We start from the raw sequence: 144179 nt of genomic DNA, 5'->3' as shown, positions 1-144179 counted from the left end.
CGGTCAATTTTCGCGTTTGATGAGGCATCTAAGGCTTTCGCCTTAATACACTGTTCGGCTGTCGTTCCATGAAATTCCAGCTGCCGCTGGTGTTCGGTAGAGGTGGCTTGCAGTAATTAGGCGGGATAATTGGTCTCCTAATACATCTTCAAACTACACTAGAGTATGCAGCCGTCATTTACGACGCGAAGATTTCATAGAATATAAGAAGCGGCGGCTTAGGAAGGATGCAGTAGCGTCACTCATTACAGACTACCCTTCACGTTTGCAGCCCAAGGTAACAACTGAACCAAGCATGGCAAGTATCCCTAAACGTGACCGTGTTGCGTCCGAACAGTCAACGAATGCATGTAGTACCAGTAGCAACGCTGCCTCGCGATCGCCGCCATGTGCATGCAACGCTGACATTAGGTCCCGAAGCTGAAGAATCGGAGCCCATGAACAATACATGCGCTACCGGCGAAACAATCGACAATCATTATGTACATTGTCACTGGAAGCAGCTTAGTGACATTTCATGCTATTTAGAGCATGAACTCATGGCTTGCGCTACACCAGTGCGCTACACCAGTAGACGGTAGCACGCATCGGGGAACTTTAAGCGCCCAAGCTTTCAGTATCAGCTCTCGGCAAATGCTGCTTTCGAAAATCGACTTTCAGACAGTCAATAACCAACTCTCAGTCAAGCGAACGTAACGGTGACAAAACAATTTTCCGCGCATCACTGGCATGCGCTCTCTGCAATCGGGCTAGCAGACGACGCGCGAGCGTCTCGATCAAATAGCCGCGAAAGACACATGCCTTCGAAATGGGCTGGTTGCCCAGAACAAGTGCTTCATGATTCCAGTTTACAAGTTTTCATTACACTTTAAACAACGCGAATACAGCCGAAAACTGAACCATATAGCTGCTTCGAATGCGACGACGGCATTCATTTCCGCGAGCGACGACGCGACGGCTAGTCTACTACCGTGGCGGCGCCCGGCGGCCAAAAGCCGCACTAACACCGACGGTCGGTTCCCATTGCGCTGCGCTCCTTCGCCCAGGCACAGAAAAATAGAGGAGGCGCTGGCCAGGCCCGAGGCATGATGGCAGTTTGGCGTCCGGGCCATGGGGCGTCGGTACCGTCGAAACGATTGCAGCGAACCTGGTACGGGCGGGAAGTGAAGGCCTCAATAAGCCTAATTAAAATAAAATAACGCGGCCACGGTAATACACAGTAGTAAATAAAAACGTGCTCCTGCATTAAACTATAACCAGCCACGAGTATTACAAGGCAAAGTTTTAAAGAAGTTTTGTAAACATGACTGTGCGTGGCTCCGCTAGGTACCGCCGCCATCACGCCTGCGCAGCGCACAAGCAGACGACGCGCAAGCACGAGAGCGCATAGAAACGCAAACTTTACCACCGCAGCGAGGAGCAGCGATGTCGCACCTTTATTGCGGCGTGAAGTGGTGCGATTCCTCGGGGAATGAAGGCGAACACTTCTTCAGAATCCCTGCTGACCACAGGTATTTATACGTTCACTATCATATATTTCCAAGATGTTCGCAAAGTTTTGATTTGACTGTCGTTGACCGTTATGATTTGAAACTGCTGAATGAACAGCGAATTTTCTTGCTGCCATTCGTTGCTGCAGCTATCTGTTTGAGAAATGGTTACGATAATAAGTTAAAATTAGTGGGCGGGCTGCAGTTTGTGGCTCGACGTGGCGTCACCTCTCAAAAGCGGAGCTGTTCGCTAGTTATGGTTGCTCACGTTAGTATATATGTGCGTGTCTCAGTGCCTGACGTTACCTCTACTATCTCATGAAAGCTAACCAATTCGGATTACCGTGTTATGCAACCGTGTTTTCAGGGTGTTTTGTTACGTGTTACTTTAACTTATAATAATAATAATAATAATATCTGGGGTTTAACGTCCCAAAACCACCATATGATTATGAGAGACGCCGTAGTGGAGGGCTCCGGAAATTTCGACCACCTGGGGTTCTTTAACGTGCACCTAAATCTAAGTACACGGGCCTCAAACATTTTCGCCTCCATCGAAAATGCAGCCACCGCGGCCGGGATTCGATCCCGCGACCTTCGGGTCAGCAGTCGAGCGCTATAACCACTAGACCACCGTGGCGGGGCTTACTTTAACTTATGCGTGCTAGTAACATTAACGGAGTGGGATAGTTGTTGTGCTCGCTGCAGCTGTTTTTTAAGCGCTTTAATGCGTGCGTATACATCACGTCCGTGTAGTTTATGGGTGGTGCTCGCAGCCGACGAAAGTATCGCTCGCAAAGTTATTGCGGAGGCCCCAGTAGCGAACTCGGGACACTGCCCTCAGATTCGAATGTGTGCTGCGGTGTTGCACAAGTGAAAACCACCGCGTTCCTCATCTGTGTGTCTGTTTACACACCGACCGCCTGCTCGGATTTTTGTCGCCGTAAATTGTCCTCATTCCTTCCCTTCGGCGTACCTTGCCGCGCTGCTCGACGGGGGACCTTGAACCAAGCGTGATACCCACCTGCCCCTTTTCGCTCTCGGGAAGCTCCCGGAAACAGTTTCGCTTATCTCTTCATTACTCCCTCGTGATGCTTCCAACGGGCGAAGGCATGGCCAAGCTCGGTTTTGGATGTTCATGAAACAGGCCGCGCTTATCGCGCGGGGCCACTTTTTTTTCCTTTCTAATCTGGACCCATCCCCACCGCCACCCTTTCACTTTTCTGTATTTTTTTTTCAATGCGCTATTTGCGCTTACCGTTTACACACCATAATTCCTTATAAGCTACAATTCGTTTCGACTCGCAAAACCAGCGGAAAAACAAGAACTCGATCGAGTTGTGTTTCATATATCAAGTTTTAATTCAGAGAATATTGTCGGGATATATGTAATTATCTGTAATTATAATTTAGTGGAGATTAAAAACAAGCACATTTATTAAGCGTAGTGCCATGCCTTTAAAAGCTTGCAAGTGTATTTACTCTACCAGCTGTTTTTTCACCGTAGGGTGACTAAGTTCGAGTACTTTAATTGCAGACAACCAGTTTACTGCAAGCGAGTTGCCGCCCCTGCTGCTGAGACTGCACCCCTAGTGTGGAAGGTAGGTGTACCGAACAAGGATCTGTTTCACCTTTCTGCTTGGAATGAAAGGGTACAGAATATTTGGTTGGTGGTGCCACTGTAATACTGCACGAATAGCTTGCAAAAAATAAAAACAAAGAGCGGTACTATCTTGTATTCTACACCTGCACGCTCGAGCAGATTGTTCTCTGAAATTAGAACAGTAGGTAGAAATGCCACAGCTGTTTTTCAATTACCAGTGCTATGAGAACAATTGCTGTACGTAAACCTTAAATGCAGGAAATGTACTCTAGGGGGAAAAAATGTTGTTAGCTTGCACTCATAGAGTAGCATTTTGCATGCTTTCTAGTAAGAATGTCTGAGTGCACTGTTTACATGGTATGGGTGAACTGATAGCATGCTGCACAAGCGCAAAATGAAGAAACAGGGAGATAGAGCAGCAAAAATGGCTTTTGGCATCTCACAGTATAAATAGTTTGTACTCTGTCCTGTTTCCGTCCTTACTCCACTAGTGTTTGTGGAGCTCGATATGAGTTCACAACAAACCAACCTCCCTGCAAGAAAACTTTGTTGCGTGGTATAGATATCTTTTCTTTTTCTACATCAATGCATAGACTCAGTGCTTTCTTTGTTGAGCTCATTCCATAGAGATGAAAACACTGAGTAGTTTTCCTCAGGCACATGTGAAAATTGCTCCATAAGTCTGTTGCTCCGTATTCACACGTGCAATGCAAAGTGAGGGTATTAAAATACCTGCTTGCCAGCCTTTTATAGCACATCTATTTCTTTTTCAACAGCCGCTTCGTCAAGCACACCCACAAGAAGGCCCACACTACCGTCACAGGTTTCACCAAGTGATGGTAAGTGCAAAAAGTGAGAGAGAGAATTATTGCAAAGTACACATCCTGCATCTGCATAAGGAAGTATGGACCAGTAGTCTTGATGTTTTCCTAGTAGATATGGACACATAAGCCTGTGTAATATTGTCACAACCTATAATGTTGACAAAACCATACATATAGTTCAGGGCCTGCAACCTGTGATTTAGTTCACGCAATTATTTATATTTCAAATGTAAGGTGGGTGCAGTTGGACCTACATGGTTCACACCGAAAATTGTGCTGTCCGATTTGTTGTGATGAGAGTAGCTCTGCGAGATAGGCCAGCATAATATGATGCACAATCAAGGTGTGCATTCATGTAAATGTGGCTTATGCAGCCCAGATAGCTATTTATGAGATGAATAATTCAAAATCCTCCACTTTGTAAATGTCATTGCCTCTGTTCAGCATTTCAGGAAATGTTCATTTTTGCAATGCTTTGTGATATTTCCTTAATCATGGATGATTCTTTGAAGATAAAATGCTTGGAATGTATAAATCAATTATGATTCCTGTCTCAGTCGCAGAATACACATTGCTTCCAATGAAAAATGGCATGGCAGCACATAGTGGTCCGTATATTAGTAGCCCTGTGATTGCGCCCTGATAGCTTAATCGTGATTTTTTTTCTCTACAAGACTGATGAAAGCCTATACCTTCGCATTCTTCCATGTCTTTTTTTTTCAGCTGAGCCTGGTCCGAGCGGCCTCCAATTTTCCAAGGAGCGCAGCAGCGCGGAGCGGATGCAAGAAACGCCAAAAAAGTGGGCGAAGAAAACGCAGCTCTGTGCACACCCTTCGCACCAAAAAGAAGCTGCTAACACTTCACTCACGAAGTGAAAGGTACCGCAAGGCAGTCGGTCAGATGAAAAAAAGGGACGAGGCGAGGCGAGTAACGCAGCAGGAGGTTTTAAACAAGCTTGAACCGGATTTGTCAAAGGACCTTTTTTGAACTGCTTAAAGCACGAATCAGGTTTGGTACATTCCCAAAATAAAAAAAAAAACATTGGTCCAAATGGATGAAACTATTCACTCTCAATTCACGCTTCCTCAGAGAAATGCTTCACTTGCCACATGTGCGGACACTCAGGTGCTGGCTGGCAGACATCGCAATGACACCTGGTATCATTCCAGGTGCCATGGATGCAATAGAATCAATCATTAAAGCTTGGCCTCTGCAAGACAAAGCATGCTGTCTTTTATTCGATTAAATAGCCTTGAAAAGACATTTGATGTACGATCAATCAAAAGATATAGTGATTGGCTACAGATATGATGGAAACACAAGGACTTCTCGTGTGGCAAATACAGCCATTCTAATGGCTGTGTCTGGCATATCGAGAATTCGGATGCAGCCTTTGCAGTGTCCCGCAATGCAACGTCAGCTCTTGCAATGCACAAGCTGCTATTAGATGCAATTATGCAGCTTGAAAAAAAAGGTCTTTTGGTAAAAGTGGTCATATATGATCAAGGGCCAAACAATGTCAGCCTGTCAAGAATGCTGATCCATTCTCTTCATGAACCATGTTTTACTCTCAACAACTGCAAACTATACTTCATGTTTGACATTCCACACCTGATAAAATGCACGCGGAATAATTTGAGAAAACACAAGCTCCCGATTGGCTCCGAGGTTGTTGATTGGGCGTACATTGAAACCTTTTACAAAAATATTCGCAAATCACGCCTCTAACACACCAACTGAACATCTAAAAAAGAAAGATTGCCAAGGAAGCTCAAAGAGCAACATATCTACCAGATGCCCTTTGCTGACACACGGCCGCTGGATAAAAAGTGCGCTTTTTCATCCAGCGGCCGTGGCTGACATAAGAGTGAAGTATGCCACACAAGTATTCAGTGAATCTGTCTCTGTGGCACTCCTCACTCTCATTGCCATTCAAGAGCTTCCTCTTGATGCTAAATTTACAGCTCTGTTCACAGAAAGAATGCATAAGATTTTTGACAGCCAGAACAGTTCGACCATAAAAAATCAGGACGATAAGTTGCGGTATGCAATGATTGAGGGGTCGGAACACCGTGCTTCCCTTGAGTCATGCATCAGTTGGATTGCCCAATGGCACTTTGGTAGTCCTCGGGACAAGCAGCCGCGCACTGTTAAAGGTTGGCAGATTACAATCAAAGCCTTGTTGTTGCTGTGGACTGATTTAAAAGAGGACTTTGATTTCACTCATCTTTTCACACGTTGATTGCAGCAAGATCCCCTAGAAAACTTTTTGGAATCATTTGTCAAAAACATGGCTGCAATGAGACACCAAATGTGTACCAATTCGTGGCGGCTCTAAAACATATTTGGATTGGCAAGCTCTTCAAGCTTTCTCAAGGAAACTGTGAGGTGACAACAATTGCTTTCCTCAACAACTTGGAGAGTGCATCTGCATTGTTGTCAACTAGCAGCACACCAACCACAAGCCACAGCACGCAGCAGGCCTCTGATTCATCTGATCTGCAGGCATCTTCACAAGATGCGACCGACATGGTGTATGAAAATGTGTACCATGTCGCTGGTACTCTTGTGAACAGCTTTCTTGAACTGAGGACTAGTGAGTGCATATGTGAGAGAACACTCCTTGAAGTGGATGGTGGCTCTCTCCATGGACGACACCAATTCTTTGCACTACTCAAGGAACTTGGTGTACCCGAGAAACTCCTCGGTTCCATTGCAGTAACCTCTGAATCATGTCTGAATTACATAAAGGAATTAGATTCGGCCTTCAGACATGAAATCAACTATTGTGCACATTTTTCCAATGTGTGCAAAAATCTGGTGGAAAGGATGCCAGTCTGGCAAGCTATTTTCTGTTCAGTTGGCTGCACTGAGAAATTTCTTAAAATATTCTGCCGCACAAGGCTACATTGGCACATTACATTTGTAAACAAAAACACACAAGAAACAAAGTCAAGACACAGTGCTGCTGCCAGCAAAAACGTAAAGTAGCAGGCTAAATTTATCCTGTGCCTTTCTAGAACATGATTATGTAAATTGGATTTCTAGTGCAGCCTTCTGCACCCATTTCCTATCCATTTTTTTTGCACTATTTCTTTTTTTATGTGTATATGTACGTATTTTTATGTATATATGTATATTGTATGTAGGTATATATTTATATATGTGTATTTATAATTCTGCTGTGGTTGTATGTAATGCATTGACTACTTTTGCTCCTGCTGCGTTACTTTTGTATTATACAAGTTTAACCGACTAACTTTTTTTTGAAGCCTTGTGTGCCCCTATCAGCATGAGTATTACAACCAGAGGTTCTGGATTGCTTTAGTATTGGGAAATGCCAACACTTCCCAAAATGCACTGGAAAACCCTGCTCGTTCTGCTTTCTTTCTGTTTGCTTGACATGGTTTGGAAGGCAATCAAACATCCAGCCTCCCAAAAAATGCCAAAATTTATATAATACTGACGACTCGTTTTACACTGAAGCAGTCTTTACAAGCAGTAACAGTGTGATTAATTCACAATGAACGTTGCAAAAATAGGTTGATTAATAAAAAATGTGGAGGTTTTATGTCCAAAAACCATGATACGAATATGAGGCATGCAGTAGTGGAGCACTTCAGATATTTTGAGCACCTGGCGTTTTTTTTAACGTGCACCTAAATCTAGGCAGATGGGCCTCAAGCATATTGCATCCATTGATATGCAGCCAGGATTCAATCCCACTACGTTCGGGCCAGCAGTTGAGCACCGTAACCACTAGACCACTGCGATGGGCCACGAAGGTTGAAGCATGCATGAATTCAGGTGCTCACCAAGTCCAAAAGATTTTCAGCACCCAGGGGCTCTGTCACTTTTCAATTACAAACCTCTGGTCATGACTGTTGTGCCACTGCAAAGAACTGATGGTGTCAGCTATTCACAGGCATAAAAGATACATTGATGAAGTGCTCAGCTCTGTGAGGATTCCAGAGGGGTTTGTGCAGAAGCTGCGACTCGGTTGACATGCATGTTAGTTTGAAATAGAAGCATGCATCCATACTCACTGAAACTATTCACAACGTGCTGTTTGTGTAGAGCAGCTGTGTTTCTTGTTTAACTAAACTCTGCAAACTCCGACATTCCACTTCCTGAACCAACGAATGACAAGCGACGCAGTTCTAGTTAGTGACACATTATGATGAAACTGTGCAGCGTTCCCCATCTGCAATTTAAGTACTGCTCAGAAAATCTTCTGACATTGTGATGGATCCAACATGATACCTGGTAGAAAAATAATAGGGAAGCTGCGTTCAACTTTGCACTTTACTTATTTCTTTGATAAGATGCTTATCTTCGTGTATATTTCATGTTACCTTGAGTATTTCGCACCACTTCCAACTTAACTAATGACCTGTGATCATTCCTGTTGTTCACCAGTCACAACCACAATGTTTCCACAAATTTCAAAGGTCACCTCTGCAACTGAGTCTAGACCATTCTTCGTTGCGTTTTTCTCCCTTTATTACTTGAAAATTAAAGCATCGCGTGTCTTGTTCACATCACGTGAGCTTGCCTGCAACACATTTACCTGGAGGAAAACATGGTGAGGGATATCTGAGCCAAATTTGGTAGATTTGTCTCACTGCTTTTACTAAATAATATGCTGTAGCACTGCAGCATATTATGACATTGATCTCATGCTCCATGGGTTCGTCTACATGAGCCAAAGGCTATGACTGTTAGGCGCACTTTCTGTGTACATATATGCAAAAGTATGTGTGTGTGTATGTGCAAAAGGCAATGACACAACGCAGGGCAATAAAAAAAAGTACAGGAAAGGGTGTTTTTCCTATACCCCTTGTTTTCTTCGGCTTGCGTTGCGTCATTATCTTTTGCACAGTATGAGCCAACCATTCGAACAACTTGTTTTGTTATGATATATTTCAATGCGCGGGATTGTTTCGCTTCATGCTGTTAGTCATAATCTGTACAACTCGTATGTGTACACTTATTTACGCTGATGTAGCACTTCTTTATATGCTTACCCTGCTTATGTGATTGTATTATGCTGTATTATGCGTTTTCGTATCCTATTTATATTGTACGCGTGCTCGATGTACGCATTCCTGTATTCAGGTTTTACCACAGCAGTATTTCGAATCTTTTTCGTTTTCTTTTGTCATTATTACCGATATTATAGCCCAAATATTGCCTAAACGTGCAGCAATTTACGTTTCCTTCAATAAAATGTCATGTGAAGAAAGTTATCTGCGCTTCTTGCTTCTCGAGGGAGCGCCGAAAGCAGCTGCTATGCAGCTGCGACGGCGCCGCTCGCCACCATTCGCCATGCTACCACAGAGGCTACAACGAAGCAGGAAAACAACTACACACATTACGTACGTACATCGGCAATAAAGAGGGAAGACAGTGCAGTAGCAATTAGTGCGCAAACGCTCGAACCGACGTCGCGGCCGCGGGGCCGGCGGCACCCCGAGCGAGGAAGCGATCGCAAACGGGCGCGGCCATATTGGATTTTTTCCTTTCGGATTGGCTCGCCTCCAGCAGAAATCCAAAATCCAGTCAGTTACCGCCCATCCCAGGAACCGCCACCGTCGCCGGAAGCGGAAAAAATCACAGCATATCCACGGAGTGAATGATGATGAGTGGGCGAAGCTGCGGAGGTTCATCGGTAAACCGTGAATCTTCCGTGAATTCTGCCCAGTACATCATCACCGACGTGAGATCGGGCGCGTTTATACTAAAGGTTCGATGAGTTATGACGACTTGCAGCGCACTTTAATTTTACATGTACGCTGTTAATTTTCATTGTTTAGAAAACCATTGCTTAGAAAACATCTGGCGTCTTTCGTTAAGCAGCTGGCGTCTTTTCGTTTTGCTTTAGAAACATCTGGCGTTCTTCCGTTTTGCTTTTACAAAACATCTGGCGTCTTTCGTTGGTTTATTTCATCAATCAACGGCGTTTTGAACAAAATTTTTATTGTTTAATCACGCACAGGAGAAATCTCACCAGGCACTACCTTGGAGGTAAAGAATGGCTGCTAATGGGAATGAGAGACAGAAGAAGTCGGCTTTTAGCTAACGCTGCGAATTTTTTATTGTTCAACAACGCACAGGAGAAATCTCCCACCGGCACCACCTTGCAGGTCAAAGCGTAAGACTGGTTACATACTACGCTACGAGGGACGAACGGGTGCCGCTATAAGGAGCTTCGCCCCTAAATCGTCCCCATTGGCCCTATGGGTATGTCACTCCACTGGTTTGGCCGTTGCAACTTGCCAGGCGAGCGAGACCGGCGAGACACGTAGACGCGGTGGCGGCGGTGGCTCCGGCCATCGTATCGATAGTATGCGCTCCCCTTCTGCGGTAGTGTTATGTTATTTCGGCAGAGTAAAAAGCTGGGCTTGGTACGTGTCCCCTGACTACTGTGCGATTGCGTTAGGAGAGGCTAGGATAGACGCACATGTTCATTACCTTTGTTTATTGCTAGCGTGCATGCTTGTTGTTGACATTCGACCGTCAGTTCGTGTTGCATATCGTGCTTTAATTGTGGTGTTCTAATGCGGCCGGACTGCTCGCACTGAGCTTACAAGAGTGCCCCCTACCTCTAGGCCGCACACCTTGATTTAGCAGCCCTAACATTGCTTCATTTCGTTGTTGCTGCAAGAATAAGTTCTGCATGAACAAAGCAGTACAAAAGCGTGCACTGTCGGGGCAGAGCATTACGACGTTCGGCGACGAGTATGGCGAGTACGAACAAGGTTCTGTCTTCGGGAGAAGAAGCGGCGCGGCGGGAAATATGATGGGAATTTGCTAGAGCATGGGCCCAACGACGACGGGCCGACCCCGAGTTTCGAGTGAGGGAGGCGTGTCGCGGCAACTGTAGGGGCAACTGTACGACAAAGCTCATCGGGAAGAGAGACGTTCGGCCGCCCAGCAACGAAGAGAATCCGATCCTGGCTTGCGAGTGGCCAAAGCAGGAGCTCACGGACCGTTTAGCGGCGTCATATTATCATCGCTGTATCGACAGATAAAATAGTACTTTGTAAAAAAGGCACCCCAAGGCCAAGTAAAAGGCACCAGCTCGGCAGTTTCATCAGTTTTCGCGACGCCAAGTCAGTGAAGCTGTGCTAAATTTTACCCTTGAATGTTGCATTTGTGCGCTGTGACGTGCAGCTGATGCAGTCCTGCAGCTCGTGCAGTTCTGCGTCATCGCAATGCCCACTGAATACATTGTAATAACAAAAGGAAACATGGCACTGCCGCAGAACCCAACGACGGTCGGAGTGCCGCCGCGGCCGCGTCTTCGTCGCCTATGCAACCGCGACCGCCGCGCGCGGAGCAGCTCCGGCAGCTCGATGAGCAGCTCTGTGTACCACGTGACTTTTTTAACGCGCGGCCGAAATACTCTCCCTTTTCTCCGGCCGTCCCAATCGCACGGAGAGGAGAGCATATTTCCAGAGGTGGGCGTGGCGCGCTCTTTTCTCAGCACCGCGGCGCACTTACTTGGGATCGGATAAAGTCAATCTAACGGGAAAAGTACCGCGTTTGTTTTCTCTTCGCCGCCGCGCCCTTTCGGCGGCTTCGCCACATAAATGGTCCAGCTCGCTCGCCTTGTTAGTGTCTCCCGGCCGCCGACGCGGCGGTTTCGCTGGCTTGATATTCCCCAAAATCGGTATTGCGTGCCGTGACTGTATGACGAACGTAAACAACAGGTGGTAACATGAAAATAATGGCACGCATGTCATGCAAGGCATGATTTACATGCCATGCTCATGATGCTCTCGCGGCCGGTTCGCTGGCTTGATATGCACCAAAATCAGTATTGCGTGACGTGACTCTATGACGAACATAAATAACAGGTGGTAACATGAAAATAATGGCACGCATGCCATGTACGGCATGATTTACATGCCATGCTCATGGTGCGCTCGCGGCCGGTTCGCTGGCTTGATATGCACCAAAATCGGTATTCCGTGCCGTGACTATATGACGAACATAAATAACAGGCAGCAACATGAAAATAATGGCACGCATGTCATGTAAGGCATGATTTACATGCCATGCTCATGATGCTCACGCGGCCGGTTCGCTCGCTTGATATGCACCAAAATCGGTATTGCGGGACGTGACTATATGGCGAACATAAATACCAGGTGGTAACATTAAAATATCGGCACGCACGTCATGTAAGGCATGAGTTACATGTTACCACCTGTCACTAACCTTCGTCATATAGAACTATCTCGTCATATCAATTTTATTATATATGCATTTCATTAAACGACCGCGAGCGCTCCGAGACCATGTCATCTAAAGCATGTTTTACATCGCATGCTTGTCATGATTTGCACGTTATAACCAGTACCTTATGTTCGTCATACAGTCCTATCATGCCATACCAATTTTGGTGTGTATCAAGCTACCGAAGCGGCCGCGAGTGCACCATGAGCATGGCATGTAAATCATGCCGTACATGGCATGCATGTCATTATTTTCGTGTTATCAGCCGTAATTGATGTTGGTCATACAGTACTGACGTGCAACACGAATTTGGGTGTGTATCAAGCTACCAAAGCGGCCGCGAGCGCACGATGAGCGTGGCATGTAAATCATGCCGTACATGGCATGCATGCCATTATTTTCGTGTTATGACCTGTAATTCATGTTAGTCATACAGTCATGTTATGCCATAACAAATATGGTGTACGTCCCATTAACGAAACGGCCATAGGAGCACAAAGTCGTGGGCAGCTAGCCAGCTAGCTAGCTAGCTAGCTAGCTAGCTAGATAGATAGATAGATAGATAGATAGATAGATAGATAGATAGATAGATAGATAGATAGATAGATAGATAGATAGATAGATAGATAGATAGATAGATAGATACGTTCAATGTCGCAAAAGTTTGCTAAGAAATGCTTCGCATTTAACAAATGCCGACAGCCGAGCGCGTAAATGCCGCGCAGTTCGCATTTGTTACAGCGTTAGTACACGTACGCGCGCGTGTAGGCAAGTGAGAACGGCCGCTATTTCTTTCCTTATCGGTTAGAGAACAACGGTATGCTTCATTTGGGGCTGCAAAAGCGCGCAATGCGTAAAACATGCGCTACTCCGCGTGAAAACAACACCGCGCCGCCGCAGCTTCGGCCACGCTGGACCAAATATGGCGGCGGGCAGGACGGTCGCAGTACTTTTCCCGTTCCAGTGACTTTAGGATCGGATAAAACCCCTTGATGTTGGGAAAGTACCGCCATTCATTGTACCCGCCGCCGCGCGCGCGTCCTCCTTTCTCCCTCCTCGCTCCTTTCGCGTCCTCCCGTTCTCCGCCGCTGTTCGGCGCCGACGATTGGACTCCTTCGCCGTTGCCCTTGGAGACGCGTTGATCTTGCGTTTTGCTAATATTTTTCTTTTTCGCTCGCTCCATTTTACGCCGGGGCTCCGCGTAGCGAACGTTGCACGCGCTTTGTTTTCTGTGCTTTGTGTGGGCGCTATGCCGCGCTGTTGCGCCTATAACTGCAACAACGAGAGTGCAAACGGTTATCCACATTTTACGATTCCCCAAGGTCAGCGTGATGGCTTGCGCAAGAAGCAGTGGCTGCAAAACATCGGCCAAAGAAACTTTGTTCCGACAAAGAACAGCGTTCTTTGAGAGGTAGGGCGCCTGTCCTATTGCTCGTATCAAAGCATCGCCGAATGCTACATTGTAAATATCGTTCCGGCCTGCTCATCAAAGTCTTTTTTTCCTAGGCTATTTGCACGCTGCTTAAAAATGGGGTTGTCCTCAATATGCTGAATATTCAGCTGAGAGTCCACCACCTCGCACGTCGGCAACTCTTATTCAGTCTAAAGTGCACAACTATAGGATCTGCTTTCCGCTGCGAACAATTACGCGCGATGATACAACTTCTTGATCACGCGTGTCGTGATTGTTAGATTCCGTTTATTGTGAATGTTTGGTGTAAAAAACAAACGAATGGACGAATAGAGATGACAGTTACTGGCGCTAGTTCCCAAATTAGGGTTTTTTTTTTTGGGGGGGGGGGGGGGGAGGAGAATTGACACATAAAAATCGTGACGCAAATGCGATCAGTCGCAAAACAAAAGAAACACACAAGCACAACACAGAAAAAAAACAACATTCTGATAGCGAAAGTAAGCCGTTATCTAGCAGGCCGCGACCGAAATGGCTCGTCTTGGTCACGCCTGCATTACCATGTCTTCCGTTCACTAATGAAAAACTAGATTATCTCTTATACCGGTGTCACACGGGTAGTTTTGATCGCGATCACAATCAGTCCGGATCATCGCGATCAACAATCATCGCTGCTATTCGGTCCAAACTAATCCGGATCGAGCTGCGCAAACGTCAGTCAAATCGCAATCAGGGAGCCAGATATTGATAAGCAGATCGCAATGATCTTGATCCCGATCGGGCCGGATCGCAATTATAAGTGACAGCGTAGCAACACCTGATCTGGAACGGCCCTGATCGTGATCAAAAGGGCCCCTGTGACACCGCTATTGCTTACGGCGTTGTCGTCTACATGACGACTCACTTTAGTAATCAGTTTTTTTTTTTCGTGCCGTGTTTGTGCTTTCCTATTTTCCTTGCTCAGATTTACAAATGTGACTACTAATATGCGTGCTTTCCCAAATCAACCTCACGTACAATTCAGCGCTTATCCGTGTGGCCTCTACTCGCCCGTTCGTTTCTTTTTCCGCGCTGTAACATTCTTGCAGGATAAGTTGTCTGTTTTACTGAAAATTGGAACAGCGGCTTGTAAAGGCGTTATTCTTCCAGCTTACTTTGATATGCGCTTCGGCCACCAAAATGCAACGAATGCAGGCCCTGAAAGAATTAAATGAATGAAAGAATGAGTGAAAGATTGAAATGAAAGAATGCAGTCCCACGGTGTTGTAGATGAGCAGCGCCAGCTAGCTAACAATGATTTTTCTTTTCAGTTCGTCAGTTTGCTTTTGAATTTCGATTCCACGCACGCATAACTGGGAGGCGATTATAATTTGGTTTTCTCGCGGAGACGACATGCAGGGGGTGTTCTACTGATTGCGCTCGTTTGCTGTCGTTATCGGCTTCGAGGCAGAGGCCGAGAATTGTCGCTCTGATAGCAAATGCTCTAAAATCACCCTTCTGCGTTTTTTTGGAGAGTTTCTTTCTGTTCATGTAACACGAGCCAAAGTCATCGCATCGATGTGTTTTGACATTCGTACGGAATGTCTCCTCTCAACGGTAAACCGAGTGCTAGTTTCTTTGACACGAACGCCAAAATACTATTCTGAAAAATCTTTCTCCGGCGCTTCTGTTATTGCGGTAGATGAGTTGCTGTTGGCGCCGCTTGATCGTACTGACACTGCGAAAGCGTCTTGTTCAGTTTGGAGACCACCGCTCAAGTCTACTTTCACGTCGGATAACACATGGATGGACAAGGTATTATCCACGAAGTCATTTCAAGATGCGACGCTGTAAGTACCTGAGTTGCACATGCGCGCACAGGAAAGAGACAAATAATTCAGACGCAGGCGCACATGACGCAAGCTAAACTATATCAGATGTAAATGTAAGGCATGTTATCATGTCGCAGAAAAAACGTCTGCATCATGGAACGCTGCATAAAGCTCCTTTTAAATTAGCATGCCCCATTTACACGGCTTTCGAAAGAAACTAATATTTTAATGAACGTTCATTTCAGTGTTCTCGATCATGTTATCACCATTCTTCAAAGTTTTCTACAGCACCGGGGCGCGAATGCGGCCCGACATCACGCGCCTCCATTGATTTCTACGGCGCGCCCGCGAAAAATGGTGCCGTGCGCAGCGCGCGCCAGCGGCGGGCGAGGAGAATCGAGGAGGAAACGCGCGCGCGGAGGTCGTTACTTTCCTAGATCAAGGGGCTTTACGCTCTTCGAGCCCGTTGCGCCATCTCGTTAGCGATAACGAAAACACACTAACACAGATCTCTGATTGCGAACAACGTGCCGTTCGTGGCCGGCACGTTGTTCGCAATGGGCGGTAATACTATTGTATGATGTGCAAAAGTAAGTAATACAGAAAAAAAAAGCCGTTCGTGGCCGAATCGTTTCGCGCTGCGCGCTGCGAAACGAGCGGTCGTGAGTTCGATTCCCGGTGACGGAACTTTTCCTTCTGGTTTTTTTTTTTTTGCCCACTGTTAGTCTTTATATTTTACGTCATATCCGTGACAGAAATACGTCAGCGGAGCCGTGGTGGACCCCGGCATAAAACACTTTCGTGTTAAAAAAAAGAACGATGATAAGGCTGGGCGTGATGACGCCCGGGGCTCGCGCTCGCCCTGCCGCTAAAGACCGATCAGTCGTTGCCGGGCCTTCGTAAATTAAACGCGTTTTTCTTGTCACCAACGTGTTCTCTGAGGGCTTCGGCCGACCACTGGACCCGAGCCCACAACAGATATGTTGTTAATGTTGTAAGCTAGATTGAAGGCCTGCGACGGAAGCAGTCCGTTTGGAAGCAGTATCGCGAAAAGCAGGTATCGGTGCTTGCTTCCTTTGTGAATTTCTTTCGTTCGGTGTAACAACATATAGCGAAATGAAAACACATGTACAGCAGCACTCAAATTTTCCATTAGGGACACTTTGTTTATACTTCCTTTATTAACAACTTGCAGGCACTTCCTTCTGTACGGAATGCTTTACAGGCATTCCAAGCTTCTTTTTGCTATTCGACTTGCAGAAGGGTACGCAGCAGTATGCCATATTCCTGAAATTAAAGAGAAGACACAGGACCTCACAGCATTTTCTCTAAAAAAAAAGAAAAAAGACAGCACTGACAGAGTGTCAGTTATATAGCCGTAAGTAGTCTGCAACTTCAATTAATAAATCACTGCTATTGAATCAAACATTCATTTCCACTTCCACGCCAAAATTTTGTCTTCTTTACGCAGAACGCCAGCGACACAAGCACGCAAGATAAAAAATTGGCCGCGTATCTGCGTGCTTCGCTGCAAATGTCGTCTAAAGACGATAGAAGAGGCGCTGCGTGAGATATGAACGCCATCTGGCAATACGCCGGGAAACGTGAATGCTGTGTTGCGGGCTGGTAGTCCCGGCACAGCAGCAGGCAAGACCGGCGGTGACCATCGCGACCGGCGGGGACGCCAGCCAGCCCGAACACGCGGTTTGGCGCGAAGCGCCGAAGCCGAAGAAACGTCCGCACTCAACGAGTACTCTCCACACACTCTTTTATACTCACGTCGCCTGGGTAAAGCAGGAATGCCAGAGCGGCGTCCCATGGCACTCGTACAGTGCAATACTGAACTGAAACCGAAACACAACAATGAGCTCGCGCAGAGGGCACAGAAGAAGCCAAGTTTCGGCGCAGTCGCATTTTCAGCGCAGCTTAAGAAACTAGGGTCTCTATAATTACGTATCTATGTATTTTCTATTAAAGGAACACACCACCTAATACTTAGCTAGTGATGTTGCGCCTCAGATATGCGTAATGTTTGCTTTTTGATCAACCATGTACACAAGTATGAACCTAGTGAGCCGTTCACGATGGCTGGCCCTTGTGCAAGTGGTTCAACTTTGGCCGAGTGGCTGAATCGAGGGACGTGCCGACAAACAGAAAGACAGACAGAAAGACAGACCAAAATTTCTGCGTTTAAGTTCCCCAAGAAAGACTATCGTCTTTAAAAACCGCGCAAACGCCGCAGCATGAGCGCGTTACAAAGAAATAAGGTCGAGCGCACGCTGGAGCGGAACGCTAACTGAGCCCACCATAGAGTAACAGAAAATGACAAGAATGGACACACGAGCCTATAAGCGGCGGAGCTACGCAGCTTCTCGCCAGCCGTTAGACGGCAGCACGTCACTCCCTGTTTCCAAGAGAACGCGCGTACTATACTTGCCGACAACTTTTCTTGGCATTGAAGCGAAGGCTACAGAGCCACAATGCACGTATCCTGCCGCTAATGAATGTAGTCCCACAATTGCGTCCGTATTTTCTGCGTGAGATATAAAAATGCTCCTTCATTTTCTACACGTAGCTTTTTGTGACGGAACGCAGCGCACACAAGCGAGATATCTGCATTTCTTTTACTTTACACGTTGTCACTTTGTGTTTTTGCGCGCGTGAAAAAGTCGCGCCTTTTACCCGTACCTTAGACGCTAAGCAGCGTTTGCGTCGAAGTGCAACGCTAGCCATCACACTCCACGGCGTTACGAGACGCGCGCCAAACCGGACTACTTCGCGTAGGAGTACATGTGCAGACGCTCCGCCCCCGTAGCTTTCTCTTCAGTGCCAAGAAAAGTTGTCGGCGAGTATAGTTATCTACTGCAGTACCTTTTCTGGTTCACGATACATCTACTTGTCTTTGTCAGACTATGTGGCTGCGGCAGTGGCTTCCGCTGGCTCGCAGTGCGGCTCTAAATCCGTCTTTATCGTCTGCGATTGGACAGTTCGAAATCATCGATTGGTAGCTGTCATGACCATATATGGTCAGGATTGCCGGCATGGCAAGACGACGCGGCATGAGTGGCGACGCATAGAAAATTGGCTCTACCTGCTCCGTGGAATTCGCTGGGATCGTCTGCCGGGAAGTCACTCTGCTTGGCGGCTGCTTGGTAAGAACGCCTTCATTAGGTTCTTTTTTCCCTTCATTACTTTGCAATGTATTTGTCGCTACAGCTTTAAGTTGACATTTGACGCACTTTGTGTTTTAGAGCCGAAAGCTTCTTTGTTATTTTTCAAAATTGGCTAGCGCGAAAATGGACAAGGGCTAAGAAGGAACACTGAGGGTCCTGTACATCAGTGTTCCTTCTTAGTCCTTGTCCATTTTCGCGCTAGCCAATTTTGAAGATTATGAACCAACTAGCCCAACAACGTATACTATTAAGCTTCTTTGTGCTTCACGCTTCGCGTATGATGCTCGTGAATCGCTTTGCATTAAGAAATAGCAACTTGAAATGCTGCGCAGCACGTTAGCGAAGAAATCGTTTCTTGGCGCCAAAAATGAGTCGCCGCTTGCGTCGTGAGGTTTTCTTTGTGCATACAATGCCGTTAGACGCAGTTCTAATTCACTGCATGGGTGCGCAAATGTATGAAAGAGTGCAGTTATGCTTAGAATCGTTATTTGTGGTATTCGCAGTTTGCTTGACGCCTATGTTAAGAGCCGAATTAGAGAGAACTTGAGAAATGAGAACAGTGTTCGTTGGCCGTGGCTACAACGTAATATTCTCGTTAAATACTGCCCCAGTGGTTCATGCACAGAAGGTTGCTTTGTTTTCACTGAGGCAACTGCTTGGGACTGTTTTTCGCGAAAGGGCGCTGAGAAGTGCGTTGGAGACAATTTGTGCGAAGGTCAGACAAATACGGTAAACTTTTTTCTCTTTTTCCAGGTCATGCCGTCCGGAGTCAAGTACTACGGCAGCTACTGCTGCGCTGCGTGGTGCAACAACAACGGCAGGATAGGGAGAGAGCGTGGTACTAAGTGGTTCAGGATTCCGCGAGACGACAGGTAGCCCTTGCACCTTTCCAAGATGTAATTTTGAAGTTGTGGTTGTCATTAGCTAACTATCAAAGTATGTCCGTATCTTTCGCACTATTTTGCCGTTCAGATAATTAGTGTTTGGATGGTCATACATATTCTTCATTCGCTTAAATCGAGTGGCCCCTTCTCACTCTGAAAAATCGTCCCCTTTTCACTCTAAAAATCTCATTTTCCTCTGTGATGCTAAGTCTTCTCCACTTTTGTTGTATTGTGGGAATTTTCTAAATATCGCCTATTTATTCCTACTGTGCAATTTCTCTACATGTGGCAGCTGTCTTGCATTGTGCAGTGCACCGATCTTTTGTATGTGCTTACTGAGAATGTGACTTGAAATAACATGTTTCGTCTCTCCCAACTATTGTCATGTCGGCATAAACAATGGCATTGTGTGCTCGCCGCTCTGGCGGTGTGGCTTACACGAAGCTACTTATGCATGCAAGTAACGCGTTAAAAAAAAAGATATATATATATATATATATATATATATATATATATATATATATATATATATATATATATATATATATATATATATATATATTGTTACGGGGAAAAGGCGTCTGAGAGATATGTTTACTATCGATAAAACAGGCAGGCATACAAGATGGAACCCAGTCTGCACGAGAGCTCAGACATCGTCTTCTTCCCTATCGAGTTCGAGTTATCTGTGGCGATACGTAGCATCACCCCCGGCTGCGAAGGCACCGTCTCGGTGCTCGGTTGGTCCGAGTGGTATCACTTCAGCCGAGAGACGTGGACAACGTCAGAACACGAGCGCGCGCTGGTGCTGTGAAGTGGTTCAATTTCATAGGTCACGTCGGTAACTTGGCGCACGACACGGTACGGACCCGAGTATGGCGAAGTCAGCTTTTCGCACAGGCCAACTCGCCGTGATGGCGCGCTGAGGAGGACCGTGTCACCACGTTAGAAGTTGACATCGCGGTGGCGGGCATTGTAGAGCAGTCGTTGGCGGTCTTGCGAATCACTAAGACGCAGGCGAGCAATTTCACGTGCCTGTAGAGCTCTAGAGATAACATCGCGGGCGTAGTCCGATGTGTGGGTAACGGTAGGAAGGAGCGTGTCAAAAGGTAGCGTGGGTTCTCGTCCATACATGAGAAAAAAAGGCGAGAAACCTGCAGTATCATGTCGGGACGTATTATAGGAAAATGTCACAAATGGCAGGACCGCGTCCCAGTCACGATGGTCGGGGTAAACGTACATGGCGAGCATATCTGTGATAGTTCGATTTAGCCGTTCGGTGAGCCCGTTGGTTTGAGGGTGATAGGCTGTTGTGAACTTGTGTCTTGTAGCGCAAGAATGCAATATGTCTTGTATAACCTGGGATAGGAAGTAGCGACCCCGATCGGTAAGTATTTGTCGAGGGGCGCCGTGATGTAGTATGACGTCTTCTAGGAGAAAGTCGGCGACGTCGGTTGCACAACTGGTAGGAAGGGCCCGCGTGATGGCCTACCTAGTGGTGTAGTCCGTGGCGACTGCTATCCACTTGTTCCCACTGACCGATAAAGGGAAAGGTCCAAGTAGGTCAAGACCTACCCTATAAAATGGTTGCGATGGTATCTGAATGGGCTGAAGGCGTCCCGCTGGAAGGGTTGTTGGCTTTTTGCGGTGCTGACAGGATTTACAAGAAGCGACGTAACGGTGGACGGATCGGTACATACCAGGCCAAAAGAAGCGACGTCGAGCACGGTCATAAGTTCTTGAGACCCCCAAGTGACCAGCCATTGGGATGTCATGTAACTGCGCGAGGACAGTCCGACGCATATGTTGGGGTATGACCAGTAGCAGCTCAGTCCGTCAGGATGCATGCTGTAGCGATATAATACGCCGTCTCGGAGCAGGAACGTACGGAGAGACGGAGGAGTTGTGGGACCAGTCAGCCGAAGGATGATATCTCTCAAGTGAGGATCACGACGTTGCTCATCTCCGATGTTGCCGAAGGCGGACAGTGCCAACACGCAAGTAGACTCGCCGCTCTCAGAAACGTCCGGTGGGTCGACTGGATGACGCGACAAGCAGTCGGCATCTTCATGGTGGCGGCCCGATTTGTAAACGACTGTGTACGAATATTCTTGTAGCCGTAGAGCCCACCGGCCGAGACGTCCACTAGGATCTTTTAAGGACGACAGCCAGCATAAGGCGTGATGGTCAGTTACAACTGTGAATGGCCGTCCATACAAATATGGCCGAAATTTACCCACTGCCCAGACGAGCGCAAGGCATTCGCGTTCAGTGATGGATCAATTTCGTTCCGCTGGCGATAACAGGCGGCTAGCGTATGCGATGACGCGCTCGCAGCCATGCTGTCTTTGTGCCAAAACTGCTCCGATTCCATGGCCACTTGCGTCGGTGCGCACTTCGGTTGGAGCGGACATATCAAAGTGGCCGAGAATCGGTGGCGTCGTAAGCTTGGTGGTCAGTTCAGCGAATGCTCTGGCTTGTTCAGGTCCCCACACAAAAGTCACATCTTTCTTCAGTAGTTCCGTGAGTGGGCGCGCGACGTGAGCGAAATTCTGCACAAATCTGCGAAAGTAGGAGCAGAGGCCCAGAAAGCTCCGAACGTCGTTCGCGGAGGTCGGCAGAGGGAAATCTTTGACTGCGCGGATTTTCTCAGGGTTGGGACGAACACCAGAAGAATCAACAAGGTGACCGAGGACAGCGAGTTGGCGGCGGCCGTAGTGACATTTCGACGAGTTTAACTGAAGCCCTGCCTTGCGGAAAACAGAAAGAATGGTCGAGAGACGCTCGAGGTGGGTTTCGAAAGTCGGTGAGAACACGATGACGTCATCGAGGTAACACAAGCAGATTCACCATTTAAAACCGTGAAGGAGAGCGACCATCAATCGTTCGAATGTAGCTGGGGCATTGCATAACCCGAACGGCATTACTTTAAACAGATAGAGTCCGTCGGGAGTTATGAACGGTCCATGTCATCAACTGCTATCTGCCAGTAGCCGGAACGGAGGTCGATGGAAGAAAAATAATTTGCTCCACTAAGGCAGTCAAGGGCGTCATCTATCCGTGGCAGGGGATACACGTCTTTTTTCTTTACCTTGTTAAGATTCCGGTAGTCGACACAGAAACGCCAGCTGTTATCTTTCTTTTTGACGAGGACGACAGGCAAAGCCCAGGGGCTTGAAGAAGGCTCAATGATGTTCCGAGCAAGCATCTTGTCGACTTCTTTCTGGATCACGTGGCGTTCGGTGGAGGATATCCGTTAGGGCCGCCGATGTACCGGATTTGCATCGCCGGTGTTATTCCGATGCTTTACGACGGTCGTTTGGCCTAGTGGTCGGTCGTGGAGATCAAAGATGCCTTGGTGGTGGAGAGGTGTTGGGAAGACGCGAAAATTGGGGAGTAATACGACGACTTTTCGCTTCTTCAAAGCGTCGGCATTCGTTAATGACGTCGTCCACTGTCGAAGAGTTGCGGAACACGAGGAGAGTGAAGGCATCATCCGCGATTCCTTTGAGGATGTGCGCGACCTTTTCGGATTCCGGCATTTTGTCGTCAACCGTGCGGCAGAGGGCGAGCACATCCTGAATGTATGTCACGTATGACTCGGTGCAGGACTGCAGTCGGCACGCGAGTTCTTTCTGCGCCGAACGACGACGTCCAATGGGCTTGCCAAAGAGGTCGATGAGTTTGTGTTTGCAAATATCCCAACTCGTGATTTCTTCCTCGTGGTTGGAAAACCAGACTTTGGCCGTGCCCTCAAGGTAAAATAGAATATTGGCCAACATGAGCGTCGGGTCCCAGTTGTATAGTGCGCTCACCCGTTCGTATAGCTGAAGCCATTTTTCGACATCCTTGTCGTCGTTGCCGGAAAAGGTGCCTGGGTCATGCGGAGTCGTCAGAACGACGGTGCGGTTCCTGACGGCTGGATGCGACGCTGTCGGACGCTGCGCGGTTGGACGAGGCACGCTTGGGGAAGGTACCGACGAATCCTCGTTCTCGTCGTGATCAGCCATCGTAGACGCAGCCAAGGAACGTCCGCTGCATAGAATCGTCGTGGATGTTGATTCTGGGATGACCCGCACTCTCCACCAAAATGTTACGGGGAAAAGGCGTCTGAGAAATATGTTTACTATCGATAAAACAGGCAGGCATACAAGATGGAACCCAGTCTGCACGAGAGCTCAGACATCGTCTTCTTCCCTATCGAGTTTCGAGTTATCTGTGGCGCCACGTAGCAATATATATGACACCTCCGAGACAATCACACGAACAGAAGTGGTCTCGGGGGCCGTGTAATTTTACCTATAGCTAAATAATGGCCTCTGAGATCGGCATTTTTATTTTTTTTTGCGATTTTTGATTTTTGATCTCTGAGGCTGCTGTTAGGATTCCCCACTTCCGTTTGGTGCGCTGCGAATCCAAATCAGCCGCAGGGGCCTACGGGAGTGTCCTCTCTTAACCTTTCTTATATTACTCTATGAGCCGACCAAACACGGCACTCGGCATCAGCAATCGTAATGCTCTCTCCTGGCGATGTCGCCGGCGCCATCAAGTCTGTCGCGAAAGCCGCGCTCGCATAGCGCACAATGCTTCGCACTCGCCCACGAGGCTTCCCCAGTTTCCCTTTCTAACTACCTCCCGTCGCGACGCATGAGACACGGAGGAGGTTGCAGGCGGTCGCCATACGCCTAGACTGAAAGTCGCCGGTTCTGCGACGACCACGGACTGGTTACAGGCGCGTTTTGTTCATTTATGATCGATTGATTGATTGAGTCGAGAGCACAGTAAATGAACACGATACTGATATTGCCATTGTGCTACCAAAACGTAAGCAAAATCCGGATGACGAAAAGGGAGGCGATGACAACTCGGGCCCTTTCACTGTGAACGACGTGTGGAGTAAATGTAGGTCGGCTAATCGAAGCCTTCAACAATATTCCGGCAAAATTACTTATCTTACTTCAGTGACATCACCAGGGCACTCAGTTATTTAGAGCGTAACCGTGCTTCGGTTGACCAATTCATAAATATCCGTACGCGATCAAATAGTAAAACGATGTGTCACGTTAGGAGGGCAATATGATATAACGACGAAAATTAGCCCAATTTTCACCCAACACGTCTCCAGAAAGGAAGAATGCTAGAACGCCCCTGTATATTTCTCAAATCAAGGTATTTCGCGCCGAGACAAAACGGACCGTAATGAAAAAAAAGGTAACACTAACACAGACGAATTGATACCACCTTACTATAACTTATATCAGGAAAATTCAGCAGTTGCCATGTTTTTCTCCGTAAATTGAACCAAAATGAATGCAGTAACAGAAAAAAATACTTGCCTCCAGTGCATCCAGAAGATCCTGGCGGCAATGCTTGCTCGTACGCAGAAAAAAAAAACATACGCACGCTGTAATCCCGCGCGCTCTGCTTTCTGCCGCGGTCTCCGCTCCCGCCGGATGGACGGATGGATGGATGCTACGAGCGTCCCCTGTATAACGGGGCGGTGACATGTCTGCCACCAGGCTCGAAGATAAAAAAAAACCCTTCCTTGTTTTATGTTGGCCTAATGCCTTATCCACATTGATTAAATCTATGTTATTATACCAAGCAAAAAAATAAAAATTTCACGGTCCATCTCTCTGCCTCTTAAGGCAGAATGACCTTATTTTTCCCCATTATTTATTTTTGTACTTCATCTCTACCTTTCTGCCACCAATACCCTAACCGTCTCTTACTTATTTCTATCGCGGACGTGTTCAGCTTTTCATTATTGTCCCTAAAACCCAACGCTTCCTGTAGACTCGTGCCCACACGTATACCTGGGTGAATATCGCCACATTCAATCAGTACATGTTCCATCCTTTCCTTAGTTCCCCCGCAGCATGTGCATTGTTCTTCTTCGTTACTGAATCTCGCTTTATAACTACGCGTTTTAAGGCAGCCCGACCTTGCTTCAAACAGTAAAGCGCTTCCCCTTGAATTATCATAAAACCTTTCACTCCTTATTTCGTTTTTTCCCTTTCGGTAGTTACTCAGAGCCGGCTTCTTTTCCATCGCTGTCATCCAATAAGTCCTATCCGTCTCTCTGACCTTCCTCTTAATGCTCCTTGTTGCCATATCGCCCGCACTGCTAGCCGTATATTTACTGGTGAGCTTCCTAGTTCTTTTTCTCCACTGCGTGTCAACGCTTTTTCTATACAAATACCTGAAAACCTTCTCTGCCCATCTACTCTTCTTCATTTTCCTCAGCCTCTCTTCGAATATCATTTTGCTCTGAGCTTCCCTCACTTCAAAGCCTGTCCATCCCATATCACCCTTTACAGCCTCATTTGTCGTCTTCCCGTGAGCGCCCAACGCGAGGCGGCCCACCGTCCTTTGATTTACATCCATTCCTGATTGTACCTCTGACTTCATGCACACTACTGAGTCCCCAAATGTAAGCCCCGGGACCATCACACCCTTCCACAGCCCTCGAAGCACCTCGTACCTATTGTATCCCCATAAAGCTCTGTGCTTCATAATTGCAGCATTCCTCTTTCCCTTTGCTACCGATGCTTTCTCTTGTACCTCCATATATCTATCCCCCTCATTTACCCTTACTCCGAGGTACTTGTACTCGGTTGCCCTCGGTATTTTCTGGCCCTGTATGAAGACCGCATGGTCTTCGTGATCATTGAATACCATCAATCCACATTTTGTTGCACTAAATCCTAGTCCTAGAGCCTCACATTCCCTTCCGCATACATCTGCCAGTCGCTGTATATCATCTTGACTGTCCGTAAATAAGACAATATCATCAGCATAAAATAGACCTGGAAGCTTCTGCTCAACCATCGTGCCGACCTGTTTGTGCGACAAATTAAATCCAATTTTGCTACCTTCTAGCGCTTTTTTCATCCTCACCATGTACAGCATGAATAACAGCGGGGACAAAGGACATCCCTGTCTCAGCCCCTTGCTAATTTCAACGCTGTCCTTGCTACTTATTCCTTCCCATTCTACACAAACTGTATTTTCTCGGTATATTTCCCTCAAAAGCTGTATACAGTCGTCCCCTATGCCCACTTCTTTCAATATATCCCAAGAAATTTCCTGATTAACGTTGTCATACGCCCCGGTGATATCTAGATAAGCTACGTATAAGGGCCTGTTTTCTATTTTCGATATTTCTATACACTGGGTAAGAACAAACAGATTATTGTCTAACCGCCTGCCGATTCGAAATCGATTCTGAAGTTCTCCCAAAATATCATGTGAGTGCGCCATCTCGCGGTAGCCGGGCGCGCGACGCGATGTTCGTTTTATTTGCAGGAGAGCGCGGCGATTGGGACGGCCGGAGAGAAACCCGCCGCGCGCCCGCCATCTCGGAGGCCATGGTCGTCGGCTCGCCCGCGGAAGCGATTGCGTACTGCCGCGCGCGCGTTTTCGGCGGAGGGCGTGCTGCCGATGAATGCGTTTCCAAGTTACAAAGAGAGCCACGTCATTCCACAAGTCGGTACGCACCATTCTTATGCCTTGAAGTGCCGCGTCAGCCTTCAGAAGATTATAAACACTCAATTGAATTGTGAAACTGCATATTCAAGGGAAATGCACAGGCAAAACAAGCGCCAAGCTGTACGCAGGTTCAAATCATCATTTAGTTTGGGCGCCTTATTTTGATCATTGTCGCACGGCAGATACAGTGGTCCTTACGTATACAGCAATATTGTTTAGTCGGCTCTTCCGATATCGTCGCGCCCATGCAGTACCTGCAGTAAAGAACACACTGGAACACCAGCTGATATGAAAATGCGTTGTGGTACTGCGCATACTGCAATATATTTAGCACATTGATCGCGATTGCGTATCTGCACTGGCGCTCTCCGATAATCCTACTTGCGGCCTCCGACCCCGTGAGGCAGCCGCGTGACAGAACGCGTTCTGTATTGCAGATTCATGGCATAAATGTACAAATGGCGATTGTATTTTTATCATTAATAACTCGATTAGTTTATTCTGATGAGCCTTTGAAAGTCCTTGTATCATTTATTGTACGCAGTACTCACCAAAGCAAAGGCCATTTCTGATCGTTTTATATATGTCGTTCATCCGGTGGACTATATGATGGCAAACATTTTTGCGCCTCGCAAAAGGGGGGCATTCAAGCTACTTAACTTTCCCTTTTTTTATTTCAAACGCGTAAAGAGTCCATATTGGTGCAACGCATATTGCAGCATTCCGTTCTTTCTATGCATTGACTACTGTGTACAAAGCCACTGTAATAGACCTTTTTCAAGCAATCCCAGAACCCCCCCCCCCCCCGCGGGCGCGCGAAGCACTATGGGAAAAGTGTGGCGAGCCCGCCGGCTGTTCCGTCGCTCGCTGCTCGTTGGCGCCGTGCGAGCACCAAACGAAAAAAAAAAAAAACGCGTCGCCGCTGGTTGACCATTATTAAATCCTAAATACTACACGTCTCAACGCACCTGCATGTATCTCTATGCATGAAATGCGAAAGGAATGATGCAGTCAGTGTAGGTATTACCGAGCGGATGTATACCGGATGTAGCAGTTAAAGCGGCATGCGAGTTATCACGTGCCGATATATGTAGTCAAAACGTGCTATCGTGAGCAATGTGAGCTGGAACACCGAATTCGTATTTATTCAATGATTACTTGTTCACAAGCCGCTATGGCATTTAATGCCACAGCGGCTCGTGATCGGGTTTAACCAAACTGTATAGAGAGGTGCTACAGTGTTCAGGTATACACATGATTATTTCATTTTAATTGACAAGTCACGCGCTGTACAAAGAAGTGAGCACATTCTAAACGTGTTTATAGGAAAAGGAATGGGACTAGAATTCACTTGCGAGATGCCTTGCTCTGATAATTTGCAGTTTCTTGATACATGCTTTTAAGTTTCACTGCGGAGCATGTTTGCGGGCAGTATAGCCCGCGTTCAGGGAAATCGGTGTTTAATTTCATGTCGGTGCATTCGAATATTGTTAAACGAGGAATTGTGATGTCATGATTACGTACGGCACTGGAAAAAAAAAACTTGCTCACATAAGATGAGCAGTAGTTTCCAGCTGCAAAGTGATGAAAGAGGCGAGATATCCTGCGTATCGTTGTATCGGTTTGCGAAAATCTGTTCGCATGGCAAAGAAAGATTAACACGGACGTCTTCCATCCGTAAATAATGAAGAAACTAGAAATATTGCAGTTATTCCACATATGTATAAGAAGTCGCATGGCCTGAAGAACGTAGGAAAGCGATGTGGGGGTGAAGGTTGTGTTTGCTGCCCCAAATAAGCTTAGTCGCATTAAGGTCGCAGGGGTCTGCGTTGGGCAAAGAAAAATGCGGTCAGAGGCATGCCAATTGTGTTTTAAATTATGTAGGAGTTAACCGCAAATCTCTCTTTCTTGCGTCCACATGTACATCGGCCAGACTGGTCGATGTATTAATATGCACCTCAGTGAGCATCGAAATTCATTGAATGGAGCCGTCTCATCTCGCGTCGCTATGTCAGTAATGAAAATGTAATCCCATCTTCGAAGGTACAGTAATTTTTACCATCAACCTAATCAGACAACGCGAGAAATTTCGGAGGCATATCAAGTCACAAATATCGCCACACTTAGTGTCACCCCGCAGGGGCGTCTGCGCAAGCAGGCGTTTGGTGTCTAGCGACACCACGGACCCGAGCTAACGGGGAGGTTTCGACCCCCTCCCACGCCTAGCCGTGCGTGGCTTTGCCGTGTCCGGGGAAAAGGGGATCCTGGTGGTTGAGCCGACGCCGGGTGATTGGACCTTTAAGGCCCCCCGGCAGAGGCAACACACCCCTTTGGCCCCGGCTTGACGCAGACGGCACCCCCGGTCTGACCCACCCTGGGGGAAATCGGCAGTCACCTCTTCCTATCCAGCTCTACCATCTTCGCCTTTCTCTCGCGCTTTTGATCTGTCCTGTCCCCTTTTTCTTCTGTTACTTCCTTTTTTCATGGTGGCTAGGGTTAACCGTGCGTGACCAGTCTTCCTTGGCTGGTCGCGTACGGTTATAGTAGTTATGTATGTCTAGTGCTATAAATACACTCCCTGGTTGGGCTCCAAGGTGGGCGGCCAGCATGACTACCGAACATTACATTTTTTTTATGGAAAAACATCCCACTTCCCAAAAAACCGATCGGCTCCGAAAGGGGAACCGCACCGAAGTAACGAAAGAGTTCATGTCTAAATGCAACAACTTCACCAAGTTCTTTGTCATCACTTCAAAAAGTACAACACCGATGCAAGACATATCACCTTTTCTGATCGCCAAAGCCATCAAAGAATGCATCAACGGAGACTACGATGCTAGGAAAATGAATTCCCGTGACCTTTTGGTAGAAGTCCGTAACGAGCAACAAAGCAACAATATTAGGAAGCTAAACAAAATTGGTGATCATGAGGTATCTGTCACACCACACCGATCACTAAACCATGCCAAGGGCGTGATCTCCGACAATGACCTTGTAAAATGCACCGATGCAGAAATTACCGAAGCCTTAGCTGATCAAGGAGTGCTTTCCGCTCACAACATAATGATCAGAAGAGAAGGAAAGGAAATCAGAACAAGGCATGTAGTATTGACTTTCGCGAGCACAACCCTCCCATCTGCGGTACCTGCCGCCTACCGAAATCTCAAAGTAAGACCCTATGTGCCAAACCCACGACGGTGCTTCCGGTGCCAGCGGTATGGCCATGGGTCACAGGCGTGCCGAGGAAAAGCGACGTGCGTGAAGTGCGGTCTCACCGACCACATCGATGATGAGTGCACAAACGAGCTTCGGTGCATTAACTGCGAGGGCCCACATGCCGCATATTCCCGGACTTGTCCCGTATGGAAAAAGGAAAAACAAGTAAACACATTGAAAGTACAAGACAACATTTCATACGCCGAAGCGAGGAAACGAGTAGAGTTCGCCCAGAAGGGCTCCTACAGCCAAGCGGTACAACGAGGGCGGGTACCGCAAATGGTGTCGGTCAGCATTCAGGTCCGACTGCAGGACCTAGTGTCGGCCCTGCAGCCCTCACGTAGGGAGTCGGAAGGTACCCAACAAGCACCTTCCACTCGAGGCCTGGAGGCCCCTGCTGCTGCTGGTACCATCCAGCGTAGCGTAGAGGCCACGCAGACCTCGTTAACGCTGTCGAAGGGAAGGCTCCCTCAAAAAAAATCACAGCATATCCACGGAGTGAATGATGATGAGTGGGCGAAGCTGCGGAGGTTCATCGGTAAACCGTGAATCTTCCGTGTATTCTGCCCAGTACATCATCACCGACGTGAGATCGGGCGCGTTTATACTAAAGGTTCGATGAGTTATGACGACTTGCAGCGCACTTTAATTTTACATGTACGCTGTGAATTTTCATTGTTTAGAAAACCATTGCTTAGAAAACATCTGGCGTCTTTCGTTAAGCAGCTGGCGTCTTTTCGTTTTGCTTTAGAAACATCTGGCGTTCTTTCGTTTTGCTTTTACAAAACATCTGGCGTCTTTTGTTGGTTTATTTCATCAATCAACGGCGTTTTGAACAAAATTTTTATTGTTTAATCACGCACAGGAGAAATCTCACCAGGCACTACCTTGGAGGTAAAGAATGGCTGCTAATGGGAATGAGAGACAGAAGAAGTCGGCTTTTTGCTAACGCTGCGAATTTTTTATTGTTCAACAACGCACAGGAAAAATCTCCCACCGGCACCACCTTGCAGGTCAAAGCGTAAGACTGGTTACATACTACGCTACGAGGGACGAACGGGTGCCGCTATAAGGAGCTTCGCCCCTAAAAAGCAAACACTCTCGCATAGCAGCTCCAACGATGAACGCCTTTGCGGCGCTGACTCGATGGAAGTCTGCCCTGCAGACACAGAGGAGGTTGCTGCAGGCAGCAAACCTCCAAGACCACCGGTCGTGCCTCCAATTCCCCCTGGTAGGGGAAAAGGGGCCCGACATCCGGTCAGTGCCCCGGGGAAGGGCACATGGCCAGTTTTAGTCTTGCGTAATCTGTGACGTCTTTCTTGTCACCCTCATTTACAGGTTTAGCCACATCACCTCAATAATCCAGCGATTCTTCAGTTTTTATCATGACGTTTTTAATACACTGGAATTGTAGAGGCCTCATACACAACTTGGGGGACATTAAAGATATTATGCAGAACTTTTCCCCTATAGCACTGTGCCTACAAGAAACGAGTCTAGGCCCGAAAAACAGCAATTTTTAAAAAGATTTTACGGTTGTTCGAAAGGACCGTGAGAACGCAAGTCGACTATCAGGGGGAGTGGCCATAATCGTGCAAGGTGGCACTTCCACCCGTGAAATCAAGTTAAATACCTCTCTCGAAGCTGTAGCGGTTACAGTTTTATCCCATAAAACCATCTCCTGGAGAGAATTGAGCATGCTCTAAAGAACGGGAGAAGCCTCAAAGCTATGAAGACAAAACTGTGCATAGGCAAAAATCAGATGTATGCATTAAGGGACAAGGAAGGCAATGTCACAAACAATAAGGATAGAATAGTTGAGGTAGCGGAAGAGTTCTACAGAGATCTGTACAGCAGCCGAGACAGTCAGGATGATAACGTAAGAAGCAGTATTAGCGCAGAGGAATCTGACATCCCACCAGTATTGACAGGAGAAGTAAAGAAAGCCCTAAAGGGAATGCAAAGAGGCAAAGCAGCTGGTGAGGATCAGGTAACATCAGACCTGTTGAAAGACGGTGGAGAGATTATGTTAGAAAAACTGGCCACCCTGTATACGAAGTGTCTCTCGACGGGGAGGATACCAGAATCTTGGAAGAATGCCAACATTATCTAGATCCATAAGAAAGGGGACGTCAAGGACCTGGAAAATTACAGGCCCATAAGCTTACTGTCCGTTGTCTACAAGCTATTTACAAAAGTAATTGCTAACAGAATTAATACGACATTAGAGTTCAATCAACCAAGGGAACAGGCAGGATTACGTACAGGCTTCTCAACAATAGACCATATTCATACTATCAATCAGGTGATAGAGAAATGCGCGGAATACAACCAACCCCTATACATAGCCTTCATAGATTAAGACAAGGCATTTGACTCGGTGGAGACATCAGCAGTCATGCAGGCACTGCGGAATCAGGGCATCGACGAAGCCTACATAAACATAATGGAAGAAATCTACAGCGGCTCCACGGCCACTATAGTCCTCCATAAAGAAAGCGAGAGAATCCCAATAAAGAAGGGCGTACGGCAGGGAGACACGATCTCTCCAATGTTATTCACCGCGTGTTTACAGGAGGTTTTCAGGGCCTTAGATTGGGAAGAATTAGGGATAAGAGTTAATAGAGAGTATCTCAGTAACCTGCGATTCGCTGATGACATTGCATTGATGAGTAACGCGGGAGACGAATTACAGCTCATGATTACTGAACTGGATACGGAAAGTAGAAGAGTAGGTCTGAAATTAATATGCATAAAACTAAAGTAATGTGGAACAATCTTGGCAGAGAACAGCGCTTTGCGATAGGTGGAGAGACACTGGAAGTTGTAAAGGAGTACGTCTACTTAGGACAGGTAGTAACCGCGGAGCCGAACCATGAGAGTGAAATAACTAGAAGAATAAGGATGGGATGGGGCTCATTCGGCAAACATTCTGAAATCATGAATGGTAATCTACCACTATCCCTCAAGAGAAAGGTATATAACAGCTGCATCTTACCGGTACTTACCTACGGAGCAGAAGCCTGGAGACTTACAAAGAGGGTTCAACTTAAATTGAGGACGACGCAGCGAGCGATGGAAAGGAAAATGATAGGTGTAACCTTAAGAGACAGGAAGAGAGCAGAGTGGGTCAGGGAACAAACGGGGTTAAGGACATCATAGTTGAAATCAAGAAGAAGAAATGGATATGGGCCGGGCACGTAGCACGTCGGCAGGATAACCGGTGGTCGTTAAGGGTAACTGACTGGATTCCAAGAGATGGTAACCGCGTGAGGGGGAGACAGAAAATTAGGTGGGTAGAGGAGATTAAGAAGTTTGTAGGTATAACGTGGCAGCAGAAAGCACAGGACCGGGTTGATTGGCGGAACATGGGAGAGGCCTTTGCCCTGTGGGCGTAGACAGGCTGATGATGATGATGATGATTTGTTTAGTTTACATCCCACCTCATGAACATATAACTCTTAGACAACTTGATGACCTAGCAGCGCAGCTGCCTGAACCATACCTTTTAGTCGGTGAATTTAATGCTCGCTGTACACTCTGGGGCAGTGAGAAAACAGACAACAGAGGTCAAGTTATTGAAGATTTTGTCCTATCAACCAGTAGATGTCTTTTAAACTCAGGTTCACCTACATATTTTTCGCCTACATCACGAAAGTTTAGCTGTCTCGATTTAGCCTTTTGCTCGCCTTGTGTTTTTAGTGATTTTAAATGGGAGGTCCTATACACCTCATACGGAAGTGATCACATGCCTGCAATCATCAAACTGACATCCACCTTTCTAGGACCATCAGATCTAAACCACGCCGCTGGAGGCTAGAACGCGCGGACTGGCCTCTATTTAAGAAAACCGCTAAACTCGAGGACGTATTGACGTCTGAAATGAGCATTGACGAAATGAACGAAAAAATCACAGCAGCCCTGGTAACAGCGGCAGAAACAGCAATACCACAATCGTCGACCATTGTGAGAAAGAAGGTGAATCCTTGGTGGACACCTGAGTGCACGCAGGCAAAGAAACAACAAAATAGAGCATGGAGTATCCTGAGGAGGTACCCTCCCTACGGAAATCTCATAAGTTTCAAACAGACTAAGGCTAAAGCGCGATATGTCCGCAGACAGGCAGAAAAGGCGTCATGGCAGAAATATGTGTCCTCCATCAACAGCTCCGTCACATCGAAAAAGTTATGGGATCGTCTGAAGAAGTTTAGGGGAGACTACTCACCGTATACCATTCCTTTACTCACAGCCCCAGGCATGCAAACTACACTACAAGAACAAGCAGATATACTAGGCCAACACTTTTATAATACCTCAAGTTCAGCCAACTACTCAGATGCATTCCTTAAATACAAACACTCCGCAGAAAAACAGAGGTTGCCTATCACAGGATCCTCACACGAACCCTTCAATGCTCCAATAACACTACACGAGTTAAACAGAGTACTTTCTTCAGACAAAAAAACGGCAGTTGGCGAAGACCGAATTCATTATTCAATGCTTGCCCATCTCTCACATGCCTCTATGAATGCTCTACTAAAATTTTTCAACAAAATATGGGACAGTGGCACTTTACCAATATCATTGAAAAATGCAATCAGTATACCTTTCCTGAAAGCCGGGAAGCCACCTACATCCGCAAACAGCTACAGGCCAATCGCCCTCACAAGCTGCTTAGCAAAATCCTATGAAAGTGTCGTAAATACAAGGCTGACTTTCACTCTCTAAACAAAAAAAAAAACTCGGCAGATCCCACGTACCATGGGAGTCGATGATATGCGAAGCGTGCGGCGGGATGGTGACTGTGGCGTTTTTTTTTTTTACTGAGCGAAACGTTACAAAATGACGCTAAAGATCTGTATAAATTTTATACGCACACATATATGTTGAAGAGCCGCATATGTGTTGTATAACCAGTTGTTTACAGTTGGGTAACGCTGCCAACGGCAACGTGGCTATTATACCAACACCAGAAGCGGTAAGCTGATATGTAGTGCTTATACTTGTCGTTTATGATATGGAGAACGCACGCACGTTTCACGAACCCGTGTGCATGTGTGGAAGTTTTTGACAGTTCTTGAAGGGCATCATCCCCGTGATCAGTGAGCACCAGCAGCTGGTCGTGACTTGTTATCGGATCAGGTCGGGATCGCGGTGACGAGGGGTCCATGTGTAGTGAAGTATGTGGTATAGTACAGCTGTTGGAAATCGTGGATGCCTCGGTCATTTCGTCGACAAATTTTCTGTCGATAGAGCAGGCGACATGTCGGAATCTGAAGTCAGCCTTCGCGTTGGTGAGGTATAGGCCGTCGAGGCTGGTAGGCCTGGATAGTGCTACGTAGACCAACATCAGTGGATGGAGCTTGTCATATTCGTAGTCTACCTGGGCGTATGTGGCCTACGTAGCCTAGTCTACAAAGCGGCTGTCAGTCAATGTGGCATCATCATCGGTCAGCATGAGGTAATCGCCCAGCCTTGTAAGAAATGAAGAGGACACTGCGTCGTTGTGGCGGACTAAGTGCACTTTACGGTGCGATGATGTGAATAGCATACGCAAGTTTTGTTAATGTATTTCTCCGGGGTCGAGCAATGCTTCAATGTAGCTTTTTGAATCATAGGAATACAAATATAATGTTTATTAGACTGCTGTAAAAGCGGAGCTAACACTGGAACCACCGACGTTAATCCGATATGATGCCTGTATCGTAGGAGTATACACACCGTAGGGGTATCATGTTTTGTTTATTGCTGTCTTGTAAAATTAGATAGCAAGCAACGAAACCACAATTGACTGTGCACCGACATTACGCCTGCATAGGCTGTTTTTCCAAACCAGTTTACAGACCTGGCGTGGCTCTGTGGTAGAATACCTGATTGCCACGCAGAATGCTTGGGTTCGATTCCTGCTGGGATCCTAATTGTCATTCTTTCCATTTGTCGGGTCAACGCTGCCGATGTCGCTCTTTCTTAACGCTCTCGCATTTACTGTCTGTTCTCGCCGTTGCTGGGTAGATATAAACTGTCAATCACCTGTGGCGCATACCCGTGCACCGTGGCCCGTGGTAAACGGGTATGTGCCACACGTGTCAGAAGGAAAGGGTTTGACGACGTACACGACAGGATTTTCACGTTATTCATGTCATGACCCGACAGTCATATTTGTCACATCCTCTTACCCTCCCATGCAAATTTTGGTCTACATCAAGTCAAGGAGGTGGTCATGAGAGCCCCCAGACGTAGGCGGCTAGATAGATAGATAGATAGATAGATAGATACGTAGATAGAAACGCTCAAAGTGCCAAAGGTTCGCTAAGAAATGCTTCGCATTTAAAATCTACTTGACATCCACCAGTGCGGTTACAAAAAGAATTGTTCAACAACAGACCATCTTGTCCGATTAGAACATGAAATAAGGAACGCCCTTCTGCATAAACAACACTGCCTTACAGTCTTTTTTGATCTCGAGAACGCGTACGACACCACATGGAGATTCGGTATATTGAGAGAGCTGGCAGATCTGGGGATCCGCGGAAAAATGCTCAAATGTCTAGCTGACTTTCTGTCAAATCGAACTTTCCATGTCCGCCTTCGAACAACGTTTCCACGTGTGTTCATCCAAGAAAACGGGGTGCACAACCTTGTTCGTCGTAAATATGAACTCTATAAATAGAATAATACCCCCCTCTGTCATGCATTCGTTATATGTCGATGATCTTCAAATCTCGTACCGAGGATCAAACATGGTTACCTGCGAACGACAAGTTCAAATAACATTAAATAAACTGACACAATGGGCGACCGAAAACGGGTTTCGTTTCTCTGCTGAAAAAAACTGTTGCAGTGGTCTTCTCCCAAAAAAGGGGCTTACACCCGGACCCTGTTCTAAAGATGCACCGATCTATCCTACCAGTTAAAAAAGAGCACAAGTTCTTGGGGGTTATGTTTGACAGGAAGCTAAACTTCATATCCCACATAAACACTTTGAAAACTAAAGCAACTAAGGCACTGAATGTGCTTAAAGTTTTGTCACGAAAACGATGGGGTTCTCACCGGGAATGTCTTCTGCACATATACCGATCATTAATACGCAGCAAAATAGACTACGGATGTGTAGTATATGGTTCAGCCAGACAATCGTACCTCAGAAAAATAGATCCAGTGCATAACCTTGGGCTACGCTTGGCAACCGGCGCGTACAGAACATCCCCTGTTCTCAGTCTGTACGCTGAAACAAATGAGCCATCCCTGGAGCAAAGAAGAACACAACTCATGGTGCTCAGAGTTCGATCATTACCAGGACATATATGCAAGGATATCGTTAATCACTGCAACACTAGAATACACTATGAAAATTAGCCGCAAGCCATTAAACCCCTAATACTTCAGTACGAAGAAAAGTGTCGCAAGTACAGTATCCTACAAGAAGCACTTAATGTAGCCGAAAAGCCATCTAGATTACCTCCTTGGTGCGACTTCACACGGTTTCTGGACTTTTCTTTGACTCACCTCAAAAAACAAGACACCCCGCACGAGCACATAAGACAAGAGTTTTACTCAGTACAAGAAACATACAGCGGCCAAAGTGAGTTTTACACAGATGGTTCAAAAACACATGAATACGTGGGATGCGGCATCGTGTCAAGATCGCGGGAACAGACCATAAGACTCCCGCAATGCGTTTCAGTTTTTACAGCCGAAAGTTACGCCCTGTGGACAGCTATGCAAAATGTGATAACAGACAAACACAAGAAAGCAGTCATCTACACAGATTCCTTAAGTGCCCTCAAAGCCCTCAACTTCAGATCTGAGCAAGAACCTCTCATTGGCGACATTCTACACACACTTTTACACGTAAATCCGAACCACTCAATCCGTTTTTGTTGGGTGCCAAGTCATGTTGGGATCCCAGGAAACGAAAAGGCGGACAGGTGCGCGGCTAATGCCAAACGTGCAACTCTATCAAACATAAAGGTGCCTTTGAAGGATGGGCTTCGCACCATTCGCGGAGCTCTGAATGACAAATGGCAGACCCTGTGGAACACAAACTACACTAATAAGCTGCACCTCAATAAACCGGTATTAGGGCAGTGGAAAAGCTGCCATCACCAAGATCGCTACATCGAGGTCATCCTAGCTAGACTTCGAATAGGACACACACACCTCACGCACAGTCACCTCCTCACAAAAGAAGCACAGCCCACATGCGAAAATTGTAACGCTCCTCTCACAGTTTTGCACATTCTAATTACATGTCCACATTACGAAATACTGCGACAGAAACACTTCAGTCAATTATAAAAGACCCACACCCCATTACACCCATCATTAATTCTAGGAGACGACCCACTAGTACCTCTCACAAATGTTATGAAGTTTCTAGACGACGTAGGATATCTGAACAAACTTTAAATAACGCGGATTCATCCTTATACCTACCCCCTTAACACCTTGCTCTTGGCGCAGCATAGCCCAAGTAGCTTTTGCGCCAATAAAACCCAAACAAATAAACAAACAAACTTAGTGTCAGTCAACCTTCTCAGTCGTTACAAGACAAGGAATTCAACTTTAATAATCCACTGTAAGCACGCGCCTTGGTTGTTTGACTTTTTGTGCCTCTTTATCACACGCGCGACGCACTCCCCTTTATGTATGTATGCTTTGTTTGCGCATGCAATAAACCTTCAGTTGTGTGTGAGCGCTGGTTTGTGCATTTCCTTACTTGTACTGCTCCTTTCATTTTTCGCTCTAAGTATTATTCCAACCTGTAGACATAGCACCAACGAAGGTTAGTAGGCACTTATCGTTATGTGGTGCGAGCGACGCAATGAATCTATCTCATTTTCCCAAATGCCGACTACACTCTCTAGAGTACTCTTTAAATATCAGAACCTCACACTGTGCCCGTCCACAGTGTCGATGGATATTGATTCCAAATACATCCGCGAATCACAGATCGCTTCTGCACTTATAGACAACCGAGTTGTATCTTTTTTTCATTTATGCCGTTAGGCGCTCTGCCACCAAAAAAATAATAAATAAAAGGTGACGCTTCTGAGCCGCTCAAATATAGCCCAACAGTGGGACAGATGAAAATCGTCGAGAGGCCGTCGCAGCTAAACACTGAAGTTCGTGATTGATCTGCGCAGTAACATGTTGCACCTCGCCAAAATCACTGCGTCTAAGAAGTCCTGGCATGGCGCAAGCGGAAAGCTACAGCGCGAGGCCCGCGCGCTCGTCGCGGCGGCTGCTGCAGCGTACACGCATTTCCCATGAGCCCTTGCGCGCCCGTTGGTGGCGCTCGTGTGCTTGGAAAAGGTCTACTGGTTACTAAAAAATCTCGGCCGTGTTTCTGAGGCAAAGAGCACAAAATGTTACCATTCGCTCAAGTGCCGCTAGCTGAAACAGCGTGCGTGTGTGTGTGTGTGTGTGTGTGTGTGTGTGTGCGCGCGTGCGTGGGTGTGTGTGTGTGTGTTGTGTGTGTGGTGTGTGTGTGCGTGGTGTGTGGTGTCTGTGTGCGTGTGGCGTGTGTGTGTGTGTGTGGTGTGCGTGTGTGTGTGTGTGTGTGTGTGTGTGTGCGCGTGTGTGTGTGTGTGTGTGTGTGTGCGTGTGTGTGTGTGCGTGTGTGGGTGTGTGGTGCGTGTGTGTGTGTGTGTGTGTGTTCGTGTGTGTGTGTGTGTGTGTGCTGTGCGTGCGTGGTGTGTGTGTGTGTGATGTGTGTGTTTGTGTGCGGCGTCTGCCGTGTGTGGCGTTGTGGTGGGGTGTGTGTGTGTGTGGTGTGTGTGTGTGTGTGTGTGTCGTGGTGGGTGTGTGTGTGTGTGTGTGTGTGTGTGTGTGTGTTGTAAGCATCTTCGCTTCACAAATTTTAGCAATTTCGCTCTTACGTTGCTCTGAAATGACATTGGAAAGAAATAAACAGCAGTTGTGTTTGTCTTCGCACTGTTCTATTTTCGGAAACCGCAGGACCACGAAAACAGTCCACCTTGGGGAGAACTTGCGCAAAAAAACGCCAGGCCTGCGCGGAAAGCGCAGCACAGTCACAGCGAAGGCTGGAAGAGCTGCATTTCTAGAGCCCGTTACAACTCTTTTGTGGCTACTAATACAAGTACATTAGCAACGTACCCACTACGCCAGAAATCATAATTTTTTGGGAAGTTGGGAAGCACCCACCACGACATTATTCGTTATTCTGCGGAGAAGCCAGGTACCATCTGTGAGGCATTATGTGCACTTTGTTATTGCGGTGGTTGATGACGATGAAGAATTATGGCTGAGCCCTTTGTAATGGGTTGGAAGCTTTAAACAACCCATTAGTTACGTAATTCATATTGTGTGACGCTCGGTCGTTATTTAACTGTCCCACCTCGCTTTATAACATACGTTAACCGGAGAAACGGAGAGCGAGAGAGAGAAGGAATTAACTTTATTGAGAGCCTGAGGATATGGATCATGGGAGCCTTATGGGCTTCCTTGGCAACCAATAGAAGTGCACTTGCCAGAAACCCACTACGCTATAAATCATCATAATTTTTGTGAAGTGGGTAAGCAGCCACTATGCAATTCTTCGTCATTCTGCGGAGAACCGTGGTACTCGCTAAACACTTGTAAGGCTGGACAAGGGTGTCAATGCAGGCTAGTTGGTATTTCATTGCAGGTTTTGGGTGTAGCGCCGCGTACGAATTGGTAAGAAAGAAGATGACAGGAAAGAGGCGCACTCGCAACTGAACTTTATTTTGCGTCGATTGGAAATATAAAGCTATGAAAAGCACCACGTGTTACCTATAACAATGCCACATAGTAAAACCAGATAAAACCAGATAAAATGGCCTACCGCACTAATCGTCGAGATAGACTATTTCACATAAAATTAGGTCAAGAGACGGCTTGCTGATGCATCTGCTCCCCAACTTATTGATGACATACGCTTCAAATAACTCACACTCTTGTTTTCTTCCATATCTTTTAAGTGCTCGCTTCTTCCCCAGCTCAGGTGCGCAGTGGGCTGACGCGCACTGTTTGACGCAATGAAGTGCCAAGTTGCTTCCCGTGCCACTCTTTAACGTGCCCTTATGTTCCCTTAGGCGTTCGTTGAGGCACCGCCCCGTTTGACCGACGTACACCAGTCCGGACGTCAGGGGGATCTCGTACACGACGTTCCTCTGGCATTCGACGAAGGACGTGACGTGTTTCTTGGTGCAAGTCGGCGCCCTCTGTTCATGAGAATTCACTTGGCGGCACATGGCTCCAAGCTTGTTTGGGGCGCTGAATACAACACGAACACCTACGCGTCCCGCGTTCTTTTTGATGCGATGCGAGACGCCGTGAAGATAAGGGATTACCGCAGTCTTTGGGCGTCTCTCCTGTCCTTTGTCTTTTTCTGCGGTATCGTTTCTTGCACAAAAGCATTGTCACCAATTCACTTAGCATGTGAGAAGGAAACCCGGCAGCATTCAACCTCTCCGTCTGGGTAACAAAGCTCTTCTGGATCTTGTGGTGGCAAGATCGCTGCAATGCGTTCCTCAATTCTGATACCGCGATGCCCCGCTTGAGCTTGGAGTGACCAGTGGTAAACGGGAGCAAGGCCTTCTTGGAGCGGGGGAGAGTGCGCCCAACAGACGTATTCCCTTGCGAATGTGAGTTCTAGGTCCAGGAACCTCAAACGTTGCTAAGTTGGCAGCTCCATAGTCAGGGTTAGGCCGTCTAGGGTTGCCTCAAATAGATGAAGAAGCTGCCTTGAGTGAGCTTCAATGGAGTTGTCCTCCGCCTGGAAAAGCACCAGACAGTCGTCCACGTATCGAAATACGCGTACAACGTGAAATCGCCAAGTTTTTTCTGCAATTGCCGATCGAAATGTGCCATTAGCAAGTCGCCTAGCACGGGCGCCAGGCAACAACCAATGCAGATTCCTTGCTTCTGCCGGTATAGAGAACCTTCGAACTCCACTATCGAAGACAACAGGTAGGTCCTCAGGAGCTCAAGAAATCCTTTGACGCTCATGCCACACTCATTTTGAAAGTGAAACGCTCCGTGATTGTCGATCGCTTCGTTAACGACCTTCATGAGCATGTCCTGGGGCATAGAGTAGCATAGGCCCTTGACGCCGAACGACAAACCACTAACTCCTGAAGGAACCAAACCGCTTAGAAATTCGGAAACGTCAGCGGGGCTTCTCACCAAGTAGGGATCGTCCGAACACAGCAAGTTAAGGTAACGCTGCAGATGGCGGCCCAGGTGACGTTGCCACGTGCCACGCTCGGAAATTATCACCCTAAAGGGGGTCTCGTCCTTGTGCGTCTTGGCCGAGAAAAACGTTCTCAGGCTACCTCTTTGCGCGTAAGCCCACTGCGCACCTGATCTGGAGACGACGCGAGTACTTAAAAGATATAGAAGAAAACAAGAGCGTGAGTTATTTGAAGCGTATCTCATCAATAAGTTGGGGAGCAGATGCATCAGCAAGCCGTCTCTTGACCTCTTTTCATGTGAAATAGGCTATGTCGAAAATTAGTGTTGTAGGCCATTTTATCTGGTTTTATCTGGTTTTACTATGTGGCAGTGTTATAGGTAACACGTGGTGCTTTTCATAGCTTTATATTTGCAATCGACGCAAAATAAAGTTCAGTTGCGAGTGCGACTCTTTCCTGTCATCATCGTTCTTACCAATTCGTACGCGGCGCTACACCCAAAACCTGCAACTTGTAAGGCATTATGTGCATTTTGTTGATGCTGTGGCTGATGACGATGAAGGATTATCGCAGAGGCCTTTATAAGTGGTTGGAAGCACTCAACAACCCACTCCTTGCGCAATTTCCATTGTGTGACGCCCGGTTACAGAATTCGCGTTTGTGTGACGCCTGTTTGTGATTTTACTCTTCTACTACACTGCATTACATATGTTAATGTGGTTCCTTCCCGACATGAAGCCTGTATAGGGTCTTTTTGCAACGCAGTTTGAAGCACCGGCATGGCTGTGAGGTAGAACACTGGGCTCCCACGCAGAGGTTCCAGGTTCGAACCTCGTTCCATCCTGAAAATTTTTTCTTATTTCCTTTTTTTTTGATTTCGTGCGATAGTGGTTACGGACACCGGCGGCGGCGGCGGACAACTACGGCGCCAAAAACGGCCTTTGAAATTATCTCATAACAGCTTTCGCTGTAAAACGGAACAGTGAAGCTAGCAAACGCGAACGCACCTTTCTTGTTACAGCGAAAGCTGTTATGAGATCACAACAAGGGCCGTTTTTGGCGCCGTAGTTGTCTGGCGCCGCCGCCGCCGGTGTCCGCTACCACTATCGCTCGAAATAAGAAAAAAAAACGAAATAAGAAAAAATTCCAAGGATGGTACGAGGTTCGAACCTGGGCCCTCTGCGTGGAGCCCAGTGTCCAACCTCAGAGCCATGCCGGTGCTTGAAACTGCTTTGCAAAAAGACCCTATACAGGCTTCATGTCGGGAAGGAACCACATTAACATATATAACGTAGTGTGGCATAAGAGTAAAATAACAACCAAGTGTCACACAACGCGAATTCTGTAACCAGGCGTCACACAATGCGAATTGCGCAACGAGTGAGTTGTTGAATGCTTCCAACCCATTAGAAAGGGCTCTGCCATAATTCTTCATTGTCATTAGCCACAGCATCAACAAAGTGGACTTAATACCTTACAGGTCTTTATCATGTACCAGGGTTCTGCTGCAGAATGACGAAACATTGCGTAGTGGCTGCTTCCTTGCTTCACAAAAATTATGATTTATACCGTAGTGGGTTCCTCACAAGTGCAATTCTATTGGTTGCCATGGAATCCGATAAGGCTCCCATTATCCAATTCCTCAGGGTCTCAATAAAGTTAATTCCTTCTCTCTATCTCTTTCTCACGTTAGCGTATGTAATAAAGCGTGGTAGGAGACTGAAATAACGATTGTGCGTCACAGAATGCGAATTACGTAACTAGTGAGTCATTTAAAGCTTCCAACCCATTACAAAAGCCTCAGTCATAATTCTTCATCGCCATCAGTCGTCGCATCAAGAAACTGCACATAATGCCTTACAGATGGTGTTGCAAAATAGTGCAGAACGGAGCAACTTGGAGCGTGCCAGACTATATCGAAGACGAGAAAACCGAGGCGGCATCGAGGGCGCGTGCCCGTGGCCGGTGCAGCAGTTTGCCTTTAGTATTGCCATTAAACGGACGTCTCTCTTTCACGTCTGGGGAACCAGTCATTTAGTAACATTTGGTGCTGCGAAACCCGGGACTGCCCCTCGAGAGACGCCTTCACGTCATGGCCATGGCGAACTCGGACCAGCTGCGCAAGAAGCGTAGTGCGCTCAGGACTGGTGTCACGCGGGCCCTAACACAGTTAACGGACCTGCTACAGCAAACGGATCCCAACATCTCGGAAGTTAGCGTGCAACTCGACTACCTCAAGGACAGGGAATCAACATTATCAAGACTGGACGACGCAATCCTTGCAGTAACAGAGGAAGACGATCTTGACCGCGAAGTCGAAACGACACAGGATTATAGCGACAAGATCAGCTACGCCTTAGCGCGCGCCAAGTACTGGCTGCAAGAACGTCATCAGGCTACAAGGACGCATGCTCAAGCTTCTGGATTCGGATCGAGCAACTTAGAGCTTCCGAATTCCGTCGATGCTCCGGGCCAGGTGAGAGAGCAGCGTCAGCAATCAGTTCTACTACCTAGACTACAGATACCTACATTCGACGGCAACCTGCGTGAATGGCAAACCTTTTGGTACCATTACGACGCCACGATCCACCAGAATAACGAATTGTCTCGCATCGAGAAGTTCAAGTATTTGCTCACGTACTTGACCGGCAGAGCGAAGCGGTCCATTGAAGGCATCCGGTTAGCCGAGCAGAATTACGAGCTCGCAATCAAAACGCTTACAGGTCGCTTCGGACGGCGAGATCTTCTCATTAATGAGCACGTGGACCAACTCTTGGCGTTGATTCCCGTGAAGAGCTCGTCAGACGTTGCCAAGCTTCGTACACTCCACGACAGTGTGCAGTTCCGAGTGAGCGCATTAGAAGGCCTCGGAGTATCACCGGATCAGTAGATCGTGGTGTTGAATCGCGTCATGATGCGCTGCTTGCCAGACGACCTGGCTATTATGTATCGACAAAAGACAAAAGAAGATAACCGCGCATCTAATGGTACTGAGACTCCCGAAGACCGAATACGTCGAGCGAAGGACCTTCTAACCTTCCTTCGTATCCAAGTAGAAGTGCGGGAGGAAGGTCGCTTACAGCTTCGTCGCCGTCCACATGAAAGCGAAAAGATGAGCATGGCGACAGAGAGCACCGGCGGCGCGGAACACATTCCATCGGCTGCAGCTCTTACAAGTTCAGCCGTGTCGGTCAACCAAGTGTGCCCACTTTGCAACAGCAGCGGGCATAGCATAGTTTCCTGCAATGCCACTCTGTCAGCGGACGACAAGTGAGTGAGGCTACGGAATAATAACTGCTGTTTCCGCTGCGGTACACGCAACCACATCGCAAGGCTCTGCAAAAAGTCCTACAGCCTTACCTGTGGTACCTGCCGTCGCCACCACCTGACTATTCTGTGCGAGCTGTCGAGACCAGTCGAGGGCCTACCGCCTACTGCTGAATCCGTTGCGTTGGGAAGACCCCCTCTGCCAAGTCTTCGAACCGTGACAACCGCCCAAAGCACTCACATCGGATCCACGGTTGTACTGTTGCAGACAGGTCGCATTTGGGCAGAGTGCGGTAACCGACGACTTCTCGCTCGAGTGCTTTTAGACAGCGGTAGCCAGCGTAGTTACATTCGCGAAGACGCTGCCAGAAAACATCAGTGTTCCGTCGTTGGAAGGGAAGAGCTTTCCCTCATCACCTTTGGAAACTCCAAATCTCAGAGGCGACTACGCGCCGAGCGTGTCTCCGTGCGACTGCGTAGCCAATTTGACGATGCTGCAGTGGAATTGGAAGCATTAACGATTCCAGAGATATGCTCCGTAACGAGTCCACCACTGGAGAACAATATCTTGCAGGCACTCATCGCCAAGGAATATAAGGTGGCTGACGCATGTCAAGCGGATACGTGGAAAGAAGACGACATAACCGTTCTCATAGGATCTGACGCCTATTGGAGAGTGACAACCGGAAAAATTGATCGCATCAACGAGAGGCTAACAGCGATCGACACTGCCTTTGGATGGATGGTGCAAGGCCCTATTAAGTCCGACCTCCGCTTCCCATCAAGTGCACTGTTCGTCTCGAGCAGCGATTCTGCAGCGGACCTCGATGTACCTTCGATGTGGTGTCTTGACGCCATCGGGATAGATGGAGCGCATTTACAAACCTTAGAGGGCAACCACCACCTGTTTGGATCGGAGCTAGGCGTTTCCAAGCGAAACAAGAATCATCCAGTTCACAAAGCCGTCACCAGCGGCAGGAAGGTGGAAGAGGGTGAGACAGCAGGCGAGCATGTCGACGCTCATCTTGGCCGCGCGCGTCGTCGTCATTGGTGGCAGAATGGGGGTGACGCCGCACTTGCGCAACTTCTCTCAGATCGGCTACTTTTTGTGCGAGCACCACGACGAGGATCGCATCTTCGAGATTTTACACGCCGAGTACATCGTCATCAAGCACCTCAAGGACGCCCTGAACGCCATAAGAGTCGGCCCCAAGGACGGAAAGGGGTGCGACAGCCGCAAATCAATGACCGCAGTGAACAGGCACTTCCGGAACCAAAGCGAGCTGCTCGCAGGAATTCGCGTGCTGTCTGCCGATTGCAAAAGCCCGCTCAAGAGCGTTTTGAGCGCACAGCACAGAAGGAACGCAAGGGGCGTAACAGTTCCTTCAATGGCGACGTCAACGAAATGGAGTACAAGGCGCAACTCAATGGTCTGGGCTACGTGCCTCTCTTTGAGCTTCTGCCAATTAGCGGAGAGGACACGTCCTTGCTTTCGCTGGAGGAATCACATGAGGGTTCTAAGCTTCTCGTCTCAACACTCGGTCTGGAAGGGACGTGCATGGAACCTTTGCAACAATCACTCCCGAGAACTACGCTAACAGAACCGGGGAGCTGCCAAGTACTTCCCAACATGAACTGCGAGATTGGCATGGACACGAACGTCGTCCACGTTTACGAGAACAATGAGAATGCGGTTGCTGAGAGGGCCATGAACTTCTCATACGTCAGCCTGCCGCAGTTAATCAACGACCTCAACAACATAGGCCTCATGATCACGGACAGACCGCTTAAATCGTCCCGCTGCCACTGGCTCAGTTGGAAGAGCATTAGACTACGAAGACGTCTCGAGAGCAAGCTCGACGAGCTCCAGCAATTGATCTCGTCCCAATTCCTACTGGGAAGTCGACACATCTCGGTACCACAACGTGCTTCCGCCTCGGGGCTCGCGAATGCACTTCCATTGCAACGCAAGGCTCGTCATCGCCAGCGCCTATCAACTGAACTGCGGAAAAGACGCCAGCGAGCCTACCTATTTCTGTTGCGGCCACGTTATCACCGCTCAAGCTGCACCATGGACGCGTGCGATTCATATTGGCCCCCCCGGGAGGATGTTGCAAAATAGTGCAGAACGGAGCAACTTGGAGCGTGCCAGACTATATCGAAGACGAGAAAACCGAGGCGGCATCGAGGGCGCGTGCCCGTGGCCGGTGCAGCAGTTTGCCTTTAGTATTGCCATTAAACGGACGTCTCTGTTTCACGTCTGGGGAACCAGTCATTTCGTAACAGATGGTGCCTCACTTCTCCGCCGAATGACGAGCAATGTCATGGTGGGTGCTTCCCAACTTCACAAAAATTATTATTTGTGGTGTAGTGGGTACGTTGGTAGTGTAGTTGTATTAGTAGCCACAAGAGTTTATTAGGGGCTCTAGAAGTGCCGCTCTTTGAGCTTTCGCTGTGACTGTGCTGCGCTTTCGCGCAGGCCTGGCGTTTTTAGCCCTTGTGCATTGGTAACAGCTTGATGAGGGCTACTCGGTTCATAATTAGAGCAGAGAATAAAACAGCGCGAGGAGAACAATGACATCAAAGGAACGAAGCTCTTGTCCTATCGTCTTCGTTCCCTTGTTCTCGTCGTGGTGTTTCATCCTCTGCCCTTGTGCAGCTCACCCCAAAAATCGTTTACAAGAAGCCCAGCTCAAAATCCGTTTTCGGAGGGACACGCCCGTTATCGGGTGGTTTTCATGCCAAACTCGGGTTGGCGTGACTTAGTCCATGCTGGTTGCGTCGTTTATAAACACCTCTCTGATATGCAGATACGTTTTGAAGCGGGGTGACTAATTTGACTTTTTTTGGTGTTTATTTTTATACCGAAGTCGCAGAAGTTGTCGTCATAAATGTTCTGCGTGATCATGGTGCCATTTCTTTTCACCATTCTAACACCATGATGCACTAATTTATTTTCAACCATTCATTTTCTCGATCATTTGGGTATTACCGTCGACCAAAAGGCTGGCTTTTCTTGACAAACGTGCTCTACACTGTTACGTCGCTGTCCAGATACTACACGGAAGCCAGATAACGAAACAAGAAGGACGATTTATTCAGCAGCTTGCTTTTATACGAAACGCATGTCACGTGGCAGTGACGTGCATTGATAAGACTACATACCGCTGACACATCATCTCTCCCCCTTTAAAAGCCATAACGTTCAGGTGGTTTCCGCGGCCGGGTTGATCGTCGCAAGAGCGGTGGTGGCGATTCCGCCGCTGTTTCTTCCAGGCTCTCTTGCACCTTTTCCCCAGTCTCTTCGGCTGGCTCCCGCTTGTTTTTCTGGCCAGGGTCACTGTCCACCAATTCAGCTCGTCGTCTTAGCTGATCTAGATGCCGTCAGTGCCGTCCTTGAGCGCAATCCACGGTGACCATCCTGGAACCTTTTTGGTCGTGCACTACTCCCGGAATCCACCTTCGACTTCTTCGAAAAGTTCGCACCCTCACCGGTTCGCCTGCATTAAATTTTCTCGTAGCTTCTGCTGGCAAACCATCAGCATACTTTCCTTTCGGCTTAACGCTGTCTATCTTCGTCCTAATTTGGTAACCCAGCAACCGTTCAGCCGGTGACTTGCCATCCTCCCCGGGTGTTCGGCGGTACCTGCATAAAAACCGATCCAACCGCGTTATCAAGTCCTTGCCCGGATTTTTCTTTAGTTCTTCCTTGATCGTGCGCACCGCTCTCTCGGCTAACCCATTAGATTGGGGATGATAGGGTGCTGTTAGCTGCTGCACCTTGTTACGTGCCGAGAACTCGCGAAAAAACCCGCTCACAAACTGAGGTCCATTGTCAGACACGAACGTTTTTGGAAGCCCAAACCGTGCAAATATTGACCTCAGGGCTCTGACCGTGGTTTCAGATGTGGCAATCTTTATTGGCACCGCTTCGATCCATTTTGTTTCCGAGTCTACGATGAACAATACCATGTGTCCGTCCACCGGACCTGCAAAATCAGCGTGCAGACGGCTCCAACCTTCCCCGGTCGCTGGCCATGGCGCAGGTACCTGGGCAGGTGGCATTGCGGAAGCCTGTGCACAAACAGAGCATGAGTTCACCAGTCGTTCAACGTCGGGGTCTATTCCCGGGTACCAAAATAGCGTTCTGGTGATGCTCTTCATGGAAACCACACCAGGATGAGTTTCATGCAGCAGGCTTAGTGAGCGTCTTCTTGCCGCAAAGGGTAAAACAATGCGATGACCCCAGTACACCAAATTGTCACTTACGGTCAGTTCCATCCTCCTGTTTAAGTACGGCTGGTACTGATCGTGATTCTGGGGCCGAAACAACGGCCACCCCGCTAAAATCCATTCTTTGACCTGCCGAAGAGTGGTGTCTCGATCAGTCATTTGTTTCACCTCTCGGGCGCATATCGCCGTTTCCTCCATCGCTTGGGCGAACAAAACGTACTCCCGTTCGTCGGAATAGCCTTCTCGCGGCTCTGAACCAGGCAGTGGCAATCGGCTGAGGGCATCTGCGTTTGAATGGTCACTGCCTTTACGATACTGTACCGTATAGCTGTAATTAGCGAGAAACAAGGCCCAGCACTGAATTCGGGCGGCTGCCATCGGGGGTATCGCCTTTTTTGGATTTAATAAACCAGTAAGTGGTTTGCGGTCAGTCACCAGGACAAACTCATGTCCGTACAAGTAGTCATTGAATCGGGCAACCCCGAACACGAGTACCAGAGCCTCTTTTTTCCAACTGCGAGTAATTACAATCTGCCCTTGTAAGCTTCCTGGAGCGGAAACCAATTGGGTAATCAACGCCATTGACACGGTGAGAGAAAACAGCTCCGATACCTACTGGTGACGCATCACACTCCAGCCGCAACGGCTTATCAGGATCAAAATGGACCAAAAACTGGGAGTCCTGCATTGCCACCTTAACTTTCAGAAAATATTATTTGTGTTCCTGCTTCCACTGCCACTTGGCACCTTTGGCGAGAAGGGCGTATAGCGGAGCGAGCACAGTCGCCAGGTTCGGCAAGAATTTGCCGTAATAGTTTACAAGACCTAAAAATGCTTTCAGCTCACTCACCGAAGTGGGCTCTGGAGCTTCGCGCACGGCCTTGATGTTCTCGTCTTTTGGCAGCAGTCCTTTAGCGTCGATACGATGCCCGAGAAAGGTGACCTCGCGTTGCCGAAATTTGCATTTTTCCTTGTGCAACCGTAGACCATATTCTCGCAATCTCTGAAGAATTTTCCGCAGCCGTGATATGTCACTTCGCTTTTCCGCGACAATAATATCATCCAGATACACCTGTACTCCTGGAATATCGCTCAGGAGCGCGTCCATCCGTCCCTGAAACACGGCCGGTGCGGAACTTACGCCAAAAGGCAGCCGTTTAAAACAAAAAAGACCTTTTTGAGTGTTCAAGACTGCTATCTTCTGAGCGTGCTCATCCAATGGTAGCTGGTTGTAGGCCTGGCGCAGGTCCAACGTCGTGAAAACTTCCCCGCCATTCAGTTTTGCAAAAATGTCCTCCACTCGCGGCAACGGGTACTGCTCCGTCGCAGTGGCGGCATTGACAGTGATCCGAAAATCTCCGGAAATTCTGAGCGACCCATCCTTCTTAAAAACGGGTACGACTGGTGTTGCCCACTCGGCGGTTTTCACAGGCGTAAGGACGTCTTGGGCTACTGGCTGATCCAGCGCATCCGACATCTTGTCCCTCAAGGCGTAAGGTACAGTCCGGGACTTGAAAAACCGTGGAACCACGTTTTCTTTCAACTGGTATGTCACCGGGGGTCCCTTGCACAATCCGAGAGCTCGAGCAAAGACGTCAGCATATTCGCTGAGTAGGGCCTCTAGTCCCGTGTTGGGTCCGTTAAACTTGATCGGTTGCACGCTCGCGACGACGTTTGTCAGCATGGGCACTCCGATTTCATTGAAAGCATTGATCGTGTCTCTGCCACATAACGACGGTCCCAGGCTGTCGACCACTATGACCGTCCCTTGCATATCCTTCGCATCGCATCTGGCAGTCATGCTTAGTTGTCCAAGCACTGGAAGTTCACCTAATAGGCAGGACAGTTTTAGCTGCGTTTTTCCCAACGGCGGCCCCTTCATTTCGTACTTCCAAAACACCGCTGCTGAAATGATGCTCACAGGTGATCCGGTGTCCACCAGCATTGTTAGAGGAACGTTATCCCAGCCGACGACTACGGAAATGGGTTTAACCTTGCGGATGCTTGCTTCTTGGTGAAGGACGGCCTCTATGGTGTACAAGGCCTCGTATCATCCGAGGTTGTGTAGTCTTCAGCTGTCGTTGCGTACGCCCCTTGCCGTCGTCTATCCCCATGTGGCATCTGTTGTTGGTGAATAGATGTGGCTGACTGGCACATTCGGCTCAGGTGGCCTCGTTTGGCGCACCTGTGGTACACCGTACGCAAGTGTTTACATTCGTCCTCGGCATGTCTTTCCTTACCACACCGTCCACATTGGCCGCGCATATCCGGCATTGGCCGAGCTTTTCCAGTCCGGCTCCTTTGGCGTGCAAAATTTACAGAACCTTGCTCTGTAGAGTGCATTATTCGGGCGTTCTCAGCTGCTTCTTGTGCCGAAATTGCAAAGCATTCTGCCTGTTCTAGCGTGAGCTTCCGTTGCGTCAGTAAGTGTCGCCTAACATCTTCATCGTGCACGCCACACACAATTCGGTCTCTCAGCATGCTCTTCAACGCTGCCCCGAAATTGCACTTTTCCGCCAGCCGTCTAATTTCGGCAATGAAATTCTGAACAGACTCACCGGCTTATTGTGCTCGCATGAAGAATGCATAGCTTGCAGCGGTCTCGTTGAGATGCGGAGTATAATATTCTTCCAAATGCCCAACGACTTCATCGTAGCTGAGTTCGTTGACCTTCCTCGGGTGGCAACGCCCCTGAACCATTCCCACTGCGCTGTCCGTGAGCGATGATATCGAGAGTGCCCGCTTCTTTGTTTCGTCTGCGATGTTATGGGCTTCGAAGCAAGCCTCCAGACGAACACGATACGTCGGCCAGGTTGCCAGGTACCATCTGCGCCCGGCACTCATGTTTGCGCAGGTCTGCTCGTCGCCACTGTTACGTCGCTGTCCAGATACTACACGGAAGCCAGATAACGAAACAAGAAGGACGATTTATTGAGCAGCCTGCTTTTATACGAAACGCATGTGACGTGGCAGTGACGTGCATTGATAAGACTGCATACCGTTGACACATCATACACCATCGCCACTGACCCCGCGAGATCACGACCCGCAGTTCAATATAACGCTGGAGCAAGCGCAGCGCGAGGATAGCGCGCAAGCACGGTCACATGAGCACCGCGAGCAAGAAGAGCACGCGCACTGCTGCCCAGCACAGCGCGAGAGGAGAACGCCTGCACGAGCGCCTTGAAGAGCGCACGCGTAGCGCCAGCAGAGAACGAGAGGGGGGCAGAGAGAAAGCACGCGCTTGCTTGCAGCGAGACAGAACGCACGCAGCCGCAACGTTAACAAACCGGCGGCGAAGCGCCGCGCGCGACCGCATAACGAGATTTCCGAAAAAAGAACGCTTTTCAGAAAGGCGCAGCAGCGGCTCCTGGCCCAGGTTTTCTCGTCTATACGTGTTTATGTCACGTGTTTACCTGAATTCATGCTCATGCTTTAGCTACCGTACGAGATGGGTGGTGTCAGAAAAATAAATCGTGTCATGCTTTTATGCAATGCACTGGTATTGGCAGTATTTTCTCGGCGTTTGACTTTACAAGATGGGTGTTTGGGCGTATATTATCAAACATCAGACTAAGATAATTTTTTATCATACACCTTTATGTGAGAAGCGACGAAGAAAAGAAGTTTAACCATGGTTTAACCTGTCTTGCTGTGGCCGTCTCGGTACCTTCAACACGCTCGATGAAGGCTGCAATAACGGTGTCAAATACAGTATCAACAAAGTGCCCCAGATCAGCGTTGCCCAGACGAGCTTTGCGTGCGCAGAAACTCACTCCTGTCCATGACAGTCTGGGCTGTCTGTCATGTCCTTGTCACCGGTAGACGATATTATGTGGCGTCTATACGCAAAGTGTCGGCTAATTCAACTTTTCGCCATGCTTCAGTCTCTGCTGCGGTAGTTTTAAGTGGACGGGTGAGGGTTTAAGGCGGTAATTAGGGCTAGTTGGTTGTGATCACTGGCATTCATTTTGGTAGCGCAAAGAAAATTAAAGACACACTGATAAAAAAGAAAGCCCTCGTAGAGTGATTTAGCGCGTGCGCGCCTGTCCGACGGGTTTTTGTATGTTTCCTTGCAGTAAAGTCAGTTAATGTCTAGCGCCTGTCCTGTCTACGTGTCCTCTCTTGTCTCTGTGTCTGATTTTTTTGCGCTACCAAAATGAATGGAGAATTTAAGTGCACGAAAGACAATGAAATGGCGTGAAGAGTGCGTTTTAAGCGTCTTAAAGGGAATCACAGCATCCTTCCGTGTGTAGCTGAATGTAGCAAACCCGAGGCACTGCGCCGACCGAAGTAAACGTTTAATACGCACACAAAAAAGGACGTTTGTGACGTGAAAAAATGAATTGTTAAATCCGGTGCTTTGGCTGAGCACGTTTCAGCAGACACGCAATCGACTGGGGGAAGGCACGTGCTCGCGCTAGAGGAAAATGACTGTCACGACGTCTTTATCTCGAGTAGCTCTTGATACCGACCACTCCGCGCACTCTCAACACGAGCGATAGCAATCTACCTTCAGTATAAGCGCGCTGCCCGCGTGATATATTCAAGCGTATTTAAAGCGAACTGCTCGTACACATGTTTTCATTTTATTTGTGAACAAGGGTCCCGTGTGAGAGCCGACGCGTCCTTGCGTGTGTGTGTGCGCGCGCGCGCGTGTGTGTGTGTGCTCGCGTGTGTGCTTGCGCGTGCGCGTGTGTGTGCTCGCGGTGTGTTCGCGCGTGCGTGTGTGTGTGCGAGCGCGCGTGTGTGTGCGCGTGCGCGTGTGTATGTGTATGTGTGTGTCCGTGTGTGTGTGATTTTTGCTTTAGTCGACTCAGTGCCTCGGGTTTTCAAACGTCACCACGTATCATCCCAACCAGACGGGCTTCCGTCAGACTTCAAACTTCTGCGTCTTGATCTAACTTGAACCCTTACCACAAATATATATTGAAGTCATATTCGTTCCATAGTTGCACTCATAGAGATGACAATGTACGGAACTCAAAATCCAGATAATTCATGGTCATGCTTACGCTACTGCAAGAGTTGGGTCGAGTCAGAAAAATAAATTGTCATGCTTTTACGCATTGTTGCCGACAGTATTTGCTCTGCGTCGCTCGATTACGTCCAACTGCGTCGCTATCGAAACGGGGCAGCTGAGAATATGTTACGCAATAAGCGATACGCTGTGGCTTAACGATTTTTCAGATAACACGAATGTCAGCAATCGTGCAACGTAGGAGTCCAAAGGGGGAGAAGGTCAGTGTGGTTGGTATGTCTTTCGATGTCCTTAGTTCTTTGGCGATAAGAATTTGTTCTCTGGCACAAAGACAACTTTTTTTTTTGTTCTCGCTCTGTTCTAGGGTGCAAGCAACGTGTCATTGGGGTTACATAAAAATGAATCAGTATATATGTGATTTACCTGTCAAAGCCGGAATGTTTAAAGGTACGTAGACAACACAAATGATTTTTTGCCGCCATATTGGACGTGTTGTGTTGGAACTGTTTACAGCATACATCCCGCCCAAGGCATGCCGGGAGTACCTCCTATCAGGCAGCTTGGAAACTTCCAGACGCCGATGTGCCTTATGTTCGGTGCAGCCGAGGTTATGAACTGTCAAGTGGAATATGCCCCTTGAGGAAAACGATTAGGTACGAGCATATTCAAGCTCCACGTGAAATGCCAAGTATGGTCGCTGAAAAATGTAAATTGTAATATTTCTGTTTCTAATCACCTGCTGTCGTGTTCCTGCTACTAAACTGTCACTTGCATTGTTGTATTGCTGACTCTTGTGCTAAATAGAAGTAAATTGCATTTGGGATCAACGTGTGTTTTTAAATAACATTTTTGTTTTCCGATAAACGGAAAACAAAAATGTTACACAGGATACTAGATTTGAGGAATGCTTATGTCAAGTAACACCCTTTATTTGCTTTTTTTTTGGGGGGGGGGTGAAGTTTGTGTCTCACATTACATGTTATCGCCAGTTGTGTGCAAAGTGGCAGTAACCGCTGGAATAGTGTAAAATAACGGTACTCTCCTTTTAGGATCCACTGTCCAGCAAGGAGGTTGCAGAATCAGCAACAGACATATTGACTGATGAAACATGATGGCGCGTGCAGCAAGAGAGGGTTCGATTGCAGATCCCGACCACCTGCTCCTGTAAATTTGTACTAACTACAGGCGAAAACAAGGAGAAACGCTTTAAATACCGGCGGCCTTCTCTCAGCTAGACAAGTCCCTGTATAAATCAATAAACTTGTGTGTATTGATGACTATCACGCTAACTTTGACGTATTCTGCTTTGGAGGTATAAAGCAATGAAAGAGAATTCTTTTCGAATCGTGCATGTTTTATGGTGTAATTGTAGATGGTGTAATTTTTTGAATAGTGCGTGTTTTCTTGATCTTTTTTTTGCAGAGACTTCCTTATCCATAAAAATTTTGTATGATGCTTGATTTGGTCCTGTTCTTGAAGTTTTCGTTTACATAACCTTTCAATTAGGTACGCAGTCTTGTACGCCTTCACAAGCCGCGTGTTCAACAGCGCATGCTCTGGAATATCGAACATTGCCCCTGTGTTGCAAACGCTGTTTTCACTCTCAGTTTTGTGTTTTGCACCCACGCATAAAAAGAAAACAACAATAAAAACTCGTAGTTTCAGAATGCAATTACGTGTGATATTGTGTGCAGAGGTTTCCGTTTTTCAAACTATGCCACAGTTACCTGTTGAACCATTAAAAAGCATATCATCTGACCAAAATAAAGAAATCTCATTTGGGCTTCCGCCGGAGTAGTTGCACGTGTATTGTTATACAAACTGCACTTAAGTGTTAGTGGTTGGAGTGAGGTAGTAGCATTACAGAATTGCAGACACTGCAGGCACAACACGAGCGACAAAAGGAAAGGAATGACAGTCACCCGCTCTTTGGCTGCCCTCTGGGTTTTATCGTCCTGTTTATGCGCAAAGTGCCAGCAGTTATGATGAACCGCACACACGAGTATACTTAAGCAGAAGCACGAATCGGATCACCTATTATTTGCAGGCGGCTGCACTCAGTATAACCGCTCTACTTTTGCTGAACCAACCCCTCGTTTCGCCTAACAAGGGGTATGTGCCTCTTTTTACAGCAAAAGCTCTCATGAGATCACAACAAGGGTCGTTTTTGGTGCCGTAGTTGCCCGCCGCCGCTGTCCGTAACCGCTATCCCGCGAAGTAAAAAAAAACGAAATAAGAAAAAAAATACAGGATGGAACGCAGTTCGAACCCGGGCCCTCTGCTTTGGGGCCCAGTATTCTACCTCAGAGCCATGCTGTTTTTTTTTTTCTTTATTACCGGTTTCGTAACACGGCACAAGAATCAACAGCAGACACTTAATACAATAACAGACACAACTGCAGCAATTTCAAAACAGTCGACACACCTATGAGTAGTTACATTCGTAAAATTCCTTTAGGTAAGCCGGGGGCTCAACCCTGGAAAGCCAGTCAGGAACAAAGTCTTGTTGTTTGAGTACATCAACATAATAACAAATGCAGTCGCGAAAAAGCACGCGTGGACGCGTCCTGTCAGGGTCGCAGTGGAAACCGGCCATTCTAGCCAGCCATAGACAACGGAGGCGAAGAAGCATTATTAGATCGAAAGGCAGTCCATCCTCATTTTCTATTGGTAAAAATCTTATTCCAAGTGAGTACAAGGGAAGTTCTTTTTTGAGCGTTCGCTGTAAAACGTCCCAGATATAAACCCCTTCCCAACAATGCGAAAATACATGATCTATTGTTCCTGGCTTTCTGCAGATAAAACAATCGGAACCCCACGCCTAACTTTGTTGTTAGCACCGCAGGCATGCCCGAAGTCACTCGGGGTTTTTTTAAGGCAGATGTGGATTGCGTCCGCTCTTTTTGTCAGGTTTTCTAATGAATGCCTGTTTTCAGTCGGTCGAAAGAAACTGCATAAAGACATATGCGACATGATTTTTCTGGTACCTATGCATAGGGTAATAAATAGTGGGGGCGAGGGCACCGATGTTCTCGAACGTGTTAAGAAAATGGAAATTCAGCCAAGCCCAAAAACCTTATTCTTTAAGCTACATTCGGGCACCCTGCCGGTTCGGACATTTTTTAGAAGCTCAGAGCGAGCCATGCCGGTGATTGAAACAGCTTTGCAACAAGACCCCATACAGGCTTCATGTCGGGAAGGAACCACATTAACATATGTAATTTAGCGTGGCAGAAGAATAAAATAACCAGGCGTCACGCAACGCGAATTCTGTAACCAGGCGTCACACAATGCGAACCGCGCAGCGAGTGGGTTGCTGAATGCTACCAACCCATTACAAAGTGATCTGCCATAAGTCTTTATCGTCATCAGCCACAGCTTCAACAAGGTGCACATAATGCATTACATGTTTTTAGCGGGTACCACGGTTCTCCGTAGAATGACGAAAAATAGCATAGTGTCTGCTTCCCTACTTCACAAAAAATTATGAGTTATAGCGCAGTGGGTCCCTCGCAGGTGCACTTCTTTGGTTGCCTAGGAGGCCTATAAGGCCCCCATGATCCATTTCCTCAGGGTCTCAATAAAGGGTGTCGACTTGGGCGTGTTGGTTTGTCATCATCGTAAACTGTTGCGCGTGAAAGACGTAGACATGGAACACAAAAAGACACACACGGAGCGCGCCGTGTGTGTCTTTTTGTGTTCCCTGTCTACGCCTTTCACGCGCAACAGTTGACGATTGCATCAGTAAAGTTACAGCGAAACCTCGGTGATACGAATCTCACAAGACCACCAAAAATATTCCTATCATCCGAAATTCGTATCACCAGAAAGCATGGAAAATTACCATGCGACAAAGGAAAGCTGGCGTACCTTTTAATTTATTGTTTTTCAGGGCCGCAAGGACATCAGGAACAACCCTGGATGATTTTCAGCTAAGTTTTTAGATGTCGGCAATTCTACCAGCACTCGTAAATATACGGCCCCTACGTGCGTATTTAATTAATGAACCAGGTGCGTTGTGACCCGCGACAGAAGTTGCCCCTTCCAAATTTTATTACGCTTTTTTGCATGACGCCAGAGTACTGCAGCGAAAGTAACAAAAGAAGCGCTTTGAAGCGATGGATCCAGGCCACAAAATTACAGAACCACGGTCCTGTGTTATGATGTTATCGCGGAGGTGTTGAAGATGCGTTTTGGGAGATATACGACGGTGCCCGCACAAGTGCGACCCCAACGGTCGCGCATGTTGACGTTGTGAGGCCTGACTCCTTCACCAAGACCGTCCTCGCCTTCTTTCAGTCCTCGTGCACCTTTCATAGGATGTCTGATGCACGAGGCAGACACGTGTAAACACAGTACAACGACAGCAGCCCGCGTCGATGCGTTAGAAAAAAAAATTGCACCATCTCCCGCTAAAGGGGACCATGAGGCGATGCGAAGCCGGAGCACTTGCACGATCGCGTTCCGTTGGCGTTCGCTGGGCATGCTACCAACCTCGCGTCGTGGAACGCGAGGAGGAACACTACGCGCGTCTTGTCTTCCCTCTAGCCTGGCCGTTAATTCTCACAGGGCGTGCGGGGAACGCGGTCGACAGGCGCGCGAGAGAGAGGCAGCGTAAGAGAGGAGAGAGAGGAGGAGGAGACGCGCATGCGCTGGCCCTCATCGCGGCGCTGCGCAGGAGGTAATTTCGGCATGTCGAGCCCGCATTTCAGAGGAGCCAACCGAGGCAAGCGCTCGACTGAACGCGCGCAGCGCCCTACAATTTGAAGGAGAGGAGACTAGAGGAGGAGAGTAGCGTATGCTCCGTGAGAGCAGAAGCGAGAACGCAGGAGAAGCGCAAGCAGGTGCTGGTAGAAAAGTGGAGAGAGTAACGCGCAGCTGTTGGAGAGGGAAGGAGGAGAGTCGCGCATGCGTAGTGTGAGTGCGGGCTACAACGCGGCGTGCGGATTACCACGCCGCGGTACATACCCCCGAGCAAGAGATACTTCGCATCTATAAAAGCATGACGCTGATGTCCTCTGTAATCTAAAAGCAAAGGCACACGGAGGCACATAAGAGCCTCAAAGATTCGCGTGCACAATCTCGGAGGCCGTGACGCGTCTCTGAAGGTTTATTCTGACCCTAACAAAAAATTCTTCTTACACCGTGATTCTGACGATTTGGCGGTGCGGCGCGCATGCCCACGCTTGCGTTCCCGCGCTCGCACGTGCTTGGCGCGTCTTCCACGACAGGCACATTCGTATCAAAAGTCTCTGGGTGAAAATCGGTTCGCAACAACCGTACTCCATTACATGCACGCCAATAGGCCCTGGCCGGGACCAAGGAAAAATTCGTATCATCCCGAAATTTTTATGATCTCTGATCGCATCACCGAGGTTTCACTGTATTTCCATCTCTCTCTTTCTCGTGTTAACGCATGTTATGTACCATGGTGGGAGAGTGAAATAACGACCGGGCGTCAGACAATGCGAATTACGCAACTAGCGGGTCGTTCATCTTCCAACCCATTACAAAGGGCTCAACCATAATTCTTCATCGTCGTCAGCCATCTCATTCGCAAAGTACACATAATGCCTTACAGATGGTACCTCGCTTCAACGCAGAACGAAGAATAATGGCGTAGTGGGTGCTTCCTAACTTCACAAAAATTATGATTTCTGGCGTAGTGGGTACGTTGCTAGTGTACCTGCCCCAAGAGTGTCTATAACGGGCTCTAGAAATGGCGCTCTTCCAGCTTTTGCTGTGACTGTGCTGCGCTTTCCGCGCAGGCCTGGCGTTTTTAAATGCGAAGCATTTCTTAGCGGACCTCTGGCACTTTGAGCGTTTCTATCTACGTATCTATCTATCTATCTATCTATCTAGCCGCCTACGTCTGGGTGCTCTCATGATCGCCTCCTTAACTTGGTGTAGACCAAAATTTGCATGGGAGGGTAAGAGGATTTGACGAATATGACTGCCGGGTCATCACATGAATAACCTTAAAATCTTGTCGCGTACGTCGTCAAACCCTTTCCACTAGACACGTGTGGCATATACCCGTTTGCCACGGGCCGCGGTAGACGGGTATGCGCCACAGGTGATTGACAGTTTATATCTACCCAGGAACGGCGAGAACAGACATTGTTAACTTAAATGCTAGAGCGTTAAGGAAAACCAACATCGGCAGCGTTGACTTAACGAATGGGAAGAATGAAAATGAGGATCCCAGCAGGAATCGAACCCAAGCATTCTGCGTGGCAATCAGGTATTCTACCACTGAGCCACGCCAGGTCTGTAAATTGGTTTGGAAAAACAGCCTACGCAGGCGTAATATCGGTGCATCGTCAATTATGGTTGTGGTGCTGGCTATCTAATTTTACAAGAAAGCAATAAACACCACATGATACTCCTACAATGTCTACTCCTACGATACAGACGTCATTTCAGATTAACGTCTGTAGTTCCAGTGTTGGCTCCGCTTTTATAGCAGTCTGATAAACATTACGTTTGTATTCCTATGATTCAGCAAGCTAAATTGAAGCATTGCCCGACCCCGGAGGAATACAATAACGAAAGTTACATATGATACTTAGTCCGCCAGAACGACGCAGTGTCCTCTTCATTTCTTACGAGGCTGGTTGATGGCCTCAAGCTGACCGAGGATGATGCCAGATTGATTGACAGCCGCTTTGTAGACTAGGCTACGTAGGCCATATACGCCCAGGTAGTCTACAAATACGACAAACACCATCCACTGGTATTGGTCTACGTAGCACTATCCAGGCCTACCAGCCTCGACGGCCTATACCTCACCAACGCGAAGGGTGGCTTCAGGTTCCGACATGTCGCCGGCTCTGTCGACAGACAATTTGTCGACGAAATGACCGAGGCATCCACGAATTCCAACAGCTCTACTATACCACATACTTCACAACACATGGACCCCTCGTCACCACGATCACGACCGGATCTTATAAGTCATGACCAGCTGCTGGTGCTCACTGATCACGGTGATGATGGTTTTGTTCAAAAACTGTCAAGAACTTCTTCCACACATACACACGGCTTCGGGAAACGTGCGTGCGTTCTCGGGACACGTATAAGCACTACATATCAGCTTACCGCTTCTGGTGTTGGTAATACCCACGTTGCCATTGGCAGCACTACCCAACCGTAAACAACTGGTTATATAACACATATGCGGCTCTTCGACATATATACATATGCGAATAAAATTTATACAAATTTTTATCGACATTTTGTAACGTGTCGCTCAGTAAAAAAAAGGTTACGCCACAGTCACCTACCCGCCGCATGCTTCGCATAACATCGATTCCCACGGTACGTCGGATCTGCCGAATTTTTTTTTCGATCTTCTTTCTGCTACACATTCCGGGCCAGTGGCTACGCGCATGATTGGCCCAGTCAAGCATCGCCGAGCAACAGAGGCGTGGCTCTTCCTTTGCGCGCCTAATCTTTCGTACTTCCTTTTGCGGCTTTATTATGCAGCGTAGAAATAAGTACACACACTGATAACTTTCACGGAGGATGTCACGTGGCCTGCAGCCCTTTTCTCAACGCACGCGCTGGAGCTTTAGAATAATTCTGGTACATGTCCGCTTAGAGCATGTCTGCGTTGGCCTCACCGCAAGAAAAAAACACAAATAAATGTCCTTTGGAGTTTGCTTAGAGCCTGCATGCATCATAACGTCACACTTTCGACCACAAGCATCGTGTCGTTCAAATGCGGCCTGCCCCTAAAATGATAATGAAGAAGAGCAGATGATTGACAAATATTCCTAATTTGAGTTGTGCCATTTCTGTCACGTGAGTGTCCTCTCTTGGTCCAAGTACGCAGATGTTTAGGCATTAGAATTTGCATCTCTCAAAAAGGAGTGTTCCGGCTCTTCATAGGCGCTGTTGGTATCATTGTATTTGTGCGTATGCACACATTTACATTTACTGCAGGATTGCCTGGGAATATCATCCGCGGCTTCCTATATAATATACACATATGTACTAGCCAGCTTCTTATTACGCGATGATTTCAGTCAATTCTGTAAATTTAACGAGAAGTACATAAAACGTACTTAACGCAGAGTTTGGCGAGCGGTTTGTAAATCCGTATTGCCTACTCGTCGCCGCGAGGAGCAATGTTAATTCTCCACACACAACTTTTCCGCCTTCAGCAGCTTCCCTGCTTTGTCAGCCTGACGTTTTGTCAGTATCCACGTTTCCATTGATGATCCCATATTTGTAGGTGAACAGAATGGCAAATAGCCTTGTAGCAAATAGACGACTGGTATTTATTGTCACATAACACATAGTATTATGAGCATGATTCACAGTCAAGGATAGTGCACGAGCAGGAGGAAAATAATTCAAGTGTTATAATCGTGCCGACCTAATGCTTAAGCTGCATAGAAGTTGGACCAAGATAGCCTGACACGTATATCATGATAGTGTTATAAAATCTGTGGTCTTCATGGACACTGACGGGTCGACCACATTTTAATAATAATCGCAGTTAAAGCATCATTCAAACTCCAAGCCGCCTCGAATATGCGATTGTTTTTTTTGGCTCCCTCTTGTAATGAGCGTAGGCGACGTGCTTGGCCTCGGTCACCACAATTGTCACGTTGTATAAGCAGTCATGTACGTGAATTATTGCAATGCGCCCAGCGCGTGTATTCCTAGAAGCACCTTCCATGTGACGTTTTCCGGAAAGGTTCGCATGTCTTACGTATGTATACGGCGTATTAAAACCGCACAAGGAAGCTCGAAAAAAAAAAAAAGCACTAGGCACGCGCAGCAAGACGTGCGAAAGGGTGGAAAGCCGTGATTCCGTTGCTGCTAAACACCTGGCGGATGAAAGTATGCGATGAGCGTAAGCTCCTGGAATGTGTCGAAGAAAGAAGAGCGAAGGAAAGAAGAGGCGCACAGCGGTCGCCACATAAAATCTCCTGCAAGCCGTTTTGTGTAGACAGTATACCGTGTACTGTACAACGTGACCTCTAACTTTACGTGAGAACGCTCGATATTATGAACGGGTACTAAACGATATTGCCGTACCTTCTATTTTAAAGTACGTTTGTGCATTTTTAACACAGGGTAATTTTGCAAAGGTTACTAGATAACTTTCATGTTATAGGTACACAGATTTGTGAAAACGTGCACCTTTATTGAGCGTTACCGTGCTTAGGACGTACGTACATTTCATTTAAACCACCCCTCTACCCACACAGTTTCCGTGGTGTCGGCGCTCTTTCTCGCGCTATAAAAATCTTAAAAGATGGTAAAGGAAAGTAAGAACCGAGCTTTGGGAAAAGAATACACAGAAGCCTGTCCCACGATGTGTTGAAAGGAAGTAGTACTTCATCAAAACCCTTTCCTTCCCGGAACACGCCCGGAAGGATCCGTCGCTTTCATGCCGGAGGCTTTCCACGGTACTCCGGAAAGATGGCGTTGAGGTGACCGCGAAACCAGTGTCAACGTTCGCTCGTCTGGCAACTCTTAACAGAAGTTGTGGCAGGAGGGCAAGGACCTGGAGGCAGCCTGAACAAACACCTGGCCAAGATCCGTGCCCCGACAGGCGGCTGCCCTGAAGAGCGCGCCAAGTGTGAGGCCGCTCCAGGCTGTTGTCCATTCTCCTGTGTTCCTCCCGATCGCCGCCCCCACACCATGCCCTCTTCCGTTGACAGTGGTGGGCACGCGTTACAGGGCTCAGTTGGGGCCGTCTGCTGCCGGTGACGAACTTCAGTGTCTTAATCACACGAGCGGTAGAAAGAGACACACGAACAGAGGTGACGAAGCGGCCACACTGTTTACGAGTCTCCGCCTTGTACGGTTGAAGGAAGGAAGGGAGTTTCGGGGGCTAGTTTTTTTCTTGTTCAACGCAACCCTAAAAGGACAGAACACGAATAGAGATAGCTACACTAATGGAATTATTGTCTATTGTGTTGTCTAAAACGCACCCTGTTTTAACACGAAGTGTTTCCTGCCGGGATCCACCACGGCTCCACCGACGCATTTCCGTCACGGATACGACGTTGTAAAATATAAAGAGTAACATATGGCAAAGAAAAAAAAAACTACAAGAAAAAGTTACGTCACCGGGAGTCGAACTTACGACTCCTCGATCCCCAGCGCGCAGCGCGAAGCGACTCCGCCACGGACGGCACGCTCTTCGTTATACTAACGGCGTGCTATTTATATACACCATTTGCCTGTGGCGGTACTCAGAGATCCGGTTACATTAGTGTTTTCGGTATCACTAGCGAGATGGCGCGCAGGGCTCGAAAGGCGCGCTTTAAAGATCGTCGCCCCACGCCTTGAGATGAGCGTGCGCCTCTACAGGGCGTGGTCGCTCGAGCGCGCGCGCTTAATTATCTCTGACAGCGGCGGTTTGTACATACATCTTGCGCTCTCCCTGCAAGCTCGCGTTGAAGTTACAGAGAGCACGAAGGTCACTTCGCTCACTGCAGCGGCCACTTTTGCGATAGGAGCGCGCTGCTTACAAACAAATAAGTTACAACTGTCACAGTTCACGCTCGTCCTGTGTATACTTGAGCGTTCATTTCGTGCGTCCTCCTTTGTATTTGACCAGCGCGCTTTAACTGTCGAGCTGTGACAGTTGTTAGTTCGCGCTCATCCTGTATATGTTCGTTCCGTACGTCCTTTCTGCTTGAGCAGCGCGTTGCAAGTTTCGAACTCCTTGCCATTCTTCGCGTGACATTACAACTTGTTGCTATAGCATTCATTCCTTCGCCCTCGGGGCGAAACAATGCACAACAAACGCTCAACTACGTCTGTGAAGGCACGTTTTACTTTCGTGTTATACCAATTCCTATGACAGAAGGTTCACCCATGTTTTTTTTTCTAGCTAAACGCGAATTTATAGTCTTATTTCTTCACTCTAAATTACTTTTGGCGCCTCTAGCGGCAAAAAAGTGATGATACTGGCGATGGCGTGACTTGTTACTGGTGTACATTATTAACAGTCTCTATATTAGCGTTAACATATTACTTTTCGTAATAATCTTTTCAAAGTGAAAACGTGCAGGTTATGCATTCCTTTCTTCTGATCACAACAATAATAATTTATAATATATGGGGTTTAACGTCCCAAAACCACCATATGATTATGAGAGACGCCGTAGTGGGGGGCTCTATAAATGTCGACCACCTGGGGTTCTTTAACGTGCACCTAAATCGAAGTACACGGGCCTCAAACATTTTCGCTTCCATCGAAAATGCAGCCGCCGCGGCCGGGATTCGATCCCGCGACCTTCGGGTCAGCAGTCGAGCGCCACAACCACTAGACCAGCGTGGCGGGGCTCCTGATCACAACAATAGCGCCACCTTCGCTTGACGTATGCTCATGAGTGGCAGCTGATGATGATGAAACTGTGGCTTTCCCTTTGCATCATAGCCTTCGGTTAGAAATGAAAAGAAATAAAAAGACACACTAGAAGAGAAGAAGAGAGCTCCTAGTCCGGATCACTAGGTGCCTGTGTGACTGCCACAGCGCGGTCCCTACTCTCGTCTCTCATGTCCGGGCTCCGGGCTGTCGGGCCAGCCAACGCGACTGGCGTAGCCTCTCCTTGGTTGTCACCACGACCATGTGAGGCGCCACACCGTCTCAAAGCTTGTGGTAGGTCCTCTCGGTGGGACACTCCGGCGCACTGAGTGATTACGCGAATCGTGCTTTCTCGAGCTTCCCCACATGCTCGACAAACAGCGCTTTTCACAGTTTGGGATGTGTCAAAGCGCTGTCGGTATAGGAGGGATCGGAGTGCTTCCGCGAGCGCTTCAAATAGGAGCCCACTCCCTGCGTCTTTGTCATAGAAGTTATCCATAGGCGGCGATGACTTGTATGTACGGTAGACAACACCAGGGTTGACTTGTCGAGCATGGCAGAGCGCCCCTCTTCAGATTCCGCCTCTCGTACTCGCTGTCGAACTACGTTGCTCAGCTTTTGGGTGCCTGACGTATGTATCGGCTGAGCCAGGAAGCCGAACTTGCGGCTCAACGTGCGCACCCCAGACGTGCACGCAGTCTGTGTGCCCTTGAAGCTCATGTAGCGAAAAACGCGGCGCACCCATCGTTGGTCTTCCACTCGCCGAAGACAGCCCTGATAGGCCACCTTTCTGCTGGCTTCTCGCGCCTCAAACCCTGCTGGAAAAACAGGGACTCTCGTGCATCAGAACCACGCGCATCAGCAGCAACCCACGGAGTGGGGCTGCTGTTTATTGTAATTAAACTCCTTTTTCTACGAATCGGGATGCTTGATTTCCTTCAAGTGGTGCCGAAACTCATCGGAAGAGTGAACCACATCGATGGCCCCAAGGTAGTCTCCTTCCTGTCTAAGAGTTCAACGTACCGACATATAGCTGCTCAACGCGGAGTCGAAACATGGAAGCTCTCAAGTTGAAGCGCAAAGCCGAGAGATTGCAATTAACGCGCCTCCTCAACGAGATCGAAGCAACGCTCGCGCTCAAGACGCCGTTACGGGAGAGCAGATTTGCATCCTCAACGAGCACCTCAACCAACTTCACACCGCATTGAGTCTGGGCTCGTTGGTTCATCGTAGCGCTTGTGTTCGTCTCGTACTTCTTCTTTGTCCTAGTGTCTTGCTGCGCTATGCTATTAGCCAGTTTACCGCATTGAGAGCAACAACCCTCCGCTGTAAACCAGCGAAGCGGAGGCAGTTTGACCGGGTTGTGGATTACAACGATCGAGCCACAGCGACGTCCGCGAAGCTCAAGTATCGGATACGTCAGTTTCAGGTGTCCCAGAACCGCGCACTACCACCAACACCAACTGAACTCGTGCAATGCACGCACCAACCCGCCATCCAGCTTCCGAAAATCGACCTCGTGAAGTTCGATGGCCAACGGTCGTTGTGGACACCCTTTTGGGAACACTTCAACCAACTGATACACAACAACGGTGGACTCACCGACGTAGACAGGTTCACCTATTTATGTTCGCTCTTGACCGGCGACGCGGCATTGGCTATCGCGGGACTTCCAGCAACTGAAAACTCCTACTGTGAAGCCCTGTACATTTTGAAACAACGATTTGCCTAGACCGACATGATAATTCAGGCTCACATGCAGCGACTCATCGACATGCAATCCGTTCGATCCTCCAAACGATCTTCGAGGACTTCGATGCCTCTACGACATGGTGCAGTACCAGACGAGCGCCATCAGGACTCTCGGAGTATCGGAACACAGTTATTCCGCCATTGTCTACCCCATCCTCCTGAAGTCGCTTCTTCACGACATAGTCCTCAACTTCAACAAGACCATCGCACGCCAAAGTACAGAGCAAAGAGGACAAGATGGAAGCACAGGCCAACAAGGACAGCACAGAGGAACAGACGGCGCGCATTCAGTCTTTGCTGTTTTTTATTCGAACGGAAATAGAGGCTCGAGAGCGAACAGTCCTGCACGTTTCTGTAAAAGAGGACACGTCCAAGTCCCAAGTTGACGATTTTCGCAGTAGCGCCAGTAGCGCCATCCTCTTCTCGCCATCAGCGTTCAACCAATCCGCAAACCCAGTTCCTCAAGAGAACGCCTGCTTTTTCTGTGACTCGACTATCCATTATAGAGAGCAGTGCGACACTCCGATTCCGCTCGAGAAAAGAAGAAACGCCTACTAAGTGTCGGACGCTGCTTTGCAGCATCATTTGGCAAAAAATTGCAGGAGGAACGTTACTTGTACGAAGTACAATCGACACCATGGTTGAAACAATGTGCGACCCTCACATAATGAAATCGACTACCGGTCCCCAGTTATGATGACTCAAAATCATTAAAACGGGCAATTCCAAACGGAGCCTGTACTTGCAAACCGCCGTTGCTTGGGCAGCCGGCCAAGAAAGTAAATTTCTAGTTCGAGTTTTATTCGATGGAAGCCACCAGCGGAGTTTCGTGACTTAGCAATTGGCTGAGAAATTGCATTGTCGAGTACTCGATCACGAGAGTCTTGCAGTGGGGTATTTTGGAGGACAACATGACGAGAAGACCTTCCAGCGCGTGCTCCTCACTTTGAGTTAACTGCGTGGTTCCTGCAGGTCGAAGCTCTCGTCGCGACAAAGATCAGCCGCCAATCCATTCCTAGACCAAGTAGAGATTTCATCGACAAGATCGAAACCAAAGGATGTCACTTCTCCCACATCGATCAACCTGAAAGCCCAACAGCTGTCGACGTCTTGATCGGCAGTGATTTGCACTGGTCATTTGTCGCAGGAAACACACAGAATTTACGCAACAGACTCAAAGCCGTGGAGACCAACTTAGGCTGGACGTTACATGGAACAGCAGCTTCTTGCATAAACACAAAATACACGATCTTTCAAGTTCAGGAATGAAGACATAGGTTCAGCACTATGGTTCTTGCTTACACTGAAATGCCGGTTAGCAAGCACATCCTACACGGTTACATTACTGAAGCGCGAAGCAATGAGGGAAAGTTCTGGAACCTGCTGCATCGAAGCCGAAGACGTAACTCGGGCACTGTACCCGGGCCACTGTGCCCGCTGGCGTCGCCCTCCAGCACACCAATCCATCCCAGGTCTGCGGGCAGGTCAGGCCTCCTGTAAGAGAACTTGCTTGTAGTACATTCGTTCGAATACGATTGCGAGTATCAGCTTCAAAAATGAATAGAAAGGCGGTGAGGGCCACCAGTTATGACCACCCTGCTTGGCTGCAATTTGCTCGTCGAGACACTCATGTCTTCTAAATGCCTGGTCTCTCTCTATCATACACACACACTTCATTTTGATAAAGAATGTTGTATGGCTTCATAGTGTTTTTTAACAGTAACTTGCCGTATTTACTCCAATCTAAGCCGATGTTTTTTTTTTTCAAAAAAAAAAAAAAAAACGATGTGTGAACGCGGGGGGCTCTGCTTTCATTCGAGTACAATGATTTTTTTTTCTGCCCTTGCGAATTTCGGGGTTGGCCTATAATAGAGGGCGGCCTCGATTAGAGTAAATACGGTGTTAATAAGGCAATAGTTAGTAGATAACAGTTATTAGTTGCTTCTTTAATAGTAAGTTCTTCCAGGAGTGCTGAATAATGCTTGTTTGTAATTATGGTTATTTTTAGACATATAGACCTCATGCAAAATTGCTGCCATCTGTCGGAGGTTTGACGAAGCTACCGATCCGGCGCTGTGTTCGAGGCCTGTGTCCGAATTGCACTGCTGTCGCTGATATAACTTCTTGCTTGCATCTCCTTTGATAGTAATCAATTGGGGCATAAAAAAAATGTCAAACGAGTGTGAAAAGTTGTACATACGTTACCGACATTTTCTAGTCACTGTGCTGACAGTTGTTACGTGTAAAGAACTGCCTGACAACGAGATCGAAGGTACTAGTTTGTCCCCTAGTCACATGTAGGCCTGCCGTGGTTGAGGATGAAGCTATGTGCTAGGTTAGAAATCTTGTCTCTCTGTTTTCCGTGTAGCGAATAAAGCGTTGTAAGGTATCTGAATATACTGCGTGTAGTGTAGGATGATTGGGAAGAGGCTTTAGCGCGCGACACGACTAGGCGCAGCGATGACGGTAAGTATGTGACCCATTTCAAAGCATAAGGGGCAGCCTACGTCCTTATGTGCTGTGCATGTAATTGTAATTGAAACGTTGTCAAATTTTTTTAAAATAAAAAATGTTTCCATGCTGTAGTCACCGACGCAAGTTCTGTACAGGATTACTGTAAGATTAAATGTAAAAAAATTACGCATCTCACGCACGTGAAAAGTGAACATAAAAAGTGTTGGTTGCTCCGAGAAGTAGGTGCCGTTAGTTAGTATTTTGTGGAATATCCTTGCGTCATGTGCTCGTAAATAACACGAGACGTCAATAATATTCGCGTTCACATCGTTCGCTTTCGCGGCCTACTGGCGCCATATAAGTTCAACCCGTTGCAGCAAGACAGTTCTGCGTCGACGACTGAACGCTAGCGAAACCATCTCAGCGCATAATCAACGATAGCGCACCCACGGTCGAATATAACCCATTTCCCCGAAGCATCACCTTTTTCTGTTTCATACGAAAACAAGTCAGTTTCGCCGCAAGGGCGAAGCAATGAATGCGATAGCAAAAAAATCACAGCATATCCACGGGGTGAATGATGATGAGTGGGGCGAAGCTACGGAGGGAATCATCTGTAAACCGTGAAACTCTTCCGTGAAATGCGCCCAGTACATAATATAAAGAGTGTGAAACATCGTGTATATATTAAACATCAAACATTTATTGTACTGTTGGTTTACGTGGTCCCTTCATTATCACTTGTGATCGGTGAAATGCAAGGAAGAAGTCCGCTCCCGAGCGAAAGAGCGCCAAGAGCGACCGCATTCCCCGCTCGCCCTGTGCGAATTAAAGGCAAGGCTAGAGGGAAGACAGGACGCGCGTTCCACGACGCGAGGTCGGTAGCATGCCCAACGAAAGCCAACGGAACGCGATCGTGCAAGTGCTCCGGCTTCGCATCGCCTCATGGTTCCATTTAGCGTCCCAAAACCAAACATATTGCTCAAGGTGTGCCTTGCGTTTTTCGTAGAAATAATTTCTTTATCATGTACATTAAGACGAAAAGTTGAAAGCTCACTAGAGTGTATCGCCCGCGAAGTATGTCTTTTAGTGTGATTTAACTCTCGTACGGCAGGGTCCTCGCGCCGTTGCCGGTCCACCTCGCCCGTTGACGATCGGGCGAGGTGGCTAAATACAACTACTACACTTTAAGAAAAACATCTGGCGTTCTTTCGTTCTGCTTTTACGAAACATCTGGCGTCTTTCGTTGGTTTATTTCATCAATCAACGGCGTTTTGAACAAAATTTTTATTGTTTAATCACGCACAGGAGAAATCTCACCAGGCACTACCTTGGAGGTAAACAATGGCTGCTAATGGCAATGAGAGACAGAAGAAGTCGGCTTTTAGCTAACACTTACACTTCTACTTCTACTAACGTTTCCTACTGGAACATGCCAATGGCTGCTAATGGGGAATGAGAGACAGAAGAATTCGGCTTTTAGTTAACGCGCACGCTGCGAACTTTTTATTGTTCAACAACGCACAGGAGAAATCTCCCACCGGCACCACCTTGGAGGTCAAAGCGTAAGACTTGTTACTCACTACTACGACCACGACGAGGGACGAACGGGTGCCGCCTTAAGGAGCTTCGCCCCTAAAAGCGGCCCGCGATGGACGCGCTGCTACGGTGCAGAAAGATCTGCCCCCCCCCCCCCCCCCGGCAGCAACTACCGCGCGAGCAGACAGCGGAAGGGCAAGGTTCTCCCTGCGCAAATATTAGAAGAAGCGAGCGAGCTGGCCGACGAATTTTAAATGCGCCCGTTGCGCTCCTCGCGCCATCTCGCCAGTAATGAAGAAACGCTTATAAGCGCCGGCCGTCTCTTAGTCCCGCCAGCGGTAAAGATTGTGTATACAACGCTCGCCGTTAGCTACCTGAAGGATCTGCGCTTTGTGGCGTAGTGGTTAGCGCCATGCTCTGTGAAGCGAGCGGTCGCCTGTTCGATTCTGCGCTTTGGAAGCATTTTTCTGAATTTGTTTCTTTGGGACACACACATATATATATATATATACATATATATATATATATATATATATATATATATATATATATATATATATATATATATATATATATATATACATACTTATATACGGTGAATGACGGCGGCGGCAAAAACCAGCCGAGACTGTCCATATAACTGCAATAAAAGTGCCGCACTTTGAAGCATCTGTTGACACCTCATAGCACATAGGGGTAAGTACCGGGTTTTTTCCGCAGGAGGATCAGCTTTTGGGATAACCTGATATCTTGGTGGGATATACATTAAAAAGATTACACCATCTCCCGCTAAAGGGGATTATGAGGCGAAGCGAAGCCGGAGGACTTGCACGATCGCGTTCCGCTGGCGTTCGTTGGGCATGCTACTGATCTCGCGTCGTGGAACGCGAAGAGGAACGCTACGCGCGTCGTTTCTTCCCTCTAGCCTGGCCGTTAATTCTCACAGGGCGAGCGGGGAACGCGGGCTACAGGCGCGCGAGAGGGGGGCAGCGTAGGAGAGGAGAGAGAGGGGGAGGGGGTGCGCATGCACTGGCGCTCATCGCAGCGCTTCGCAGGAGAGAATTTCGGCATGTCGAGCCCGCATTTCAGAGGAGTCAACGGAAGCAAGCGCTGGACTGAACGCGCGCAGCGCTCTACCACTTGAAGGAGAGGAGACTGGAGGAGGAGAGTAGCGCATGAGCCGCGAAAGCAGAAGCAAGAACGCAGGAGAAGCGCAAGTAGCTGCTGGGAGAGAAGTGGAGAGAGTAACGCGCAGCTGTTGGAGAGAGGGTTACAGGAGAGTTGTGCATGCGTAGTGTGAGTGCGGACTACCATGCCGCGGGACATACCCCCAAACAAGAGATGCTTCACATCTAAAAAATAAGGTGGAGAGTGGGGGGCGGTCAGGCTCTGAATTTGTGAGTGATAGCGCATAAAATGCTTGAAAAATATGTATAGCGAAGCAATACGCGCGCAGAGCATCCGACCAAATGCTACTTTGTTAAACTCCACAGTCGAAAACAAACAATAAACAACACGCTCCCGCACAATGGCTTCGTTCGTTGAGAATTGATGACGCGCACAACCTACCTGTCTAACATGTAATTTTTATCGCAATCTAATAAACAAAGTAATGGCGTTGACAGCGGTGCATGCATGCGCCAGTAGCCGCGATGAAACACGTACATGAAGTCGCCTGGTCTGTGCCTGGCAAGCACACGGCGCGAAAACTGTCTCGTTCCAGTGTGACACTAAAAGTATCACCGCAGCGTCACCGGAGGCTTACGTCACCGACGGTGGCTTTAAAACCAAGCTGCCAAGCTCGGAAGTATTCATTCCTTCGCTACCCGACTGAGCGCAGCGTCGGTATGCTCGCCCCGCTGCTGCTACTCCGTCAATAAACAGTTGTTACGTTTTATGTTGGGATGCGTCCTTTTACCGACACGGCATCCCACACTCTGATGAGCGTCAATGATGTCACATAGCGCATCTGCTAAGAATGGCGAACGTAAAGACGGCGTTAATCGTAAGCTGTATAAACACTTCGCAGCGCAGGAAAAACAGACACAAAGGAAACGACACCAGACAACACGCGAGTGCTAGACAACATACTGTGCTGCGAAGTGCTTCAGATGATCAACCAACAGGCCCGATTCGGCACAATTCGTAAGCGGTAGCTGGAGCAACGAAACGATCTCCTGCTTCTCGTCGGCCGCGAGGAAATATAGCAACATGGAGGTTAGTTTCCTGCATACTTTTTTCAGCATCCCAATTTCCTCATTATGAACAAAACGGTACACGAAAATATGTCGGCATTGCCGTTGCTATCAGCCGCCGCAAATCGATATGTACGCTCCGTGTGTAGTGCACATACGGAGCGCGCTTAGCGTTCAACATGGCCTAAATGCACACGGCGGCCGCTAGATGGCAGCATATTTCGCATTAGGTCTATAGTCCTCGCGTTAGAACTTAATAAGCGCATTTATAAAACATTTTAACACCGTGATTTCTACAGCTCGTATTTTTCGCGTGCTCATGCAGGGACACTTCTTTGACGAGTGTAGGGACGTTTCTGCGAGTTTTTATTCGAGGTACACCCTCGACGACCATCGTTTGGAAAGCGTTACACGCATTGCTTCTGATGCCGTTTTATCGGCTGCGTGCCGAGAAGGCTTTACTGTGCGCTGTCGAAGCACATGCGAAGTTTGCAAATTTCTGCGCTTGCGTTAGAATAAGGCAGTATTATTGAGGTTCGCTAGCTATGGCAAATAAGCTGGCAACGGTCATTGAATGGTCCTGTTATATTGGCAGACATCAGTTGTTTATTTCACTCTCGGTGTGTTGTCACAAATCATCCATTATTCCACCTCGGTGACGGGACCCATGATGCTACGAGCGTAATTCGCACTGCAGCGACGCCCTAGCCTGCACTGAAAGAAACAAGCCTTCAGTATGGGAGCTGAAACGACCTGAGGCACTGTGCATGCGTCATACGCTCACCTCTTGGGTACGTACGCAATATTTCGAAAGCAGCGTATGCACCCAAGCAACGCTGTACGAGCCCTATTCTTAAGCTTTCTCATTGGAGCGTGTTCAGTGGAATAGGGCGGGATCGACATGCGCGAAAAGCACAACGCACACAAAGCGGTTGGCGGGCATCCACTGCAGGGCTGATCGTCGAAGCTGCCTTTTTCTTCACCCCCAGGGGACACGCACAGCATGCACTTGTGGCCGTGATGTTTGCTGATGTTTCCTCACACGCAAAGAAATGAATCAAGTCAGCGTTGTTGTCGTTGTATCTTGCGAAAACGGTAGCGCTTGTGAACACGGACTACAGGAAGGCACACGGACACGCATACGGAAGCGCTTCTAGCGACCACTCTTTATTGAAAATCCGCGCTACATATTACGTCGCTTTACGGCTACGTGACAACTTCAACGCACTGACGAATTCAAGAAGACCAGTTCTTTTTTTTTTTTTTTTTGATAACACAACTGGTTTGTGCTGACACATTTGGCGCCTTCGTTGACTATGGTCCTCGCTTCTGTGATTCGCCCAGTGCACTGACAGCAGCACTCATTGCAATGTATGGACAGGTGCCCCTCTCTGTACCGAGCAACGTTTTGCTTGTGCTCCCGTTAGCGATCACTGATACATCGACCCGCGTGGCCGATTTATTTTAATCCCCCACATTTCAGGGGTAAACTGCATGCCACTCCTCCTGCGCGTGGCACCAAAGGATTCTGGCACCCTTACAGTTTTTAATTGTCAGGATCGGTCAGCTTAGACAAGCAGCTTAGCTTATCGGGTCCATAAAACGCAGTCGCTAGAGGCGCTCCTGTCTGTGTGTCCGTGTGCCTTACTGTAGTCCGTGTTCACAAGCGCTACCCTTTTCAGGATGAATTTCCAACTCGCCCAAGAAAGGGCACTCTTCGTCTTGTGTTTCGTCAAATTTCGCGTCGTTCCTTTGTAGCCATCTTTTCTTTGTAGGCGTATCGCATGTTGCCCTCATCATCATTAATAATCAATCAATCAATCAATCAATCAATCAATCAATCAATCAATCATTTATTTAACGTGCCCAGGAACAACCGTAAGGTCTTTGTGCAGGTGCACGCAAAAAAAACAATAAAAATAAACAGTACAAACAGTTTTCAGAAATAAAAAGAGCAACAACACGTAGACGAAGAGAAATGAACACTAAAGGGGGGGAGTAAAATAACACAACACGAGAAATATTGACGGGGAATAAAAAATTACATTGCATATATACAACTATGCGGAAATACTGAGAAGGGAAGACTTTGTAGATTGTGCCACACTATGTGAGAACAGTGCAAAGCTCGGATAAAAACAATGATTGTGGACTATGAAAAGCGTCAAGATCAAGAAAATTAACATTATAGAGAATTTGTATTCTGTGAACGGTAGAGTGTGGGAAGAAGCAGGCGGGTTCATGAAACGGTCTGTTCTCTCTGGTTAACTTACGCGGAATTCGAAAATTAACACAATTGAGAAGTACAGGACAGGATATGATACCGTGGACTAGCTTGTAAAGAAATAAGAGATCAGAACGATTTCGTCGGCAGTGAAGTGATGGCAGTGATAATAATTCAGCAGTATTTGAACGAGATCCAGAGTCATTTTTAGCAAAGCGATGGTTATATATGCTGAGGAATTTTTTCTGGACTCGTTCAATGGTGTTAGCGCTGGATTGAGCAATGACATTCCATATCACGGACGCATACTCAAGTTGTGGAAGACATATTGCCGTGTACAATTTGTGGAGGGCCATGGGAGACCTGAATTCTCGAGATATTCTACAAACACATCTGAGAGAACGAAGGCCCCGCATAGCAGCACGCTTAACGTGACCAGTAAAGTTTAACGCGCTGTCAATAACAACACCAAGATCACATATCTCATAAACCTTGGATAAGGACACAGAATTGACAGAGTATTAAAATGACACGCTAGATGTTTTGCGAGTGATAGACATGAATTTTGTCTTCGAGGTATTCAGAGAAAGGTTATTACCGTTGCACCATTCGGAAAAAGAGCGCAAGTCTGACTGCAGCAAGCGACAGTCGTTAACTGAATGAATTTCCTTAAAAATCTTGATGTCATCGGCATACAAGAGGAAAGAAGAATTACGAATAGCAAAAGAAACATCATTAACGGAAAATAAAAATAGGAGTGGGCCTAATACCGACCCTTGAGGGACCCCACTAGTCACTTTATACAAAGAAGACGTTTGGCCATTTACGGCTACATAATAACAATATCAATATCAATATCTATTGAGTAGATAGCTCTGCAGGAGATTCACAACCGACAAGTCAACATCAAAGTGCGCAAGTTTAACCATAATCAGTTTGTGGCTGACTACGTCAAAAGCCTTGCTCAAGTCACAGTAAATTACGTCAACCTGTCGTCTCTGAGAAATAGGTGTGGAGATCTGCGTCATGAAACTAATAATAATAATAAACTAATAATAATAATAATAATAATAATAATAATAATATAATAATAATAATAATAATAATAATAATAATAATAATATGTGGAATTTAAAGCCACTAAACCGCGTTAGTGTACCGACGCACGCCGTAGTGAAGGGCTCGGGACACTTCGACCATCTGGAGTTCTACAAGGTGCCCTGGCATCTCACAGTTTACCGACCTACAACTTTCACCTCCGTTGAAACCTTCTAGCCACTGCGTCTCGTAAAACGCGACCTTTGCCTTGAATAATTCAATACTCCCGAGTGATATTCTGCGACTCCAGGCAGAGTAAGCGCTCCCTTGCGCTTCAACGCATTTCTTCTCGCATCTATTCTGTTGCCCTAACTAATCATCGGACCCAGGCAGGTCCTCTTAATATGAGCTATAGAAAGAGTGTACTATAGGATATAGGCTACGCTCTTTCTTTTCCCTCTTATTGATAGAATGTGCCGAATAGTGCAGACGCTTGCATAAAAGCGATAGGACGTTCGTGAAAGCAAGCTTCTTAAGCACGGTAGCTCGCCGCCTGCTTTCAACAGCGCGAGCTATTTCTGCGCCACAGCGGTGGGGTTAATTAGGAGAAGGGCTAATCTCTGCTGTCACCGGCAGATCAGTCGATATCGAGTCTCTGTTCGTACAGAAGGCGCTATATAAATAACCGCTTCTGGCAGAACGAGCTCAGGTCAGGCCCGTACCCGGGCCCCTCCCCCGAAATTTTGATGACACGTGGTGTTTTATCGCAAATAAATCATCAAAATAGGCGTTTTCATCAAATAGTCAAGGTTTTCAACAAGAGCCCCCCCCCCCCCCCGAAAAAAATTCCTGGCTACGGGCCTGGCTGAGGTGTGTGGATAAATTAGGCTGAGGTAGGCCGTAATAACAGAGGATAAACTGATATTACGAAGCCTACACAATAATATCGATCGTTTATTAGATGCGAAGCAGCTTTTGCGCTGGGCTGTGTCCGTAGTTCCATTGGCGACCGTCCGCTTTCTACCACCTAGGATAGCCATCTGAGCGCGCGCACGCGCCAAGGAGAGGTCTTCTTCCTCTTGTTCTTCGAGCGCCTTGATGATGATACGTGCAGAGCACTTTAGGGGCCCCGGCTGCCGTATGCTGTCGTAGTTTGGCGTAACGCAGACAAAACCATGTGCGCTGGCACGCGCTAGCGCGTTCGGGCCTTAGTAAGGGGCTGGGTAAGACGCTGACGCCTCTCTCCCTTACACTCTCTCAGCAATCACGTGATGGCGTCGGGGAACGAGATTCTGCAGATGCGCGACGAACACGCGTGGCGTGCTCCAACAAGAGTTCGGGACGAGTAACAGCAACAGCAACTACAGTGAATTCATGGTGTGCTCCACTTGCAAGGACGCGTTAACATCGGGCAAGGTGCCCGTGATGAACGGAAGGTTAAGTCGACCCATGCGCTGCTTCGCATCCCCACATGGTTCCCTTTAGTGGGAGATGGTGCAATTTTTATGTCTTGCATTAGAGAGTGACGATGGAGCCGACACTAACCAGTGCTCATTATTAACATGTACGGTCAATGCTCGTTATGAACGTGCACAGTTGCGCGTAAAACACCGCGAATGCGGGAACACGGTGACGCCCACGCGATTCCTTACCTTTTAAGGGCTTATGTGTCTCATAAGTCTACGAGACTTGGCGAAGCGTGACGATACTTCGCGAGACGTAGCCGGCGTCGTCACAAACGATGATGAATAATCTATGTAGGAAAAGTCGGTCAAAACTCACGTAAAGCATAAGAATGAATGCGCGTCCATCGGCGTCCCAAAAGTCCCGTGTTCTCAGTGCAACATGACGTCACTAAGCACGTCAACATATGACGTCCTCATGATGTCACAAAGCGCCAACATTTCTGACGCCGTCATCACGTAATCTAATGACGTTTTTGTGAACTATGACCGCGACGCGTGGTGACGGCATAAGGGCGCGCTGGTGTTGTAAAGAAAATAAAAAGCGGACTGAAAAGGTAGCCTTGTGAGAAGGTCGTGTTTTAGGTGTTTCCTACTTACGCGACGCAATGGTGGCTTGGACCATGAACACAAGCCGATCTTCCGACGATGCCTCAAATGCTCAGTCCGACGCCGATGCTGTTCACCTGTGGCACGTTACGTCAACAAGATTCCGCCTTACAGCCACCGACATCATTCAGGTGCAGGTCACCTTTCAGGCCGCGCACGTAACCTCTCAGTGGAACCCCCCCCCCGTATTAGCCGCCCTCCGTGACGTTGCTCTGCAGTTGCGTGACCTCCTGACCGCCTATCTGCACCCTTGGACACTGTCAAAGACCATACGCTGGAGCTCACGGTTCTGTTCGAGCGACGCTACGTGCACGAACTCCCGCCCACCACAAAGCTCGGCGATCCCTCCGACATATGCAGATCTGCTGTGCCTCCACCTTCGATGAGGCACTTCTCAAGCACAGGTTCCTCTACCCAGATCCTGTGCAAATTGCGGTAACACGCACACAAGACACTTCTTATCCGGCGTCTTTGGCCAACAAACTCTTGTCCAAATCTCGCTGTTTCTTAAGGACGACGACATCCGTTCCCATCATTCGAACACCAGCATAAGGCGTCGGATCCTACAGAACCATAGCACGGCTTTTTTCCTACCGAGGACATCTGACACGGCCGCTCGGACATCGTCACCGAGAATGCCTCGGCCTACGTTTCCCTCTCCGTCACCATCGCCTGCTCGTCTCGCGAGCAATTTCATCAGCTCCCAATCGTACTGTCGAAGCTTTGGCATTTCGGCACGCCGGTGCATGCGACCCTGTTCCTGGACGGAGCACCGGAAGAACTGGCAGCGACAAGAGATTCCTGAGAAAACCCAGTGGCTTTTTTTCGTCTTTGACTTTGTCAGTCTATTGCACTTTTTTTTGCTTACACGTGTGTAGAGATGGACGTGCGCCTGGCAAGGGCGAAGGACAAACATTTTACAAGTGCAAACTGTGAATGATGCCAACATTCTTGTTGTCCGTCGCATATTTTAGAGCTGACTCAAACGAATGAGCCGGTAACAGAACAGGCTGCTGAATGGCAGCAATATTCGCTCATTAACAATGTAGCGATCAAGGGTGTTCCGGAAACAAAAGGCGAAAGCCGTGATGCATTGCTGCAACAGACTGCAGGAAAGATTGCTTATCCTGTGAGCGCTCCTGAGATTGCTGTTTTGCACAGGGTTCCAGCTGAAATTGGTCCGAACATGCCAATTTTGGTGCACATAGAGCAAGCGCAACAGCCGCGAGCGCACAATGAGCGTCTCATGTAAATCATGCCCTACATGGCACGCATGCCATCATTTTCATGCAACCACCTGTCATTTATATTCATCATACAGTCGCGTCACGCAGTGCCAGTTTTGGTGTATATTGTCACGGGGTGGTGACGTCGACGAAGACAGCAGTCGGCGTGTTCAAGATAAAACTCTTTATTTTGCCGAACTTGTGGCCGGGAAATGAAAACTCAAACTACAGCAATACACGCTGCACACTGATAGCGGCGAACAGGGCGTCGGCCGTCGATAAGCTGCTCATGGCTGGGAGGCGCCGTCTTTTATACATCAAGTATCGAACTTTCTAGTCTTATCACTGGTGGTTGCGCAAGCTCTGGAATAATCTAGACTATTCGCGTCCTGGGCGCAATCTTAACAAAGTGATCTACTACAATCTATCGCGAAGCTTCTCCAACACTTCGGCGCGGTCAGCATCGAGCGTTGCTAACAGTCCCTGCTGGTCAAACCCCAATACATCAAAATAAAACAAGAAGTGGGTGTGGCATTGCATCCCCTCTGAAAAAGCATCATCCCGATTCTTGTGAAAGAACATAGAAGGGAAGAAAACAAGTGCATACACAAATAAACTACAATAACAAAGGAAGGCCTTTATCAGCGAAACTGAACCCTTTCTTTTTATTTAACTTATGCCGTAGGCCATACTGGCGTCAATAAAAAAAAGAAGTAGAGTCCCAGGTTCGCTAACGCGCGAAAAACGGCTTAAGGCGCACGACATGAACGACTTCAGGTTGACAGTCGAGTTCGTAATGCCGTCCGGGATGACCTCGTAGTCAAGAGTGCCGAAACGTCTAAGCACCTTGTATGGCCCGAAGTATCGCCAAAGAAGTTTTTCACTGAGCCCACGTCGGCGTATCGGCGTTCAGATCCAAACACGGTCGCCGGGCTAGTATTCCACGAAGCGTCGTCGAAGATTTTAACGGCGGCTGTCGGTCATCTGTTGATTCTTGATGCGTTGGCGGGCCAGCTGTCGGGCTTCTTCGGTGCGCTGAAGGTAAACATTGACGCCGAGATTTTCTTTGTCGTAGATGTTGGGTAACATGGCGTCGAGCGTCGTTGCCGGGTTCCTTCCGTAGACCAACCTGTAGGGCGTCATCTGGGTCGTTTCTTGCACGGCCGTGTTGTATGCAAAGGTCACGTACGGAAGGATGGCATCCCAGGTCTTGTGTTCGACGTCGACGTATATGGCCAGCATGTCAGGGATTGCCTTGTTTAGACGCTCAGTGAGGTCATTTGTCTGCGGGTGCTAGGCGGTTGTGCGGCGGTCACCTGTCTGGATGTATCTCAGAATTGCCTGAGTTAGGTCCGCAGTAAAAGCAGCACCTCTGTCCGTGATGAGGACCTCTGGGGCGCCATGATGTAGGACGATGTTCTCAACGAAGAACTTGGCTATTTCGGCGGCACTGCCTTTGGGCAGGGCCCGTGTTTCGGCGTAGCAGGTCAGGTTGTCGGTAGCTACTACGATCCACTTATTGCCGCAAGTCGACGTTGGGGACGGCCCCAGGAGGTCCATCCCGTTCTGCTGGAACGGTCGCCGAGGTGGCTCGATCGGCTGAAGAAGTCCGGCTGGCCTTGTCGGCGGCGTCTTCCGTCGTTGACAGTCTCGGCAAGACTTTACTTAGTGGGTGACATCGGCAGTGAGGCGAGGCCAGTAGAACTTTTCTTCTATATATATTCTCGCGAGCGTGCGGGAAACACCGAGGTGTCCATTCAGTGGTGGCCAAGTAGTCGGCGATATCACGTGGTTGCTCACCGCGCTGTGGACGCGGTGCGTTGACGGCGAAGCCGCACAGACCCATCTGACTGTACTGGCAGCGGCGGCAGGTGTGGCCGGCTTCTCCGCAGTAGTAGCAGAGCGGGCGGTTGTCAGGGGAACGCCAAACCGCGGTCTTTCGGGGGGCGTAGCGTTGGCCTGCAAGCGGGCGGGATGCGTTCGGAGGCGGCGGCGGCGTCTAGCGACGGTACTGCTGCGCTTTGGCGTCTTGGCGTGGGCGTGGAGGAGGGGCATGACGGCGGGCCGCAGCAGCATAGCTCATAGCTTGCAGCTGCGGCTCTGCTGGCTGAGGCGCCCAGTGACTGCTCGACCTCCTGGCGCACGATGTCGGCGAGGGAATCTACTTGAGGTTGTGATGAAGGTAGAATTTTTCGCTGCTCCTCTTGCACGATTGCTCGGATCGTCTCACGCATGTCGGTGGATCCTAGCGCTTGAACGTCTGCGTTAGCTTGTGGCAAAGAAGCTGCGGTTGTATTGCCGCGTGTGCGTGTCGAGCGTTTTCTCGATTGTCGAAGCCTCCGCAGCAAATTATCGACCGTCTTCGGCGGGTTCCTTATCAATCCAGCGAAAAGTTCTTGTTTTACACCCCGCATGAGGAACCTGACTTTTTTTCTCTTCGGGCATACTTGGCTCGCCGTGTCGAAAAAAGGCGAGCCATCTCTTCCGTGTAGATGGTAATGTTTTCATTGGGCAGCTGCACACGGGACTCCAGCATAGCTGCGGCTCATTCCTTGCGGACCACGCTCGTGAACGTGCTTAGGAACGTCGTCCGAAAAAAATCCCATGTTTGTAGCGCGGATTCTCAGTTCTCGAACCACGTCCTCGCGGCGTCTTCTAGGTAGAAGTACACATGTCATAGCTTGTCTTCGCTGGTCCAGGCATTGAAAAGGGCGACTCGGCCGTAGGCTTCGAGCCATTTGAATGACGACCCGCGGAATGTTGGCGGCTCCTTGTGCTGCCGGAGAAGGATCGGCTCACGCTGCACGGGGTCCGTCACCGTCGCTGCGGTCGATGTTGGGATCTGAGGCTACCTGGTTTTTTAGGGAAGGAGCCCGTACTCTGGTTGCAGTCCCATCCGCCTGCGTCTTGTTCGACGATCCGGGTTTTCTTTGCGGTCGTCCTCGTCATGGCTTGGGCTTGGGTAAGCGCTTCGTGGGGGCGTCCGGATCACTTTGTTAAGATTGCGCGTAACCTTAACAAAGCGATCTACTACAATCGCGAAGCTTCTCAAACACTGCGGCGCGTTCAGCGTCGAGCGTTGCTGACAGTCCTTGCTGGTCAAACCCGAATACATCAAAATAAAACAAGAAGCGGGCGTGGCAATATCAAGCAAGCGAAACGGCCGCGAGCGCCCCATGCGCATCGCATGTAAATCATGCTGTGCATGAAATGCAAGCTATCATTGTTATGTTCATCATCATCATCATCATCATCATCAGCCTGTCTGTTATGTTACCTCTCGTCATTTATTTTCATCATACAGTCGTGTCACGCAATATCACTTTTGGTGTATATCAAACGAGCCAAACGGCCGCGAGCGCGCCATGAGCGTGAGATGCAAATCATGCCCTACGTGACATGCAAGTCATGGTTTTCATATTACCACCCGTCATTTTGGTTCATCATACAGTCGCGCCACGCAAGGTCATTATTGGTGTATATCACGTTAGCAAAACGGCCGCGAGCGCACCATGAGTATCGCATGTAAACCATGCTGTACATGAAATGCATGTCATGATGTCATGTTACCACTCGTCATTTCTTTTCGTCGTACAGTCACGTCACGCATTGCCAATTTTGGTGTATATCAAGCAAGCGAGACGGCCGCGAGCGCATAATGAGCGTCTCATGTAAATCATGCTGTACATGAAACGGATGTCATGACTTTTATGTTATCATTTATGTTCCTCATACAGTCATGTTATGCAATACCAACTTTAGTATAATTCCCATTAGGGTTTGAGGCCAAGTGGAAAAAGCGGAATTTTCTTCAAAATGTTATTTTTTGTTTTGATCATGTTAAATGCGCAATTTATGGCACATCATTTTGTTGCATAAAGTTTCTGTCCACGCAGTTTCTTTTCAAAGATACAAGCAGAATTGTTAGACCACCCGTCATCTACGAAACCGACACTGAAAGGGCCAGTTTTGTCTGCATCATAAAATTAGCTTAATATGTTGTACATTGTTGGATATTTCACAATCATGTCAAGTGCGAACTTGCAATAATGCTCTAATATATTATTGTAAACCCATCATTTTTAATCATAAAAGTAATAAACTTCTCTCCAGGTGGACGCGCAACGTCGTACACCTCAAGGAAATGTATGTGAGCTCGTAAATCAATAAATTTGCTTTGTATGATGCTGTGTATTATTTCACTAATGGCAACAGAAGCACATTTGATATTTTGAAGCGAGGTGACTTCGAGCCTGGCCTCTGCACTGCAAAAACTTGCCTGACAAACGATGGCACCGGATCGCGAAAGCGTCCTATCACGGCACTGATGCTGCAAAGGAAGCTAGAAAGGAAAATGTAATTTGCTGCTCGCGCAATGGGGCGGCAAATTCGAGCAATCGAGCGGGCGAGTGATACAGCCACGTCGCGCAATGCCAAGTTTGGTGTGTATCAAGCTAGCGAAACAGCCGTGAGCGCACCATGAGCGTGGCATGTGTGTCGTGCCCTACATAACATGCACGTCATTATTTTCATGTTACCACCTGCCATTTATGTTCGCCATACAGAAACATCTCGTCATACCAATTTTCGCATATGTCACTTATCCCGTTAATAGGGAGGGAATCACCGGGCAGCTTCGAAGGGCTGACGTCTCGGCTCCCAGAAACGCACGACGATAGCGCGGACAATTTAAATTAGGTCCTTTTAGTGCACCAGCGAACGCCGGTTGTGGTCCAAAGACCGAGTCAGAGCCGAGGGTTGATAACATAAACAAAATATATTCTCAGATAGGGCAGTACAAGCATCACACAAACATGCACTCTCGGCTTGTATCAATTTACTCACAATATAACTTAGATGGTGTTCAAAGAAACTGGATGAAAACAAACAGATCATGCTACAAATGCAATATCATGCATCACAAGCTATTCAAGAACAGTTAAAGTCCTGAATATTCATCATACGTGTCCAGTCATGGAACATAACTTGAATGCTTCTCTTGCAGGAAAAATTGACGCAAACTCCAGCGCTGATCGCCGTTTTTCCCTTCCGTCGTCAGTCGAACAAATTCGCAGCTAACGTTGCCATTGGAATGAAGGGCTTTCCCATATTTCATATATATGAATCATTTCTGCAAGGGTTATTTGGCGTAAGGATTCGAGAAACATATCGATACCTATCTCCACAATGGCTACAGTCTGGACTGAAGTATAGAGTTTTTGTTTTGCGGCTGTGTTTCAACACAAGGTGACCGCATGGGGTGCCTCACGAAAAATTTAAGACCAGTCACGCCTGTGTTGCTTACCCGAACAAAGCATTATGGATCACGATAGGCGAGAAACTAATGCGAGCCCCATTTAGCAATGTCACAAACATCCACATAATCATAAAAAATAGGGGACGAAGAGTGTGATGTGCAGGCCGTGGGCCCCGTGCCAAAGGTTGGCGGGCTGCGTGCGGCCCGCGGGCCGCGTGTTTGAGAGTCCTGCGCTAAAGTGCCTGCTGTACACATAACTAGCGAGCGTGATATCGACAGGATTTTTGGAGGGCAGAGTGGTTCTGACATCAACTGACATTGCGCGAGCAATGTCAGTTGATGTGCTTATTAAAATTTTGAAACCAAGTTTTTTTTTAACACGAGTGTTTTACGCCGGGGTCCACCAAGTACTTCGCTACTGTTATGACGTTGATAAATGTAATGGACGCGAACGGGTGAGAAAGAAAAAACCAAGAAAAAGTTCCGCCGCTGGGTATCCAACCCACGACCATGCGGCCGCGACGCTAAGCGCCCGACGCTCAACCGTCTAAGCTACCTCGGCAGTTGCTGGACACTTCACGAACGGAGGTCATGTTTAAAGTGTCGATACCAGCGAGTGACACTGGGCGCGCTGGCGCAACGCCACCTAGTAGGTGGCATTGGCTGGCGTCGCCGAGGCACCCTGGTAGCATTTGCGTTCTTTGCCTTTCGCTCCGTGTTAGCGTGCGCCGGCTCGTCGGAGTAGTGCGCCAACACACATGCACCGACGGGATTTCTCCGCCGCCATCTGCTTCGACTGCGAGAGCACCGACTAAAAAAACTGCTGCAATACGCGTTGCAGATTGCACAATACGCGTTGCATCAAGCTACCGCGTTGCTGCCGTGTTGTTTAAGCGCAATGTGCTAATGTATGCATGAGCACAGGCGTCGGTTACCCATTACTAGAAAGCGCTCACCGTGCCGTTTCCCTCCTTAATTAGGGACGTTTTGAAGAAGAGCACATCGGGTACCAGTGATGATTATGAGCGTGTTGATGTCATCTTCACGCGGGATTCACGATTCGCTGTGTCCAAATATACGTTCACAGCTTCAGCTAACCAACGGTTCAATCATGATCGTGGGCGTTAGTCGCTGCGATGGAGACATGCCACTAGGCGTCAACATGGGTGCATCCACGTCAAACGATGCCATAGCTGCCATACACGAATAGATAGACATTGTACAAGCTCTCATATATCACAACACAATAAGCACTACTTCTGTGAAGACACGTCTCCCTTTCGCGTTATACCGATTCCTATGACGGAGGGATCAGCCATGTTTTTTGTCTTCGTGTTAGTTCACTATGAATTATCTAGAGCTTGCTTTTCCTCGTGATATCTGTCCATATAACCCAACAAGCAAGTCAGTTCTACATATTAATACAACGTCAATTAACCATAAAAGTGACGACGTCGCACCCTTTTTAGAACAATGCCAATTGAAATTTTCCCACATTATGTTGAAAGAAATTTGGGGTAGAAGTGATGAACCAACTTTATCTCTGAATGGCTACGATACATTCTACCTTACTCGGACACATAAGCGAGGAGGTGGGGTTGCTTTGCGCGTTGCGACAAAAAGAACTGCCACGTCGTCCCTCAATTCAATAAGCTAAGAGAGGACTATGATATACTTACAGTTCAATTTAAAGATGAGCTTATATCTGTATTACACCGATCGCCAAATGGCAGCATGGCAAGTCTGATGCAGCTTTACGAGATTTTTTGGAAGTATATGTGCACGTTGTCATAACTACCTCCTTATTTCTGCAGGAGATACCAATATTACCGCAGTAGAGGAAAACTGTGTCAATCGCGAGCTAAAGAACCATCGACTTTCTAGTGGACTCAATCTAGTTAGTGCGCCAACTCCACTTGCATGCTCCCGTGCGTCAGCACTCAATCTAGTGGTTACCAATATTGACACAGTAATTTACATCGTTGGTGCGTCTGATATTAGTGACCACTGTTTATGCATCTACAAGCGCCGTAGACTTGGAGATATACATCTCCAAGTCTTGAAGCTTTTACACTTCATATATCCAACCAAAACTGGTAATCATATTAAAAACAAAAATGCCAATACCGCATATGATGAGTCAATCTAGATTTTCAGCGCATCTACGCAAAACATTTTTTTCAAAACACTAAAATATGCAAAAAAGGAAATGAAGAAATTTTATTGCCAATGAAAATGCGTTGCATTGTTGCTGATAATTGTTTCTCACTCATTCCATTGTTTTTTAACTTTCTGTTTATATGCCTGATTAATAAGGCTGTTGATCTGCACTGCTGTAAAATCGACAAAGTGTACTTTTTGGGGCAGGATCTAGTCAAGCTGCTTATCAGCTTTTTTTCCCAGCCTCCCTCATCTTCTCGATGAGAAAGAAAATACCTATTCTTCTTCTTCTTCTTCTTCTTATTATTATTATTATTATTATTATTATTATTATTATTATTATTATTATTATTATTATTATTATTATTATTATTCTCAATACTCCTAAATCTTAGTTCAGTGGTATCTGAACACAAAATTATGCGAACACACTAAGTATATATTACATGTCTTCAAGCTCTGAACCCACAAACACATATACACACAAATAGAAATACCTGAATACAAAACACATGCGTTTGTTCGTATTACAACCTCTTGTAATGAAGTTGAGAGTATGACGGAAACCCGTCTGGCCGGGATGAAACATACTAGTTAAAGGGATCCGGACACCGACCAAATGATTTAAAAACGAATGTATTGACGTTTCGGCTCCCCCACGGGAACCATGTTCACAATAAAAGATCGGCACAGCAGTTCGCCTTTTTAAGCGCGGCGCATCACGTGACCAAGACACCTGGCGTACATCGGAGGAAGATTACCCTCGTTGCGATTAAGGGTGTGCGGCGTAGTTTGGATGAACAGGGACTCCAGGTAAAGGCGTGTAGCACGATTTTTTTCCTTGGCAATCACACGGGCGTCTTTCCAGCTGATAGCGTGTGACGTAGTTGCGCAGTGTTCGGCCACGGCATTGGACGCAACATGTTTATTCGTGACGTCATTCTTGTGCTGTTGAAGTCTCGTCTTGAAGTTGCCGGTTTCCCCCACGTAGACGTAAGGGCAGTCCGCACAGGGGATGACGTACACAACACCCGGGTACCTTTCCTTTTCAAGAGGGTCCTTCAAACGTACGAGTTCGTTCCGGAGCTTCCTGGACGGGACGTGCGCAGCCTGCACGTCATAAGACCGCAGAACTCGTGCAAGGGGCTCGCTTACTCCCGGAACGTACGGAATTGCGGCCCGTTTCTGTGTGGGTCCAGATTGGGCGGGCACTGCACGAGCCAACTGGCGCCCTACTGAGTCAATTAGGTACTCAGGGTAACCACACGCCATCAGCTCCTGCCGCACCAGTGCATTGTCACCCGCACGGTCTTCCCCTGTCGTGCATACCCTTTCCGCCCGACGAAGAAGAGAGCCGACAACGGACCTCTTTTGCGAAGCCGGGTGCACCGATCTGTAGTTGAGGTAGCGGCCAGTGTGAGTGGGCTTCCTAAACACCTTGAACGACAAGCCTGAGCCATCGCGTTTCACCAGGGCGTCCAAGAACGGTAGCTGGCCCTCAGACTCCGCTTCGACTGTGAACTGAATTGCTGGATGCATACTGTTGAGGTGAACCGTGAATAGGTCGAGGTTCTGCCGCTGCAAAACACTGAAGCAGTCGTCGACATACCTCAGAAAGCACTTCGGTTTCGGCGTAAACGAGGAAAGTGCCCGAGCTTCGATAGCCTCCACACTGTAAACAAAAAACGCCAGGCCTGCGCTGAAACCGCAGCACAGTCACAGCGAAAGCTGGAAGAGCGGCGTTTCTAGAGCCCGTTAAGCTCTCTTGGGGCTACAATACAAGTACACTAGAAAGGTACCCACTACGCTACAAATCATAATTTTTGTGAAGTTGGGAAGCACCCACTAAGCCATTATTCGTCATTCTATGGAGAAGCGAGGCACCAGCTACACGTCTGTAAGGCATTATGTGCACTTTGTTGACGTGACGACTGATGACGATGAAGAATTATGGCTCAGCACTTTGTAATGGGTTGGAATCTTTAAACGGCCCACCAGTTATGTAATTTGCATTGGGTGACGCCCGGTCGCTATTTCCCTCTCCCGTCATGCTGTATACGTTGACGTGGAAGAGAGATGGGGGGGGGGGGGCGAAGAACTTTATTGAGACCCCGAGGTAATGGATCATGCGCTTATGGGCTTCCTTGGCAACCAATGCAAGTGCACTTGCGAGGAACCCACTACGCTATAAATAATTGTAATTTTTTAGAAATAGGGCAGCAGGCACTGTGCCATTTTTTGTCATTCTACAGAGAGCGTTGGTACCTGCTAAACGCATGTAAGGGATTATGCGCACTTTGTTGATTCTGCGCCTGATGACGATGAAGAATTATGGCAGAGCCCTTTTGTAATGGGTTGGAAGCATTCAACAACCTACTCGTTGCGCAATTCGCAATTGTTTGACGCCTGGTTACAGAATTCGCGTTGTGCGACGCTTGGTGCTTATTTTAATCTTCTACCACGCTATATTGCATATGCTAATCTGGTTCCTTCCCGACATGAAGCCTGTATAGGACCTTTTTGCAAAGCAGTTTCAAGCACCGGCATGGCTCAGAGGTTGAATACTGGGCTCCCACGCAGAGGACCCAGGTTCGAACCTCGTTCCATCCTGGAATTTTTTCTTATTTAGTTTTTTTTCTTATTTCGAGCGATACTGGTTACGGACACCGGCGGCGGCGGCGGCGGCGGCGGCAGCGGCGGCGGCGGACAACTACGGCGCCAAAAACGGCCGGAGAAATGATCTCATAACAGCTTTCGCTGTAAAATTAGCCGAGATGGGAGCTTTTCCAGCATATGAGCCCCCAAAACACCCATGCCCCAATCATTTACTCCGTGGTAGCGGCGTGAAGTCGGCACATGTCGTCGTAAAACGCCCCTTGCTTAATGAGGGAGTTTATGAACGACATGACCTTGTTAAACTCCCCACGGAGTTTTAGGTCACGTGGTTAGAAACTCCGTATGGGAGGTTTAAAAAGTATTTTTGGTCGTGACGTGCGTGTCACGTGGCTAGAAACTCCCTATGGGAGTTTTAAAAACCATTTTTGGTCGTGACGTGCGTGCGTGTGTGACTGTGCGTTTGTGGGTCGCCGTGCGAGCACTTGTTGACAGTCAACGAAATTATCAGTGCAGCGAGGATTTGCAACGGCCGGTTGGTTTGTGTAGGCGTGTAGGACTATTTTCTCCACTGAACCGTTCTGGTCAGAGACAAGTTCAACTCGCGCCAGCGTCCGACCGCGAACACATCGAGCTGGCTGTCCCGTGTTATTCTCACGTCAAGAGGCAATGTCCATGCACACGAGTGCAAGCCTCCGACACGCCACGGATACCTCGCTTCAACGCGCCGAGTTACGAAGAAGTGCGAAGAATAATTTCATCTGCAACAAAAGTAAGCTGTTGCGATCGTCAGCGGGTTGTTTCTGGAGTTTCACCGGCTAAAACTTCGAAGCAGTAAAAAGTAGGCTTCGCCACGTCGTCGGCATCAAGCCGGCCGGCGGCCGGTGTGAGAGCTGCGCCAGCGACGCGCTCGCCCCGACCACCGGCAACGCTTGCTTCTCGGAGTGTCACCGAACCGATGTTTCAGCGGCTGCAACATCTAAGCGGTAAGAAGACTTCGCTACGTCGTCAGTACCAAGCCGGTGACGTAGCGAACTCGCACCGCCACACCGGTCGCCGTGGTGAGTTCTACGAGCTCGCACCGGCCACCGCTGAAGCAACGAATATGTTTCACAAAAAATAAAAGCTGCTGGAATGAATAAGCTTAAATTGTCTCTTTTGCGCCATGCAACCACCGCTGTCAAACGTCTAGTGAGAAGGCGAGCGCCGATACGAGACAGATCGAACCAACATGCGACCGCCGATGCACTGCGAGCAACAGGAACCGCGACTACGAGCCGTCTCGTTCGTTGTAAGTGCATCGCTCTAGCTTAACGCGGATAGCGGACTCGGATAGCGGCAGTGTGTGTGTAAAATAACGGCGACGAAAACTGTACAGCAGCAAGCATTTTGTGATCGCGAGCTGTCGTTCATCGCATGCGGCCGTGCCGTACTCCTGGGAGAGGCCTAGCGACGCCGTCGCGGTTCCTCGCCGGTGTTGCTCGTGAATGTGTGCCGCTGAAGCGTTCGTGCTCGGCCGCTCGTGTTTCGTGTACGATTATGTGCATTTTACAGACTCACGCCCAGTACTGCTAAGGCAGATACATCCCATACGACAGAGTGCCAGCTGATAATCAAAATTCGCTAATTAAAAAGGCGTTGAATGTAAGGCGGGTTTATAGTAAAAGATAGGTGTGCCTCAGTGGTATCTATAAGCCCACCGCAAATTTACACGTACGCCATGAATGTTTGTTGATTAATTACACGGAAAATAAGTGTTCCATCTGAGCTACATTGGAGGTCAAAATGTGGTGCCTATTTATACTCGGTGACCAAAGCTTGCTTGTGAAGCGCGGCTGGCGAGCGGTTGTCAGTGTGAGTGTTGTATTACTGTGTGAGTGTTGTGAGTGTTGTTGTGTGCATGTTTGTGTACGTGTGATCGAGTTTGCGTGTTTCGATGCTAATTTAATTAAAGATTCTCTGGTGCATGGTGCGACAGCGAAAAGCATTTTTTTTATGGTTATAAAAATTTACTCCCATACTTACCTGGAAAAGCTCCCCTATGGATGTAAACAAATACTCCCCTCAGTCCATCCAAAACCTCCGTCTTTAAGGGGGGTAAATTTTTTACTCCCCTGGACGGAGTATATAAAACCCCCATCGGGGCGTGCGCTAGAGGACAAGTCCATTTACTCCCATCTCGGCTAATTTTTGTTTACAGTGCATTGTTAGGTTAGCAACTGTCACCGAAATCGACGCCCCCATCGCCGCACCGTGTAACTGCCGGTAATACTTCTTCTGAAAGGTGAAGTAGGTGTTCGACAGGCAAAACTTGAGTAGCCTGCCTAGGTCGTGCACTTCGAGGGGAGATCGCTCAGGCAATGTCGGGTCCTTGTCGAGGGCGGCAACGCACACATCCACGGCCATGTCTATGGGTACACTCGTGAAAAGTGACACAACGTCGAAGGAAACCAAGACTTCGTCCGGATCGACTATTGTGTCTTTGACCTTTTCGATGAAGTCATACGTGTTGCGTATATAGGTAGCACCTTTGCCTACCAGGGGCGAGATGACCCTATGAAGAAAACCTGACAGCCTGTAGAGCGGGGAGCGAGTGAAGTCCACTATAGGGCGCAGGGGGATATCGGTCTTGTGTACCTTCGGTAGGCCGTATATAGCTGGAGCTGATCCATTGTGGCAAAGCAATTTATAATACAGCTGCTTGTGTTGAGGCGGCACCATGCGGAAGATGTCGGACAGAAGTTTTTGCAAGTCCCTTTGTAGCTTAGGTGTAGGGTCTCTTGCAGCCGGGGCGTATGTTTGTTTATCACTCAGAAGCAAGTGCATTTTTTCGATGTACTTGCTTTTGTCGAGAAGGACCGTAGCGTTACCCTTGTCGGCAGGAAGTATCACAATGTCATGATTCTCACGTAGCCTCTTGGCGGCATCACGCTCCTGCTGGGATAAGGGGGCTACCGTGGGTTGAGTGCGCAGCTTCGACAAGACGTTTACAACGCGTGTGCGAGCCTCATCACGGCGAGACTGGTCGACCAAACAGACAGCACGCTCAGCAGCACACCCAGCAGCAGCATACTTTACGAGGTTACTGTCGCTGATCGAGGTGCGCTCCTTTTGACTGATGATTCTCAGCTTGGAGATTACCTTTCGAACGTTGAAAATGCCCTCTTAAGATCGGAGTTTGTAGGACAAATCTGAATTGTCAAAAATTTTACCGGCGAGTGTATATCGGATTTTTTCGGATTTATCCGAAAACACGGAGCTCTAGCGATAAGCTGCGTGGTGGTCGCTAATGCGCATGCGCGGCTTGGCATGAAGTCGCGAGGTTATGCGAAGCATTCAGCAGCTGCGGCGTCGCTGGTTGCCATGGCTACAGCACGGCTGGATTTTCGTCAAACGCCCACGTTTGAACGTCGCCCGTCCCTCAGTACGCCTCCGCAAGGCATCATCAGCCAAAACCAGTCCAAGGGTGCTATGCAGGATGGCCGGAGCTTCTCGGGAACACGAGTTTGCTCCGAGCTTGCATTACTGCGGTCATGACAGGAAGACAATGCGGAGCGTGCGATAGCAGCGTTGACAAAAGCGGCTACAAGAACGAGCGCGGCGTCACAAACGCACGTGTGGAATATGCGGCGGTTTTCAAAGGAACACCGCGTGGGAACGCGTCAGCACCTCCACTCAGTCTACATTTCAACAGTGCAGCGACGTCAGGGTGATCATCGCGCTATATTTTTGCCCACTGAGCATGCGCCACCCACAGGCGTGTACGTGGGCGTTTTAACGCGATAGCGTTAGAGAGCTCGTGTCGCAGAAATTGCGGTATCGGCGTCGGTGATGGCGTCATTGTTTAATGAAATCAAGTGTTCGACGAAAACTCGTCTGGTCGGGAACAATCATGGTCAAAAGCTTTTGAAGTTTTTGGTCGCTGCACTAAATCAAATGGACGGAAGCGCTTTCACTGTCGCGAAAATATTGGGACCATGGGGCTGCCCATCACAGTTCCGAAAGGCAACGAAAGCGCTGTTGCGCTTTCTCAAGGATACCGGACTGATTGGCCGTTTGTGATGTCAAACGCGGAACTCTTACGTCGGCTGAAAGAGTGACTTTTCACTCCTCCTCCTCTCTAACTTTCCTTCCCCCTCCCCCAGTGCAGGGTAGCCTACCGGGCTCAGCCCTGGTTAACCTCCCCGCCTTTCTTTTATTCTTATTCTCTCTCTCTGGTCGGCGTCTTCTTACTTTTGACCACTGCGCCATTTGTTGTGAGCGAAAAATTGTCCGAGACCGAAAAATCGAGAAAGGTGCAAATAAAATAAAAAATAAAGATCTTCGGTCCCATCGAGATTTGATTTCATCTTTATGCAAGTTATTCGACGGTTGGCTCACGCATGCGTTACACTATTCTCGATATGCCATGCTTCAATCATCAGGAGCGTTTCTTCATTCCTATGTCGGTATAAAACTGCGCATTCATTGAATTTTGGCGTGCATTTACACTCTCGACAACGTAACGATAGATTAGAAGCTGAGCCTCTGGTTAGTGATCTTTTATATTCTACTAATATATGGTTAATGCAGCGGCCTGTCTGTCTTACGTAGAAGTGGCCGCAGCTGAAAGGGACCTTGTACACCACACTTGTACATCAATCAATGAATTGTCGGTGTGCTTTACGAAACAAATATCACTCCGCTTCTTGTCTTTTACCCGCTCATTCTTCCTCTGCACAGCGGAACAAATCTTACCTAGCTTATTGGCAGCCGTGAAAACAACATTAACGCCGTATCTACTTCCTACTTTATTCAGCGTGTGACTACGCGTATTTTAAGGCTCTGTTATACTCCGACGTCCGACGCGAGTGCCCGCGAGGACGTTGCGTTTCGTCACACCGAGCCGGCGACGCTACGCCAGGCGCCAGCAGCCGTCGGCCGTGTCGGCGGTCAGCCGACGCTGGACTATAGGGGGCTGTTTTTTGCTGACGTAGCGTCGCCGTGACGCGCGCACGCGCGCGTCGACGTTACGCTGGAGTATATCAGAGCATTTAGATGTATGGTATCCTCGTGATGCAGCGGCCACTGTCGCTGAACGTTTAAAGAAGTCCATTGTGTTAAGTCCGAGCATGGTTGCAGAAAGCGATAGGAAGAAACGTGTCGTAGGCACACCGTACATTCACTGCGTATCTCACAGGCTAAATAAAGCAGGAAGTAGATACGGCGTTAATGTTGTTTTCACCGCTGCCAATAAGCTAGGTAAGATTTGTGCCGCTGTGCAGAGGAAGAATGAGGGAGTAAAAGACAAGAAGCGGACTGATATTTGTTTCGTAAAACACACCAACAAATTCACTGATTGCCGTACAGGTGTGGTGTATAAGGTCCCTTTCAGCTGCGGCCGCTTGTACGTAGGACAGACGGGCCGATGCATTAACCAGAGATGGTTAGAACATAACAGATCGCTAACAGGAGGCTCACCTTCTAATCTATCTTTACATTGTCGAGATTGTAAGTGCACGCCAAAATTCGATGAATGCGCAGTGTTGTACGGGCACAGAAATGAAAAAACGCGCCTGATGATTGAAGCATGACATATGGAGAATAGTGGTAGCGCATAACATGAGCCAGCCGTCGATTAACTTGCATAAAGATGAAATCAAATGCCTTAACAGTTACCTTCCACGTAGACCGCCACGATTATACAGGATTATATACCATGATGATTCTACACGCGGCCTCGGCGATTAGCCCCTGCCACGGTGTTGTAAGGCGCTCGGCCGGAGCTAATCTCAGAGGCCACGGTGCTGATTATTCTAAAGGATACTTGGTGCAGACATTAAACTCATGAAAATGAATTTAAACAGCCCGTACCAAAAGAAATATTGTTAGTAAAACATTCTGACACATTTCTTGCATGGGTGTGCACTTAGTTGAACGACAAACAAGTGAAAGAATATGCTTCTGGCTTGATGACACCACCCAACTTTGTCGATCGCCCTTGTCGTGGCGCCGCGTTCCATCGTAACCAGTGGTACGCAGCTCGCGCTGAGGGATGGATTTGAGCTTTTCGTACTGTTAGCTCGTTCGAAAGGGGTTGTCGCCAGAGCTCTGAAAGATTTCTAGTTTCGCCAAACTCGGGTCATCCTGCATAGCACCTCAAGAGGCGTCACACAGATGTTTATTTTGGATATAACGCGCAATAGTGGTGCCGATACCGCCGCATGTCTCAAGACAAAACGCAAGCCGATGAACGCGTGCGTGCGACGTAGCACGCGATAGCTCTTTTGAGGACATGATCACTTTCGCGAGATATCGCGTCGTGTTGTACAGCGACTAATACATACACTGCACAGAGGTGAGCCCCTAGCGGCGCGGCAGCTCACCTTGAATCATTCTCGAGGCGCCGTGCGCCGGCTGCGTCTTTTAACGCGGTAGCGTTAGAGAGCTCGTGTCGCAGAAATTCCGCTGTCGGCGTCGGCACCGTTGGTTGTGAGCGGAAAATCATCCGTGAGCGAAAAATCGAGAAAGTAGCAAATAAAATAAACGATAAAATCTTCGGTCCCAATGAGGATCGAACCCGGGCCGTTCGCGTGGCAAGCAGCTGTCTTACCACAAAGCCACGATGTTGCTTGCAGCTGCTTCGGACAAAAACACTACATAAATGTCATGTAGTGAAAGGAGTCTCGACGCATTTTGTTCGGCAGGTGTCACGACGAAAACGAGCCCATACGGTAGGCGCATTCGCGAGGCCATCAAACTACGTCGAAAAACGCCGGGATAGTGCAGCCATCGCCGCTAAATACACACACGAACTTTCAAACAGCTCTAAAAATGGACAACTATGTCCATCTAGAGGAAAACATATCAAGCCAACGCAGCAAACGCTAGATAATGTGCTGCCATCTGTGAGGCATTGTGAGAAATATGTCTCGACTTTTCATGGCATCCGAGAGGGCCGGCGCGCGGCGTATATCTTGGAGGCCATGCGACTCTTGCTTTAGATCGAAAGCCTGTAAAATTCGCGCGCGTGCGTGCGTGCGTGTGTGTGTGTAACAATACACATTAATAAGTATGCACTTAGTGGTTGAAGTGCGCACTAGGGGCCGGATTTCGCTATCGCGTTCAACTCTTAAAGGCGAAGCTTAAGGGTCCCCCAATTTTTTGTTCACGGACGGGGCGAGTCGTCCGTGATTTTGCGAACGTGCATTCGTATGCTGAGTGTATGCTCGAGCATGTTACTTCAGCTCTTCGGCAAACCGAGGCACATATTTCCAAGCGGGAAATGCAGAAAAATCCGACGCCACGTGGCGCAAAGTATCGTTTGCTGCCACGGCAGTAGCGTTTGTTTACGTTTACGTTGCAGCTGTGTCAGCGTTCAATATTGCAATCTGCGGTCGCCTTCCGGCTGTCTCGGGATTGCAGCAAACGTGACCACGACGTTGTTTCCTGTCGCGACCGGAACTAGCTGGCTGACCTCTGGCTAGCTCTGGCTGCCAATGAACTGACAGAAGTCCGAAAATCGAAGCGTTAAAGATTCGCAGAAATTCCGGTGTTAGCGTCGTTGGTTGTGAGCGAGAAATGTTGTCCGTAACCGAAAGGTCGAGAAATATGCAAATAAAGTAAGTAATAAAATTCCTCGGTCCGGGTGAGAATCGAACACAGGCTTTCTGCGTGAACACAGGCTTTCTGCGTGTTCTACCAAAGAGCCACTCCATTGCTTGGAACTGCTTCCGGAGAAAAACACTATGTGAATATCATAGATTGGGAAGATGAGTCTGCTTCGCGCATGGAATATTGCGTGGCAGAAGCGTAGAATTGCGCCATGCATCAAAAATGTGAATTGAGCAACGATTGCGCGTTTTAAAGGGCCTCCCATTACAAAGCGCCCAGGTGTATATATCATCATCGGCAGTGTTACGATCGGCCCCGGTGCCGAAGAGGAAGGGCGTCCCCTGCTCTTCGAACAGGGCGCGGAAGGGCTGCTTGAATGCTGACAGCCGTTCAAACACTTGAATTGTCAGTACCGAGACGGCACGTGAGGCGCCATGCAGTCCGACATACCAAGGTTCGACGAGTCAACCGGAATGGTTTCCTGTCGCCAAGCCTTCCTTGAAGAGACAGCGGCGTCAGCGCGGATGACAACCAGACGCGCTTATTGAGCGGTGAGGTACATCGGAGCAGCGGACCTTTTGATACGCCCGGTTTTCCGAGCGCGTGAGCCATCGCCCTACGGCCTTCACATGGCAAGGAAGGACCCCCTTGGTGCCACAGGTGCAGAGTGCGGTGGGCACGCCCCAGTCGAGGACGTTGATCTGGGCGGGTGCGGGCAGCACCCTCATTAGTGCTATGTGTGACGTGATTGGGCCGTCCCAACTTGGAGCAATTCCCCCATCTAGGGGTCTGGGGTAAATAGGTCTTTTCAAATGAGCCCCAGCGGGCTCATTCAACGCGATATCTTCGTCATATGTAACAAGATATTCGTCATGTAAGGAAATGCTCGCGAGGTAGACAATGTAAATAAACCACGTTTAGTTTCCCTTCAGTCTCTCAATGCTGCCTCTGCGTCTTCCTGGCGAATCTCCGGTGTCTGAAAAGGCCAGTCGCAACAACTGGATGGCGGACGGTGGAATAAGATGGATAGACGGAAAGCGACATGGACCAGAGGCCAGCCTAAAGCCCTAGAACCTGGAATTCGGCGAGATCGATGCAGCGTACCATGAGCGCACAGTATGGGGTGAGTGCCTGGATTTGCGCTTTAGATGCATCGAGCCTTTTAGCCTAGACCTGTTAAGGATAGATAAAACTAGCAGCTGCCTAGAAACTGTGCTTGTTATGTCAGCACAGAGCATCACTCGGCGATGATCTGAGCATGTTAGGTTAAGCATGGTACCTCAGATTATTTGATAGAAGAAGATGAGGGTACGTTGCGGGAGTGTTTTGGGATCTTTGATACGGTAGAAGAGTAAAAGGGAAATAGGAAAAAATTCACAGCATATCCACGGGTGCATGATGAAGAGCTTGGGCGAAGCTCCTGAAGCAATCATGGTTACACCGTGAAATCTTCAGTGGTTTCGCCCAGCAGTAATCAAAGCGATAGCCCAGTACATCATCAAAGACGTGACAAACACTGTATATATTTATACAAGTAATTTTATTAATTGTAAGTGGTATCTAGACGTGGCTTCCTTTCCTCCTTCATTATAACGGCTTTATGGTCGGTGAAGTGATGGATCGGTGATGGGTCGTAGTGGGATGTTTGCAAAGACGAAGTAGTGGGCAGTTTGCAAAGGTGGCTTCCGTTCCCCCTTCATTATAACGGCTTTATGGTCGGTGAAGTAATGGATCGGTGATGGATCGTAGTGGGCAGTTTGCAAAGACGAAGTAGTGGGCAGTTTGCAAAGGAATCAGTGATGGGTCGTAGTGGGATGTTTGCAAAGACGAAGGAGTGGGCAGTTTGCAAAGGTGGTTACGCCGGACAACGGAGACGTGACAAGGTTAGACTAAGAGGAGCTTCGCCCCTAAAAGGTAGAGGTTGGCCACGTGGTGCTGCTTGTGTGGTTAAGCTTTTGGTCTCCGCTGTGCGATTCTCCAGGCTTCATTTTTTTCTAGACCCAGAATTGAAACACTGGCGGGTTTGTGTTTCGTCAGAGCTGAGCCAAAGCAAAGTAGTCGCCATGGACCTGATGAGGTTGACAGGGGATAGCCGGCTGATGTTGTCTTGGGAGCTTGACATAGAAGTCGACGACAATACGCCTGCATCAGAAATTCGTGAAAAAATAGTCGGGAGCAAGAATAGCGAGGAGGATATTGAGTACTTTGGGAATATAATCCTAAATGAACAGGAACAGAGAGAGAAAGAGAGAATAAGAAAAGAGCAGAGGAAGAGGAATGAGACAGGGCAAATAGAGAGGAAAAAAAAAACATGGCCGATCTCTCCGTCATAGGAATCGGTATAAGACGAAAGTGAAACGTGTCGACACAAAGTAGTGCTTATTGTGTAGTGGTATATGAGAGCTTGTACAATGTCTATTCCTGTTTGGCAGCTATAGCACCGATTGGCGTGGATGCACCCATGTTGACGCCTAGTTCGTAGTGGTTTTTAGCTTGAGCCGCAGACGCGTGCGTCCCGCTGGCCACTGTCTCGCACCACTAAGGCACGACATTCGCCCGTCGAAGTCGCGTCCTTTCGGCAACGCGTATAGCAGCAGTTTTGTTAGCCGGTGCTCTCGCAGTCAAAGTAGTCGGCGGCGGAGAAATCCCGTTGGTGCATGTGGAAGCTGCACTACTCCGATGAGCCGGCGCACGCTGACACGAAGCGAAAGGCAAAGAGCGTAACTGCGTCTAGGGTGCCTCGGAGACGCCAGCGCAGCCATGCAGTGTCCCTTGATGGTATCGAGACGCTTTAACCCGGACCTCCGATATCACGCGCAATCTCGGAGTAAGCGCTAGTAAGTGTCGATCGTGACGCATTACTTCCTTTTAGCTCTCACAGACGGCGGCACTGCCCCGCTCCTCCCCGCCTACATACACCGCCAGCGGAGAGCACCGTACGAGAGAGAATGTGTGAAAGATATAAGGCGCGTTCGTGACGCGTCCAGCATCTGCCTGGTAGCTTAGTTGGTTTAGCGTCGGGCGCTTACTGTCGCGACTGCGAAGTCGTGGGTTCGATTCCCAGTGGCGGATCTGTTTTTCGGTTTTTTAACACGAAAGTGTTTTATGCCGGGGTCCACCATGGCTCCACTAACGCATTTCCGTCACGGATATGACGTTGTAAAATATAAAGACTAACACAGGGCAAAGAAAAAGTTCCGTCACCCGGAGTCGAACTTACGACTCCTCGATCCCCAGCGCGCAACGCGAAACGATTCCGTCACAGGCGGCACGTTCTTCTTCATACTAACGGCGTGCTATTTATATACACCATTTGCCAGTGTCTGTACTAAGAGATTCGTGGTACATCAGCTTGTTTTCGTTATCACTTGCGAGATGGCGCGATGGGCTCGAAGAGCCTAGAGTTACTAGAAAAAATTCAAAGTAGCGCATCTGTTTGCCGCGCGCCGCCGCCGACGTGATCGGCTTACTCGCATCACGTGACCTCTCGCCGCTATATCCCTTCCAAGCGCTTTGGGTGCAGGCGCGTTGAAAGCAGAGCGCGATCTGACATTTAGCAGTACCACGGTCTCTAGAAGTACTTCGTCGCTTTTTTAAACGCGTCATGCAGATGCCAGAGAACAGGGGCGTAGCCAGAAATTTTTTTCGGGGGGGGGGGGGGGTTGTTCAACCATACTTTATGTATGTTCGTGCGTGCGTTTGTATGTGCGCGTGTATATATACGCAAGCAAAACTGAAAAATTTCGGGGGGTGGGGTTGAACCCCCAACCCGCTCCCCCCCTTGGCTACGCTCCTGCCAGAGAATAGCTCACCAGTAACCGAACGTTGCTGGTGAGCTACTTTGGGAATCTCTTATATTTTGCATTCCGTGTAGGAAACATTAACGTCAAAGAGCGTCGTTGTACATGGCTGCATAATTCTCCGCGGAATGAATTCGCCCCCCTCGAAGAACACTCCTTTCTGCAGTGAACTACACAAACTTTGCTGGAAAATACTTAATAAGAACTTGTTGGGCGAGTTGGTGAGTACTTAACATTTAGCGCTAAACCACGATGTTATGTTTGCTGGAAAAGCTCTCATGCAACAGGATACTTCACCTTTTCGGTCCGCTATGTTCAGCGATATTGAAAACTACATACTACATACCTTTCTATTTGCTCGGCTGTTTATATCTCGATCTGTTGAACAGATTGTGCATGCATTTCGAGTTGTAAGCGTATCACGCATGAGAGCGAAATCGAAGACTTCATAAAATAATAACTGTTTACTGTATACCTTGAAGGCAATTGTCGCATGATCATTTGCCACTGCGCAAAACTGAAGCGTGGAACTCTGTTGATAAACTTGGCATAAGGCGATGTTATTAAGCGTATTTTATTTTTTCAAAAAAAAGTTGCTAATGCGTCATTTCGCCGAGCGTACCCTTACATTACTGTTTAGAGGGTTAGAAATGGTCACAGCAAAAAAAAAAAAAAACAAGTCGGCTTATTCCACGCATTCAGGGAATCGATTTCATGCGAGCCCTAGATCTATATACATACTGTGTTGCAGTAGCATGCGCGTTAAAAATTTTCGGGATGTGCGATTTGTGATCAAATTAACATAAAGCACTGTGCCGTAGAAGTTTTAACAAGAGTGCATTACGAAAAAAAAGTTGAAATTAAAAGCAGTGCAGAAACCGAACCCCAGCTGTTTACGCGCTGGTAACGCCAAAAAAAAAAACTTTGTCGGAACACAGCAAAATATTTGCAAATGCACTGCAAAGTTGGGAATATTAAGGAGACAAAAAATAGGAAATGAAACAACTGAGTAGTGACGTCAATCGTTTTTGATGGCCTATTTTGTACGTATCTGTCAGGAAATGACAACGTATTCGCAAAATAAGATGCACCTTACCTACCGCACACCAATTCACCCGTGCGTTCGGCTGCTGGCGTTCCGAACCGAGACAAATACTTCACGCACAACTTCCACTTACCGTACACACACCACTTCTATTACAGATACCACCCAGCTGAACAGCAAGCATGGCGCGCAAGTAAGGTATGCGTGAGCGATCAGTCGAAGGACGCAATGCTGAATGTTCTCGATGCTCGATAATGTTCTCGAATGCGCTATGAAGTGAACCTGAACACCGACTGCAAAGCTAGCGCAAACAGTCAACATTCACCAAGTGTCGAAGTAAACGGCATCTCGCACGGTCATTACGCTAATGCAACTATGTCTACAGCTCCGGACCTTGCGAACACACCCGGCCGTGAAACAAAAAAAGAGACCGATGAAGCCACGAAGAGTTTGCTAGCACATGACAACATTCGCCGCACGTTTCATCAGCTAAACCGCTTACCGCGCAGTAGATTCATGACTGTCGATGAGTCGAAATTACTTCTGATATCCTTTTTAAGAAACACACACATTGCCGATATTGCAGTTACGCCGAGCGTAACACAGCATCGAGGCGAAAAGATCGGTCACTTCTCAACACACGCTACGAACGCGCCGGATGGTCCGGAAGGAAAATGGCCGCCGCCGCCCAATGTTGCCCGCGTGCAGCCTACCTTTGCGGTACTCTGAAATTTTTCAGTGACTCCACAGGTCGCCAACCCACGCGTCGCGATGAACGCGCGCGTCTACAGGGCGTGGTCGCTCGTGCGCGCGCGCTTATCTGTGATGGCGCTGGTTTGTACGTCTTCCGCTCTCACAGCAAGCTTGCGTTGAAGTTACGGAGATCACGAAGGTCATTTCGCTCACTGCAGCGGCCGCTTTTGCAAAAAGGAGAGCGCTGCTCACAAATAAGTTACAACTGTGACAGTTCGCGCTCATCCTGTGTATTGGCCGCGAGATCGAGCGGAGTCGCCGCCTGGCGGCTAGTGGCTGAAGCGCGCCTTTTGTGGATTGCTCCATGCGTCGTCTGCTAGCCGCGTTGTGTTTGCATGTGCGCGTACGTCATGCAGGGCCTCAAAAGGCGGTTTGTTCCGTTGCGATGGTGCAACTTTAACCGCTTGTACGTATGCCTAACACGATGTAAAGAAGCATTTGGCCTTGATCGGCTGTATATGTACTGTAATAAGATCAGGGAGTGCACTTGTCGAGAGTGCTGTGTGTGGTCGTCGTACCGTCCGTTCACGAGAGTCATATCAGTGTAGGTGCCGCTCTGTGGTTCAAGCGCATTGCAAAGTGCACTTGGCGTTGTCCTAAAGATGAGAAGTATTAAATCTCATGTGAATATAGCCTTTTAGCGGCTCGGTGGTTAAAAAAAAGGCTCTGATGCACTTGCGCGTTGTGGTTAGGTGTATAACTTCGGGACTGTCGATTATAGGTTATGCGACGGTGCTGGTCCCACTGCAGAGAAATATTTCTGTCAAGTCACGTCTGACACTTCGGTACTTAAATTGTCCCCTAAACAGAACAGAAAATGGAATGACACGGAAATCGCAAAACTGAGTTGCCTTGCGCAATTATAACTTGTGGCGAAATGTATACAAAGACACCCGTATGTTTGCGAGGTAGCTTATGCCTGTCAAATTTGCGCTTTGGCAAGTTCAGTGTCGGAAGTGCGTCAGGCCTCAATCTCTTCCGCGAAAACCCTTAAAAAAAAAGAGAGCGAGCGAGAAAAATATATTCATCAAGATCAGCAGTGGCGATAAACTCGCTCGCGCATTTTCATCGCTTATACGTGGCGAGTGAGGGCTCACAAAACGATACCCTTTACTATGTACCAGACCATGCATACACACTTGCCGCGTTTCGGTGCACGTACTTGCCCTGCGGAATACTGAGAACTGTTCTCGCGGCCGTGTAAACACAATGGAACATGCGCGAACTACAAAAGGGCTCGGGGACTCTCGTTTAAACAGACTCATAGCCAAGCGCGAACAGACTTTGCATTCACAGCGCAGACGGTACAAGAATGACAAAGAATAAATTCCATGAATTAATTTTCTTTTTTCTCGATTGATTCTCGCTTAATTTTCCTGCGGAAGTGTAGGAAAATCAAAGCACAGGGAAGCTTCCCCGAGCCTTCGCTTACTGCGACCGTCTTCACTCTCGTAGTGCACAGCAGCAACAAGCATATAAATGCACACATTAGCGAATTTATCGCTCACTACTCATCATCCTTTCTCGTCCGTGGACGCCTGAATGCACCGTCGTCGAAGTGCTTGCTGCACACCATCGCGTACTTGGAAGGCGTCCTGCCGTTACGAAGCCTAACGAGCCACAGTCAGTGACGTTCCGCGTCGGTGGGATAAAAATGGAAGCTTATATATCCCTGGCTCTGTGCAGTATGTGCGGCATTGTGGCATCGAACAAAACCTCACCATCGAAAACAGAGTTTTCTGCGCATACGGAACACAAAATCACGATGTGAAAACAGAAGCCATGTGCACTTCTACACACACCACACGAAACCAGTATCCACACTAGCGGGGTGACGGTGCTGCCACCTATAGGTCGATCTCGCCGCGAATACTTGTGCGTTCGTTTCGTGCGCCCTCCTTTGTATTTGACCAGCGCGCTTTAACTGTAGAGCTGTGGCAGTTGTTAATTCGCGCTCATCTTGCGTATGTTCGTTTCGTGCGTCCTTTCTGCTTGAGCAGCGCGTTGCAAGTTTCTAACTGCTTGCGGTTCTTCGCGTGACATTATAACTTGTTGCTATAGCATTCATTCCGTCGCCCTCGGGGCAAAACAATGCAAAACAAACGCTGAATTTAACTACGTCTGTGAAGACACGTTTTACATTCGGGTTATACCGATTCCTATGACAGAGGGATCAGCCATGTTTTTTTTCTTTCTCACCCGTTGGTGTCCATTTTATCAACGTCATATTATCAACGTCATATTTATCAACGGGGTAGGAGAGGAGAGGAGGGGGAGGAGGAAGCGCATGCGCAGTAGGGGTGGTCATGCCGCACACCGGATTGAATTGCGCCATAAGCTGCTTCGCATCTAAAAAAAAATCAACAGCATATCCACGGGGTGAATGATGATGATTGGGGCGAAGCTCCGGAGGAAATCATCGGTAAACCGTGAATACTACGAGCGAAAATGAAAGCGCGCCAACAGCGAGCGGATTTTATTACAGCGGTCCCCCTAGCGTACGTCGCCGCACTAAATCGAACGATTGCCTTCCACCAATGACACGCGCCATATGTGAATCTTCCGTGAATTCTGCCCAGTACATCATCAACGACGTGAGATCGGGCACGTTTATACTAAAGGGTCAATGAGAGTCATGGCGACTTGCAGCTCACTTTAATTTTACATGTACGCTCTGAATCTTTATTGTTTAATCACGCACAGAAGAAATCTCATACAGGCACTACCTTGGAGGTCAAAATCCAGTGCCTATATATACGGGGTGGTCAGTGAACGGTTGTGCAGCGCGAGCAGTCGGTTTTTTCAATCAAGAAACTCGCTAGCAGACGCTGCCTGCGTCGGCCTCGCGAGGGGAGAGAGGGGCACGTGAGCAGCGAGCGCCTCAGCGCCATCTAGGGATCCTTCTGACACTAGAGGTGGCTACGACAGCGTCATCTAGTGAACACTCCAAGAACTAGAGGTGGCTACCCACTACTACTACTACTACTACTACTACATACTACAGATGAGGGACAGACCCACACCCAAAGGAGCTTCGCCCCTAAAACAGGATGATGATGCAAGCATTAAACAAGGAGTGTGAACGATTGGAACGCGAGTGTGAAAGACTGGAAAGCGAGCGAGATAGAAAGCAGGGGAGTGGTCAATCTGTAGGTGTAGCGCACGAAAGGTACGAGGAACAGTCGAGTACGGGGCTGTTTAAAGTCAAAGAGAACGCTAGCACGTGTGAAGGTAGCAGCAGGTTCAAAATGAACTGAGGTTGGCAGCTGCGAAAGATGCTGTGCTGAGGAGTGGCTGCCGAAGGCCAGGATAAGTGCGACGAGGTGCTGTGTCAAGGGAATTCTAGTGAAACAGCTAAGACAGTGGTGGAAAATCTGGCACAAACAGGATGCGAGAGTATCCCAACGGTGGATCTTGCATGCGGTGTCCAAGGATATGTTGACCCACTAGGCAAGAACACTGCAGTAAGTATAAGAGATGGCGCCAATGTGGAGTGTAGAGAAGAGAGGGCAGTTCTGAGCTCTCAGGCATGTGAGCTAGGTTCATGTGAGTGTATCGCAACGGTGGATCTTCCACGCGGTGTCCAAAGATATGTCGACTCGCAAGGCAAGAATACCAGAGCAAGGTCAGGAGATGGCGCCAAAGTAGTGAACACAATGCAGTTGGAGACAGCTCCCAGGAATGCGAGCTAGGTTGTTTGGAAGACAACAGCTGTACTGTTGCCGGATGCGTTAAGCTGTCCGCCAGTCTGGAGAGTGAAGGAAAATATGATTTGTGTGTAAATCATTTTGACTGCGCTGGTGCGACAGCTAACGAAGGCAGTGAAAGTGCTGATGAGCAGGAGATGCGAGCGGGAGGCTCTAGAATGAGCCCCAAGAAGAGGCGTCGACGGAAGAGACTACGCATAGCCAGGAATGCGACCAAAGGCACGACGAGTTTGAAGAAAGGCTCTGACCGTTTGAGCGTGTTAAGGCTCAAAGTTGTTTGGAGACTCCGGAGCCGCCGGAAGAAAAGAAAAACTTGGACCATCTCCCCGAAGGGAACCCTGATGGGATGCGAAGCAGCAGCGGTGCACACGGCGTTGACCCGTTTGAAACGGGCGTCGACGCGGGTGCTGGACGAACGGTTTGAAGCGAAACTCGGTGTAGCGTTTACTCGAGTAAACGTTTGTTTGAAGCGCAAAGGCACGGGAGGCGGGTTGGGTTTCGCGTAAGTTTTATTAAAGCGTTTGGCAAGACTTCGTAGTCGTTGTTTCTTCAGAGTCGAGATACGGGCGCTGTACAGGAGCAGGCGCGCGTTTCGCCTTGAATACCACGGGTGAAGCGATGAGAAGTGACACGTTCAGAGGTGTTGCGAGCGGGCGGAGCCGCCGGCAGCTGCGGGCCCTACGGCGAGCATGCTGCGGGTGAGGGAGAGAGTGACGTCAGCGCGCAGCGGCTAGGAAAGCGTGCAAGGGGAGCGTGACGTCAACGCAAAGCCGTGGCGTGACCTACTTGGCAACGCTCCAACACGTACGGTGAGGGGAGCGCGTTGCGGCGCATTCGTACGGACGCATGTGACGTACGGCGTTACACACGTGAGTCAAAGAGCTGCTTCGCATCTAAAAAAAGTGTATTGCCCGCAAATTGCAGCCTGAGGGAAGGGGTCTCCTGTCGTTCTATCCACGGCGCGTTTGATGGGCAGCGGGAGTGCAAGGTTGGTGGTTCGCACGAAGTCGCCGAACGAGGGGAAGAACACAAGCCTCCAGCGAAAAGCTTGGTGGGATTCGGAGGCGAAGCGAATGGGTGTCGCGATTGTTGTAGTATCCGTCCGACAAGAAATGTCCACAGGGCGCGACCGCCGCGTGTACGCCTGAAAGGTAAAAGACAGGCGTCAAATTTCAGGAGAATGTCGCTACTAAATTTGTTTGCTTTGTTTTGAACATTTGTCTGGATCGTTTATTTTGCTTTTGGAATATTTTCTTTTGGTATCTCGGCTACCAGGTATAGCTTAAACTAATTGCTTCGAGGTTTCGTTCATTTATTAAGCGTTGTATGTTTTCTTTTGAAGATAAGTAGGGGTGTGCGAATATTCGAGTTTCGAATCCGAATCGAATAGTTCCTAATCGAATAATTCGATTCGACTTTCGAATAGCTAGTATTCGAAGTTTCGAATAATTCGACAAGACGAATATCTAAAACGCGACAAAGGCCAATGGTGCAACTTGGTTAGGGTAGGGTTGCTAAAACTAACGCTAACGTCATCGTTGGTTAAACGTTCACTGACATCCTGGTTCAAAAGTGAGCGCATGTTGATCCTAAAGGAGATTATGTCATTTCCGGACGTAGAAAAAAATTCACAGCATATCCACGGGTGAATGATGAAAAGCTTGGGCGAAGCCTCTGAAGCAATCATGGTTACACCGTGAAATCTTCAGTGGTTTCGCCCAGCAGTAATCAAAGCGATAGCCCAGTACATCATCAAAGACGTGACAAACACTGTATATATTTATACAAGAAATTTTATTAATCGTAAGTGTTAGCTAGACGTGGCGTCCGTTCCCCCTTCATTATGACGGCTTTATGGTCGGTGAAGTGATGGATCGATGATGGATCCTAGTGGGATGTTTGCTAAGACGAAGTAGTGGGCAGTTTGCAAAGGTGGCTTCCGTTCCCCCTTCATTATAACGGCTTTATGGTCGGTGAAGTAATAGATCGGTGATGGATCGTAGTGGGATGTTTGCAAGGACAAAGTAGTGGGCAGTTTGCAAATGTGGTTACGCCGGACAACGGACACGTGACAAGGTTAGACTAAGAGGAGCTTCGCCCCTAAAACTCATGAGAAAACTGTCCAGTCCTTCACAACTACGCTCCCGAAACGAAACGAAGGCACGGACTTCTTGCGGGGTTCGGTCGCATATGCCGCAAGCGCCTTAAAACAATCTGACTTTGGCCTGCGAAACCCTCGGTGATTGGCTTTGCACGTAAAAATTTGTTCACGCGGGACAGTCGCCACTGCCGCACCGCACCACTAGTTCAGAAACTCACTACCAGGTTAACCTCCCCGCCTCTTCCTTTTCATCTATTTCTCTCTCTCCCATCGTTCCGGCGCGCAGTTAAAACGCTGCTGTGAACGGGCGCCCGAAGACTTTTGGGCCCGGAGAACCGATGGCGATGAAGCACAACATTACCGTTGTCAGATGAGCTTTATTAACTACCGTACCCCCCTCTGTAAGGAGGTTAGGAGTGGCGCTGCTGACTGGAATGGCGGCTCTTCTTTTAACATGTTTGCGCGCCCATAAAAGCTGAAACAAAAGCTACTCCTGAACAAGTGCGTAATGAAGCTGTCAGCCCACCCTAGGGTCCCTGATTTTTCCTTTGTCTTGCCGTAACTGGCGGTACACATTTTGTGTAAATATACTATTCGATATTCGATTCGATATTCGATATTTTTGGCCACTATTCGGCACTATTAGATTCGAATTCGATTCGAGATTAAATTTCACTATTCGCACACCTCTAAAGATAAGCGTTGTGCGGTTGCATAAAGAAACGCATCGGAGCGTGCGCTAGGTGTGTCCTACGAGTAGGTTATTAAAAGCAACGTTAGCAGTGTTTTAAAAAGAGACCTCAGCAGTTGGTTTTGAGTGTGCTTGAAAAAGCAAGGACATTCTTGGTGGGTTTTGTCAGAATTAATGCAAAAGCTTTTTTCGTTTGTTCATTCTTTTGTTCACATGAGTCCTGTGTGGACGTGAGTATTAATAGACAGGTGTGTGAGTTTGTGCGTAAGAATTGTGACCGCAAAGCAGAGTTAATATTACATCCGCACCGTAGCACTAGCACGTGCAATTGCGGCCGTGAGATATTAATAGTGGTCCTGATGTTAGTGCAGCACGACAGTCTGCTTTTCGTCTGCTTAAAGGAACTTGACGACCAGCTTTGGCGGCACAATATTTTGGGACCAAAAGATAGGGTGAAGCGTAAGCCTTTTGTTTATCAGTATGACACCTGTTGGGCTAACAGCGGATGACTAGCGCTCGCCCACGGGTAGGCCACGGAGATCTTGGGAGATCATGCTTTTGGAAGGCAGTTTATTATGAAGCTTATACTCGTATCGGGATTGGGAGCTTCAGCGAGAGCTCGGAGAAACGCTTCGATTGCTGCTTGGTGTTTTAGTCGTACTATTAAGGCAGGTTGTTTTCACATGATCTTGAGCAGCTCTTTGACTAGCCTGTGTAACGCTGTGCGTCCGCACGAACGCGAGGCAACGCGCTTCCCTCGGCGCAGGTGTTGGAGTGGTGCCAAGTAGGTCACGCCGCAGCTGGGCGTTGACGTCACGCACCCCTCGCACGCTTCCCTCGCAGGTGTGCGCGTACGTCACTCTCTCCCTCACCCGCCGGAGTGCCGCAGCTGCCGGCTCCAACGCCCGCTCGCCTCCCGTGTCTGCGTTTCAAACAAACGTTTACACCAGTAAACGCTACACCGAGTTTCGCTTCAAACGAATCTTCCAGCGCTCACCGCAGCACCCGCGTTAGCGCCGTTCAACCCGTGACGCCACCCGTGCGCAACGCTGCTGCTCGCATCCCATCAGCGTTCCCTTCGGGGAGATGGTCCAATTTTTTTTTGGACTCGATGTCTCTCAGTACGGGCAGGGCGCTCTCCTGTGCCTGTGGTTGTGTGTGTGTATGCGCATTCTTAGGAAGAAAGCACCGAGGAACGAGTCCGAGAGTCCACAGTTGTGCGTCATCGGCCGTGACCCGGAGGACGCGACTTTTCACCGACGCTTCGAAACCTGTGCCGCTGGACACCCTCAGGTCGGGTCTCCCGCCGGTGGACGGGCTGTTAAGATCGGCCCCGGCGTCGAAGAGGAAGCGGCGTCTCCTGTTCTTCGTACAGGGCGCCGCATGGCTGCTTGAATGCTGACAGCCGTCCAAACACTTGAATTGTCCTCTCAAGACAGGAAGTGAGGCGCCATGCAGTTAGACATACCAAGGTTCGACGAGACCACCATGCAGGTTTCCTGTCGCCAAGCCTTCCTTGAAGAGACAGCGGCGTCAGCGCGGATGACAACCAGTCCGCTAATTGAGCAGTGAGGTACATCGGAGCGGCGGACCTTTTGAAGCCCCGGTTGTCCGAACGCGTGACCCATCACCATACGGCCTTCAAATAGCAAGGAATGACCCTCTTGGTGCCACAGGGGCAGAATGCGGTGGCCACGCCCCAGTCGAGGACGTTGACCTGGGCGGGTGCGGGCGGCGCCCTCATTAGTGCTGTGTGTGACGTGATTGGACCGTCCCAACTTGGAGCGATTCCCCCATGTAGGGGTCTGGGGAAAACAGACCTTTTAAAATGAGCCCCCTTGGGCTCATTCGACGCAAAATATTCGCCATGTAACAAGATGTTCGTCATATAAGACGAAAATGTTCGTCAAGTAAGGAAATGGTCGCCAGGTAAACAATGTAAATAAACCACGTTTAACGACTGAAAATAGCGCTAAGAAACGGGGACACAAGCAGAGGACACACGACACAAGCGCTAACTTGCAACATAATGTTTATTACCACCGCATGCTCGCCTATATCACCAAAAGAATAACATCACATGACATGTATGATGCGCGGAAGAATTAATTTCTTAGAAAATACAATTCCTTATCACTGAGCGTAAGCGAGGGAGTGCTCACGCACTTAGACCCCAGTGAAGCGATAGCTATTTTCAGTCGTCGCAATGCACCAACAAGCCCAAATTTCGACAGTGCCAAACCACGTTTAGTTTCCCTTCAGTCTCTTGACGCTGCCTCTGCAGCTTCCTACCGAATCTGCGCTGCCTAAAAAGGACGGTCGCAACGGCACCAAAAGTATCAACAAAGTGAGCAGCTGCGTAGGTTCACGTGTTGCTTTACGGACGCATAGTGGGCCCTTCGCAGATTTGCAAAACTAAGAAATATGGCCTAGTGGGCAATGAGCAACTTTACTGCTAGGCATTCTAGGATGGTTTGATACGGCCACGTGCACAGACGTTCGTTTCCTTGCGGCATGGCTGTTGCCTGCACCGAAGCCAGGCTAGCATTTGAGAAGGCGATGCGCACGCGGCACGCTATCGCGCTTTACTCTTGAAGGCGAAGCGTCCTCCAAGTTTTGAACACTGTAGCAAAACGATTCACTAGTGTGCTGGTGTGCATCGCAAATGTTACTCTCAACTGTATATGGACACCTTTCAGCCACAGCAGTGTAGTATCCATGAAGGTCTGCGACGACCGTTGAGTGGTCATTCTGAACGTGGCGTTGTGACAGCAGATGCTCCGCAATTCTCAAGGCGTCCTTGCGTTGGAAATGTTAAATGTCAGATCGGCAGATCCCATGCCCTGTGGGAATCGGTGTCATGCGAAGCGGGCAGCCAGTAGTTCTTGTTGCCTGCTTTTTGGCCTTGAGCCAAGCGTTACGAGGCGCATCGACGTGTTTTTGGAAATGTAGGAGTTGTGTGCACATCGTTGGCTTACCAGGCACGCCAACTAGACTGACGTTTAAATGGTTACTTATGGTCTGACGTAGTAACGCAGGACGTAGTAACGGTATGCCGCAGCCGTAGTTCCGCAGGACGGATACCAAAGGCATAGATCCTCGCTAACGCGAAGAATAGAGACAAACTTCGGAGGACCACAATATATATAAGCGCAGAATTGTTGTAGGCGCGTTGCTTTTAAATGGACCGTGTTTGTAATCAGCCAAGCCATTTTAAAAATACTGATTTGTTGTTAAATTGGAGGCTCTGACTTACTAATGTTTGAAGTTTAAGAACAGCACGTAGACGAGAACGTGCTCTATTTTCGGAAAAAGACGTAATTCCATTCCCATTCCATTCTGTGCAAAAGGCGCTTAATTCCATTCCCATTCCATTCCTCCAAGAGTTGTCCCCATTCCAATCCCATTCCAATCCGGAGTGGCGAAAATGCGGAATTACTCTGGAGTCATTCCAATTCCGGAGTGGCAACTCCGCACCACTGGTATATACTCCTCCGGGGTCGAGCAACGCTTGAATGTAGCTTGCTGAATCACAGGAATACGAATGTAACGTTGATTGGAGTGCTATAAAAGCGGAGCCAGCACTGCAACCACAGTTGACGTTAAGCCGACATGACGCATGTATCATAGGAGTACATATGTAGTGTACTGAAAATAATGGGTAGATGGAATATGGCTGGGAAAGAGAAAACACGACGGGTTACTAATAACAGCTTTGTTTCGGTTTTCTCGTTGTTGTTGTTGTTTCTTAGACACTTGGCGCAACCCACTTCGCGGGTACAGTCAGACGGTGCCTTTCTTAAAGAATTAATTCACTTTCTGATGAAAAGGGCGAGAAATGGGTGCTAAAAATGAATAGTTTATGCGTTACACATGAACAGTAAAACTTCTCAAAGCTTAAAGAGAAAACGACCGAAAGAAAAACGGCAAGAAAACCTGTATATACAGCTGTGACTAAGGAAAGAAACGTTTGGAAAAGAAACTGAATTCAGTTACACTTAACATTCATTTTTTTTTGTCTCTGGTAGGAAATTGCCTACATCATCGAAAACACTCATGTGGCTAAAAGCAAGCACGGTAACACCAAATGAAAGAACCACCGGAAGTGACAAATTTAAGCCTGTCTTTCTAAGGGGTTCTTGCAGTACTCTTTTGCTTTGATTTTTAAACCTTCGGCACGTCAAAAAGAAGTGACCTAGAGATTCACTCTCACTGCAGTGTTGTCCCGAGTGTCATCTCTCGCTGCTCGGCTCTACCGTCTGAAGACTTCGTCAACCAGAACGCCTCGCGACATTTGTTGGAGCTGCGGGGTACTTCCAGACCTGGACCTCCGAAACCGGACGATCCCTCCAGTGTCAACAATGCCTGACGATGCTGGGCACATGAAGGAAGGAAAACTAAGAAGAGGCCGTATCGTATTTCACTGCATTGCGAAAAGTGTGGCGAAAGTGACGTCAGATTTATGGGGCAAACAAACCGGTATGGGGCAAACAAAACAGCAGACGCCCCGTTGCGTGCTCTCCGCGGTGGTTAGCTTCTGCGCAGATTTGTAGTCCCGGCGTAAACTTAGCGTGTATTGTGCGGTTCGCACGCAGTAAAATGTTGCAAGCAGACGCTTACCAGGCTGTTCGTGCGTGGCAGGCCCGAGCGCTGCGTGCTGAAATCCTTCGTGGAGCGTTTTTGTGCAACAGTACAGAATACCGGTACGTGCCGTGATCAAAAACGTTCAGGCCCTGCATCATCGTATTCGAACTCACGTAGCAGTGACTTACGCGTTCTGCTGGGCGTTAGGCCTTCCCTTTCTCGTAGCCCGATTTCCTGATCTGTTGCCGGATTAGCGGTTCTTTGTTCGTGTATATGGAGTGAGCGTAGTAGCTATTCGGCGCAACGCCAACCTATAGTTGACGTAACTTCACGTCGAAAAGAGGACACCGCTGTATTGTATACGCGATCGTGCACGTAAAGTTTGTAATTCCAGTACGCACACAACAACAAGCACGCAGCGAGCGCACACCGCAAATACATACATCACGTAGTCCGATAACAACAACATGAGTTTATTGCCCTTTCGTTGAATGACACAGCCTCTAAAAACGTACGATGCCTTCGGCGCATGTTATGTACGGCGCGTCAGATGCCAAAAACAAAAGTTCACGTGTGTTCTGAGTTGACACAATGAGTAAGAAGCAACAGAGCGCACATCCGAGAGCTTCGCATGCAAATACCATGCATTAGTGATCAGCAATGAAGCGAACGTGTACGTACACATGAAAATTGGCCGCGTATCTGCGTGCTTCGCTGCAAATGTCGTGTAAAGACGATAGAAGAGGCGCTGTGTGAGATATGGACACCATCTGGCAATACGTCGGGAAACATGAGTGCTGTGTTGCGTGCTGGTAGTCCCGGCGCAGCAGCAGGCGAAGACCGGCGGTGACCAACGCGACCGGCGGGGACGCCAGCCAGCCCGAAAACGCGGTTTGGCGCGAAGCGCTGAAGCAGATAAACGTCCGCACGCAACGAGTACTCTCCACACACTCTTTTATTTACACGTCGCCTGGGTAAAACAGGAACGCCAGAGCGGCGCCCACAACTGGCAGCCTGAAGGCCGCCCACAACGCTGCTTTTTCATTTTTTAAATATTTTTTTTCACCTTCTTGGCCTTCTCAAAACTAAAGTTTTTCAACACCAACCCATGGCATTCGTACAGTGCAATACAGAACCGAAACCGAAACACAACCATGAGCTCGTGCGAAGGGCACGGAGGAAGGCAAATTTCAGCGCAGTCGCATTTTCAGCTTTGTTGAAACAGCGCTCACTAGACGACGACGAAGTAAAAGAAGGCACAGGACAGGCAGCGCCTGTCCTGTGCCTTCTTTTACTTCGTCGTCGTCTAGTGAGCGCTGTTTCAACAAAGATGAACGCATACCAACTAGCTCAAGCTTCCATTCTTATGCATTTTCAGCGCAGCTTAAGAAACTAGGGTCCTTAAAATTACGTATGTATGCATTTTCTATTAAAGGAACACGCCACCTAATACTTACCTAGTGATGTTGCACCTCAGATATGCATGATATTTACTTTTTGATCGACAACGTTCACAAGTATGAACAGCCGTACCAGTTCAAGACGGCTGGTCCTTGGGCAAGTGGTTCAACTTTGGCCGAGTGGCTGAATCGAGGGACGTGCCGACAAACAGAAAGACAGACAGACAGAAAGACAGACCAAAATTTCTGCGTTTAAGTTCCCCAAGAAAGACTATCGTCTTTAAAAGTGGCACCCGGTACTTTCCGCAGTGCACGCGATTTGCACCGGGTATGCGCAACCATACGCAACAGCTGGGGATTGCGTAGCTTTCCTAAAGAACACACACAAGGAGCAACATGCGTGAATCGACTGCGCCGCGGCGCCGCTTGCACGGCGAAAAAAAAAAGGCTTGAATCGCGCATGCGCTTGCAAACGACACGACGGAAATCGCGAAATGTTTCGCCGCTCCTTCGCTAGGAGGCGATGCGGGTGTTTGCGATGTCGAGGCTTCACGAATGTGACGTCAGGGCCTCTCCTTAGTTTTCCTTCCTCCATGGCTGGGCAGAGCAATATTCCCCAGGCGTCACCTGCAGTCGTCTGTTCAGGTACGCCACGCCAACGAACTCCCCGATCTTCAGTGGAGATAAAGGCGTAGACAATTGGTTGTCATTATACGGCAAAGTCCGCGTCTCCAATAGATGTAGTGACACGGATAAGCTCAGCTTCGTCAGCTTCTGCCTCTCCGGAGTCGCCAACCTTTGTTTCCGCAACCCTCAATCAGAGTTTCCTACCTGGACGGCGCTCAACGCTAGACTTCAAGTAGTATTCGGTCGCCCCGCCGTCCGCAACCGTCGGGCTGAGCAAGAGCTGCTCAGTCGTGCTCAACAAAAAGGTGAAAACTTCGCCAGCTACATAGAAGATGTAGTTGACATTTGCCGGCACATTAACCCGTCCATGACGGAAGACCAGAAGCTAAGGAACATCATGAAAAGCATAGAGGACGACGCGCAATTCCCCAGCGTGGGTGCGTGACAGAGTTTCTAGGATCTACTCTACTCAACTCTATGCCAAATGCTCTTGGCGAAAAACCCTCAGAAAATCAACGAAGTGATTGCTCTTTGTGAGAGCTACGAAGAACTGCGCAAACAGCAGCTTTCCACACGACGAGCTCTAATACCAGAGGGCACGCTCTCAGCTTTAACCAACAGTTTATATGCTGTTGCTTCCGACTCGTGGTTCCTCGACCAGGTCAAGTAATTTGTTGGGGAAGATGTCGCACGTCAGCTGTCTCTTCTGCCAGCCGCCCAAGCGTCTGAATCGCTCCTGACTCCCGAGATCCGCCAGGTCATACACGAACAAGTCGCAGGCATCGTACCACTTGCGCAACGGCCGGCTCCAGTGACAGTTCCGCTTACGTACGCTGCCGCCGTCGCCAAGCCGAGGCCGCCGTCTGCGGCTATGCAATACGCGCCTACGCGCACCTTCTCTTCCTTTTTACCCGCGATTGCAAGCTATACGCCGACAAGAAACTACGGTCCGCCACCTCAGCCCTATCGCCCGGCTCGGCAATACCTCGCTGAGTCTGCGGCCCCTGTTTTCAATCCGTGGCGCACCCAAGACAACCGGCCCATCTGTTTCTCATGTGGATATGCTGGCCATGTAGCACAATTTTTGCCGCCGCCGTGCTTGGTATTACGACTCTGCACGGCCATAAAGCAATGGTCCGGACTACACCTACCGTTCTGCTCCTGCAGGTCCACACTTCGACGCCGCGCCTTCTCCTTCCCGAGGCTACAGTACCCCTCGGTCTCCATCCCCTCGTCGACGTTCTCTGTCTCCTCTCCTCCGCCGACCTGAGGCTGTCCACGAGGAAAACTGAATGACGAGGTTCCGGAGGCAAGAACTGCAATATCAGCGAGCTGCTGACGACCTCATTTATTTCCTACCAACGTAATTGTTGTTTATGCCGAAGGTATTGCCGTTCATGCGCTTGTCGATACGGGAGCAGCAGTGTCAGTGATTTCTGACCAGCTTCGTCTTAAGCTCAGAAAAGTCACAACGCCGTTTTCTGCGATTTTGCTACGTACAGCAAGCGCCGAGCGGATTGACATTCATTTGAGAAAACATTCCGACGAGAAAACATTCCGACGCAGGCGCCTTGTCTGGCTCTCCACTACATAGCGAGAATAACTTCCCTAACCTGCCGTTATCCGAGTCGTCCATCTCTGCCACGAACATGGTTTTGGAGCAGAAGAAGGACCCATAGATTGTTCATATGCTAAACTTCCTGCAACGCCCGTTGACACCCCCCGTCAGCCGTGCGTTACGTCGCCAAGCACACCACTTCTCCGTTCGCGATGGGCTGCTGTACCACCGTGACTACCTCCAGGACGGTCGCACATGGTTACTTGTGGTCCCTCGGCATCTCCGTTTGGATCTCTGTGCGGCGTTTCACGATTACCTACAGTACGCACATGCAGCCGTATTCAAATCTTACACACGCCTAAGACTTCGTTATTACTGGCGCGGGATGTACCGATTCGTCCGTCATTATGTACTCTCCTGCCTCGCGTGCCAACGCCGCAAGGATCCTCCTCGTCGTTCAGCTGCCCCCCTGCAACCTCTGGCTTGCCCAGGACGTGCATTTGCTCACGTAGGCATCGATGTCTATGGCCCTCTGCCAAGCAGATCAGATGGCAGCCGCTGGGTGATTGTGGCCATCGACCATCTTACGCGCTATGCGGAAACTTCACCTTTGCCCAGCGTCTTTGCTCGTGATGTTGCCTCGTTTCTTCTGCGTCACATTATACTTCGCCATGGAGCTCCAAGAGAATTACTCAGTGACAGAGGCCGTGTATTTCTCTCCGACGTCATAGAAGCTCTCCTCAAAGACTGTCGTATCATTCACCGCACAACAACTGCGTATCACCCGCAGACTAATGGGATGTCTGAGCGCTTCAATCGCACTCTTGGTGACATGATGGCCGTGTACGTCGCATCTGACCATAGCAATTGGGACCATGTTCTCCCATTTGTCAATATGCTTACAAAACCGCCACGCAGGCCACCACAGGATTTCCCCCTTCTTCATACTTTATAGGCCCGAACCATCCTCCACCATGGATGCCATTCATCCGTATCGCCTTGATGCCTCGGAATCTACTACTCTGTCCCAGGCTGCTGCACACGCAGAAGAGTGTCGAAAGCTCTCCCGTATGTTGACGTCAGAGGACCAGCAGCGCCAGAAGCACCACCGTGATCCTGCCGTCGAGACTGCATCCTATGCTCCTGGCTCGCTTGTGTGGCTCTGGGTGCCTGCCTCGACTCCTGCGTTGTCCCCAAAACTAATGTGAAAGTAGCAGGGTCCTTCCCGTGTAGTGTATCAAACATCTCCCGTGAACTATATCTTGGATCAGCCTGTGATCAGCCTGTGATCAGCCTGTGAACAGCCTGCGACCATGATCAGCCTGTGCTATATCGTACCCCTAGGTAGCCGGGACAGCTTTTTTCCACGAGGGAGATAGCTGCACTGGAAATAATGGGTAGTTGGGATATGGCTTGGAAGGAGAAAACGACGACGGGCTATTCATTGAGGCTTCGTTTCGATGTGTGCCAGAGTTTCTCGGATATACTCTACTCCACTCTACTTCGTTTCTTTGTTGTCCCGAGTGTCATATCTCGCTGCTCGGCTTCGCCGTCTGAGGTCACCCAGAACGCCTCATGACAGTCGTGTTTATTGCTTTATTATAAAATTTGATAGCCAGCACTAAAACCAAAATTGACGTTGCACAGACATTACGCCAGCATAGGGTATTTTTCCGATGGGGTTCCTAGACCTGGCGGCACTCTCTGGTAGAATACCTGACTGCCAGGCAGAATGCTTGGGTTCGATCCTTGCTCGGATCCTGATTTTAAATGCGCATCATTTAAAATCCAGATCCTGATTTTAAATGCGCAGCATTTAAAATCAGGATCCGAGGGAGCCTTTGGATTTCTTGGATTCAGGATTTCTTAGGGAGCCTTTGGCACTTTGAGCGTTTCTATCTACGTATCTATCTATCTATCTATCTATCTATCTATCTAGCCGCCTACGTCTGGGTGCTCTCATGATCACCTCCTTAACTTTGTGTAGACCAAAATTGGCATGACAAGGTAAGAGTGTTTGACGAATATGACTGTCGGGTCATAACACGAATAACGTGAAAATCCTGTCGCGTACGTCGTCAAACCCTTTCCTCCGGACACGTCTGGCTCATGCCCGTTTACCACGGGCCCCGGTGTACGGGTATGCGCCACAGGTGATTGACAGTTTATATCTACCGGCAACGGCGAGAAGAGATATTGGAAAATTTTAATGCGAGAGCGTTAAGAAAAACCGACATCGGCAGCGTTGACCCGATGAATGGAAAGAATAAAGATTAGGAGTTAGCAGGAATCGAACCCAAGCATTCTGCGTGGCAATCCGGTATTCTACCACAAAGCCACGCCAGGGTTATAAACTGGTTTGGAAAAACAGCCTATGCAGGCGTATTGTCAGTGAACGTGAATTGTGGTTGTGGTGCTGGCCATCTAATTTTACAAGAAATCAATGAACACTACATATGTTCTCCTACGATACAGGCGTCATATCAGATTAACATCAGTCGTTCCAATGTTGGCTTCGCTTTTATAGCAGTGTAATAAACATTACATTTGTATTCCTATGATTAAGCAAGCTATATTGAAGGACTGCTCGACCCCAGAGGAATACATTACCGAAAGTTACGTATGATATTCACATGATTGCACCATAAATTGCACTTAGTTTCAATAATACTCCCGTATGTACTCTAACGTGAGAGCTGACGTTACATCGCAGTGCTAGACATGTGCGCCGGACCCAAAATGACCGGCGGCGGCGCGCCGGTGTTTCGACCTCCGGCGGCGGCGCGTGAACGGCGCGGGGTTCATCGGACTGGCGGCGGCGCGGCGCGGCGCGGGGAGGGGAGGGGGGGGGACGCAGTGTATGCGAATAGTACGCGCCGTAATGTTACATGAAAGAGGGCTAGCAGCTAACTCTTTTTGCTCCGATCTCACTTAACTCTACAAAACGCTAGTGTATGGCAATACGGCCGCTCCCGGGACAGAAGCGGTTTTCGGTCAGTTTGTCGTATCAGTGGTCCGAGCGCGAAGCAATGAGATCACAGCGCTCACAACGCTCACAGCGCGTACAAGGTATACGAGCCGTTTGCTGGGAGATGTCTGCCGAAATAGCACGCGTGCCAGCGCTCTCGACCGCGCCCTTATAGTCAAAGTTCACAGTTGCTGCTCGAGTTACGCAGTCCCTCTCTCCAGACATCGCTTCCTGCTAGCAAATTACGTGCGGGGCGTTTCCTTCTGCTTGAGGAGCAATCGACGCAGGCCTCGCACGTGGGTTGATGTTATTCCGTGTGCCGGAGATGGCCAGCTTGTTTCATCTCTGCTTTAGCCATGTTCCTTGCCAACGCTCGCGAGCTTTTACTCGCGGGTAGAACATACAATGCGTGGAGTGATGTTATCGATTTAGAGTTTATACGGAACATGACGGCGATGGTGAAAACCTATCCTGAGTGTCCATACAATTGCTAATGCAATAAAAAATATACAAAAAACCGCCAAAGCGGGCTCGCCATTTTCCTGGAAAGCTGCATCGTCTCCGCTGTAAAGAGTGCGTCCGTTGGAAGAATCATAATCCAGCGCCTTTTAACACGAAAGTGCTTGACGCTGGGGTACACAAAGACTTCAGTGACGTATTTCCGTCACGGAAATGACGTCAGAAAAATTTACACGATCAGATGGCAACGAAAAAAGTTCCGTCAACGGGCATCGAACCTACGACCGTTCGGTCCGCAACACCAGATGCCGGGCACGCTATCCACTGCGCCACGGTCACAGACACTAGAGGCTTTACAAACGCGCTTTTTATATCTACCACTCTCCCGGTCGGCGGGGTGGTGTTGCCCTCTGCGAGCTTCATTAGTGTGGCCTCCGCGATTAGCACCTGCAACGCGTTACACGTCCGTCCCATTCGGCGCGTTTTCAATAGAAGTTGAATTTTGTCAATGCCTTAACACACCACGAGGTGGTGATCTTCGCCCAAGCGTCGTAAAAGCGTCGGCCTCGCTCATAGCATCTCGCTAATCCAAACCAAAAATAGCTCTGCGACGCGCGCCTGCTTCACCTGGCTGTAACACCGCGTTCCCCGCTCACGCGCTCGCGCCGAGACTAATCGCGGCCGGGCTACCGGGGCGGCACGACGCGCTTTGCGTTTCCCTCCAGTCCGGCCGTGGTGTTCGCCGCGGGATGGCGACCGAGTTCTGCGTCCAATATGCGACGCTCTTCTGGCTATCACACCTCGTTCTCTGATTACGCTTTCACCGTTAGCTACTACAGCTACCACAAGGGTTTGTTTAATCATTAACATGGACGTTAGTCGTCGGGATGGAGATATACCACCAATCATCAAAGTGGGTGCATACACGTTAAACGGTGTCATAGCTGCCAAACATCAATATACATTTTGCAAACTCTCTTATACCAATGTAGAGTAAACATTCAGTTAGTTCTATAAGGGCACGCTTTACTTTCATGTTATTCCGATTCCTATGACGGAGGGATCAAGCATGTTTTTTTGCATTGGTTTCGTTCTCGCCTTCAATAACCTTCTTACAGAGGACAGCTCCTCGCCACTTATTTCTTCATAAAGCATGCGTAGAATGTCAGCACTAAGCGTTGAAGCTATCATGATTTCGCGCTTGTCGGCTTTACTCTGTTATCACTGCACGCGCGGTCGCAAACGCACAAAATGGAGCGAAATCAGCTAATCGCGCACGATAGTCTTGCGAGAGAAGCAAGAGCGGGTGGGCGGCTGCACAGTAAAGCAGTATGGAAGACAATTCACAACTGTTATTTCTCGTATATGGACCGGTCGAGAGTACGTACCCAGATGATGTCACGTGAATCAATGTTCTGGCGTCACGAAGTGCACCAAAAGAAAAGAAAAGCCAAGAGAGAATAACGCGCTCGTTGTTTTTTGTTGTATTTTCAGAGGCTGTTAGGGGGCCCTTTATAAAAAGTCACAGTTTCGCCGCAACGGCGAAGCAATGAATGCGATAGCAATAAATTGGAATGTAACGCGAAGAACGGAAAGCAGCTCGAAATTGCCAGCGCGTCGCTCGAGCCCAAAGGACGCACGAAAAGAACGCACACAGGACGAGCGCGAACTATCATGCGTCACAGCTCGACACTGGAAGCTCACTGCTCAACCATAAAGCAGGACGCACGAAACGAACGAACAGGTACACACAGGACGAGCGCGAACGAACTGTACCAGTCGTTACTTATTTCCGTTTGAACAGCGCGCCCCTTTCGCAAACGCGGCCGCTGCAGCGTCGAAGCGACCTTCGTACGCTCTGTCACTTCAGCGCAGACATCGCCGGGAGAGCACAAGACATACAACCCCCGCTCCCTCGCCAGCCGCCCCCTTCTTTCCTCAAGATAAGCGCACGAAGGCGACCACGTTCGCAGGAACGGGGTCACGATCTTTAAAGCGCGCCACGCGCGGACATCGCGCCATCTACGTGGTAACTCAGAAAGGATACTGATGTAAGAGGTGTATATAAACAAGACGAGCGCGAACTAATTGTGACAGTTGTTACTTATTTCTGTTTGAACAGCGCGCTCCTTTCGCAAACGCGGCCGCTTCAGCGAGCGAAGCGAAGCACCCCACCGGCCGCCCCTTCTTTCCTTGAGATAAGCGCACGAAAGCGACGACGTCCTGTAGAGCGAACAGCAACGGCGTTCGCAGGGGCGGGGCGACGATCTTTAAAGCGCGCGCGCACGTCGCGCCATCTATGTGGCCAGTAAGAAAGCATCCTGAATTACATGGTGTGTATAAATAGCTCGCCGTTAGCAGGCTGAAAGACTGTGCTGTCGTGGCCTAACGTCTAACGCGGCGGGCTGCAAAGCGAGAGGTCGCCCGTTCGATTCCGCGCGTCGGGAAGCATTTCTGAATTATTTTTCTTTGTGGTTTTTCTATATATATACACACATATACATATACGGTGAATGACGGCGGCCACCGACGGCAAAAATCAGCCGAGACTGTCCATATAATTGCTATCGCAATAAAAACAGGGCATGCAACCACGGACACAGGAGAGAGTAGTCAAGACATCAGAAACGCCGCTCACAACCCAAAAATCACACAGCGGCGGAACCGAAGTTAGACACAAATATTTATCTGCGCATTCCCACGTAAGAGGCCGTATACCTATCAATAAATTGCGAGTAGTGGTCTACGTGGGAGATAGCTGTTCGCTCCCTCGACTTTTCTCCTATGTCGGTGTTTCCACGTCATGTCTTCATAAGATGAATACCTACCAACTTGCTCAGCTATATTCTAAGTTTGCCATGCGCTTTACTTCTGTATTTATTTATCGATTTACTTGAGTAAGAATAAAGAAAAAAGTGTACTAACGCACCGATATATATATATATATATATATATATATATATATATATATATATATATATATATATTACTTATCTATTTTATTTATTTATGCACAGTGTACTAGGTCTAAGACTCAAAGAATATGCTACCCAGCGAGTTGGGTCGTCGCCCTTTAAGGCTGGAGGACGCGGCAGCGTTAAGGTCAGGCAATACTCGTGATATTTCTGGAGAATAAAAAGATACTACAACTTCTGGGGAGCTATTCTCGATGCGTTCACCCAAAGGAGATGTCCACAGTCCATTTCGGCAGAGTGCAATCAGTGATTCGAAGAAGCGGTGAGCCGTGATGTCACCTCATTCGTGACCACGTCGCCGCACCGAACTCGCCAGCACATTCCTATAGCCTAAGATGAGAGTGGACGAAATGCATAGAAACAGAAACTTTTCAAGTCTGAGTTTGCATATGAATGTGTCCTAGATGTTTGAGAACGATGCAGGGAATGCGTGCCGACCTTACAGCTGCGTTAGACGAGCGGCCGCATTAAACCTAAATCGATGGCTAACACGATCAAAAGACATGTGCACCGAAAATCGGATCTCTGAGGGCTGCGTTGGTTGTGTTGAAGCGCATTCCGTCCCTATCATTTGTGTCGAGTGTTTGAAAGCTTCGTGATGTCATGATGGCGCTGCAGAACAAGAATCGGAAATAGGGGGCGCGGTTCTCGCCGAGCTCCCGCTATTCAGCGGCCGCTGAAATGGACAGTTCATTAAATGGACACATCGAGAAGAGGTCCTCCGGCGAAGTGCTGTATTTTATTTCCAGATTCCCCATTCGAATTAAAAGAAAACAATAACGGCGGCGCGCCGCAATTATTGCGCGGCGGCAGCGGCGGCGCGAGCGGCGTGGCCAAGAACAGGCGGCGCGGCGCGGCGGCGCACACCTCTACGTCGCACCACAAGTTACCTTTTAAACGCCAGTGTTGTAGTTGTCGACGTGCCTGGTAAGCCCAAGATGGGCACACAGGTACTACACGTCGATTCACCTGGTAACGCTTGGCTCATAGCCATAAAGTACAGTATGGAAGTACTCACTGACTGCTTCGCATGAAACCGATTCCCACAACGCGTGGGATTTGCCGAATTTTTTTATTCTTTGCATTCGTCGGGTCAACGCTGCCGTTGTCGGTTTTTCTTAACGCTCTATCATTTAAATTAGCAATCCCTGTTCTCGCCTTTCCTAGGTAGGTGTAAACTGTGGTGCATACCCGTATACCACGGCCCGTGGTATACGTGTATGTGCCGCACGTGTCTGGTGGATAGGGTTTGACGACGTGTGGAAGAGAATTTTCGCGTTGTTCACGTCATGACGAGGCAGTCACATTTGTCAAACCCGCTTACCCTCCCATGCCAGTTTTGGTCTACACCAAGTTAAGGAGGGAATCACAAGAACACCCGGACGCAAGCGGCTAGACATAAAGAAATACAGATACGTAGATAAAAACGCTCAAAGTGCCTAGGGTTCGCTAAAAAAATGCCTGGCATTTAAAGCCTTGGAAACAATTACCCCTTCAGATGAGGTTGGCTCTTCAAGATCACTAAACTCTGTAGCGGAGAGGTAGAAAAAGAACGATGCTGCTACATTGACGTACGAAAACCAAGTGACTCATTTAGATGCCCAAGCGCTCGCCCTGCACGTGCCTCCGCTGACCTCGTCATCGCCGGTGCCTCGGTATGCCAGCACGCCACAGGGCCCCCCCGCCGTATAGACGGAGTCTTAGTCAGACCAATGTACATGCTTTTTCTTTGATGTAGATGTGTTCGTGAAAGTTGAAGAGTCAAGAGTAGAAACAGGGAAGTTGGTATCATTCGCGGAGGTCTGTACATAAGCGAGCTTGAGCCTGTCGATGGACACTTTCTCTTCTCTGACGTCCACACGAATTGTGAAATGCTTGTCTTGTCGCTCGATCACCAAGTGCGGTCCAGTGTACGGTGGTTGTAGCGATTTGGGAACTGCGTTTGTTTGAAGAAAAACATGAGTCGCGGTTTGTAAATCCTTGAAGAGGAACGGCTTCTGTATCGACTTATGCCGCGGCGCCACTGGCGAATTGCCTTGAAAACATCTTGCAAGCGTTTCAGATAAGGTGGGGTATCCAGCTTGCTTTCCTGAGAAGGCTGTTTGCAGATGAACTCAGCAGGCAACCGTAGTGAAGTGGCGTAGACTAACTGCGCTGCAGCACATTGAAGGTCTTCTATAAATGTACTTCGTATACCAAGAAGTACCAGAGGCAAAGCGTCAATCCAGTGCTCAGTGTCACCATGAGCCATCAGCGCTGCTTTCAATTGCCTGTGAAATCGCTCAACCAGGCCATTTGCTTGAGGATGATACGCTGTTATACGCTGATGGTGCATTCCCAAAAGCCGTGAGAGGTGGTGGAAGAATGCAGATTCAAATTGTCTGCCTTGGTCGGCAACCACTTCTTTTGGAACTCCAAATCACGATACCCAGGTGTTAACGAAAGCGTTGGCGATGGTTTCAGCTGTAATATCGCTGATTAGTGCTGCTTCTGGCCATCTGGTGAAGCTGTCGACAATTGTAAGAAGGTGATGATATCCTTTAGAGGGAGGAAGAGGTCCGACGATGTCTATGCGTACCTTGAGGAAACGGTCGCCGGGAAGTAGGAATTTTTCAAAAGGACTTCTGGTACGTCGTTGTATTTTGCAGCATTGACAAGGCAGACATGCTCGAGCCCAATTTCTCAGATCAGTGTTCATTCCAGGCCACACGTAACGTTCACTGACGAGTTTCTGCGTTGCTTTAATACCAGGATGGGAAAAAGAATGAAAATGTCCGAATATTATTCGCCCTAGTGTGAGCGGCACAAAAGGCCTTGGCGAGCCAGTCGACATGTCGCACGCCAGTGTCAGGGTAGTACCTGGTAGAGGAAAATTTTCGAAGTGCAAGCTCGTCGATGTACGTATGCTCTGAAGTTCTTCATCCTCCAACTGCGCTGATGCCATCTGTTCGTCTGTCACCTGTGCATGTTTTATTCCTTCAACTCGACTTAGTGCATCGGCCGGAACATTCATCGCGCCCTTGACGTACTCAACCTGCATTGAAAACTCAGCAAGGTAATCCAACTGCCTGGTCTCTCTAGGCGAGTAGTTCGTTCCTCCAGAGTTCAGCACACGAGTCAGTGGCTTATGGTCGGTGAACAAGGTGAAACGACGCCCTTCGAGAAAATAGCGAAAGTGCTTCACGGCGAGGTAACATGCAAGACGTTCGCGGCCAAAAACACTGTAGCGCGTCTCGGGTCCGGGCAGCTTCTTCGAGAAAAATTCCAGAGGTTTCAAATATCCGTTAATGAACTGCTGAAGAACTCCTCTAACTGCGACATCAGAAGCATCCACCATAAGACTGGTGGGGACATCGTGCTTCGGATGTGTTAAGAGTGTTACTTCAGCCAGTTTGTCCTTTATGTCAGAAAAAGCTTGTTCGGTGGCGTCTGTGCAGGCTGGTGTTGATGCGGCTGATTTCACGTGAACCAGCAGGTCTTCGAGTGGTTTAAGCGTTGTGGCATAAGCAGGGATGAAGCGCCTGTAGAAATTTACCATACCGAGAAAACGTTGGAGCTGTCGGATTGAGTTTGGACGAGGGTAATTTACAATAGCTTGAACCTTGGCCGGAAGGGGCTCAATGCAATCACTGTTTACAAAATGTCCAAGAAACTCCAAGGATGTCACACCGAATTGGCACTTCTCCGAAATAATCACAAGACCATGCTCCTGAAATCGATTAAAGAGCAAACGGAGGTGTTCGTGATCAATTTCTTTTGACGAGCTAGCTACCAGCATGTCATCAATGTAAGCGGACACAAATGGTAACCCACGGACGACTACGTCAATAAATCGTTGGAATGTGTGCGCAGCATTCTTGAGGCCAAATGGCATTCGGAGACATTCAAACAATCCAAAGGGAGTTGTGATGGCGGTTTTGGGAATATCTTCCGGAGCCATGGGAATCTGATGATATGCTTTTGCAGATCAATATTGGAAAATATTTTCGCTCCGTGAAGACTGGCCGTAATACCCTGAATGTTTGGCAGGGGGTATCTATCAGGAATTGTGGCTGCATTCAGAGCATCATAGTCTCCACATGGACGCCAATCACCGCTTTTCTTGGGTACCATATGAAGAGGTGACGACCATACACTGCATGAAGGACGAGCAATACCAATCTCCAGCTTATGTCCGAATTCGTTTTTGGCTATGACTAATTTCTCTGGTGCTAGGCGACGAGGTAATGCATGGAATGGTGGGCCTCGAGTGATGATGTGATGTTCGACGTTATGGCATACAGGTTTGGTCCAGTCAGGTGCAATGGTAAGGGATGGAAACTCGTCAAGTAATGCGGCGTAGGGCTCTGGAACAACGTGCCGTATCGTGAAAGCGAATGACTCGATCGAGGAAACCACGCCAGAAACTTGTGATCCAGTAGTGGAATCTAGTATCTGTTTCTTTGCCACGTCGACTAGGAGGCCGTAGTGCGCAGGAAAATCGGCACCGAGTATTGCATGGCTGAGAGAAGACACTAGAAACATCCACCTGAATGTTCTTCTAAGTAAAATATTAAGTGTGACGGACCTGCGGAAGTATACGTCTATTTTGCTGCCGTTCACAGCTTGTAATTGCATAATTGGTCCACAGTTTTTGTCTATGCTACGAGCGGATAGTACGCTCACCTCTGCTCCTGTGTCTACCAGAAACCGAAGTCCGCAGATGGAGTCTTGAACAAAAAAAAAAAAAAAAGAACAGGCGACTGGGAGACAGGCAGGAGTCACTCGTCGCTGTTAGTGGTTCCCGATGCCGTTTCCCGTCCAGCCACATGGTCGTGTGCAACGACGCGCAGATTCTCCAAAACGTCGGTGGTACCAACAGGGCGGCGGGGACTCCGAAGAATGGCTCGCTGGAGACGGACGGCGGAAACGCGCTGGCGAATTAGGTGGAGATCGGCTGAAGCGTTGTTTATGTCTGAATTGTCGCACTGAAGCGTCGTCAGCCGGTCTGGTGAGGTTGCTCGCTATGAGATCTGTGAGCCGCTGAATGCCGGCGCGAAGGTCAGTATGTAATCTTGCCTTGACGAGGAAGTATTCGGGGTTGACGACCGACTGCCAGGCAACGCAGCTGTAAGCGTGGTAGATGTGCGACTCTCGGAACCTGTATCAGGTACGGGTAGCTGACAAGGCGCTATTTCACATACCTTGTCTGCGAGGGCGGCCAAAGAGGACAGATTCAGCTCCGACGCTGTTGTCAAAACCATCTGAACCATGTGTGGCAAACGCTGAATGAACAGTTCCTTTAGTAGCACGTCATCAAAAGATGAGGCTCGAACGCCGAGAAGGGCTTGCATCTGCCTGAGAAGCTCTGATGGACGGCGATCTCCGAGATTGGTTGCTGAGAGGAGCATTTGCAACCGCATTCGCTCTGAAATTGCCGTGCGCTCAAGGATTGCCTTCTTCAACGTGTCATAGGGCGTCTGACTCAGTGGCGCCGATAGGATGTCGCACAACTCGAGTGCTAGATCGTGGGGCAAAGCAGCAAGTAAGTGGCCATACTTTGCTTGCTGTGAGGTAACATTAGATACCTGAAATCGGGCCTCTACTTGCGCAAACCAAATGTCTGGATGCTCCGGCCAGAACTGAGGCAGTCGCACTGCGTAGTAGCCCATCGAGGGTAGCGTGGACTCGGTTGAGTCGGTGTTCGGTAGCAACCCGGTGGAAACTTCTGGAATGTTGCGTTCCATGGTACGTAGTCACCACTGTAGCCGAGAGGTAGAAGAAGAACGATGCTGCTACGTTGACGTACGAAAACTAACTGATTTATTTAGATGCCCAAGCACTCGCCCTGCGTGCGCCTCCGCTCAGCTCGTCGTCGTCGGTGCCAGCACGCGACCACTCCTTCACGTAGTCGCAAGAAAGCCTTCCATTTTGCTTGCCCAAAATTTCTCCTCACGCGCTGCACAAATGCGTCGTATGAGCATCCCATGCTTTCCGCCAGCAGGCTTTCTGTGCTGGATTATCAATGTCATGGCTGAAACTGCCCTCTCTCGCACGTATGCCAGAGCTGCCAGTCCAATCACACACAACCAACCCGCCGCGCGGCCGCGCTTCTCTCCAATAGAATATCTCGCAAGTGACAGCGGACGCACACGGCGGCCGATATCGTCTGGCTCGCGCCAGTGCTGCCAGGAGACCGTATGTGCGTGGTCATCTGTCCCTGCGTGCGCGACATACCCTTTGTTAAATGTGCGATGAAAGCGGTGTACGAGATACTTTTGACGTAATGTAACGTTTACATCGGCCAAACCGGCCGATGTACCAGTGACTACTTAGAAGATGTCCTTTCTATACAGAACAAAACAGGGTCATAGTGGCCGTTAAAAACGGAGTTTACCGGATAAATCTGAATTGTCTGGTATTTCACCGGCGAGTGTTTTTCCAATTTTTTCGGATCTATTTGAAAACACGGAGCCCTAGTTAAAAATCGGCTCGAGCAGGTCTTGGATCTCCCCTCTTCACATGGTGCCCAAGAAGCGTGGTGACTGGCACCCCTGAGGAGGTTATCGCACGCTGAACGTAGTCATACTTTCTGATCAGTAGCAAACATCCGGGACACCACTGTCGGCCTCAAAGACAGACAGAGAGAGAGAGAGAGAGAGAGACAGATGAACTTTATTTGCGTCCTGGGAAGAGGGTTCATAAGAACCAACCGAGGGCATCGCCCGCGACGGGGTTGGGAACCAAAGGTTCCCGACCCGACTTCACAGGTTCCGTGGACCACCCGGAGTTCCTGAGCAAGGTCTCGACTTGCGATGCACATTAAGAAGTCCGTCTCGTTGACGTAATTCAGTAGTGCCTAGATTTTCTCCAACGTCAACCTCGGTAATGCCTATCAAGTTCCTATGGCTCTAGAGCACAGAGCAATAATTTCAGGAGCTCTTGCCTTATCGAGAAAATTGAGGAAAGCGAGGTTTGGCGTGTGCATGCCTGGGTACTGCTTCTCTCGTTTTATTGCTATTCCAGTGCGCATAGTACCTGTTTCCTTCCCCATGCCGAGACTTGTCTTCTTGCTTCCTGTATTCTTTTACTCCCCCCGTGCAGGGTAGGCAAACCGGGTTCAACCTGGCTTACCTCTCTCTCATCCACGTGCTTAGCACTTATGTTGCTACAGGCAAAAGCGATGGTCGTGTGTTAATATCCAGGCAACAACGAAATGTGGCAACGTGAAGCGACAAGTCAGCTCCGATAAAAGATGACGCAGAAACGCCGACAATAGCATTTGCGAGAGAGCATCGTTTATGCGAAATGGGCGCTTGCAGATACGGATGTGACCGGCGCACCTTGGTAGGGCGCACTTCTGTACGCTTGCCGGACTTTTCGCGTAAGACGCCGCCGAAATCTGTGAGGCATAAAATCCCCATTGAAAATCATGGAATTGATGCTGGAATTGTTGATGGATATAGTGGAAACAATAGCAGATAAGCTGGAAGCTGTGCTGGTCAGAAGGGCCGATGATGGCGAGAGTGAAAAAAACGCCAGGCCTGCGCGGAAAGCGCAGCACAGTCACAGCGAAAGCTGGAAGAGCGTCATTTCTAGAGCCCGTTATAGACTCTCTTGTGGTTACTACTACAAGTGCACTACCAATGTACCCAATACGCCAAAAATAATAATTTTTGTGAAGTTGGGAAGCGCCCACCACGAAATTATGCGTCATTCTACGGAGAAGCGAGGTACCATCTGTAACGCATTATGTGCACTTTGTTGATGAGACGGCTGATGACGATAAAGAATTATGGCTGAGCCCTTTATAATAGGTTGAAAGCTTTAAACGACCCATTAGTTACGTAATTCGAGTTACGCCCGGTCGTTATTTAACTCTCCCACCACGCCTCATAACATACGTTAACGTGAGAAAGAGAGAGAGAGAGAGGCAGTTAACTTTATTGAGACCCTCAGGAAATGAATCATGGGATCCGTATGGCTTTCCTTGGCAACCAATAGAAGTGCACCTGGGAGGTACCCACTACGCTATAAATCATCATAATTTTTGTGAAGTAGGGAAGCAGCCACTATGCAGTTTTTCGTCATCCTGCGGAGAACCGTGGTACCCGCTAAACGCCTGTAAGGCATTATGTGCACTTTGTTGATGCTGTGGCTGATGACGCTGAAGAATTACGGAAGAGTCCTTTGTAATGGGTTGGAAGCATTCAACAACCCACTCGTTGCACAATTCGCATTGTGTGACCCCTTGTTACATAATTCACGCCTGCGTGGTTGTTATTTCACTCTTCTACCACACTACATTACATATGTTAATGTAGTTCCTTCCCGGCATGAAGCCTGTATAGGGTATATCTGCAACGCAGTTTCAAGTACCGGCATGGCTCTGAGGTAGAATACTGGGCCCCCACGCAGAGGGCCCAGGTTCGAACCTCGTTCCATCCGGATATGAACGGACACCAGCGGCGGCGGACAACTACGGCGCCGAAAACGGCCCTTGTGGTGATCTCATAACAGCTTTCGCTGTAAAAAATGGTGGCATATAGTGGTGGTGGTGGCGAAGTCGTTTTGGTCTTAAGTCGAAAATGCTGGCTGATGGTGGCGATGCAAAAAAGTCAGTTTCGCAGCAAGGGCGAAGCAATGAATGCGATAGCAAGAAATTAATGCTATACGAAGTGAGGCTCGCCAATGGATACTCTCAGTTTGAACAGCGTTCCTGTTGCAAAGGCGGCCGAAGCAGCGAAGGAAACTAGCGTGCTTCAACTGTCGAGCTGTGACACTTGATAGTTCGCGCTCATCTTCTGTTTGTTCGTTTAGCGGCGTCCCTTCAGCTCGAGTGACTTTCGTACGCTCGGTAACATGAGCGCGGACATCACGGTGAAAGCGTGAAACATTCCTCTTCCCCTCACCGCGAGAAAACCGCGCGAGCAGACAACGGAAGGGCAATGTTCTCGCTGCGCAAATATAAGAAGCGAGCGAGCTCGACGACGACTTTTAAATGCGCCCGTCGCGCTGCTAGCGCCATCTCGCTGGTAATGAAGAAACGCTTATTATCGCCTGCCGTCTCTGAGTCCGTCCAGCGGTAAAGGGGTAAAGGGTATGTATATAACGCTCGCTGTTAGCTACGTGGAGGATCTGCGTTTCGTGGCGTAGTGGATAGCGCCACTCGCTATGGAGCAAGAGGATCCTGGTTCGATTCCGCGCTTCGGAAGCATTTTTCTGAATTATTTTAGGGGCGAAGCTCCTTAAGGCGGCACCCGTTCGTCCCTCGTAGTCGTAGTAGTCGTAGTGCGTAACCAGTCTTACGCTTTGACCTCCAAGGTGGTGCCGGTGGGAGATTTTTCCTGTGCGTTGTTGAACAATAAAAAATTTGCAGTGTGCGCGTTAACTAAAAGCCGAATTCTTCTGTCTCTCATTCCCCATTAGCAGCCATTGGCATGTTCCAGTAGGAAACGTTAGTAGAAGTAGAAGTGTAAGTGTTAGCTAAAAGCCGACTTCTTCTGTCTCTCATTCCCATTAGCAGCCATTGTTTACCTCCAAGGTAGTGCCTGGTGAGATTTCTCCTGCGCGTGAATAAACAATAAAAATTTTGTTCAAAACGCCGTTGATTGATGAAATAAACCAACGAAAGACGCCAGATGTTTTGTAAAAGCAAAACGAAAGAACGCCAGATGTTTCTAAAGCAAAACGAAAAGACGCCAGCTGCTTAACGAAAGACGCCAGATGTTTTCTAAAGCAATGGTTTTCTAAACAATGAAAATTCACAGCGTACATGTAAAATTAAAGTGAGCTGCAAGTCGTCATAACTCATCGAACCTTTAGTATAAACGCGCCCGATCTCACGTCGGTGATGATGTACTGGGCAGAATTCACGGAAGATTCACGGTTTACCGATGAACCTCCGCAGCTTCGCCCACTCATCATCATTCACTCCGTGGATATGCTGTGATTTTTTTCTTTGGGGCTTTTATGTATATATACATACTTATACATATACGGTGCATGACGGCGGCGACGGCAAAATCCAGCCGAGACTGTCCATATAATTGCTATCGCAATAAAAATGTTTTGGTGAATGGCTTGGTAAACAAGCTGGATGACAGTGGCATGATGGAAACATGGTGGATGATGGTGGGATGATGGAAGTGCACGTGACAGTAGGTGAAATTACTATGATTTCTAATGTTTCCTTGTCGAATGAGCAGAAAAATATGTTTACAGTCCAAAGAAGTCAACGCTGACTATTACGCTTTGCAGCAGGCTTTTTTTATTTATCTGGCGTCAATAACCGGCTCAGTTTTTGGGGAGCACAGCAGCCGTGAATGTTTACATTTCGCGCACGTACTTAGTTTGACATTCGCGATGTGTTGCTACATTGTGATGTTTACAAGTCTAGAGATGACGGTGTGAAAAGCGACAGTTACATCGCTGCGTAGTTGTCGAGAAGTGAGCTCTGGCCTGGCTCTTCCATCAGAAAACAGCCGCTACTTGATATCGCCACTCTAAAAACGAAACTCTGGCAATTCTTTCACACTCACTTACCTCATGCGCACTGTGAGCTAACAGTGAAAATGCATGCGAAGCTAAAATGGACAAAGTTTTAACTTCGGCCTGCGTCAAGAAAAGACCCACCAAATATGACCATCATATTCTACCAGTGAAGTTGAATTTCATGGCGCAAATAGCTCGGAAGAAGAACACAGGAAGTGGACAAGAACGCACCCGCAACTAACTTTTATGCTACCGAGAGCTCTCCTTGACAATCACTCAAGCACGAGCACAAGACCAAAGAAAGTAAAGTAACCTAATCTCAGAAACACCACTTAATAAAATGCTATGAACCAGAAAGCTATAATAGGGGATGTTATTTGTAGTAATTGGGATATATGAATGTGGAGGAAGTGACCAAAGTTGCCGCCGGCAGGGACCGAACCTGCGACCTTCGAATAACGCGTCCGATGCTCCACCACTGAGCTACGGCGGCGCTCATGACAATCATGACATGCATTTCATGTACAGCACTATTTACATATGCCTCGCTGATGGTGCGCTCGCGGCCGTTTCGCTAGCTTGGTATGTCCCAAAATTGGTATTTCGTGACGTGAATGTGAGGAGCATAAATGACAGTTGGTAACATGAAAATCATGACACGCATGTCGTGCAGGGCATGAATCGCATGCCATGCTCATGTTGTGCTTGCGGCTGTTTCACTAGCTTGATATCCACCAAAACTTGCATGGCATGACATGAGTGCTTGACGAACATAAATGACAAGTCATGCATTCTATATATCAGAATATACGTTTAAATATAAAAACCATGGTACATGCATTAAAAATATAGGATATATATTGAACTAGATATCATGACACGAATGACTTCATTTTCCTCAAAGAGAAACAAGGCGATGTCTGTAGCTCTCCGCTGGTTGCTTCGCATTACATCGATTCCCACAGTGCGTGGGATCTGCCGGATTTTTCAGAGCTACGTTGTGAATTGTAAAAGAAAGTGGGCGCTGTTGCCAGTTAGCGGCAGCAGTGTGTGTTTAATATGCAAATTTAGGAAGAGGTCAAGATCGCGTCTGCCTCGAGTATGCGACATACAAAGCTGGAGTCAAACGGTGTATTAGTATGCCGACTAGTCAACATGTTTTAGTTGCTGTAGCAAGTAAAACACGTGTCAGCGTGGTGTAGTGGTGAAGTACTCGGCTCGAGATCCGAAGGCGGTACGTTGGACTCCTAGTGGCAGAACACTGGAGGGAACACAGCGCAAAAGAAGACGCGTACAAGAAAGGCGACGCACACACAGCGCTTACTTACAGCAATTACGCAGCGCTGTGTGCGCTGCCTTCCCGTCTTCTTTTGCGCTGTATTCCCTCCGATGTTTCACCAACAAGCGCAAGCTTCGACGCTTAGTGGCTGAAGGTTTTTTTTAGGGGCGAAACTCTCTCGGGTGTGGGTCTGTCACTCCTCTGTAGTATGTAGTAGTAGTAGTAGTAGGCAGCCACCTCTAGTTCTTAGAGGGTTCACTAGATGGCGCTGTCGCAGCCACCTCTAGTTCTCAGAAAGATCCCTAGATGGCGCTGAGGCACTCGCTGCGTTGCAGATGCGTGCTCTAGTCCCCCTCTCCTCTCTCGCCTCGCGAGGCCTACGCAGGCAACGTCTGCTAGCGAGTTTCTTGATTGAAAAAAATTGGCCGCGTATCTGCGTGCTTCGCTGCAAATGTCGTGTAAAGACGATAGAAGAGGCGCTGTGTGAGATATGGACGCCATCTGGCAATACGTCGGGAAACATGAGTGCTGTGTTGCGTGCTGGTAGTCCCGGCGCAGCAGCAGGCGAAGACCGGCGGTGACCAACGCGACCGGCGGGGACGCCAGCCAGCCCGAAAACGCGGTTTGGCGCGAAGCGCTGAAGCAGAGAAACGTCCGCACTCAACGAGTACTCTCCACACACTCTTTTATTTACACGTCGCCTGGGTAAAACAGGAACGCCAGAGCGGCGCCCACAACCGGCAGCCTGAAGGCCGCCCACAACGCTGATTTTTCATTTTTTAAATATTTTTTTTTCACCTTCTTGGCCTTCTCAAAACTAAAGTTTTTCAGCACCAACCCATGGCATTCGTACAGTGCAATACAGAACCGAAACCGAAACACAACAATGAGCTCGTGCACGGAGGAAGGCAAATTTCAGCGCAGTCGCATTTTCAGCTTTGTTGAAACAGCGCTCACTAGACGACGACGAAGTAAAAAATCACAGCATATCCACGGGGTGAATGATGATGAGTGGGGCGAAGCTACGGAGGGAATCATCTGTAAACCGTGAAACTCTTCCGTGAAATGCGCCCAGTACATAATATAAAGAGTGTGAAACATCGTGTATATACTAAACATCAAACTTTTATTGTACTGTTGGTTTACGTGGTCCCTTCATTATCACTTGTGATCGGTGAAATGCAAGGAAGAAGTCCGCTGCCGAGCGAAAGAGCGCCAAGAGCGACCGCATTCCCCGCTCGCCCTGTGCGAATTAAAGGCAAGGCTAGAGGGAAGACAGGACGCGCGTTCCACGACGCGAGGTCGGTAGCATGCCCAACGAAAGCCAACGGAACGCGATCGTGCAAGTACTCCGGCTTCGCATCGCCTCATGGTTCCATTTAGCGTCCCAAAACCAAACATATTGCTCAAGGTGTGCCTTGCGTTTTTCGTAGAAATAATTTCTTTATCATGTACATTAAGACGAAAAGTTGAAAGCTCACTAGAGTGTATCGCCCGCAAAGTATGTCTTTTAGTGTGATTTAACTCTCGTACGGCAGGGTCCTCACGCCGTTGCCGGTCCACCTCGCCCGTTGACGATCGGGCGAGGTGGCTACATGCAACTACTAATACTACACTTTAAGAAAAACACCTGGCGTTCTTTCGTTCTGCTTTTACAAAACATCTGGCGTCTTTCGTTGGTTTATTTCATCAATCAACGGTGTTTTGAACAAAATTTTTATTGTTTAATCACGCACAGGAGAAATCTCACCAGGCACTACCTTGGAGGTAAACAATGTCTGCTAATGGCAATGAGAGACAGAAGAAGTCGGCTTTTAGCTAACACTTACACTTCTACTTCTACTAACGTTTCCTACTGGAACATGCCAATGGCTGCTAATGGGGAATGAGAGACAGAAGAATTCGGCTTTTAGTTAACGCGCACGCTGCGAATTTTTTATTGTTCAACAACGCACAGGAGAAATCTCCCACCGGCACCACCTTGGAGGTCAAAGCGTAAGACTTGTTACTCACTACTACGACCACGACGAGGGACGAACGGGTGCCGCCTTAAGGAGCTTCGCCCCTAAAAGAAGGCACAGGACAGGCGCTGCCTGTCCTGTGCCTTCTTTTACTTCGTCGTCGTCTAGTGAGCGCTGTTTCAACAAAGATGAACGCATACCAACTCGCTCAAGCTTCCATTCTTATGCATTTTCAGCGCAGCTTAAGAAACTAGGGTCCTTAAAATTACGTATGTATGCATTTTCTATTAAAGGAACACGCCACCTAATACTTACCTAGTGATGTTGCACCTCAGATATGCATGATATTTACTTTTTGATCGACAACGTTCACAAGTATGAACAGCCGTACCAGTTCAAGGCGGCTGGCCCTTGGGCAAGTGGTTCAACTTTGGCCGAGTGGCTGAATCGAGGGACGTGCCGACAAACAGAAAGACAGACAGAAAGACAGACAGACCAAAATTTCTGCGTTTAAGTTCCCCAAGAAAGACTATCGTCTTTAATAAGAAGCGATTCATTGAGTGACTGCTTACACACGGTATGCATTGCTCAGCGGCTGAGCTGATAAGCTCGGGGACGTGGTTAGATTCATGGTCAGCTTGGCCTCATTTTAATGAGGATAAAAGTCTGGAACTCCCGAGAGCTTAGAGTTAGGCGCGCGTTAAAGAAATGGACCCGCATGTCGCATGCATATCTAGGTCAATCTTTAATGTGGGACCCTCGAATGAAAAGGGAATTCACCGAAGAATAACCATAGGTTTAAGCGCTCAGCGCAGACCATTGCAAAAGCATGACGGCCAAATTGCCGATGTCCCGAAAGCGCAGAGTGTACGCCCTTGTATTTAGCCAGTAACATATGGGCTGATAACTAGGTAGTTAAAAAAAAAGCATGGTTGATCCCTCCGTGATAGGAATCGGAATAACACGAATGTAAAGCATACCCTTACAGAAGTACCTGAATGTTTACTGTACATTGATATAAGAGAGCTTTCACAATGTATATTGATGTCTGGCAGCTATGGCACCGTTAAAGTGTATGCACCCACTTTGATGATTGGTGGTACGTCTCCATCCCGACGACTAACGTCCATGTTAAATAATTAAACAAACCCTTGTGGTAGCTGTAGTAGAAAACGGTGAAAGGCAGAAGAACGTCGCATATTGGACGCAGAACTTGGTCGCCATCCCGCGGCATGTTAAAATGTGATTGAACTAGCGGGAAACACAAAGCGCGTCGTGCCGCCCCGGTAGCCCGGCTACGATTTTTCTCAGGGCGAGCGCGTGAGCGGGAAACGCGTTGTTACAGCCAGGTGAGGCAAGCGCGCTTCGCAGAGTTATTTAAAAGCGAAGCATCTCTTGCTCGGGGGTATGTCCCGCGGCGTTGGCCTTGGCGTCCGCACTCACACTACGCATGCGCAACTCACCTCCTTCCCTCTCTCCAACAGCTGCGCGTTACTCTCTCCGCTTCTCTCGAAGCACCTCCTTATGCATCGCCTGCGTTCTCGCTTCTGCTCTCGCGGCGCATGCGCTACTCTCCTCCTTTGTCTCCTCTCCTTCAGGTGGTAGAGAGCTGCGAGTGTTTAGTCCAGCGTTTGCTTCGGTTCACTCTCCTGAAATGTGGGCTCGACATGCCGAAAACCTCTCCGGCGCAACGCCGCGATGAGCGCCAGCGCATGCGCGTCCCCTCACCCTCTCTCTCCTCTCCTACGCTGCCCCCCTCTCACGCGCCTGTCGATCGCGTTCCCGCTCGCCCTGTCAGAATTAACGGCCAGGCTAGAGGGAAGACACGACGCGCGTAGTGTTCCTCTTCGCGTTCAACGACGCGAGGTCGGTAGCATGCCCAACGAAGGCCAACGGAACGCGATCGTGCAAGTGCTCCGGCTTCGCACCCCCTCACGGTCCCCTTTAGCGGCAGATGGTGCAATTTTTTTCTTAGCGTCGTAAAAGGCTGACGCTTTTACGACGCTTGGGCGAAAGTTGCAATCTCCCGGTGTGTCAAGGCACTGACAAAATTGAACTTCCATTGAAAACGCGCCGAACAGGATGGACGTGTAACGATCTGCAGGTGCTGATCGCGGAGGCCGCAGTAATGACGAATTACTTTACTTTACCGCTCCCAGAGGGCAACACCACCCCTCCTACCGGGAGAGTGGTAGATATAAAAGGCGCGTTTGTAAAGCATGTAGAGTCTGTGACCGTGGCGCAGTGGATGGCGTGTCCGGCATCTGCTGTTGCGGACTGAGCGGTGGTGGGTTCGATGCCCGTTAACTGAACTTTTTTTTTGCCGTCTGACCGTGTAAGCTTTTTCGACGTCATTTCCGTGACGGAAATACGTCACTGATATCTTGGTGGACCCCGGCTTAAAACACTTTCGTGTTAAAAAACACAAACAAGCACAGAAACTTGACAAATTAAGCAGCGTACGATGGAACGCAAAGGGATAGGCGGAACACTGAGATATAGGGAGGTGGCAGAATGGAATAGAAAACGGACCTGTAGCCGGAATTCTAGCTCGATTTAACTAGGTACGCCACGTATAAAAGAGAAATTGGGCCAGCTACAGACTGAAAAAAAAAAACGCAGCTGTTCCTCTTTTCCCTCCTTGCTGTACTACGCTTACATGGCTATGCTATGCTTCACTCTTCCTTATTCTCATTTGCTTCCTCCACGCCCTCGCTTACCTGCCCACTTGATATACTGTACCACACATGGCTATATAACGCTTCACCATCTCCCCTCCTCCTATATCTATACCCACCCTCACTTCCCTTCCCACCTCCTTGCTAAACTGCACTATACGTGCTTTTGATATGCCTTCTTTCTCTTTGTTTCACTCTCTATTTTTTCTTTTAGGAGCTGGCTCGCTAGGTTCTTAAAGGGCCCCTCACCAGGTTTGACCATTTTGAGCTATCGAGCGCAATGCATACACTGGGCGTTCACGATCACGTCTGCCAAAATTTGCAACGGTACACGCCGCGGAAATGGGTCAAATTTCAAGGTGAACGCTGCTTGCACTTCCTCTCGCGGGCGAGCGCCTAGAAAATGAGGGGATGACGTACATGAGAAAATGGCCCTACGTAGATGGTAGTGCTGTGACGTCGCTCCTCTACGTAGACGACTGTGCTCTGACGTCGCCAACAGTAGCACGTGACACTGCGATAATTATTTGACACGACATGTGTAGTCTGTGTAATTTGTTGCTTAAATATAATAACAAAACTTGAGAGAAATAATGAGACACACAAAGGGAATGTGTGCGTCTTTTTCATTTTTTTTTTCGTGAATTGCAGCGAGATGCGGGGCTAATGTGCCTCCGTTTCCCACGCGTTCGTGTCCCTGCGGTTAGCGTATCGAGCAGACGCCAGCCTTGGAAAAGAAAGTAATGTTCTGGCGCGTTCGAGCATTCATTGTGCTCATTTATACCCCTGTCAGACTTTACGTTTTAATGTCATTCGAATGGAATGATATTCGCATCTAATGACATTATGCGGCTGCTACACAGTGATATCTAATGTCATTACAGACGAATGACTTGAGCAATCGAATGAGTTCGAAAAAAATCACAGCATATCCACGGAGTGAATGATGATGAGTGGGCGAAGCTGCGGAGGTTCATCGGTAAACCGTGAATCTTCCGTGAATTCTGCCCAGTACATCATCACCGACGTGAGATCGGGCGCGTTTATACTAAAGGTTCGATGAGTTATGACGACTTGCAGCTCACTTTAATTTTACATGTACGCTGTGAATTTTCATTGTTTAGAAAACCATTGCTTTAGAAAACATGTGGCGTCTTTCCTTAAGCAGCTGGCGTCTTTTCGCTTTGCTTTGGAAACATCTGGCGTTCTTTCGTTTTGCTTTTACAAAACATTTGGCGTCTTTCGTTGGTTTATTTCATCAATCAACGGCGTTTTGAACAAATTTTTTATTGTTTAATCACGCACAGGAGAAATCTCACCAGGCACTACCTTGGAGGTAAACAATGGCTGCTAATGGGAATGAGAGACAGAAGAAGTCGGCTTTTAGCTAACACTTACACTTCTACTTCTACTAACGTTTCCTACTGGAACAAACACATTCGCTGTCGAAGTCGAGCCGAATGTATAGTCTCTACACCAGAGACTACTCAAAATATGTCATTTAGTATTCTCAATTCGACACGCATTCGTGCAAACACGCTGTTAACGTTGCTTTTTAGAAGCGAAGTATCTTAAGGCGGAGCTCAATCCGGTGGTGGTGTGCGGCGTGACCACCCTTACTGCGCATGCGCATACCCTCTCAACACACCTCTCCACTCCCCCTCACCATTCCCCCTGTCATCTACCCTCTCCCATATCCCCCACTCCACTGACCCTCTCCCCCCTCTCCACATTCCCTCTCCCCTCCCCGTCTCCCATACCCCTCTCAACTTCCCCTCTCCCCTCCCCCTTTCTACTCTTCCTCTCAAACGCGGGCTAGACATGCCGAAATTCTCTCCTGCGCAACGCCGCGATGAGCTCGAGCGCATGCGCGTCTCCTCCCCTTCTCTCTCCTCTCCTACGCTGCCCCCTCTCGCCCGCCTGTCGACCGCGTTCCCCGCTCGCCCTGTGAGAATTAACGGCCAGGCTAGATGGAAGATACGACGCGCGTAGCGTCGCTCTTCGCGTTCCACGACGCGAGCTCGGTAGCATGCCCAACGAACGCCAACGGAACGCGATCGTGCAAGTGCTCCGGCTTCGCATCTACTCATGGTCCCCTTTAGCGGGAGATGTTTTAAAGGCGTCTGTGATTTTAATGAGCACAGGTGTACGGAAGTCTGTCGCAAAATGTGTTTACTCTCCACCTCAGTGGCGTCTGGCCGCCGGCACACTCGGCCATAATGTAAACAAACAAACGCCTGTGTGCATGTGTATCTGCAGCGATGGAATGATATCCACGAGCGCACTGGACCGAGGTGAAGATGTTTGCTCTCATAAGGCTATGAGAAGACAATTGTGCGCAGTTTCGTTGAAAGCTGTTTTCCCGCATGGACGCGTCCGAGACCGCGTTTTGAACGCGAACAAACGCGGAACGCTCTGAGTTTCCATCAAATCTCTTCTTCTGGCTTATGCGCGTTCCTTGCAACGCCTTGTACAAAGCAACTAAATGTTTTACTTGCTGCAGCTTAGCGTCGTCGTTGAGCGGTACTACAGTGCCTTGAATAGCGGTGCTGCCATGTCAGCCATTCTATCGGTTGTGGCTACTGGCTAAGCTTCGTCTTGGCTTATGGTGGCCAGATATCCTGCGATATGAAATTTTTATTCGTGTTTACCTAGTGATGCGACTTCGCACACGCCTTTTAAAATAAAAAAGTTCGCTTTCATGCCACTCTACATTTACCTTCCTCAACTTTTCCAGCCTTTTTTTTTCTGAAATATCGACATTGATATCATGAACGAATGACATTACTTTTTCCTGTGTAGCACCGCCACGGATCGAATGGCATTCGTTGCGCCGAATGACATTCGAACCT

General features: G+C 48.5%; 3 protein-coding genes across 3 annotated transcripts; 1 reads left to right on the top strand and 2 right to left on the bottom strand.

Moving 5' to 3' along the window:
• The first annotated feature begins 44418 nt into the window (after window positions 1–44418).
• Window positions 44419–45216, top strand: LOC119386313 (uncharacterized). Its single transcript, XM_037653638.1, has one exon. The coding sequence runs from the start codon at window positions 44419–44421 to the stop codon at window positions 45214–45216; it is 798 nt and encodes a 265-aa protein (XP_037509566.1).
• Window positions 45217–49590: 4374 nt separating this feature from the next.
• On the bottom strand, window positions 49591–51627 carry LOC119386312 (uncharacterized protein K02A2.6-like). The gene is made up of 2 exons (XM_037653637.1): window positions 51000–51627; window positions 49591–49667 (listed from the first exon to the last, which is right to left on the bottom strand). The coding sequence occupies exons 1-2, from the start codon at window positions 51625–51627 to the stop codon at window positions 49591–49593; spliced, it is 705 nt and encodes a 234-aa protein (XP_037509565.1).
• A 27980-nt stretch (window positions 51628–79607) lies between these two features.
• Window positions 79608–130662, bottom strand: LOC119386311 (uncharacterized). Its single transcript, XM_037653636.1, has 5 exons — window positions 130120–130662; window positions 92902–93696; window positions 89087–89640; window positions 79747–79840; window positions 79608–79676 (listed from the first exon to the last, which is right to left on the bottom strand). The coding sequence occupies exons 1-5, from the start codon at window positions 130660–130662 to the stop codon at window positions 79608–79610; spliced, it is 2055 nt and encodes a 684-aa protein (XP_037509564.1).
• Between the last annotated feature and the right edge of the window lie 13517 nt (window positions 130663–144179).

This window comes from Rhipicephalus sanguineus, chromosome 3 (genome assembly GCF_013339695.2).
Source record: "Rhipicephalus sanguineus isolate Rsan-2018 chromosome 3, BIME_Rsan_1.4, whole genome shotgun sequence".
Classification (NCBI taxonomy): Eukaryota; Metazoa; Arthropoda; class Arachnida; order Ixodida; family Ixodidae; genus Rhipicephalus; species Rhipicephalus sanguineus.
This window is presented reverse-complemented; position numbering and strand designations above follow the sequence as displayed.

Excerpts from the sequence above, each read along its gene's own strand:
- LOC119386313 (XM_037653638.1), top strand. The coding sequence starts at position 44,419 with ATGGCCATGGCGAACTCGGACCAGCTGCGCAAGAAGCGTAGTGCGCTC.
- LOC119386312 (XM_037653637.1), bottom strand. The coding sequence starts at position 51,627 with ATGACTGCCAGATGCGATGCGAAGGATATGCAAGGGACGGTCATAGTG. Across the intron at positions 49,668-50,999 it reads AGTCTTGAACACTCAAAAAG|GCTTCCGCAATGCCACCTGC; the intron begins GTCTTTTTTGTT and ends GTTTGTGCACAG.
- LOC119386311 (XM_037653636.1), bottom strand. The coding sequence starts at position 130,662 with ATGGAACGCAACATTCCAGAAGTTTCCACCGGGTTGCTACCGAACACC. Across the intron at positions 79,841-89,086 it reads GAAAGGTACCCGGGTGTTGT|GATCTGGGTAGAGGAACCTG; the intron begins GTACGTCATCCC and ends CAATTTGCACAG. Across the intron at positions 79,677-79,746 it reads AGGGATCGCCGAGCTTTGTG|TGTCCAAGGGTGCAGATAGG; the intron begins GTGGGCGGGAGT and ends GGTCTTTGACAG.